This window comes from Embiotoca jacksoni, unplaced genomic scaffold, assembly GCF_022577435.1.
Source record: "Embiotoca jacksoni isolate LCO1_2020_lvr unplaced genomic scaffold, fEmbJac1.0.p SCAF_26, whole genome shotgun sequence".
NCBI classification, from domain to species: domain Eukaryota; kingdom Metazoa; phylum Chordata; class Actinopteri; family Embiotocidae; genus Embiotoca; species Embiotoca jacksoni.
In genome coordinates this window covers 1,649,929-1,784,489 of record NW_027185377.1, presented here as the reverse complement: position 1 = coordinate 1,784,489, position 134,561 = coordinate 1,649,929, and the positions used below count along the sequence as shown (strand labels likewise).

The 134,561-nt window shown below is 44.3% G+C and overlaps 5 protein-coding genes across 10 annotated transcripts in view; 3 read left to right on the top strand and 2 right to left on the bottom strand.

The window, feature by feature from the left end:
• The window catches only part of grb7 (growth factor receptor bound protein 7), a 10,828-nt gene extending 4,232 nt beyond the window's left edge, over positions 1–6,596 (top strand). Inside the window, exons 4-16 of one of the 2 annotated variants that reach the window (XR_011178809.1) lie at positions 1,334–1,490; positions 1,581–1,702; positions 2,481–2,555; positions 2,810–2,947; positions 3,042–3,152; positions 3,276–3,374; positions 3,525–3,608; positions 3,748–3,864; positions 4,062–4,119; positions 4,211–4,298; positions 5,038–5,131; positions 5,286–5,561; positions 5,764–6,596. Coding sequence is in view for 1 of the 2 variants with exons in the window: in XM_069160002.1 (XP_069016103.1) it covers positions 1,334–1,490; positions 1,581–1,702; positions 2,481–2,555; positions 2,810–2,947; positions 3,042–3,152; positions 3,276–3,374; positions 3,525–3,608; positions 3,748–3,864; positions 4,062–4,119; positions 4,211–4,298; positions 5,038–5,131; positions 5,286–5,432 (1,290 nt within the window). In the remaining variant the exon portion in view is untranslated. Of the gene's footprint in view, positions 1–1,333; positions 1,491–1,580; positions 1,703–2,480; positions 2,556–2,809; positions 2,948–3,041; positions 3,153–3,275; positions 3,375–3,524; positions 3,609–3,747; positions 3,865–4,061; positions 4,120–4,210; positions 4,299–5,037; positions 5,132–5,285 lie in introns of both variants that reach the window. The other variant, XM_069160002.1, reaches the window with a different exon arrangement.
• Positions 6,597–13,100: 6,504 nt separating this feature from the next.
• Positions 13,101–91,825, top strand: srcin1b (SRC kinase signaling inhibitor 1b). Its single transcript, XM_069160001.1, is given in 20 exon segments — positions 13,101–13,607; positions 44,889–45,196; positions 55,761–55,787; positions 66,289–66,490; positions 67,972–68,101; positions 68,788–68,959; positions 72,181–72,572; positions 72,574–73,141; positions 73,143–73,192; positions 73,775–73,864; positions 75,376–75,416; positions 77,646–77,806; positions 78,850–79,025; positions 79,145–79,275; positions 80,676–80,823; positions 83,380–83,659; positions 83,844–84,195; positions 84,533–84,675; positions 85,179–85,328; positions 87,309–91,825. Coding segments are annotated over 20 exon segments (3,696 nt in total). The 5' UTR covers positions 13,101–13,585; the 3' UTR covers positions 87,462–91,825.
• A 6,809-nt stretch (positions 91,826–98,634) lies between these two features.
• Positions 98,635–121,341, bottom strand: fmnl1b (formin-like 1b). Of its 5 annotated transcripts, none has more exons than XM_069159997.1 (27): positions 121,167–121,341; positions 120,577–121,044; positions 113,251–113,334; positions 112,310–112,393; positions 111,772–111,845; positions 111,336–111,419; positions 111,005–111,148; positions 109,530–109,617; positions 109,013–109,089; positions 108,579–108,672; positions 106,254–106,328; positions 105,333–105,443; positions 105,053–105,202; positions 104,511–104,612; positions 104,114–104,348; positions 103,794–104,015; positions 103,541–103,665; positions 103,045–103,247; positions 102,720–102,954; positions 102,162–102,230; positions 101,955–102,035; positions 101,718–101,847; positions 100,745–100,908; positions 100,546–100,647; positions 100,366–100,446; positions 100,029–100,143; positions 98,635–99,290 (listed from the first exon to the last, which is right to left on the bottom strand). In XM_069159997.1, the coding sequence occupies exons 2-27, from the start codon at positions 120,691–120,693 to the stop codon at positions 99,190–99,192; spliced, it is 3,147 nt and encodes a 1,048-aa protein (XP_069016098.1). In that variant the 5' UTR covers positions 120,694–121,044; positions 121,167–121,341; the 3' UTR covers positions 98,635–99,189. The 5 variants fall into 5 exon arrangements, with proteins under 5 accessions (XP_069016098.1, XP_069016097.1, XP_069016101.1 ...); XM_069159996.1 differs by having other exon boundaries at positions 121,174–121,341; XM_069159999.1 differs by adding an exon at positions 99,697–99,776 and having other exon boundaries at positions 99,202–99,290; positions 120,577–121,341.
• A 3,765-nt stretch (positions 121,342–125,106) lies between these two features.
• Positions 125,107–129,767, bottom strand: ccr10 (chemokine (C-C motif) receptor 10). Its single transcript, XM_069159832.1, has 2 exons — positions 129,718–129,767; positions 125,107–126,805 (listed from the first exon to the last, which is right to left on the bottom strand). The coding sequence occupies exon 2, from the start codon at positions 126,801–126,803 to the stop codon at positions 125,655–125,657; it is 1,149 nt and encodes a 382-aa protein (XP_069015933.1). The 5' UTR covers positions 126,804–126,805; positions 129,718–129,767; the 3' UTR covers positions 125,107–125,654.
• A 4,776-nt stretch (positions 129,768–134,543) lies between these two features.
• The window catches only part of LOC138204636 (receptor activity-modifying protein 1), an 8,198-nt gene continuing 8,180 nt past the window's right edge, over positions 134,544–134,561 (top strand). Inside the window, exon 1 of the mRNA XM_069159995.1 lies at positions 134,544–134,561. This exon is cut by the window's right edge and continues 231 nt beyond it. The gene's annotated coding sequence lies outside the window, so the exon portion shown is untranslated.

Sequence of the window (134,561 nt, the reverse complement as noted above, 5' to 3'; positions counted from 1 at the left end):
GTGACAAACTCTCGTTATAGCTGTCAATCAAACAGACGCACCCCCAAAACCAGGTCTTCTTGAATCTTCTTTTCTAATGAATGAGGGATTATTTTCAGATGGACCTCCAGAAAACTAATAAGGAGTGACTTTAGCTAACAACACCGAGATAACTGATGGACACATTTTATTCACTTTGGATTTGATGAGAGAAGTTGAATGGGAGTCTATGGAGCCGGAGGCTTTTTGGAGCCGACCTCTAGTGGCACTCGCTGGTATTGCAGCTGAAGACACTTCAGCTTCAACCTCATTTTTCAGACCTGGAAGCTACGAACACTTTTTTTCCAGTCTGTGATTGAATATCTGATCTCATGTCTGCTGTCTCACCTTGTTGCCTTTGAGTTGTCGTCACAGAAACTAAAATGTGGACTGACAGGATATTAAACCGCTGTCTCCGTCCCTACCCCTGTAATCCTCCCCGGGTCAATACGCAGCCTCTATTTATCCCCGACTGACGCAGACACTCGCCCGACCAGTCGGCGCATCTTGATTGACAGCTGCAGCTTTCTGGTCGGGCAGGTTTTGTCATCTTCGGATCCAGACGTCACTCTTGAGTTAACGTCCTGACCGAGGAATCACCTGCAGCCTGTTCACCTCAGCAGGAGGAGGAGGAGGAGGAAGGAGGAAGGAGGATTAGATACGAAGCCAAAAAAAAGTTGAGCGGCAGACAAGATGAAGAGTAAACATAAGTCACCTTGCGTCAGTCTAAAATTAGGAGGAATCTGAAGGCCTTTCTGTTGGCGTGTCAGGGCACGTTAAAACACGGCATCACAGCTGACAGCTTCTTGGCTTCAGGTTTTGGCTTCTTGTCTTGAAGTTTATTGACGCTGATGCAACGTGTGGTGTTTTTACTCTGCTGGTCAGGGCTCTGATTGATTCTGTTTTCAAGCTGACTGTTTTTGTTCGTAGTCAAACATCTCCTCTGAAATTAATCCAAATAAATATGACGTGTCCTTTCCTGATACCATGTTGTTAGAAGTTTCTGTGGTATCTGTGTGAATGATTGAATATGAGGAGGAAACTGTAGATATTAAGGTCTGGAATTAAAGTTAATATGGATTTGGGCCAACTTGTTTTAAGTCACTTCTTTAATTATTAGTATTTTGGCCAGAGTTTTTTTTTTTACAGTGTAAAAAAATTGCTTCAAATGGAAATGATGTATTTAATTGCGGTAAAAACACTGGAATACTAATATGTGATGTATTATATTGTAGTAACACTGCTGTGAGGCCTTTTTCAGTATTTTAAGTACAATTTTGAGTTAAAAAAAAAAAAAAATTGTACGTTTCCTCAGCTGATACAGGTGTTTGGAGAGGACAACCACAGCCGGTCGGTGTGGGTCTCTCCGGGGGCCACGGCCAGAGAAGTGTGCCACCTGTTGGTCCAGACGACTCACTGCAGCGACCAGGAGAACTGGGCCCTCCTGGAGCTCCACCCCTCGCTGGGCCTCGGTAAAATAAAACCTTTCAACGGAGTGCCGAGGTGAAAACACGCACATGAAAACGCTTAAACCCTCACAGCCTCGTCCTGTCTCCCTCCAGAGAGATGTCTGGAGGACCACGAGGCCGTGCTGGAGGTTCAGGCCACCTGGTCTCTGAAGGGCGACACGAGACTCATGTTCTGCAAAAACTACGCCAAGTACGAGTTCTTCAGGAAGCCGACGGTACGACGCTGCGCTCGCACACAAAAACAAAATGTTTACAACAGGTTGTCATGGCAGGCGTCGATCACGCCGCTCGTCACTGTGGTTTCTGATCCGGAATGATTGGCAGGTTGCGTGCCGGTGCAGACACGCTGACTCAACGCTTCAGATAGCGCTCTTAAAAGCGGAGGTGACAGCTCAACACTGGAAACTGTTTTTTTTGTTGGTGTTCCTGAACAACGCGACCACACCGCCTCCTGAAGGAGCAGACCGGAATCTGATCGTCTTGAAACGTCTATAAAAACACTTAATTTAGCTTCTATAAGGCCTGAAATGTAAAAAAAACCCCACAAAAAACAGCCTGATTTTCGATTTCTAAAAGTCTGAAAAATAGTCTTTTGCCTGCTGTTTGTTTTCTTTGTTTTTGTAAATGACTCTCAAACTAAAAAAAATTATATTTACTGCAAAATATGCCAAAAATCTGCATATTTGTGTGGCTAAAACCAGCTAATTTAAAAAAAAAAGATTTGGCTGGAAAAAAACAAAACAATTAATCAGTTATTTAAATAATTGCTGATTAAATGCTTTAGTTATTATTTTACCTTTTTAAAACATGAAGCAGAGCGACTCCTGCGAGATGAGCTTTATCTGAATGTTGGAGATAATCGCGGTCCAGAATCAGCTGAAGTGATGATGATGATGAAGATGATGATGATGAAGAAGCAGCTTCTTTGTCTTGTAAATGAGGTCTCCGCTCCTCGGAGGAGTTTTAACGACCATCTTCTCCTTCCTCCCGCAGCTCTTCTTCCCTGCGGGCATGATCTCCGACAGCGCTGATGTCAGTAAAGGGATGACATCATCAGAGCTCATTCAGGTAAAATCAGGAGCTCATTCATGAACATCAGCGGACGCTAAGAACTCTGGGTAATCCTCGTTAGGGCTGCGGCTCGGGGCTTCATCAGCTTTATTCAGACTGACGAACAAAAAGACCGAAAACACCAAAGAATTATGTAACTTTTATCTTTTCACTTGATTTTACAAGTTTTAAGAAACTTTGGGAACAATTTATTTATTTAAAATGAATTTAATCCAGATAAATGTTAACAGTGAGCCGTGTTTCCTCGTCAGAACCTGCTGAGGTCGGGGACGTGTCCGGAGATCCAGGGCTTCCTGCAGGTTAAAGAAGCGAGCCGGAAGACCTGGAGGAAGGTCTACTTCTTCCTCCGCCGCTCCGGCCTCTACAGCTCCACCAAGGGCTCGTCCAAGGTCAGCGCAGCTTTATATTCCAGACAGAAGTAACGAGGGCTGTTCGCACCGGGCCGCTGTAACGTGGGTTTGCTTCCTGTTTTTCGGGCACCAGGAGCCTCGTCACCTGCAGTTTGTGGCCGATCTGGAGGACTTGAACGTGTACACGGTGGTGAACAGCCGCAAACTCTACGGAGCACCTGCAGACTTCACCTTCTGCATCAAGGTGAGCACTTCCTCCTCCGGGCAGGAAGCACTTCCTCCTCCGGGCAGAACGGGATCAGTCGGGCCGAGCTGAAGTGACCTTTTTGCTGTGTGTGTGTGTGTGTGTGTGTGTGTGTTTGTACAGCCTTCCAGAAATCCCATCCGTGTCCAGGCCCTGAAGATCTTGTGTGCCGAGAACGAACAGACGCGAACATGTTGGACTTCAGCGTTCAGATTGTTTAAGGTGGTTCATTCTCAGGATTTCTTCAAAAAAAGAAAAAGAAAAGTGGATTATATCCGTTCTGTAGGCAGTAAAATCACTGAATAATGAATTAATGAGACTGTGTGTGTGTGTGTGTGTGTGTGTGTGTGTGTGTGTGTGTGTGTGTCTCAGTATGGGAAGAAGCTCCACTGTAACTACCAGTTGTCCAACTCGGCTCCACGAAGCCTGGAAGGAATAAACCTCACAGATGGCAAAGTGAGTTCATCACGAAGTGTCACATGACTCAACATCACGACTAGTCTTCCTGTTGTGTCACATCACGTTCAGGCAGATAAACACACTGGTTGTTTAAAAAAAAAAAAAAAAATTAAAATGTGTTTGTTTGTGTGTGCAGTCAAAGTCGGAGGCCAGCCTGGTGGCCATGGACTTCTCAGGGAAAGCTGGAGGACGGGTCATCCAGAACCCAACGGAGGCCCAGAGCGCAGAGAGGGAGGAGGGGCAAGCCTGGAGGGTGAGGAGCCTGGAGGGGGAGGGAGGAGGGGGAGGATGGAGGGGGGGACAAATAAACCAACAAACAACTTTATGAAGCTGAAACCGTTTTTATTTTGCGTTTGTGTCCTTTTAGTCGAAGTAGTAAATAAGAATAAAACACTATAACTGTAATTATTGTTTCTTTGTGACCTTCTGTTTCCTGGTTCTCGTCTTTAGAGAAGAGAGGCTCTGAGGTGCAGCCTGCCCAACCTCAACTCTGCTGCCAGGCCGTCCTGTAAGTCCACACGAGAGGAGACGCAGTCCTGATCCAAGTGTTCCTTAAAAAAAACAAATCCTCCTCATGTCTTTTATGTTTGTTTTTATAGCGATTCATAAGACCCAGTCGTGGTTTCATGGCGGCGTGTCCAGAAAAGAAGCTCAGAGACTGATAGAGAAGCAGGGGCTGGTGGACGGGTGAGTGCAGGACGACAGATGACAGGAAATAGTGAACCATTCTGTATATCGCCGTTAAAATGAAACGCCTACGTTCAGTTTGAGTGCATTAGCTCTCGTACGTCGACTTCTGCAGCTCTACCAACAACAGGCTGTTTTTAATATATAAATGACTCTCTATTCTGATTGGCTGACTATTTTGAGTGACACACGTCCTGGCCAATCACAAAGTTTTCTTCGTTCTTGTAACCTACCAGCTACTCGAAGGAAACATAACATTTTGGACAATAGGTCCGTGCTGAGGGCGTGCCTGGATTCCAATATAGGTGGGCGGGGCATAGTGTCAGATCCACCCCTTTGCTCCTCCCCAGCTCGTCCAAATATGGTCACTTCTAGCTAAAAAATAAAAGAGGCCACAATGCAATAAGGTTGGGTTAGGTTGGGTTAGGTTGGGTTAGGTGAGGTTAGGTAGTTACTTTATTAATCCCCGAGGGGAAATTTTTTCGCTACAGCAGCATACAGGAAGCAATAAGATAATAATAGAACAATAGAAAGCAATAAAATATCAGTAAAGTATCAGTAAAAATATAAAATATAAAATGCACAGTATATACAGTACAGTATATATCTATATATATTATATACAATAAATCTAAATTTATGCATTATAGGACCAGATGTGCTGCCAATGCACAGCGTGTGTAAAGAAGTGAAATGATTTATCCTTCCTCGGTCGGTGTGTGTTTTTTTTTTCCTGCAGGATGTTTCTGATCCGTGAGAGCCAGCAGCACCTGCAGTGCTTCGTCCTGTCGCTGTGCTACAAGCTGAAGACCAAACACTACCTGGTGATCCCCGTGAGTTCCCCTCGGTGTGTGTGTGTGTGTGTGTGTGTGTGTGTGTGTGTGTGTGTGTGTGTGTGTGTGTGTGTGTGTGTGTGTGTGTGTGTGTGTGTGTGTGTGTGTGTGTGACGCGCCCTCACCGCCTGCTCTCTCTCCTCGTCCACTGCAGTGCGAGGACAGCGGCAGGAAGTACTTCACGATGGACGACGGCCAGACGCTGTTCATCGACCTGCTGCAGCTGGTGGACTTCCACCAGATCAACCGGGGCATCCTCCCCGTGTGCCTCAAACACCCGTGCGTCTGCGTGGCTCTGTAGACCCGCGTGACTTCTGACCTGCCGGTCCGGTACTGGTGTACCCGGTGTCGGTGTGATGAAGTCATCGGGGGAGGGGCTGTAAGACGAGGACGAGGCCGGACGTGAAGCGTATCGCCCGCCCCGCCTCCCGTTAGTGTTTTTAATTATTCGCCGCAACACAACCGGCTCCAGACAGTAGCTGCTGCTTCTTTTCTCTCTTTTTTTATTAATGAGCTGCAGGTTCCCCCGGAGATGTCTTAATTAGCCACGTCGAACAGCCTTTTAACGCTTTGGTGGCGTTTTGGAGAGAAAGAGGACAGTTAATGATTTAATGATGTGCACTTTGATTCAGATCCACGCGACCACGACGACCTTCGCTGTGATGAGCAGCGTCACGTCTCATGGTGGCTGCACCGCAGTTCGGGGAGGACGTGGACGAGGGTGGCCACCAGAGGGCGCTCTGAGGCAAAGCTCAGAGGAAGGTGGTTCCTCAGCTGGGAAAGGAACCTCCTGTATGTTTATTATTGTGATGATGAAAGCACCCCAGGTTGCAGTCATGTAGCATGTAAAGTCCACTGTTGTTGTTTTTTGTATATCATCTTCTTATTCGTGCCTCGTATTATATTTTAAATGGAACCAGGTTTAATGACGATTTCACTTTGCTGTATTTTGCACACCGGTGGTGACGGGAAGAACTGGATGGTCCTGTGCGTTTAAAGCTGCGACATTTTGATATTTAAACAACCAAAAAAATCAACCAAAAACCAGGTCCCTTTTTTTGGGGGGGGGGGAAGGTTTATGAGCAGGGAAACTCAAAAGATGCCAAATGTAACTCGCTCATAAATTCACGTTAAGACGCGATGCTTTATTTTAATAAATAATAAATCTGTAGTATATTTAAAACAATCCTTAATAACTTCCTGCAGAAATTATTGGAAAATTCTGCACCTGTAAAGTTAAAGCATGTTGATCTTTTGTGATTGGTTGTTTTTTTGGTGTTTTATCCTGAAGAATCGTCGCCAAATACAAATGTTGGCATTAATGAACTAAATCAGTCCAAAATGACATATTTACTGTTTTCCCCTCATTTTTTTTTTTTTTTTTTTTATATCAATCAGGGTTTGTTAGTTTTATTTACATTCAGTGTATTTGTGCCCTTTTCATACCCGTTTTTTATATGTTCAATAAATGCTTTAAATTTTAAACGGGTATTCCTAAATCCCTCAATCTTCAGTGAAATGGCTCATATTACTGTTATTTTTATATTTTGATATATAAGCAGCATTTTATTTTTGCATCTGGTCAGGAAGGAGGTAACAGTAAGATGATGTTTTTCAAAAATATGAGTTAAAAAAAACCCGTCTTCACCCTTCCATCGTATTACGTGATAGGAGGTCCATAATAAATAATACATCTGTAGTATATCCTCCAGGCATCAGGAAAAATATAGCGTTGCCTCCATCATAGAAACAGGAAGTCGTTAGCGTTCTCCGTTGCTCCTTTTGCAGCTGTAAAACGCAGGAAACATAGTTTTGAGTATATCACAACTTTTGAGAAGTGACTTCATTTCACCGTTGGAATTTGTTCCATTTGGTCCGACAACATTTGGAAAGTCTAGAAAAACCACACGATTGAATTATTTTATCCCAATTTGAGTTAGCGTTGGGCTAAACAGGAAGTTAGTCCCAGGTGTGTGTGTTCTGCCTACTGAGCATGCTCAGTACGTTTCCATCCGGCCAGCATGGGGATGTCTCACCAGACACCAGATTTAAAAACTCATGAACTACAGAAAGATTTTTTTAGTACTGTGCGAACTGGCTTGAATGTAATAAACATGAATTTACATGAAAGATAAACATACTATCACTTCAGGTGCTTTCAATGTAGATTTTGATTGCAGGACTTTTACTCTTAAGAGTATTTTACTTGAGTAAAAAAGGTGTCATTACTTGTAGTGAAGTAGAAGTACAACGAGGCCTAAAAATTTAAATACTAAAATTAAAACAGTACTTGAGTAAATCGCTCTGTTACGTCACCAGTTAAATACAACAGACTGAATGCTCTGCCCGGTTTAAATAAAGCCTTCATCAGCCCCTAAAACTAGACCAAGTTCAAAAAAAAAAAAAAAGAATAAAAAAAGAGAAGAGGATCTGGAAAGCGTTCGGTGGAGCAGCATGAAAGGCGGCCTCGGGGTGGCGGAGCACAGATCACTGATCCTCTGCAGCAGCTGAAGAGCTCGTGTCTCCGCTGACCTGCTCTGTGTGCGGTTAAATACCAGTGTGCTCGGGCAACCCTTCGCCGTCGCCGCCGCCGCAGCAGCCCTCTGCGGAGGGGTTGCTATGGCAACAAATTTTTTCCCCTCCACTGGCCTAGATGGGCAGGTAAATTAAAGGGTACAAAAAGAAAAAAGAAGACGGGTCAGGGAGGCTTCAAAGAGAGAACTCTGTGGATGTGCTGCACTATTAGAGATGTAGGATGACTGATTTAATTTTTCTTTAGGGTGCCTGAGTTGGGGAAAAAAAAAAAAAGAGCTCCGCTAATACGAAGCCTCCTCAAGCTGAAAGTGATATAAGCTCAACAATCCTTCAAGAATATTTCTTTTTAATCTTAGAGTCATTTTCAGGAGGTGAGCTGCAGTTTTTAACTCTCTGTGCAAGAGTCAGATATTTAAAAGTTAATGTAGCACAAGTCAAGTTGTAGCTCACCGAATGGGCCTCTGTAACAGCTCTCTGACATCAAGACACTTTCACTAAAAATGTATTTACCTGCATAAAGGAGGTCATTGAATACAAAATGTTTAAGTAATAACATTTAGTTTTATTGCATATATTCAGGGTGAAAATAGTTTTTATATTATTTAAATAATATAAATACTCACAAACTATATGCACAAAATATAAATAAATACAACTTGGGATGGAAAAAAAAGCTTAATTAGATATTTTTTTTAAAATTTGTTTTTATTTTAAGCTGCAGTATATTCTTAAATAATGTTTTGGCTTTATATAATAGGCCTTAATACCGTTTGCATGTTCTTTAAATTACACTTTGAAAAACACCGCCCGGCCGGCCTGCAGAGGAACACGAACCGAACCGTTCAACACAACAAACGGCGGGTGCGTAAAGTGTCGCGTTCAGAGGGAAACGCACGTGCTCGTCGAAAATGACGCAGGTATTTCTTTATTTCTTTTTTTTTTACCATGAAAGATGCGGTCAGAAGAAAACAAGAACAGCGGATATATGAGCATGAAGGTTTCCAGATGTTTCGTGTCTTTAGTTTTTCTTCTGCGGAAATGAGGAGCGGTGAAGACGCGCGTGCTAGCTATCCGGATCCGACCGCTCACGGTGAGTTTGTTTGCAATAATAATTTTGTTTGTAATAAGTTTATGTTTTCATGCATGTTTCACCCGCTGTGGTGAAGTTCCTGTTTTTTTTTTTTTAAATTTCACCGATTTTCCTCTTCTTTTGTCATATGACGTCATAATCTGGGTGCTTTAACTGTCGTGTTTAACATCATTGTTTTGAAATTTGTGATTCACTATTTCTCCATATCTAAGACACTATTTGATAAGTCAGGCAAAAAAAAAATTAAAAAAAAAATCAAGTTGTTATTGTCATTATTGATCCAATCTGGAAAGTATTTTTTATTTATTTATTGAGTATAAAATATCTGAATGAAGTGAAAATGAATCAGTAAATATTTGGCAATCAGTCTCCTGTTGTTGAATATATTTGTTTTATTTTGGTTGCCCAAAAGTCATCTGGGAAACTGTGAGGGACATTTTCACACTTACTTCCGAAATATTATGACTCGTGAAGATGTTCAGCAGATTTATTGCCGGTTATTAGTTGGTGTAAAACAGATAAAGTGAGTTTGGTCTGGCTGCCGTTTTTCAGATTAGACGAGGAAGTTGCTGTTTGTGATTGTTCGGCCTCTGCAGCCTTTTTGCTTCATTCCCAGCAGCACTCGGAGAGATGACTCAAACTCTCTTTAACCTGCTTTTCATCTGATGAATGCACTTCAGGAAGTTTGAATCGTGACCTCTTTTCTGGTTCTGCAGCTGGTTTATTCTCTCACCTTGTTGCCGTGGTTTCCTTCAGGCTCTCCACATTTATTTTCTTTTGACAGTCAACAGACGTGCAGCTGAGGTGAAGTGGAGATTCAGAAGACAGATGGTCACGTTGGCGATGCCCGGCCGAGTGGAGTGGTTTCTTTTGTTGTTGTTTTTTTTATTGCCTTTTACTCAGTGCATGATGGGAAAGCTTTGAGTGCTCCACTGACCTTGACTACGCAGGTATAGAGGATGCATGAACGGATCCGTGTGTAGACCGTGTAGTGTGGTGGATGTTCTCTGGCTCCCTCCCGGGTCTATTTTTGTTGCATGAGCTTCCATCTCTGCAGCCGGAAATAATCTTTCACTTGAAAAACGAGCGCCTGTATCTGTCAGCTGTCTTCATGCTGAGGATGTTAAGGGCGGTTTGTCCCAGTGTTTATTTTGGAGTGTGATGTTTGTCTTTTTGACAAAAATGTGTTTGAGTTTTTTTTGTCAAGTTTTAGTTTGCAAATTTCTGGTGTTGTAATCCAAAATCAAGTTTTTAAGTACAAAACTAAAATTTCGATTTAGTTGAAATCTAAATAACTTTAGTCTCAGTTCACATGTTTTTCACCTGATTTTGATCTTTTATGCTTCTGTAAAAATATACACAAAACAAAATTCATAGATTTCACTACATCCATGTCGGGGTATCAAAGTTGTCCTTCATCCCAAACCAGAATCACATAAATCAGAGATATTTACACTTATTGACTTGGAACAGTCAAAATATTGCTATTAAAGTGTCTTTTTTTATACATTAAAAACAGCATCCTATAACCATTAAAGTACCAACAACAGTTGGATAAATTAATATTAAAATAAAAGATCATTTGATAGTTTTCTGCCGTAAAATACTCTTCAAAACTTCGTTAACAGTGAAACTTCTTCCGTCCTGATTAATCAGTCAGCTGGAGCTCTGCGGCGTTACGGCGTCTCGCCGAGTTGTCGTTTAAAAAAAAAAAAAATGTATGGACGTCCAGCAGAGTCTTTCAAAACCCGTCCACTCCGTCTCGGAGCAAAACGGTGGAAACAGGCGTAGCAGCGGTGTTTACCTGACCCACTTCCAGCACCACCATTCCCATTCAGGCAAAGATCAAAGTGTCTGTCTGCCTCACATTGTTGCGGCGTCTAAAAATAGCAGCGCTCAATTAGAAACCAATGACAAACAAAAGGTGTTTTTAACGGCAGACCGATAAGCAGCTAATTTAAAGGCAGTCCGAGTCCCGTTGGCTTCTTTCATCCTGCATGAAAGGAAGAAAACAAAGTTGTTTAATGACAGATATGTTAATATGTTAACGGATTGATACGAGGGGAGCGTTAACGCTGTCACGGCAACGCCTCTTTCATTCGGTCGGGTTTTATATTGTTTTTTTCCGGCGGGAGATCGAGACGTTCTAATTCCCAAAAGTCGGGATAATTAAAGCCATCAAGCTGTGAATTCAATTACTATGAAATCGAGCTTTAATTTCCTGTCGTGTGCTTCTGCGGAGCGATCGTCGATCTCAAAGGAAATCCTCCGTCAGCCTCCTTCTCCCGAACTACTCCGAACTCTCCGAGGGGCGTCCTGCAGTTTCCGACCCGCCTTTTAAAGCTCGGTACCGGAAGTGTCCCGATCGTCCAACCGCGGCCGACGACCATTAATGCAAGAACCCCGACCCGACCTTTTAAAAGTGGTCATGTGGTCCCGGAGCTGCTGGCTCTCGATGACGTCGCAGATGTTCACGTACCGGCGCTCACGGTAACGAGCGTTGATCAAGAGCCGGACTCGAACTGGCGTCCCGTCTCTCCCGACATACGGCGATTCGCCGGGACGCCGGTTCTAGTCCGGCTCTTGATCAATGTCGTCAGTCCTTTTGAAGTCGTCTTCATCTGTCCTTTACATCTGTCTCCGCTCCGTGTGATGTTGCTGTACACGTCCACAACAACAATCGACCGCATCCCCGATTCGTTATTCAGCTCGCGCGACGTCGCCGGAGACCAGCTGCTCGTCCCGTCGCCGGTCAAACCGCGAATTACCCTGTCGTCTCCGTCCGTCTCTGCTTTTGTGTTTCTGTCTCCGTCCTTCTGTCTCCGTCCTTCTGTCTCCACCGCTTCATCTTTCGCTCGCTCGGCCCGTCGGCCCCGTCCCACCTGTCGCCTCCTGTCCTCTCACCTGCGGTGTTTTATTACCCAGAATCCTCCTGTTTCCTGCTCGGCTCTCTGTCCACGTTACTGACGGACGGTTGAACTACTGAGCTTAAAGATTTTCATTCAGGCCGGACAGACAGACAGACAGACAGACAGACCGCTGTACTTTTTCTATTACCCACCTGTGTGTGTGTGTGTGTGTGTGTGTGTGTGTGTGTGTGTGTGTGTGTGTGTGTGTGTGTTTTGTTATGCAAAGTGTATAACTCAAGGGCGAAGAAGAAGAAGAAGAAGAAGAACAGACGCTTGCGAGGAGCATGCGAGCGTCCGGTGAGTGCCATCTTTAATTGATGGCCATGTTTTATTCACCAGAGTCAGTTCAGGCCACCGAGCAGCGAACGGGCTTCAGAGCCGTCCGGCCGCTCTGCACAGCTTCGTTTGGTTTTCATTTGTTTTACGAAGATATTCTGTCGACATCAGACTTAAGTTTTCTATCTTCTCTGTGAAAAAGTCTTTTTTTTCATTTTTTTTTTTCATTTTAACAACTTCACATGTTTAAATTGTCGTCTCTCCGTCTGTTTGTTTTGATTATTTATCTGACCGGGACATTTTTTGGTTCGCTCGCTCTCTGAGATGCTGTTTTGTGGACGAACATTTCCTCCCTGGAGATCCTATTATCAGGTGTCATAGTGTGCATGACATACAGCCCCCTGTGACCCTGAGGGCCCGCACACACACACACACACACACACACACACACACACACACACACACACACACACACACACACACACACACACACACACACACACACACACACACACTCACTGTCTCATTAATTCATGGCCTTCAACTCTGGATTGAATTACAACCGGGTCGTGGCCAGAATCTACTTTGCCAATATCCTTTTGTTGCGGGTAGACACACACACACACACACACACACACACACACACACACACACACACACACACACACTTGGAGATGAGCTGTGTCTGCAGTGTTTCATCACACATGCACACACAGCGCTGTCCATGATCTGCTATCAGCGTGTGCGACGCCACACTCGGCTCCCTGATATTCATAATTCATCACCACCATTAAGTTTGTGTGTGAAAAACATCTGCATTCCCGGCTCTATATATATATATATAAATAAATATATATATTTCCATCCTTCGATCAGTCGCTTCCTGCCCTCAGACACGAGTGTTAAGCCCTCACGGTGTTATTGAATTACTGAAGCACACACGCTGCAGCATGTATGTTCCCACAGACATGTGAGCACATGATTCAAATCCGGTGCGTGTAATGACGAGATCAAAGGCGGTGTGGGAGCGGGACGCAGCCCCTTTAAGAGGAGCTGAGCGGGGGGTGGGGGTGGGGGGGGGGGGGGGGAGGGGGGAGGGGGGGGTTGGGGCTGTGCATCCATAAAAGATGAGTTTATTCAGTGGCCGCGCTAATACACGGTTAGAGCGCCTCTGCACTCCGGCGTGCTCTCATACCCGTCACACACACACACACACACACACACACCGGAGCATCCCCCATCACACACACACACACACACACACACACACACACACACACCGGAGCATCCCCCATCACACACACACACACACACACACACACACACACACACACACACACCGGAGCATCCCCCATCACACACACACACACACACACACACACACACACGCTGACACAGTTCGGCCGGAAAACCCCGAGACATGGACGCTCCGAGAAGCAACGGATAACAAAAAAAACAACTGGAAAAGCGAGAAGAAAACAACAACAACAACAACAACAACAACAGCAACAGCAGCAGAAGAAGAAGAAGAAGAAAAGAAGAAGAGTGAATGGGGAAGACAGACGAGGCGAGAGGAGTACGGACGTTAGGAGGGAAAGTGTCGGCGCGGTAGAGGAGCAGGAAACAGGTGCATCGAGGAGGAGAATGGGCAATTCCTCCTTCCCAGGCATGTCCTCTCTCTCTCCGTCCATTCTGTAGTTGCAGGTATTTTTCTAACTTGAGTGCCTTTTTTTGACGCGATGGGGGTGCTGAGAAACTACCGCTGTTTACCTCCCCCTTCCCCTCCCCCTACCCCCTTCCTCCCCCTCTCATCCCTCCTGCTCTTCTTCACTGTGTTGCTGTCTTTTGTGTTTTCTCACAAATCTTCTTCTTTGCCTGCTTGAAAATATCATTGTGACTTCCTGTCTGAGTTACAGTGCAGCACTTTTTTTTTTTTTTTTTTTTTTTTTTTTTTCCAGTGCTGGAGCATCTTTGTTTCTGTGTTGTTTTTTTTTTTTTTTTTAAATATTTCAGTGCAAAGCTTTGTAAATGAACTGTATAACGAGTTTTGAAGTGCTTGCGGTCCATTTGAAATGCGGCCCGAGCTCAGATCCCGACGGGGTCCGAGTTGTGTGTCTCTGCCGGTGTCGGTTGCGTCTGGCAGCGGCGCTTGTTTACTGCCCGGGGAGACGGTTGATGTTCTGGCTCTCGCCGGCTGGCATCTGGGGCAGCGTGAAAGAGGACTATTGATGGATTTCCAGAGTGCTGCTGCAGTTGGTCGGAGAGGACGAGAGACTGCAGACACAGTGCTGCTAGTTTGCGGGATGTTAATGCTGTGGTTTTCTAAATGTGCAGGCAGTGTTATCGACAGGCAGCTGGAAGGACCAAAAACAAAAGGTGCTTAGTAAACACATTCAAGTCAGCTTTATCCTGGGAGCGGTGGTGGTGGTGGTGGTGGTGGTGGTGGGGGAGGGGGGGGGGGGGGGACAAAAGTCTTGAGAGCTAAATGCCTGACGAGGTCTCAGCTATATGGCCAATAATTAAACTTTTACTGTCCTCGTAGATTTTATGGTTAGATTCCCTGGAAGCCAGCCGGCCATCTGGAGCCGTGACACATCTGTAAATTCTGCGAGGTGCATATAAAGCAGCGTTTTTCTGCCTTGTTTTACTGTGGAGGCGAAGAAATTTGCATTTAACACAGTGTTTGCATCACCTACTGCACAGTGATCCTGAGAGAAACCCTTCATCAGTTGACCTATTTACGAGGGATCGGTCCTGATTTTCCAATATTCAAAGTCGTTAAATTATTTATAAAAAATTGTCCTTCCTTTCTTACCCTGTTTTTACCGGCGCCTGGTTGTAATGCGGTACTCCCGTCAGAAGGTGGCGCTAATTCACCTAAAAGCTGTTAGCCAGCCGAAGAACACGTTGCTATCAGACTGGCAGGTAGGACAGTGTCACGAGTTTTTTGTTCGGACCAAATTCGGAAATAATTGGCTTTGCGTTTGGTGTGAACACACTAATACACCGAGATGTCACAACGCGAACAGAAGAAATGTGAAAACACGACTACAACCGTCAGAAAGTTCAGTTTTGAACTCCACGTTAAAAATCAAATAATAGTCGAAGGGTTCGGAGCTACTTTTAAATAATATTTTAGTTTGAAATGCCCATCCTACTACTAGTCAAGATTTTTTAATAATCATTATGATATAAATAAGTAAAAACGTATTTACCTTGTTTTTACTGGCGACTGGTAGTAGTACCAGAAGGTGGCAGTAACGCACCTAAAAGCTGATTTGTAGCCGCCGTGAAACAACACAAGGAAGTGAAGAAGAACACGTTGCTAGTGAGTGTTGAATAGTGGTTTTCTTTGAAATGCCAATTCTACCATTTACATCGTGACTAAAGACGGCTAACGTAGCCGCTATCATTTACGTTACTTTCTGACTGAAAATAGACTGTTTTTGTTGACGTAAAAAGAAAATGATGCAGATACGTTGCGCTTATGGTACAAAAACAAATTTCAGAGCATCTTAAGTGGTCAAAGGCAAACTTATTATTATTTTTCTTTGTAAACAAATCCCGCAAAAACCAGCAATGAATGTACCCGACTCGCCAAACAGAAACTGGAGATTGTTTACAACGGTGTCGTCTGTTTCTAAAGTTGTTGTTTTTTCCCATAATGAAGAAGCCTGTCGCCGTGTTGCGGTGCGGCTCAGCGACGTGTTTCTAATCCAACCAACAATACAGCCGAACAGAACAATCACAGACTATACACGTTTGTAGGACTCATCCTTTGTTGGTTTAGGTCAACAAAAAGAAAAATATACATAATCAACAAGCATGTAAATTAGTTTTTCGACTCGTCTGGAAAACCTTTTGTTTGTTATTGCCAAGACGAAAGAGAACAATTATCATGAAGAATATTCAAAACAACACTTCACACTGTTTATAAAGATATTTTCAGACTCCTCAAAGACCAAATGATGAAAGACTTTTAACCCGTTTTCCGAGTTGCACCCGCTGTAGCATACAGTGACGAACATACACAATATTTTCCTTCTGCCGTTTGTTCATTTCTGGCAACCGTCTTCATCACAGCTTGAGAAATGAGTCGTAAATTATTTTCGATGTGCGTCAGATGGAAGATTTTTCCGTCCAGGTGGTTCGGAGGTTGTTTGGCGACGGTGCCGAGTGCCGTTAAAATGACCTTCAGTGTTTTTCCGAGATGACCGGGATGATCTCTGGGAGAGAAGACACTTATCTCTGATTTGAATTTAATGATAATGCATGAGAGGCACAAGCTGCCGGCGCTGCTGCTGACTGCAGGCTGGCAGAGTGCAAAATGGAGGTCTTTGCTATCTTTAATCGGTATTGATTTACACGATACCCTCCTCTCTTCTTCTCTTCGCTTTCACTCTGCGCAAATCTGTGCCGGAGACAGAAACGACTCCAGTCTCTCGAGGCACGTTGGAAGTTTTTAGTTTTTTTTCAAACCCTATCTTAAAACTCAGAGCGGTTTCGATACGATGCCTGTCACATACGGCGTGCTCTTCACTCGGAAATCGCTGAGAGGATTAAATCAGAAGTGAGCAGGTTTTGAAACAGCGACTAGAGAGTCGCCCTTGAACATCTCAAACTTATCTCTTTGTGCTGCGTGACTTGTGTGAGTCATGTCACCTCGGCGACACGGCAGAGCCTCCCCTCTCCTCCCCTCTCCTCCCTTGGCTCCCCAGGAGGGTTGGAGAGGGGCGGGTGGAGGTGGTGGAGGTGGTGCTGCTGCTGCTGCAGATCAAGCGTGCTGGAATCAGAAGTGACTGGGGAGCAAAAGAGAAGGAAAGGAGACGGGATGGAGGAATGTGTCAGAGAGCTGAGGAGCAGCAGCCAAACAGCAGTTTTCCCACGTCAGCCTGATCAAACTTGTTGACATCTGGAAGGAGAAGGGAGACAGACAGAGAAAGGGAGGAGGAGGAGGAGATGAAGGGCAGAGAGAGGGGGGGTGGAGCTGCAGAGCCGAGGGGGCCGACATCACAGGGCTGATTGATGCGGTTGCCACGGAGCCACCAGGTGAAGGTGAGCCGACTGTAATATTGACTCGGTGGATGTCTGTTTCTCCCGAGAGCCGCCGTGCACGCCGACATTCAGAGACTCGGCTGCTGTTTCCTCCTTCATGTTTCCTCCTTCAACTTATTCTACAAGTCAAAAACAACATTTTCCAGAAATTTGGTCTGAAGCGAAGAGACTGCAGCTTTTTTTTTGGACGCCAAAGGCTTTATCGTTTAGAGAGGATGTCTGGAAATGATTTTCATAATTTAAAAAGTTAAATCTCTATGAAGGTACTTAAAGAGTTTCCACCTCATCTTTATTGTGGGATTGACTTTTTCTTTAACTGCAGCTATGTATTACCGTCATTATCGATTATTTATGTATTTATTTTTACTTCTTTACAATTAATGAATCATCAATAAACTGTCTGGAAATAATGACAGATATTTAAATTTTTTTGTAGATTAACGCAAAACTTGTGAGGTCTAGTTTTATTGAAACATTACAATTAATACACAGTTAATAGTTCTGTACAAATTCTCTCATTTGGCTTGCTTGATAATAAAAGCCCCAAAAAATGGACTCTTCTATGACATTTAGTTCTTCAAAACTTTATTATTTAGGTAAAAAAAAAAAGACAAACAATTACCTGATCATCAAAATAATTGGTGATTAATTTTCTGTCAAGGTACTTCTCAATGAATCGACTAATCCCTGCAGCTCTACATTTACACAATAGACACAATATCACATAAAAATGAAACATCCCACATATAATTTCTATGACTGTCGTGGGCTCCAGTCATCATTGTGTCTCTGGGATTTTATTTCCACAGTAATTTGTAATTACAGTTTCCTACTTCTTCAGTTGGAAAATCTTCTTTTAAACTGTTTCAAAATGAAACAAATCAATACTTTGCCATTTTACACAAACAGGAAATGACCCAGTAAGTGCGTTTTTTGGACCGTAATTACACCGAGACTTTTAGACTGACGCTGCATCTATATTCTCCTTCAACACTGCGTTGTCCAATAACAACAACAAACTCCACAATCAAGTGTCTTTTAGTTTGTTTCCTGACTTTCTCAAAGACCTACTCGATGCGTCGTCGGGACTCTGCTTGTGTCTCGCCCCGTTTTTATGAGCAATAGATTCTCCTGTTTGAAGGGAGTTCCTGTGACGGTTGTTTTTTGAGTGGTGTGCAGGCTGAGAGCAAAACCTGTGGAGCTGGCAGGGACTCGGTTTCCTCTTCAAGGACACAGTCGAGCTGCAGTAACTCTGCTCGTAGAACAAGAGAGGAAGCGACAACCTGCATGAGGAAGTATTCCAAGCATCGTGTCTTGATCAACATCAGCGCCTGAGGTCCACATGTTTTTGTGACATTTGTGATGTCACGGCGAACCTGAAACTGGAGCAGAGAAACGTCTGATTTTAGGGTCAAACTCTGTAAATGGTCAACAGAGACCCTTGAAGCGCTTCAGAAAGTCTCCGGCGATGAAGCGACAAGCCGGGCGACACCGTCCAAGACCGAAGAAGGCGCGTCAGGTCAGGAGACACCAGCTGGGTTTTCTTTGTGTCACCGTTAAATTCGTCCCCCAGAGTTAGATTGTCAATACCGAGTTCCACTGGGACCTTTTGAGGCGTCTGAGGGGAAAACATTCGCTGCGAACCACCTGAACTGTGGCGCCATGGCAACATGATTCTTTAAAAACAGCCACGATTCTGTTGCGGAAATCACTGCATGGGCTCAGGAACACTCAACTACCCCTACTCACCAGATTTGGGCTCTCTACGACTTCTTTCTGTTCCCTACAAATTTGATCCAAAATCGGATGTTTCTCTGCTTCAGTTTCAGGTCCGTGGAAGAAATCACAAATGTTCATGTACCAGCGGTCACAACAACGTGAGGAACTCAGTGATGATGTTGATTAAGCGACATAACGTGGAATACGTACTCATGAAAGCTACAGCGCTGCCCTGCTCTCTTTGCATGCATCAGGAACCGTCTCTGAACTTGTCAGTTATACAGACGTAGTTATATTTCGAGTCGGACACTTTGTAGTTTCCACCTGAAGTTGAGAGCTGTGGGATGAAGACGTGCACAAACGGAGGAAGACAGGATCTTTATCCAGCAGACGTCTACAACTTGACCATCTTGGTCTGCTCTTTCACATGCAGCAATGAAACATTTATGACACATCAAAGCAGAACGTTATTAACAATAAATCTCAGTTCATTTGGGCCTCCCGGCTCCGTACAGCTGACCCAGGATAATCTTGGCAGACTGCAATTTATTCATTGAAGCCTGTAGAACTGACTACAGCTTAGAAAAGCTTTTGCAAACCTCGTCTGCGAGGTTTACCCTGTTTGAGTGGGATGTCATGACCAGGAGAGGAATCACACTTGTACTACACTGTGTTCAGAATAAAGGATGCACTCGTGTTTTTGTGTTTTTTGTGCGAGCTGCGTCTGGTTTAAAAACGGATGTTGAATCCCACCTCACTATTTCTCGGCCACTCTCAGTGCATCTTTCCAGGCACTTTAAAATGTGTACCTGTGTGACCTGGTTTGGTCTCAGAGTGCATCTGACTTTTATCCCCTGCGAGCTCTTCTCTGCCCGCCGACGGGTACGACGACATACTTTACTAATGTCTTGTTTTTCCTATTAAGAGCCGTCATGTTGTACCTTAAACTTGACACAGAGATGTGAGAGGATAGGCCTACGTAGGAATGATCCTTACTACTATCTAATATTGAAAAAATCTCTTGGTGTTTGGTTCGATACCTAGGCACAGTTCAGGCGGTTCGGAGCGAATGTTTCCCCCTCAGACGTCCCAGAAGGTCCCAGCGGAACTCGGTGTTGACAGTCTGACTCTGGGGGACGAATTCAACGGTGCACAACCGCGCCAATGTCAAAGAAAACCCACCTGGTTGGTTCCAACTGCTCTTGAACATTTTACGATATCGTTGAATGTAAATCTTAAATTAAAAGGACTTATTTCACTCTTAACAGTCGGTGCAGTGACTGGAGGCTTGTTTGTGTGCAGCTGGCAAGCTCGTATCTACCGGTTAGCATGCGAGGTGTTAAGGGAACTGGGTAAATTGGAGTGTCGACCGATGGTCTGTGTGAGGCATTTAGGTGTTATCTGTAAATGATAGCTGCACAAAATGACCAGGGTCACGCTCTCCCCCTCTAAACCGCAAGAAAACCTGTATTGGAAAATGTGTATTGTAATTTTCAAAAATAGATTTTATAAAATTGGTATTGGAGAAAGTATCGTCGATCGTGATCACCAGCCCTTTGGGAGGATTTAATAAAGTAGAATAGAGGGTAATTTTTTATGGGACAATGTTTGTTATTGAATGCTAATGACCGTTTTTACAGCATCCCCAATGGAGCTCTGTTCCACAAGATTTCTTTTCCTTTTTAAAAAGCAGCTGTCAAATCCTTCTGTGTACAAAGACAAACGATACGGGATAGGCCTGCAGATGAAAAGGGCACATTTTGAAAAAACAAACAAAACAACAAACAATCTGACACTGAAAAATAGGAGAATCCGATTAAAAAGTCTGCCTTTTATGTTTCCTGTGGGAGTCGGTGTCATCAGCGCTGTTGTCTTCCGCCTCCAGAAAGCTGCGTGCTTGGAAGAAAAATGGTCAGAAATAAAACAGGAAGAAGAGACACCGCTTCGCTTTTTCTGTTATAAATCAGCTTAATTGCAAAACACGGCGTCACATTTTTCTGAGCTGCAGAAGTTCCCGTGTTTTTTCTTTTCTTCTCCGATTGACGGTTTCTGGACACAAAGTGCTGATAATGACCTCGAGGTCTGATAACGTGGGCGGAGACGTGTTCTCATCCTTTGCGTTTAGTGATTGGATTGGACAATAAACAATGCAATCTATCACCGTTTCCGCAATTGATTATTTATTATCTTTCAAGGTTTAACTTTATTTATTTTTTTTAAATAATCAGCTGACGCATCGACACACACGGGTTGGTTATAATTGTCCAGTGGCTTCATTGTGGATCCCTGCAGGGACATTACTGTTCACAGCAGAGGAGCTGCAGCGCTCGTGGTCCTCCATGTTTCAGTGTGTGGATGAGTGTGTGCTGCACCATGTTGGAGGAGGACTTCTACTCCTTTGGTGCTTTACATTTTTTCTGAGTTATTGTGCAGAAAGGCTCAGCAAACAAGAGAACGAGAAAAAGAGGTGAATTCTGACATCACGGGCCAAAGTAAATGCTCGCGATGTCATTCTGTAGACCGAGGATTAGATTTGAATCCAGGAGCTCACACTGGCAAACAGCTCGAGCCATGCAGCTGCATCTCATTGTGGTACTTAATGTTTAAGCCCCTCAGTATCTCAGACTATTCTTTTGTAGGATTTTGGGGGAACTAAAGCCTTATTTCTTTTATGGATTTAATAGTAGTACGATATGAGAGAGGAAAACCACAGTGGAAATAGGTCTTGGACCTTTGTTATGTTATTCACAGCATTTTCAAGACAAACCAAAAGAAAACCAGACAAATGAACAGCAACTGCAACGGCACATGTTAAAATGCAGCTGTGATTTATTCTTGAGGTATTTCTGCTTATTTGGGATCTCTTTCCGCCCTCAATGGGGGAGCTGTGTTTAAAAAAGAAATTCAGGGCACTGCGCTGGTCGCTGAGCGCTGGAAGTCCAGTTCTAAGTCACACTTCTGTGAGTCTGAAGGCTTATTAGATGGCAAAGCACTGCACAGCGGTGGATAATATTATGTGGAGGGATTTCTGCTGGCCGGGAGAGTCACAGTGCAATTATTTTAGGTTTTCGGTAGAAATACAGAATTCATATTACAAAATAAGCTGTAAGGAATAAAGGTGTGAAAATCTTTCAAATTCTAAGATGCACCAGAACGTGAACTCGGAGGATTCGGCATCGACGCAGTGACGGAACATAATCACACAAAGTTACAGCTCCACGTTTCCACAGACATGGACTGACACGGAGGATTAAGATGTGTCCTGGTAGATAAAATCACCGTTTCAACGGACAAATCTCACATTAGAACACTTTATTTCACTCAGTTCAAGCTTGATTTTTGGACACATACTGGCCTGCTGGAGGAACAGAGTGGAGACGAGAGCTTCTCGGTGTCCACCAATAGTCTGCATCTACGGCGTTTTACAGAACATCTGTAAATTATAGCGTCTACCAAAAGACTGCATGTTACGTGTTAATTCAACATCTTTAAGTTGTGTAGGATCTGAGTGACTACATACGAGACGTTTAGGGAGCGTCTGTAAATGATATTGTCTTCCACTAGTGTGCATTTGAAGCCTTTAGGAGGCCGTCGTAGAGTGGAGCATCTGCTAGTCTGCATGTGAGGCGTTTAGGGGCCATGGTGGGTTGTAATCGCATCGTGAGGCCTTATGAATACTCCCACCTCTACTGAGGAAGCATTGCTTCCATGCATTTGACTGAGCCGTACAGTCGCATTGGGCTGCATCTTCTGCAGGACAGCTGGGTGTTGCGTGGACGCAGTGTTTCCCTCCCAATCAGCCAGACGGGCTTCGTACCATCTCGTACTTTCCAGAGCTCCCGCCGGGTCACGGTAGAAACCGCCACTGCTTTCATTTGCCGATTAGCGCTGACTGTGACTCGCAAATTGACTTTGACATGAAAAATTGGTGAAATGCCTCTTTAACTCCCACCGGGGACCTTGTTTCGTTTCACCAACCGACAGACCATGTCTTTTTTTCTCACAGCAGAGATTTGGGCTTAAATAGTTCAGGTGTAACTAATAACATTAAAGGACGGCTGCTGTTCCTGCGCTGAGAGTAATGGAGCCGTCGTTAACGTTATTAACTCCACCTGTGCTCTTACTGCTTTACAAGGTCAAAATGTCCGCCGTGTGAAAAAGAGTCTATTAACATTTACCTTCTCGCAAGATATCGGTAATTATTTCATTAAAGCTCGCAGAAAACGTGCGCATCTCTCGTGTCGCTCGAGACAAGAATCCACCGTTGGACTTAAAAGGTTCCTTTGAAGCAGGTCCACAGTCCCATCGGTTGTGTATATTTGCTGAAGTTTGAAACACCCCCCACCCCCACCCCCTACACCCACGCTCATTGGACAGAGCAGCCGGGCGGCTTGTCGAGGTCTCGCATCTCCCTCGGAGGACGGGGGTGAATCTGAGAGCAGTCTTTTTTTTTTTTTTTTTTTCATCTTTCCATCACTTTCCTTTAACCTTGTTCAGTCTTTTTTCGGAGAAAATCTCTGGGTGACTGTTTCTGTCGAGCTACATAAAAGCGTGTAGAAGGCACGCCTTAAAAAAAAAAGCCCTTTGTTGCGGCTTTAAGATGCTTTTGAGAATTCATGGGGATTTTTGCAATGTGTGTGTGTGTGTGTGTGTGTGTGTGTGTGTGTGTGTGTGTGTGTGTGAGAAAATGTGTGATGAGGAGGTTACCTGAAGGTCTCTTCCCCCCCCGACGCTGTCGCACACTCTGGCACTTCGAGTACAGTATGAAATTCAGACGCTTAATATGACAACGGTCCCTGAAAGACTCAGATATTCATCTCCAGTTTTTTATATTTGTCTTTTCTCAACAGCTGTAACGTTTTGTCCGCGATAAGCTTGTTTCAGTGACATCTCTGGTAGAGAGCAGCCTATCAGATGGCATTACTGTCATACATCAGGGCACTGCTCCCAACACACACACACACACACACACACACACACACACACACACACACACACACACACACACAGTCTCAGGTAGAGAAAAGGTCTGAGTCAAAGAAGATCCCTGTCCGTGTGTTTGTTGTTGGCAGCAGGTTTATCTGTGTACGATTGGTTTGGGCTGCAGTCACAGCAGCACAAGTTGTTTCGTACGTTCACTATGAATTGTTGGTGCCGGATGTGTTTTGCAGAGCAGCTTCGACACCACGACGGACATCAGGTCTCATTTGCTTCAATTACAGGATTGTATAGCAGCGATACGGAGTCCAGTTCGTAACTTAAATCGCATACTAGTAGATTTAAGACGTGACATTGAGTCGAGATGTGTGACCCAGAAACAATACAGTTACTGGAGCTCTCGGTATATTTTTCTTTTTTCAGACTACATGTAAAGAGAACAGATGTCGGGGAGAATAAGATAACGTTAAAGATGAATTTAAACAGGCCTTTAGCGGTTATTACATAATCCCCTGATTGTGATAATTTGAGCTGACCTAGTTGTAATACGTTACTCCTGTCAGAAGGTGGCAGTAATGCACCCAAAAGCTTGTCTGCCAGCCGCCATTAAACAACACGAGTAGAAGAAGAAGCCTCCGAAGTGTACGAAATGTACAAAAAGTTCTGAGTGGAACTCCTTCAAAATAAAAGAAGACGAGGTGCAGGCAGAGCTAGCAGATCATCAGTCTAACACGGCTACGCACAATCAGTAGAGTGAAGCACCGAGCAGACGAAGCATCCACTGACCAATAATCAATGACCAGATGAAGTGAGTTTGATGTTGGACGTGCAGGGCAAAGTGAAACTAAAAACACAAAACTAAAAAAACGTCTCATTTCAGCAGTTTTAGAAGTTGCATGGTGTTTGTTGGGTCCAAGTTTACGGTGCAAGTGAGTCTCCGTTTCTCTCGATTTGTGTCGATTGATAGTCGAATCGTTCATGGCGCTTATCGAATAGTATTTTTGCTTGAAATGTCCACAATTGAAACGAAACTCCTCGTTGTTTTCTTTGCTTTGACTCTTTTTTAATGACATCATCTCATCTCACCCTTTTTCTTCTGCTTTGGTTTGAAGGAGTAAAGAGACCTGAGACTCAGATTGTTGATTATTTGAATAATCTCTCATGTTCACCTGCCGATTATGAGATTTTATCTGACTTCCGTTCCTTAAAACAAACCGTGAAACTCCCCGTTAGATCTTATTTCATGTCTTTTCCGTGCAATTAATTCGCTAGTAAATATATCTTTTTTTGAACTGTGGATTTAGTCATGAGTACTATCACACAAAACGCAAATATTATGAGGTGAAAAAGTGACGTTTTATTGTTTAGAAGGAGGTTGATTGATGAGTTTCCCCCTTGAGGAGAATATTCACTAAGATGCTGCACTTGAAGCTCACCTGCCGACGGAGCACACGGCTTCGTCCCTATTGGTCGGCTCACCTGCGTCATCATCAGGTGCTCCTCCTCTTTCAGACTACCTGTGTTGGTGCAGCTCCTATCAGGGCCGACGGATGGTCGCTACGATACGTCACGTTAAAAGCAGCCGTGAAATATATCTTCATGTCTTCACACTTTAATATCAACTTTGATGATTTTACAAAACATTGTTTTTTGGTCTTTATGACTTATTTTTTTATGCTTTTATCTTCTTTGTCTTCCTTTTGTCTTCGTCTTCTTCATCCTTCGTCATCTTCTTACTCCTTGTTGTTTTTCCCCATCTTCTTCTTCATCATCTTAGTTTTCATCGTCTCCTTCTTTGTGTTATTATTTGTCGTTTTCATTGTCGTCTTTTTCTTCTTAATCTTTGTCGTCTTCATCTTACTTTTCATGGTGGTTTTTCTTCCTCTTCCTCTTCTCGCTGTAGTTTCCCACCACGGCTGCCGGTTGCCTGATAGACTGAGATGATGGAGCATCATGGTTGTGTTGGTGTTTTCTGTTCTCTCTTTTTGAGTGAAAAGAGTCGGTTCCAGTCGGGTCTGTCGGTGTCGCATGTGGCTGCACCCGGAGGCCCCGTTTAATCGAGTGTTTGGACTCTGAGGAAGCCTGAAGAACAGCTTTGGCAGATGCACTTCAGCTGTGGAGCAAATTGGCCGCCATGTTGTAACGCTGTGTTCAAGTTCTATTAATACATCCGTGTCGTGGACGGAGACCTTTTGAATTCTAGTATTTTGGTGCGATCGTGTTTCTGCCGTAGAAAAACGATCAGAGCTCAATTTTTACTTTCTGTATGAAACCGGTCTCATCCAGACGCCCCCCCCTCCACCCTCCCCACCCCGGTACTGTAAGGCTGATTATTTCAGACCAGTGAGCTTGACTGTTTGTTGAATCTCGTGTTGTGTGTTTTTTTTTTTATGTTAACTTTGAGACGCCATATAATCAGCAAACACGTTGGTTTTGGGTTTTTTTGGTCGCACTTTTTCTCTTTCCTCTTGTTTTTCTGCACCGTGTCTCCCACAGAAACCAGTTACACACACGCACTCACACACTCTCACACACACACACACACACACACACACACACACACACACACACACATCCAGAGACTGCAGGATCTCATCCGTGCTCCTCTTGCTTTCCTCAGCAGCCTTGGAGAATGATTTCATTGGGATGACAAGTATTGCCTCTCCCTCCATATTTCTGCCACCCGGGCCTCCTCCTCCTGCATCCAGAGGCAGTCTGCAATCACACAGGCTCTATTTTATTTATTTATTTATTTGTTTTATTTGCCGCTCTCCTTCCTTTTATCCCCCGTCCACCCTATCTGATTTTAGCTGTGCTGAAAGTTGCATTTTCTCCCTGTCACAACATCACCAGCGCCTCCTTCCTTCCTCCTCCTTCTCTCCATCCTTCTTCTTTCCTCTCTCTGTGCACTAAGCAGAAAACAGGGTCCAGGCGTTGTTGTGGGCTATTATGTGTTTCAGCTATCTATCTTGATAATTGACCAGCGATGAGTAAACGTGACGGTGATCTGTGTTACACTTGAACATTCTGCCAATTTGACACGCTCATAATCCACTAGAAGTTCTTTTTTTTTTTTTTTTTTTTTTTTTTTTTTTTTTTTTCCCGCCCGCAGCCATCACGGGGTGGTTTCACATGTTGGGGAGCGTCACCAGCATCATGTGAACACTGTAGGCTGTGTGTGTGTGTGTGTGTGTGAGTGTGAGTGTGTGTGTGTGTGTGTGGGAGAGCAAACACTCGGGCTAAATTAGGAATCGGGAGCGTTTGAGTGGGCATTGGAGCAAGAGGAAATTGGTGTAAACATGCACACAGATCCCACGCTGCAGCAGCGTGGAGATCTGTAGCTGTCACAGTGTGGAAGTGTCGGTCCAGCTGCAGGAGATAAACACATCTTAACATCACAACCAATTTGTTCTGTAATGTCGCTGATTGCTCCGGTTAATCGCAGCGAGAGTGAATGACAGAAATTGCCGTCGTATTGTACGTTCGCAGCAGCAGAAGTGGAGATGATGTCTTAATGCGCGACCGGCTCATCTCGGTAACCAATCCGACCCGGGACGTCTTTCTGCGAATACCTGAGGAAGGTTTATTGGAAATGTTCGCTTCTGAAACTTCTATGAATTAAGTTTGATCGTTTGGTTGACATCTGAGTGAAAATCTGATGATTTACGTCATAAATAGAAGCAATTATCAAAATGATAATGATTTGTGTTTACGGCATGCCAAAGAATTTGAAACGTGAATATTCATTCCAATCTGGATTGGAAATTAACTTCAAAGCTTTGGTCAAACAAAATAAGCAATTTCAAGATGTCACGTTGGGTCCTGTGAAATTTAGTTGGATTGTCATGATCATGAAATCTTTATTGAAAAACAATAATAAACAAATTTATATCTCACTTTTCATGCCTTTTGGTGCAGTTCTCAAAAGTGCTTGTGAGATGATTGACGGGTCAATAATAAGACATACAGTTGTAGACCCGAAAAATAAAATAGATTTAAGAACAATTTAAAGACAAAATTAAAAGGAAAGAAAGCACAATTAAAAAAACATTTCAAGACCAATGCATTAAAGACGATAGATATGATGAAATAATAACAAACATGATGGATCATTTTCATCTATAAATAAATTAACATGTGTGATATCTTTGTGATCAGTTAAATATCAGAAATAACAAAGTTAGCGCCGCAAGTTAAACAGTCGGTGGTGCTAATTCTCCACTTATGTGTCATTGATTGACAGAAGAAGAATAAGGAGAAAAAGGAGGTGCAAAGAGTCAAACTGTGGAAAATGACTTGGAAATATGACATATGATGACATATGATTGGCTGACAGAATGAACGTTCTGCGTTTTCTTCCACAACAAAGGTCGGGAACCGGACAGATGACATCAGCCTAAGTTTATGACATCACAAACTTATCCAAATGGTGCAGTTGCTGAATACGGACCGTTCATTTCTCCGTGGATTGAGCTTTTTGACGCTTTCACAGTGTTTTGTAGAAGTTAAACCTGCTTTATAATAAGAAATCAAAGTGAGACTTTCTGGGACCTTTAAGGTTTTTTTTCCCCACGAACGGCCACAACAGTGCACCGAAAACCAAACCGTCAGTTACAGCAAATGTTGAGCAGGAATACGTCGTTCTGTGACGTGACTGAGGATCTAACGTTAAAAAATGTGGAGAATTAGTAGTTTGAATATGTTGTAAAGTAGCGAGCTGAACATGAAACGCTGCGAGATGTCAGATATGCGCGACTGATTACGTAACGAGTGAACCGTCGGCAGCTCTCCGGCTCCGTCTCCTCCAACGTGCAGCGATGCAGCCTGTTTTGATTTGTCGCCAGACTTTTCCCAGATGGGATAAAGGATAGTCTGAGTCACCAGCAACATTTGCATAGCGCCTCGTCTCAAACCTCGTCGCCAGAAACGAGAACACGAAACTTCAAATGCAACCGTAAAAAAAAAAAAAAGAAAGAAAAGAAACGAGCGCCGTCTCGAAACGCGGCGCTGAAAAAAAACCCACAACCGAGAGGTCCTCAGTCGCTCGTACGAACAATAAACACGCACAGCTGATCACTCGAAGGAGTCACTGCGACACAGAGCGAGCGGTGTGTCTTGAAGAGGATGGGGGGGGGGGGGTGGTAGAGTCGTAGCAGTCGCCGAGGGCAAGACGGCTTTCTCACAGTCGTTGGGCTTATCGGCGGCTCGGGGAGCTGATTCTGATCCGGGCTCATGAAGAGACCGGATACACAACAAGAGGGGCGAGAGAGACATGCAGCTGCTTCGTTTGCAGCTCGTCCCCGTAGACTGGAGAGGATTATACTCAGAGAGGAGGGAGAGAGGGGAGAGAGGGAGGAGGGAGACAACAGGAGGAGGGGGAGAGAGAGAGGAGAGAGAAGAGAGAGAGGGAGGAGGGAGAGGAGAGAGAGAACTGGAGGAGAGAGAGAGGAGAGAGAGAGAGATGCACCGTCTGTCTCCACTGAGTTTCTGCCTCCAATCTTCTCTACAGCACTGTGTACTCTCCCCCGTCTCCTCAGCACCACTCACTTCTCTCTCTCTCTTCATCTCCGTCCTCCATCACACACACACACACACACACACACACACACACACACACACACACACACACACACACGCACACACACACACACATGCAGACACAAAACACACCAGTGCCATGTAGCGCCTTGGCCAAGAGGGGGACACCAAACCTGCACAGGACACCAGCCCAGGTAAAGCTTCGTTCATTCATTCCTTCCTTTTTTACTGCCACACTCTGCACCAGTATAGAGGGGTTTTGGGGGGAAGGAGAGGGGGGGGTGGGGTTGGGGGGGGGAGGTGTCGCCGTAGTGATCCAGCCACTCACACTCTGCAGAACACATCTCGCAAAAAAAAAAAGAAAAAAAAAGAAAAGGCTGCATGCACCAAGATTATCCGGCTTCTTTTGCATAGCCCCAAGAGAACCAAAAAAACCCACAAAATATGGAGGAGGAGGAGGAGGAGGAGGGGAGGAGAGGGAGGAGGAGGGGGGAGAGGAGGAGGAGAGGGAGGAGGAGGAGGGGGGAGAGGAGGAGGAGGAGGAGGAGGGAGGACAGACAGGAGAAACTGAGCAGTGTTTGTCATTTAGAGAAGAAAAGTATGCAGCAGGCAGGCGGAGAGACGTCCGGCTCACCTGGGCCGACCTTCACCTGGAGGAGGTGGGACACAGACCCCCCCCCCCCCCCCCCCGTCCCCTCCTGTGATCTTAAGAGGCACATTAAACACCCTCCACCCCCCCACCCCCCTCTCCTCCTCCAACTCTTTATATCATCTCTCCAGAGAGCCACATTAATACTCATCCACTCTCCAGCCTGCTCAGGGCGCTGATGATTTCCTTCTGCTCAAATTCATTTCTGTTTGTCACCGAGTCGTTTCGAGGCGCGTCAAGTTTTGTCCGCCGAGACCCCAAACCTCCGAGGATGTTCCACTCTCGTGGTTTTTTTTTTTTTTATTCCTCTCTTTTCTTTTCTAGCGACTCAGAACACTTCAGCTTCAGAGTTCCCTTTGATGCCGGTCGGGTATCTCCGCGTTCATCTCCACACCGCCGGCGCCTCTCGCTCGGTTCGGGGAGTTTTGGGGAATTAAGTTGGGCGCCGGCCCGGAGAGGGGAAGAGCAGAGCGAATGAAGTTTTAATCTGAGTCACTGCTGACGCTCTCCTTCTGATTTCCCTTTGATCTCACCGAAGAGTCAAGAGGCCGTCTGACAAATAGCTGCGAGATCAGAAACAAATCCTGCTGTTTTCAAATGGAGCTCTAGAAACAGCCGCGGCGTCTCGGTGCTCGTTGTTTGGCGTCGTATACGCTCTTTATGTCATCATTAAATCACAGCATCCAAACTGGGAAACATTTACTGTGCAAATTTCCAAAACCTCTGACACTCTTCACACAGCAGATCAAAGCTGCTTATTATTGGGACTTTGTTTATGTTGACAAACAAAATGCTTCCTCCTGGCTTCATAAGGTATTTTTGTGAAGCAACAACAACAACAACAACAACAACAACAAAAAGGTAAATTTCTCGCACTGGAATCAAAAATCAAGTTCGAAAGTACAAATATTTAAACCGAGAATTAAATTATTTTAATTGCGAACAAATTTGCTTTGACAGTTTTGTTAGTTTTGGTCAAACAAGACTTTTTGGCTGCGAGTTGGACGTAGTGGGCGGGGCCTGAGCTGGAGACGAGCGTTTCTATTGGTGGATTGATTTACAGCCACACGCCATGTTTTTCATTTGCAAGCAAAGATTTTTTTATTTCTTTTTTTTCATACTTTTATTCCAGTGCAATAGTTGCAGAATTCATATTCCCCCCCGAAGCAGCCTGAAATATTACAGAGCAGAACGCACCGTGATGTCACCACGAACACTCATTGGTTGGTTGGTTTATTTAAAATAAGCGTGTCAAAAGATCTCTAAATAATCAGTCATAATTTATCTTCTCACTCGTTAATTTCATCTTTGCATTTCCCGCATTATGTTTCCGCCTGCTAGCCTGGTATATATATTTTAGCCTCGTTCCGATCAACTGTCCGCTGGCTATTTGCTTTTTGCGTTGGAAAATACGCAACGCCAGCATTAGCTACGCGCATGTCGTTACCGTAGCAACCCATGGAGATAAATCTGATCTGCTCGCCTTGCAAATAGCCTGCAGACAATCAGATCTGATTCACCTGCAGTCTGAAAATAAAGCTCCATTGTTGTCCGAGAACAATTAAAGACCATCGTTGAGGCACATGAACACACACACACACACACACACACACACACACACACACTGTAGTTTACTTTGACTCCATCCCACACAATCCCATGCACCTGATGTGGTTAATCCACAGATGAAAACAGGTCCTGAACAGATGCGTTTGTTTCCTCCTGTTTGAGTTGGTTTAAAACGACGGCAGCAGCTGTTTCAGGTCGGCGCCTCCCTTTTTAAAAGTGTAACCCCGTGTGTGAGATGTATATTCAGCGTAGAGGAGGAGGGAGACGGACGAACACCACGTTGGTTTCGGTAAGCCTTCATCTCGCAGCTGAAACCCGAGTGTGTCGACACCCCGACCTTCTCTTCATTTTTAGTATTCCTCAGCGGCCGTCTGCTCCTCTGCAGCCGTCGTTCCTCCTGTCCACGTACACCATTACCTGCCAGCGCCTCCTGACTTCCAGACCAGCTGTGTAATTGCTGCCTTTGCATAAGAGCCCTCCGCAAAATGTAGTGCGGCCTATAAAGTCCTCACATGCAACCGCATGCACTCAGTGGAGCTGCTGCAGCACCGCACGGCGACGGGGGGGCCGCCGCACGACGACGGGGGGGCTGCACGGCGGCGGGGGGGCTGCACGGCAACAGGACCGCTGTCAGCGGCCGGCGGTGCATCTGTCAAACTCATTGAGCTGCATGTCACGGCAGGAGGAATATGTAAGGGGAGGAGAGTGAGGAGAGGGAGGAGGCGTCCGGGTGCACGACCTCTCGCTAAACGTATTGTGTTTACTCCCCCCCCCCCCTCCACACACACACACACACGGCCCCCCAGAGGGAAGGCTGACCTACAACAACACCAGTATGGTGGTATCGGCGGGCTCCGAGCTGGCAGCCTGGCAGCGCCGCCGGCTGAGAGGAGCCGGGGGACACCAGATCAGGGATAACAAGCAGAGACGGAGGTAGACTGCAGTCTGTGCGAGTCGGCTTCCATTAGCGATGCCGGACGGAGCTGCAGAGGCGCTCGACTGAATCGTTGCGTGTGTTTCGAGAGACGGGAAAAGTTTCGACTTTTTACAAAAAAACAAACAAACAACAGATTTTTCCCCTCGTGAACCTCACGGAGAGATTTAAGGAGCTGCCGGCGGTTTCCAACCTTTTGAGAGCTGCTCGTGTTGAGTAACGTTGATTCACGTAGCTGAGCTCCACCCGAACCGGACGAAAACGCGTCTTTTTACGCCGCGTTGATGGCGTCGTTCTCTCGGACAAATTAAAACAAATAAAGAAATAAATGAAAATTGCTGAAACGGATCGGAAACTCTGGGAAACGCTGCTGGAAGCTGGCGAGCGTCTCGGCGAGCGCCGGTTTAAAGTGAATCCTGCGTGTTTGGTTTTGTGTCGACAGATGAAAGACTCTTCGTGACGGCAGGTAAATACATTCCTGGTAAAATGTCGGGATGAGTTTTGGGATATCAGGGCGCCTGGTTATTTCTGGATTTGTGCATTATTTGTATAAGCGGCTGGTGGTGGGATTTCACTATCAGCAGCTGTAAGCTTTGAAATTGTGAAATATGCATATTATGCCGAGGCAGACGTTACTGCAGGAACTCACACAGACAGACTTTCAAACAGCCTCCTCAGCTGAGTGGATTTTCCCCTCCTGCTTCACTTTCTCCTCGGAGCCCGTCGGGCCTCGTTAATTGCCCCGCCCACTCCGGTCCTCCCACACCAGTTGACTTACGAGCACCGATCCAACACGCTGCCGGTTTAGGAAGCAGCTAATGTCGGCCGTGCTCGCGCACCATCTGCAGTTTGTCGACGGGACGCCGTTTCGGTTTCAGTAAATTTGTTTTTTATCGAGAACGCCAGCTGCTTATGAACTACAAATTATAATAAATCTCATTTCTGCTCGAACACCTGGAATGAACTGAGGAAAAAACTATGGATATAAATCTGTATATTATTGTATTTTTTTGGCCCGACAGGAAGAGAGACTCTGACAGGGATCCAGCTTTGGGAGCGATGATGTGACGCCTCATATCTCAAAGTCTGACATATATATTTTGTTTTTGTGATTCAACACTGTTTAAAGGAACAGTCAACCGATTTATCTTTGCACTCTTTTCCCATACCAGAACTATACACAGCATATAAAAGTGGACATAGTCTCCAGGTCTCAAAAGTGAAGCCAATACAGAAGTGCCTAAAGTGCAGTACCACCGAGGGCCACTAGGGGCTGGCCCCCAAAAACGACTGTTCTGAAGCCTGGAGTTCAGAGGCCATCGCCATCTTGGTATTTTGGAGCCAGAAGTGATGTTTGGATGAGCTGAGGAGTTTTGGATTTGATTTGATCTCCGTGGACTCTTATGCCCCGCCCACTATAGTGGAAATATGACTGCACCACAGGCTAACCCTAACTTCATCCTAAAGCAGCGAAGGAACATATTACTGCACTGATTCAGCTTTAAATGATTGTTTAAATTAACCTGTTATTTTATTTAATTCCTTTCCTATAAAAATCCAACTGGATTTTCTCTTTAAAAATCATTTATTTTTTATTTTTGGTATTCTACATACTACATTAAATTCTCTATTATATCTAAGTCATGTTACCTGATGAGTATTTTCTGCATTCTTGTCGTGTTGTTTTAAAACACAAAAAGCCTGCAGGATGTTTTCTCCTCTGAAACAGGTCTCATATTTGATTTGTCTTTGTTGCTGCAGTGATTTGGCTCCGTCATTGATATTTACACACAAAAGCTGCTGGTGTTCTGTCCCAGTATTTATTTTATAAATGAATCATGCTCTCCAGATTTCAAAGACTTCGGGTGTTGCCCCAGTTGCAGCTCCGGTTTTTTTTTTTTTTTTGTGTGCATATTTTAATACTGAAGACTTTTTCCCTTTTTTAAAAATGAGTTGAGAGGAGCGACAGAGAAAATCACAAAAAAACTCAGATTTAACCGTTTGTGTCGTCAACGCGCTGCTGATACGCGCTGCAGATACACGCTGCTGATACGCGCTGCAGATACACGCTGCACATCACAGCTGCTGTTTTGGGCTGTTTTTTGTGACCGAGCCGAGCCGAGCCGTCCAGCTGGCTGCCTCCCAGAGCCCAGTGTGAGACGCTGATTAGTGGCCACTAATAGATCTCGATCCCTGACTCATCCTGTCCCACTGTTCGCTCAATGATACCAATTACTCACCTTCAGGATGTGTCCCCGGTTCACACGGCCCAAAAATATCACTTTCTAATTACCGGGACATCCTCTCTGAGTCGGGATTGATGTCTGGCGTCAGGCTGGGTTTGGACCCGTCACCGGTTGAGAGGTGAGATTTTGTCCGGCTTCATATTCCACCGGCGGCGTGTCGGACGTAGAAATGCTTTATCTCACTTCCTTATTTGGTCACGTTTCCTTGATTTCTGTGCTTCTGTCGTAGTTAAACATAGTTAAACGGCTTCTTTTTTTGCTGTTTATTGTTGTCATTTGCTGCTTTGTGCTGCAGCCTTCAGAGACGGTGTTCTGTGTTTCAGTCATTACAAACATCCATCCTCCTGTTTATTGCGAAACGACTTCCCATATCATGTCTGCAGCCGGAGGAGAACGCATTTCTCGTCTGAACTGAAAGATGCTGTTGAAGTGAAGTGTATTTTTTTGTTGTTTTTTTGCCAGGAGTTTGCACATGGGTGTTTTATTTTGAAAATAAGTTTGGACAAACTTCCTGCCCTGCCCGGATAGGAGGCATCGACTTTAATGACTCATGATTCAATAATGTCTGTGATGGAAGGTGGCTGCTTGATAACCTCGGTCACACTCATGCCCCCCCCCCCCCACCCCCCCGCCTCTCTTTTATCTGACATCCTCATCACGCAGACTCTCATCCCGGTTTAATGGCACCGGGGACAGACTACATCCGGCGTGTTGGTAAATTGATGCCCTGCGGGTCCCGGAGCTCGACGCCTGGACGAGGATGAGCCGATATGAGGGGCGAAGTTTTTTTAAAATTATTTTTAAAATACAAATTTAAGTTAGCCAGCCGGGCTCTGATTCACTGAGCATGCAGTATAGATCCAGCAGGAGAGGCAGTTAGAGGGATCAGAGAGGAGATGATTGAGCCTTAGCTGTCCTAAATTATAATTCTCTTTGAAGACGAATCATCAAATTTAAAGATCTGCTTTTCCAGTCGGCGACGTCTGCCGAACGGTTTTGATCTCCCGAGTGACCCGGTTGGCTCCGAGTTTTGGAGACGACACCCAAAAAAGAAAAAGCGTCGTCGTGTGTGTGCGCGAGGCGAATGTAGATACAGAGATAAATGTCAATGTTTACTGACCGTGTAACGGCAGCGGCGCTGGATAAATGTCACACGGGAGGCATCACGTGGGATTAGATGTTGCTATAAATGTACCTATTCATCAATCCTCAGCATTAAAGCAGACAGGAGAAATACACGGAGAGGAAGTTGTGGAAGAAGCTCTCCACCCGCAGAATATCCTCATTAATGCAGCACAGGAAGGTGGGAGGGGCTTGAAAGGTGGGAGGGGCTTGTATCATTTCTCCCACTGGAGCGACACCCAGCTGTTTTTCCCAACGTGATGTCCCCATCAGACTCTTTTGTCTAAAACTACGAGGCCTCACCCGTTCGTGCTTTTCTCTCCAGCGTCCATGTTAGCCGGTCCGAGCCGTCGGCGACGTGCAGCTCATTTGTTTTTAAGCTCGTACGCGCTGCTGTTTTCTTAAAGCTAGAAAATGTCGTCCCATTCATGTGCTTTCAGCGTTGGAACGTATTGTCTATTTTTTTTGTGAAGTCGAGTCTCTCGCTATTTATGGATCATAAATGTTTGTGTCAAAATTCGGCACTAAGCATTTTTTTTTCTTCGTTTTATAAACGAATAACTGACAAAACTCCCGTCGGTCTAACACGCTGAATCGGCTCCAGTAAAACTTCTAACGCCGATTAAATTTACATTTTAGATTCTTACTAGTTTGGTTTGGAGTCGAGCGGCTGTAATTACAACCCGTCATCCTCGTTTCTCCGTCGCCGCTCCGCTCGGTTTGTTGTTGTTTTTCAAAGTTGAGACCGAAGCTGAGACTGAAAACGCTCTCATCGGTTTGATCCAGTTATCGTGGAGGCGGTTGGCGGTTCTCAGACCTCCGCGCCGTGACCGAGGTTGATCTTCAGCGTCGTTTGGTGTCGCCGAGTCACGCGTCCCTTCAGGAACGGCAACTTCCTACTAAAACACGGGAGCGTGTTTTCACGGCTGTCTGTCGCCTCGTTCGCTCCCCGGTGATTAAACGCTTCACGCTGTTTGTGTGTCAGGCCGAATATTTACACCGTGATTGGCGCTCCGTCGGTGCGATACGCCGAGACGTGGCGGTCGTTCTGCACTTTGGGCTTTGTCGATAGAAGTGGGGGGGCGGGGGGAGGCGTGGGAGGAAGGCGTGGGAGGAAGGCGTGGGAGGAAGGCAGACGCCGGCGTGGACGTGAGATGAACTCCGCATGCTTTCACAGCAGAGGGGAGGACGTTGCGTTTCCACGGTGATCTGCAGGATGAACTGAGATCCTCACGCTCGGCTGCATTTCAACAACCTGTTTATCCACTCAGCTTATTCTTCTAATTCTTCATTGATCTTTCAGATTTGATCATTTTGCGAGTAGGAAACGACGGAGATGAAGTGTAGTGAAGCTAATGAAGTTTTTGGTCGAGTTCATTTCCACGGAAACACAATTTTACAACCTGCGTTACGACGTCATCCTGATTCCATCGAATGGCAGATAAAAACTACAATACAGTCATAAATGTCTAATTGATAAAAAAATTTTTTTTTAAAAACCACCATAAATAATATATCAATGTTTGATATCATGAAATACGTTTGGATTATGAACAAATATGGACGTCGAGGCTTCAAAACGACAGTTAACGAACCAACCGATGACGTCGCCGTGGGTTACAGTCACGAATATAGTTGTTATCAACTCGAGTAACGTTCACCAGACAAATTATTATTTGGTCCCAGAATTGGAGAAGTGAAACTCTGTATGTTGTCCGATATATGAACTTTTCTTTTACAGAACATAATGCAGAAAAAAAGATGCTTGTGGCCATTTAAAAACGGTTCAGTTTGATAGAAACATCCTGTCTTCATTACATATGTGTCACAAGTGTCTGAATATATGGATTCTTTTTGTACTTCCTAATGTTGACATCGGCGTCCTAAACCCAGTATTCGGCTGGCTGCAGACAAAACCAGATATTTGATGTCATCGCTGTGATGGACCATTTAAACAAATCATTTTCCAACGTTTTATCTACCAAACAGTTGATAAGTTTATTATTCCACAGATTGATCGACACTGAGAATAAGTCATCCGTGTTTAAAACCATTTATATGAACCCGACATTTTGGTGGACAAAAACAGAGGACAGGTATTTTTCAGACGGACTGAAACCAGCAGGATATATTTACAGACGTCCCCGTCGCTTTTTCATCAATCTTCCGTCTGTAAATGAGTCGTGAAGTGAACTGAGAGCTGAATTGAACTGCAGGTCAAAGCTGAACTTTTCCTTTGACCTGGAGCTGTTAGATGAATGATGTACAACACGGTACGTCGCTTCCTTCTCCCTCGGTAGGACTCCCGACTTCAGCGGTGGTGAACGTAGGCCGGAGCGTCAGCTGAAGGTTCTTGATGCGGGTGATCGTCGGGTCAGACCAACGGAGGCAAGCGCCTCGTCTTTCCGAGCGTAACGGCCGCTTCGCTGTGATCCGGCAGCCGGCAACAGTTTGGGAGAAATTTTGTATTCAGCAAAAGCAGACCTTGTTCCAAATATAACCCGCTCGGCGTTTGCGTTCTGATCTTGTTTGGGTTTTATTTTAATTTTCAAGTGCCCTGGAGAGCTGGATATTATAATTTGGGGATGGAGGAGCAGCGGTTTTTTTTTCCTTCTTGTTCTTTCTTGCTCTCGTTCCTGCCACAGCGCCTTCCTCCGTAATTAACGGTCTCTGATGAATAGAGGATTTGTGATGGAGAGGCGGAGAGGAAGAGGGAACGACAGCGTGAGGAGTGAACTCTGTTCCAGCCCGGTGGCGTCCTTCCACCAGCTGGAACATGAGGGAGATTATGTAAAAATGATGAATGAATAAGTGAATGAGTCGGTTTTAAAAGGAGCAGAGAAGGGGGGGGGGGAGAGGGGGGTACTGAAAAATAATATGTGCTATTTATATATTTTAATGATGATCAACATGTGACACTATGTGCAAACCAAGCAACGACCATCAGTGATGTCATCATCCATCAGTGATGTCATCGTTGGTTTGTGATCGTTATGAATCCTCCAGTTCAGATTCTGTCCGTCACCGTCTTTGCTAGTTCGGAGCGGTTTGGAGCAGGAAGTGACCATATTTGGACGAGCTGGGGGAGGAGCCAGCGGTGGATCTGACCGATCTGATTGGAAACCTGACGATACTACGTCCCGCCCACCGATAGCTGTAACCTGACTGCACCACAGGCCTGTCAATCAAACAGACACGCCCCCAAAAACAGGTCTTCTTGAATCTTCTTTTCTAATGAATGAGGGATTATTTTCAGATGGACCTCCAGAAAACTAAGAAGAAGGAGTGACTTTTGACTGACTTTGAAAAGTTGAATGGGAGTCCATGGAGGCTTTTTTGGAGCCAACCTCTAGTGGCACTCGGTGGTATTGCAGCTTGAGGCGCATCGGTCTCATTTTTCAGACCCGAAAGCTACGAACACTTTTAACTCGTGAACTTGGCGCTTCAGTTCCAACGACATAAAATAAAACAGCGCAACAGTTCTTCACATTTCAGACATTTTTTTTGTTGATTGACTAATAAATTAAAGAACTTTTTCAGCTTTGAGTCCATTAAATCCCTGGTCATGCATTTATATATATATATCTTTTGGCATTTGTCAACTTGCAGTGATTTACACTTATGCTCTGTACAGCTGCTGTCTCATGTTTAATGCAGGATCCCCTACGGACTGTATCATGCAGTATCATACGTGTGCCGTGCGGGTCGCGCCGTTGCCGGGACGAACTCGGCTCCTGAGGCGAAGCTTTCCAAAATGAAACTCTGGAAGAAAATCATTTGAGGTGAATTTGAGTGAAGCACAGACGAGTGCGAATGATTAGACCTCGGCCCAATGAAACCATAAAGCTAACAAACGGCCTCTGTCAGACCCGGCCAAGGTTGTGCTACAGCGCGCACACACACACACACACACACACACACACACACACACACACACACACACACACACACACACACACACACACACACACACACACACAGAGGCAGCCTTGTAATGAGAAATGTTCGGACGCGGCCTTGAGCAGCGTCTTGGATTGCGTCCCGGACAGCTGAAATATGGTATCGTGGCACAATGACGATCGCTCACTCGGTTTTTAGTCTCCCCTCAACTGTAATGAACACAGAATAATGAATCATGCGGAGAAGCCTGTGTGACGTCTTTCAATGAGTGTGTGCGCGCCTGCGAGAGGGACACGCACACATTTTAATTCACTTGTGTTTGAATTATTACCATCCCGAAGCGGTGATTGAGAACTGTGAGGGTTTTTTAATAACGTTAAAATTAGCGATCTGAGCCAGAGTTTGTGCCGAATAAATGTCGTAATATCATGTTTGCACGGCAGTATTTCCGTGTAGAAGCTGAAATATGACATCCTCCCGTCGGCGGCGCCGTCGGCTTTAAAGATTCAACAATGTAAAGCAAAGTAAGACAATTAAAGGGCAATTCATCAGCCGGACCGGTAGCGCTGTTAGCAGCAACGTAATAACAGAGGTGGTGCCAGGAGCGAGCTGGGAGGAGGTGGCAGCCCATTAACTACCACCAGGAGCAATAATGACATGGTGGAGTGCAAGAAAAGAAATAGAGCACGGGGCTGTTGCTGGTTTTCCACATGGATGAGCAGTGTTGTGATTTCAGTAATAAGGTTCTCTACGTGTCTAGTTAAATTTATAAAATAGATTAGTTTGGATATTACACCGCAGAACAGGATAAATTCACCGGAAGTAAATACACAACTAAGACTGACATGGAAAATGTTAACACGCTGCTTTTTCTTTTTTAAATTAGCTTGTGAGGAAAGGTCAGTCATTAAAGTCTGTAATTTGTAGAAGGTAGGAGAGTTTTGTTCAAACATTACTAGGAAATAAAAAGGTCTTTATCGTCGAGCCTCAGCTGTGAAACCGGTCAGAGGGTCCATCAGCTCACATTAAGGTCCTTAAAAGTGGGGAAAAAAAATCATGTAATCTGTCACTAACTATATGTACAACTTAGAAAAAGTTGATTTCCTGTTGAGTGTTACATATAATAAATTGCTCTACACACAGCAGGACACCTGAACCATGACGTTATAGAGCACGTAAACATACAAATTAAACATATATATAAAGTAGTACACAAAATTTCTATGTGAATTTCTATGGGAAGTCGATGCAGAAGTGTCTTAAAGTGTAATACCACTGAGGGCCACTAGGGGCTGGCTCCAAAAAACCTCTGTCTTCTATAGCCCCCTCGCTCCTCTCCAGCTCGCCCAAATATGGTCATGAGGGTGGAGCTAAAAAAAAACAAAAACAAGATGAGGACAATTCACAAATCAATTGGTGACGTCACAGTTGGTTGTCGTACGAAATTACACAGGAAATATAGCGTTACTCACAATATAAACATCATGAATAAAGACAGACAAGATCAGCTTGGATACCTGATAAATAACATGTATTATATAAAAATAGTGATATTTTATATGACAAAATACAAGTAAAAAAAAAAAAAAAAAATCTAAAAAATAGGTGTCCTAATCTGTGTTAAAGGCCACAGCTTCGCTCTGGTTTTACTGGGCAGCTCCCAGTCCTAACTGCGCGTATTTTGTATGAAAGTTAAAGCCCACACTTTCACCAAACGGCTGTCCCAGATGAATCCCATTTAAAATGTAGGACGGACGTTGTTGCATCATTGGTTGTTTTTAAGAAAGACCTGCACGGTAAATTCCAGCAGGAATTGCAGCAGATGACCAGCTCTCCTTCTCCTGGTAAAATATAGCATCTCTTTGTCCCACATACAGTCTCCCCACCCACTCCACCACCCACTCCACCACCACCCACCACCCAACACAAATCGTAGGGGCTTGCTAAAGGCTTCGCATAAATTACAGTGACAAGCTCTTGTCTGTGTTCCCTCTGTTTTATAACCCTCTGCCATGGAGACTCACCGGCATGCTGCTGCTGTCCTATCAGAAGACTTACATCTGTGACCACTATCACACTTGCTTTTTTTTTTGTTTTTTTTATTCAGACAGCTCCAAATATTGTCAGGCTGAGTCCACCGACAGGGAACATTTCAGGTTCACAGGAAGGAATGAAAAAGATCCTTTTAACATAAACACGCAACGGGAACTTTCTTAAACATGGAGGCAGCAAAGTATCATGGTATGTTACATGGAAATATATATATATACAATATATATATATATTTCCATGTAACATACCATGATATATATATAAAATCAGGTGCCTGCAGCTGTAATACCACCGAGTGCCACTAGAGGTCGGCTCCAAAAAGCCTGCGGCTCCATAGACTCCCATTCAACTTCTATCATGAAATATGGAGTCAATAAATGTTAATCTCGGTGTCTGACTCATATTCTCATTTAGTAGATGAATAATCTTTCTTAGTGGCGCTGATGTTTAATAGTTTGGTTACTAGGGTTCGCGGCTAGATTGATTTCCAATAAAAAGTGTAACCTCCTAATGTTTATGCAGCAGTCTGCGGCTTCGAGTTTGTTAACTGCTAACTAATGAAGTTAAAGGTCTCGCTTCGGTGCGTCTCCGCTGCTCAGCCGGCAAATAAGAGGATCAATAGAGACGCTACAGTTCATGTGATTTACCTCTACGATGCTTCACTTCCAATCTGGCTGCAGAAAAAAATAGGTGAGAGAAAGTTTCCCCGATGTGGCTGAAAGTTGAACCGCCGACTTCCGATCGGAGGTCGGCGTACACTCGTACGTCCCCGTTTTCCCGTAATAAGTCCCGGCGGTGGGTTTCTGTTTGAAGCTCTGTCGGGGTTAAAACCACCTCCTCTCCTGTCCGGTGTGAGCGATGATTTGTCTGACAGCGGCGTCAGCAGGCGAGCTGCTCTGCTGCCGGATTTTCTTTACCTGAAGGAAACCGTGTCTGCAGAATAATGATGTTGACAGATGTTGAACAAAGACATCAGAGACCTGCGTCTCACTCAGGCAGCCGGTTATCAGAGTTCAACGTGAGCCGGGTGAATAATGTATTTCTTGTAATCAGAGGTGACAGTGGGGAGAAGAAAAGCATCAGTAGCAGCACTAAGTGTTTAAGACGTTGAAAAGAAATGTAGGAAAAAGCACAAAACTCGATCAATCTATGATAAAAATTAGTTGAAAACTTTGGAGGTGAAAAATCGAATCTACACAAGTTAAATAATCAACACTCGTCATTTTATCGCAGTAACGGGAAGTACATGTTCTACAACGCTTCGTGAAATCGAATTTTATAAAACTGTCAACAAATCTTAACATTTTCTTATATTTGCAGCCAATTTCATCCCCTTTTATTTAATAATGATAATAATAATACATTTTATTTGTATGGCACCTTTCATACAAGAAATGCAGCTCAAAGTTCTTCACAGCAAAAGAATTACATGCAGTGCTTCACATATAAACAGATATAACTTCTGCAACTTCATCTTAAAATTTAACAGCTTTTTCCAGTTTTGTGCCTTTTTACATAAGATACAACTCAGAGCAGGAAGTCTTCCTAACACCTACTAAACTCGGTTATAATTTTGCTTTATTTTGTCACCACCTCCATGTGTAAAGTACAGAATCTTTTTCTGGTATGAAATAAGGCCTCCCTCCATCCTCTCCCTCCCTCTCTGTCCCCATCTCTTTTTAAACAGGACACTTCCTGCACCTGACCACCTTCACCCCAGGCAGCTCTGCTTTACGTGCCTGTGGCCACCAGAGGGCGCTAACCCCTCTCTCCCCATCCACCCACCCGTCGTCTCCGTGCATGTCACTTCTCCCCGACTCGATCTGACACGTGAGACTCTTCTGCCGTCACATGATAGCAGAAGATTTGTACTGTGCGGCACCTTTTTTTTTTTTTTTTTTCCTCTGGGTTTCCAGGACAGCGCCGGTTGTCGGAGCAGACAGATGTTCCCACTGGTTTTCACCAGAGGTTTATTGCCGTGGGGCGTGTTTGTGTTCTCGTGTTGCTCTCGCGTGTGCGTGTGCACACGTATGTAAGAGGAAGAGGAGCGTGTGTTCGGGCCGAGAGAACAGAGAAAGCTTGTCGCCGTGCAGACAGCGGGAGGACAGAATCAGCGCTCGGGTGTCACCGCCTCCTCGTTAGTTCCCACTTTAACGGCCGGCGCTGGTCAGCTGACGCGCCTCCAGGTCCAACCTATTAACACTACAGTGTGTTTCACACAGCAGCGTTTGTGCTGTGAGGTGTGCTGTGACATTAACACCGACTATCCCACTTTCTCACAGTGTAATGATCATTTCAAAGCACCTCAGCACATCTGCTCGTAAACCACACGCACTTCACATCACTGCTGTTTTTCTTATGTTTCTAATGGAGACTGATTTTCCACCTTTTAGGCTTCTGTTCATTTCATGAAATCTGCTTTAAAAAAAAAAAAAAAAAAAAAAAAAAAGTGAAACTCATCAGTCGGAGACCCCTCAATCAGTTTTATAAAATTGAGCCATGTTGTGTTTTCTTTTTGTTTTCATAGTTTTGTTTACATGTAATACACTTTCCGGTCCACTAGAGGGCATTGTGTCAGTTTCATGTTTTGCCTAGCTTCGGCGTGAAAAGTACACGCATGTATGACCAGAGTCGAAGAAGGAGGTCAAAGTACAAACGGGAAGTTGTTTGGGTTGGATGGATCAAACCAAGCGGCGACCAACTGTCACGCCACCCATCGGTTTGTGAGCCAGAGCCTTTCTGTAGCCAAACCCTAGTGGCACTCAGTGGTATTGCACTTTACGACAGCTCCTTGTTGGCTTCACTTGTCAGATCCGGAAACAACGTCCACTTTCATCCACAGTCTACAGATCAAACCGAATACTGATGTTCAAAATATGCAACTCCACATCCTATTTGAACATTATTTTCACCTTATCTGTGTAAACTGGAGCAGATAAATGAACGAAACCAAAAAGCTTCAAGAAAAAAAACTCACTGAAGAAGTCCAAATACAACAATACCATGTGGGAGAAGTCGTTTCAGGAAGTTCGGATGTCCTCCACAATGATTTTATTGCTGCACCGAAGCCTTATAATGGAAGAAAAAACCCTGTTTTTGTTTCAGCTCTTCTCAGATATTATTGTTATATTATTATCTCGCTGCTCACGCCTTCACTTTCTGTCCCCCTCTCCTCCTCTGTCTCTTTAATTCCCCCCCCTCCCTCCCCCCATCACCTGGCTGCAGGTCGAGAGAAGAGAAAGGGTCCCATGATCTCTGCTGGCGATGCCGAATTCCCGCGGGATTACCACACCCTGGCGGCCAGCGGCGGCCGCGGGGCCCGGCGGTTCCCCGACAACACCAACGGGGGCTTCACGTCGTCCTCGCTGGACCGCCGGCACAACTCGGTGGCCGCCAAGAGCCTGGAGGCCCTGAACAGCATCCACAAGGCGGACATCGAGCGGCAGCGGGACGCCCTCATGGACCTCCAGAAGATCAAGTACTCCAACAGCCCTGGCAGCCTGTCGCAGGGCTCGGCTCCCGTCGGCCGACAGGTAGCTCCACGCCCACATCCACAAACACAACAACACGGACCACTTTAATGTTGTTGTTTTGCCATGGCAACATGAGTATTTATATCCACATAAGTGGAGGTCGTGCTTCCAAAATCCTCGTTAATGAGCAACGTACAGAATCTTACGCTCAATTAAATTCCATAAAAACAGAAGGTTGGATCATTTTGTTGTTTCCTGGAACCCTCCTGAGGACCGTCGTTGCTGCAGGACGCTCCTGCACGCTGCACCACTTTAATCAGGTCTAATACTGTTGTGTGTCTTATTATCAGTCAGTTAGCTTGCAAGTATTTTTTCTTTCATATTAAGTCATGAAGTGCAGAGCGCACAGCAAACAGTCCTCTGAGGAGATGAAGAGAAAAAAAAACACTGAAAATCATCAGGGGACCGAAAAAAACCGGAGAGGTTTGAAAGTGTGCAGGAAACAGGCTGCACACGAGATAATACACAAGCTGTTTATACTGTTGTATGATTATTTTCATCAGAGATGCAGATACTAAAACAAGTGGAATACAAACCGCAGACGATCAAACCGCCGAGCTTATTGGGTCTTAAAATAGAAGGACAGACGAGTCTGTTTTATCCCGTTTGACTGAAAACGTTTCAACAACATCCACCTGGTTTCATTTCTAACGTTCGATATTTGTAGACAGACACTCATTAAAGTTTAGAAAGAATTACAACAATTTCCTTAGTTTCAAGCAGCTGTTTTTATACAGATGAGTGGAAACGATGCTAACTATTACGATCCCAGTCAGCTCGATTAACCCCGGGTGGCTTTTCTTTGACGTTGGTTGTGTCACCGTGAATTTGTCCCCCAGGGTCAGACTGTCAACACCGAGTTCCACCGGGACCTTCTGAGGGTTGTTAGCGTTGTTAGCAGGTTGTTAGCATTGTTAGCTGGTTGTTTACTTGTGTTTAGCTGTTTTTTAGTGCAACACGGTTCTGTAACACAACGACTCGACTACCACACGAGTTTGGCTCCCTAAAACTTCTCTCTGCTGTTACAAACTTTACTTTGCGCTCACGTGCGTAAAAGGAAAACTTGCATTCACAAAAACGAGTAACTGGAGCGTAGATTTAGATCAGACAACAGAATCTGAGACTTCCTCTTCGGGGTCGTAGCTTCCTCCTGCTCGGTGCTGTGCATCGTTCACGCACAACAGGAGCCGTCTCTGAACACGCCGATCCAACCTCGTACATCTACTGAGCCCACAGCTACCGACGCAGATCACAGGCGACAAATTCATTCAGTTAAATCAGTGTCTTCAGAAATCTTCTACAGACTTCTCAACACCGAGATGATGCGTAACTTTGTGACGTCGTTAAAAAAAAAAAAAATGTTTGATGCAGATCTGGTACAGTAACGGATGTCGAGCGGAGTGCCGCCTCGGGGGGAGAAACCAGCTCTCTGAGTGCTTTCTGTTTCCACATGTGAACATTTTCTTCCTGAGAGATAATAACTGCACGTCGGTGGGCTCAGAAACCCACACAGGCCGCATTATGTGGCGCGATGCCTCCGGGGGCGACACACACACACACACACACACCACACACACACACACACACACACACACACACACACACACACACACACACACACACACCACACACACACACACCACACACACACACCACACACACACACACACACACCACACACACACACACACACCACACACACACACACACTCACTCACACACACACACACACACACACACACACACACACACACACACACACACACACACACACCACACACACACACACACACACACACACACACACACCACACACACACACACACACCACACACACACAGCACACACACACACACACACACACACACACACACACACACACACACTCACACACACACACACACACACAGCACAGGCATTTTTATGGGCGCTCACCGGGTCAGTAATGGACACTTTTTTTAGTGCTTATTATCTGAAAGAGGCGGCGATAGAATACGAAGAAAAGGACTTAAGTGAGTCGGTGAGAAGATGTCAGAATGTGAAATATTAAACCGCATCGGATCTCCTCCCCCTCCCTCCCTCCCTCCCTCTCTCTCTCTCTCCCTCTCTCTCCTCCCTCCCTCTCCCTCTCTCTCCCCCCCTCCCTCCCTCTCTCTCCCCCCCCCCCTCCCTCCCTGCCATCAATCAGCAGACATCTCTTGACGTGATACCTGTGACAGATGGTCAGAGCAGCCGGCTGCAGCTTTGCCTCCGTTTGCCTCTGAGGAATAATTCAACATTGAGGGACGTGTGCTTATTTTCCTTCTTGAGAAGAATTCACGTGTGTTTGTACACTCGTAGCTGCAGGGCGTGGTTAGCGTAGCTTAGCATAAAGCTAGCGTGGCTATCTCCTAAAGAATAAAACTGCAACCAGCTACGCTTCTGCAGCCGTCTGATTTATACAACGTGAGTCTCATGGTGATTCAAGTTTAATGTCCACTTCAGACCAACACGGTGCGATTCTGGATAAAATGAGAATGACGGTTTCTTTTTCAATATAAATGTTTATTGCTTTTTTTTCCCCCCCATTAATTATTAGGATTAATTGTGCCGCCCTACAGTAGAGCTTGTCGGGGGATTTATCTGAACTCCTCTGAACCTGTCTGACAAGCTTTAATGAAGAGGGACAGAAAATAAGTCAATGATACAGATATTTAAATGTGTTAGTGAAGTGTGCGTAAACACTGTAGCCTCTGTAAGTGAGAAGCAGCTGACTCATCCGATCGGTCCACTGAGTGTCTGTTGTCTGACTCTCCCACAAGGACGCCAACCGAGAGACTCAACTAGGTTTTTTTTTTTTTTTTTCCAGGACCACAACAGTGGATTTGGCCTAGTTTGGGTTCTTCTGTGCACAGATAAACCAAAACTAGGCCAAATCCAGGTACTGGGTTACACGCCTGGCAAAGCTGAGATGAGTCGCTCTCACCGGCTGTCGTTCACCAGAAATAGTTCCAACAAGTAAAGATGGGCCAGTGTGGGACATCAGAAGTGTTCGTCTGATGTTCGGATCGCTTTGAAAAACCTCCTCTCACCACCTTTTAGACTAGACGGGTTTGAGGCGGACCATTTCTTTAAGTCTCTGAAAGTAATGACGCAACGTTCAGCCATGATTGACCAGCGGATCAGAGGAAGGAGCCAAAGACTCTTTTTTATTATTATTATTTTATTTTTTTTTTATCCTCAAACTATTTGTTTCACCTTTCAAGTGAACCACTGAGTGAGACTCTCTGAATGCGAGTTTAAAAACCTGCGTCTTCATCGTTTTCAAACGAGTCGCTCGTCTCCATCTTCCTTTTGACAGCCGGCTTCTTTTTTTTTATTTTTCTCTCTCTGCCTTCGAATACTTTTGATTACCTGTTTCTGTATTTAACACAGACGTGACACCGGTATTGATCTCCTCACTGTCACTGCTGGAGGGCAGAAAAAAAAAAGTATATCTTCAAGCCTGCTCTCTTGTATTTCTTTCCTTCAGCTTCTGTCTGTCACATCTTCCTCCCTCCTCCTCCTCCTCCTCTCTTCGTTCTCCATGTGCTGTGTTTATTTACTTCATCTATCGCCTGATGAAAAAAAAGTGGACTTGAGACCCAGAGAGAGACAAGAGAGAGAGTGTGATGGAGAAACAGGTGGAGTCTGCTGTCGTCATGGCAACCCACCGTTTTTCCTCCATATAAGGCAACTGAGTGATATCATATGGTTGGCAATGCCTGGGCTTTTTGGAAGGGAGGCACACGCTGTACCGAGAGAGAACGACAGAGAGAGCCAGAGAAGGACAGAGGGAGGTTGCTTTTCTTTTTTTTCTGAATCGCTCATGTCAGGGATGAGAGGTGAGATAGACTGACAGACAGGAGGTGAGAGAGCGAGAAAGAGAGAGGGGGAGGAGGAGGAGGAGGAGGAAGAGGGGCAGGACTAACTGCCTCTCAGGCGCTACTACGGGTACCAGCGAGGCGAGGGGGGACTCTGGCAGATCCTCGGGGCGCGGGAAAGACACAGAAACCGCAGTGACACACACAAAAAAAAGAAGCAAAACATGGAGAGGGGGGAGGAGGAGGAAGAGGGAGGAGGACGGAGCGGGAGGACGCGCCGTCAACGCTAAGTAGCTACGGTAACTCTGTCGTCCTTTGCATCCTCATCGTGAATGTGTGACGCTGCTGCTGCTGCTGCTGCATGAGAGATGATGGAGTGAAGTACAGGAGTGTGTGTGTGTGTGTGTGTGTGTGTGTGTGTGTGTGTGTGTGTGTGTGTGTGTGTGTGTGTGGTAAAGGTGATGTAAAGTCAGGTGATGACCACACAACTCGTCTCCTCTAACATTCCTGCTTGGCGTGTGTGTGTGTGTTTAGGGGAGGGTCTGTGTGTGTGTGTGTGTGTGTGTGTGTGTGTGTGTGTGTGTGTGTGTGTGTGTGTGTGTCTTTAGGGTAGGGTCTGTGTGTGTGTGTGTGTGTGTGTGTGTGTGTGTGTGTGTGTGTGTGTGTGTTTAGGGTAGGGTCTGTGTGTGTGTGTGTGTGTGTGTGTGTGTGTGTGTGTGTGTGTGTGTGTGTGTGTGTGTGTGTGTGCAGGCAGGTGAGGTTGAACGCCAGGTGTGTCTGAGCTGCCGCAGCGATGATGGTGTGCGTTCATGTGTGTTTGGTGGAAGGCGTGAGAGGAAGCAGAGAGGAAACACAGAGTGTGTGTGTGTGTGTGTGTGTGTGTGTGTGTGTGTGTGTGTGTGTGTGTGTGTGTGTGCGTGTGTTTTCGGGGGGCTGGAGAGGAAGCAAGGCAGACTGTGAGTGATGAAGAGGAGGAGGAGGAAGAGGAGGAGGGTGTAAAGATGGCTACTTGGCATGCAGGTCAGGCGTGCATGTCTCCCCCCCCTCCTTCCCCTCCCCTCCCTCCCCCTCCCTCCTCCCGTCCTGTCTCTCGGTGCGTACGGCCGCTTTGGGATTTCAGCTCAAGTGATTGAGAAATATTGCGGGCAGTAATCACCGAGTCACGGCGCATCGCGGCTGTTTGTGGGAGATGAGACGGGCTTTATGTTCCAAAAAAATGTCCGCTTGTTGGTGCATTAAAATTATCCGCTGAGCGACTCGGGGGCCGAAGATTTTATTTTATTTTTCTCCTCCCCCAATTTAAAGGTGAATGAACGGAGCAGGTGATTCCACGGCGGAGACGTATGAGGGATTATAACGCAGCGGGCGCACAGATTATCAGCTGTTTGCGACTGTCGCAGTAATTCTGAGGAGAGGTGATGATATTAACACCAATTTCCCAGCTGTCAGTTTGTAATAATCAGCAACGGCGCTGAGATGCTGCAAAGTTGAAGTCACGAATCCGGCTGGAGGTTACAGATGTTTTTTACTTCTAAATATTAAGAAATAAATCCTGCACAGGATTCATCTTTGGAAAGAAAAGAGTCAGAAAGTAAACTTATTGATGGAAAACCTCAAAATTGTTTCATTCACATCATCTTTGTCTTCTTGTTCGTGCGGCAAAGAAAAGCAGCTTCTTCTGGTCCCGACAAGAAATGGATGAAAACTGTTAAAGATCACCGTGGTAACGGTCCTCATTTGGCTCCACCAACACATTCATTAGCTTCAGCCTCTCAGAACTGCGAGATGAAGCGTTGCAGCTTGTTGGAGATGAAGATGAAGTAATCAGAGAGTCGACGAGGTGACGCTGGAGTGATTTTTGTGTTGAAGTGTTTGAACAGACGAACACCTGATGACCCGGTCGGTCTGCCCATGAGGTCAGCAGCTGATGTTTCCTTGGTTACCGGATGGTATTTTAAGGACCAGGTGATCTGAAAGTCCACTCGGCTGATGTTTGTCTTCTTCTCTCGCTGCTGCCCGACGAGAAGAGACGAGATGAGATTCGTCGCACCGAGACGAAGATGAGTCAGAATATTCTGCAAACTGTCTGTCAGAACCAGAATTTTATAAAACACCCAAAGCTCAGGGAATATTTACTACAATTACCTGGAAGTCCTGAATATTATCATCGATCCAGTGAGTGAGGAGGGTGCGCCAGCGCGTTGTCATGTCGGAGAACCCTGTTGCCATGGCGCCACAGTTCAGGTGGTTTTGCAGTGAATGTTTTCCCCTCAGACGCCTCAGAAGATCCCAGTGGAACTCGGTGTTGACGGTCTGACTCTGGGGGACGAATTCACGGTGACACAACCAACGTCAAAGAAAACCCAGCTGGTGTCTCCTGACCTCCTGACGCTGAAGCTCCGCCCCCTCTTGAAACGTGAACGTCACTCAGAAACACCTCGCCCGGCTCGTGGCTTCATCGCCGGAGACTTCCTGAAGCGTTTCGAGGGTCTCGGTTGAACATTCACAGAGTTTGACCCCAAAATCTGATGTTTCTCTGCTCCAGTTTCAGGTCCGTGAATGAAATCCCAAATGTTCACGTATCAGCGGTCACAACAACGTGAGGAACTCAGTGATGATGTTGATCAGGAGACGACTGTGAATACTTCCTCATGAAGGTTGCAGCTTCCTCCTCCTCCGTGCGCATCACAGGAACACGTCTCTGAACGTTTTGATTGCACCTCATACTGAATGCTTTGATGGAACAATAAAGGCCAACATGTACTAATAATGATAAAAAAAATAACTTTGTTGGAGCTGAATGCAAAACTGCAAATCTGCTTCTTTATCGGTTTCCTTTAATGCTTATTGAAGTTGAACCATGTCGGGATGTTTGAAGTTCAAAACAATGAAAGTTTCTCTTTTCCTTAAAAAAAAAAAAAAAAGGTGAACTCTGAAATTTTAACAGTTCAGTGGCTGATAATGAAATTGTAAATATTTTCGGAGTAAAATTCGAAAAAAAGCCGAGTTAAAGGACAGAAAGGCAAAAACATAGTTTCGGACGACTCGTGTGGTTTTGAATGTTTGATTGACAGATCAGTTTGTGTCTGGTTGCAGCAGAACGAGGCTGCCGGGCATCAGATCAGGTGTTTTGGTCACCAGACTTGGACGGAGGCCTCGGAGCCACATGGAGCTCTGAAATCTGGGTCACGGCCGCCCAACAGGCCGGCGGAGCTCTTTGTTTTCCCAAAATCAGTTTTTTCTTTTTGCTCCATATTCAGAAGAAAAGTCAGACGGCTTTTTTCAAAAGTCACAACTGAGATTTGAGGAGAGAAAATATCCCAGAGCAGCTGCTCAAACATTACGTTCCTCCTACACCTTCATTTAATTATGAAGGTTTGTGATTAAATTTAAATCTAACCAGCATTAAGTCACCTGTGCTGTGATGTGGAAAATAAAAAGCCCTGAAAACGTATTTTCTCAATCAGCCTCTCCAACAAATAATATTTTTCATTCAGAAATTTAAACTTTCGGTGCTCCTTATTTGCTCATGAATATTTGATGGTGCTCAGAAACGCTGTGGAAAACGGCTTTACGCAGATCAATTGGCGCTCTGCTCTCACTTTGTGAAATAGCTGCGAGTCGTTTGATGCGACAGCTTTTTGTGGATTTGCAGACGTTTTGTGTTGAAGACACGAAACCCTGAGAATCTGAGAGCGAGAGGATGTTTGGATGTCAGGAAGGTAAACCGACCCGGAGCTGCTCGGAGAGGAGGACGCTTTCATGGGAATCATTATTTGTTTTGATTTTTTGTAGTAATGACGACTGTAGTAGGTTGAACTTCTGTAATCAGAGTAGCTGCGGAGTTTAAACTCGTCTGTCCGACGGCTGAGGAGAAAACTTCTCTACTTTTACGGGGCTGACTGAATTGCTTCAAATCTCGATACCTACATTCACGTGTTTTCATTTTAAAACTCATCACTCCGTTCAGTACCTGACTGACTGGAGACCTAAGGCACGCGAGGCGTTTAAGGGACATCAGGTCATTGTAGTTTGTTCTCGTCGTCTCCGTGTGAGGCCTTTAGGGGAAATTGGTAAATTGTAGCAGCCGGTGTGCATGTGAGGTGTTTAAGGTACATCTGTAAATTGTAGCTTGCAGTGATAATTTGCATGTGAGGCATTTAGGTCCCGTACAGTACATAGAAAACAAACTGGGCTACACTCTCCCCCACTAAACTGCATGAGAGCAAACTAAAGAATGATGTCATTTTTCTTTTTCTTAAAATGGTCTTTATAAAATTAGTATAAAACAAAATGTTTTGTTCAGAAACCTGTATTGATGCCGCCCCGTTTACCTTTTCTCAAAATTCTGATTAAACAGTTTGATTTTTTATTTAATTTTCTGCTGAAAACCGAGCTCACTATCTAATAACAGCGTTATTGTACACAAGGTCACTTCTCCGGAGCGCCGCCGTCCTTCGCATCTCTTTTTATATGATTTTATTTATCGACGGAGACCTTGAGTTTAGATCTGTTTCCTGTATTATTCAATTCAATTCTCCTCGCCGACGTAACGAGAGGAAGACGTTCAGGGAAAGAATGTCGCTTCTTTTATTCCTATCTTTTACCTTTTTCATTCAGGAAAATCACGAGAGAGTTTAATGGCTCGCATACCAATCATACCCGAAGCGTTAGCTGAAAGAGCAGCGTGAACAACTGGAGGAAAGGTGTGTGTTTTATTGTGCTGCTGTAACCGGTGCGGTTTTCTCACATTCAGCCTGAAGAGCATCAGTCATGTTTAAGTGTGACGGGTGTTTCACTGGGTCGTGAGGTTCCTCCACATCAAACTGGGAACATTTAGAGACCTGGCTCTGCGGGGGAACAAAGAACGTTTTGCCAGACGAACGATGCTGCGGCGATGACGCAACGTCCCTTCGTTGACCGATCGCACTTCTCTCCGCCGTCGTTAATAATTGGTAGTTTGTGGCAATCGAGTGGCTTCACGATGAAAGTTAGAAATCAAAACACAAGAATTTATGAGCAGATTACAAAAAAAAAAAAAAAAACTCGGCAGAGAACTGCTTGCAGAAAAGTGATTATCTCAGTGGAGGATAATCAGTTTTCATTTTCTCAAGTAGCGCCGCTCCTTCTTCTCTTTGTATTTATCGGTAGAATAATAAATCTGCTGATGTTTTATATCTTTCTTGTACCAAATGAATATTAATTGACCCAATTAACAAGTTCTGTGTGTTTAAGCCCCATATATGTCATTCCTCTGAGTCGCAGAGATCTACGATGTCCACAAACTTTTAAAAACACATCGAGCTGTTGTGCCGGATCACGTGCACAAACACAGCGCACACTTCGTATTCATCCACAGCTGAAAATACAAATCAAACTTTATCCAGATGGACCTTTTCATACAGGCTCGTGCTTGATTTGTTGACGATATATAAAGAAAATATATAATATTGGCAGCTTTATCCTTCAAACTGAAGTTGTCCTTCATTCTTAGCTCTGATTGGTGTATTGAAAGGAAAAAGGGGGCGTGGCTTCAAATCAGTCTCTTGGAAAGTATTTGGACGGGGTTGTCCGTGTGCTTTTGGCCGTGAAGCGCACATTAGCAGATGAACATCCGTCAGCTGAACATCCGTCAGCTGTTCTTCGAGGAGTCGGACGGACGTCGACCTCGACCTCATCGTTGGCTCCGCTCCACGTCCAGTTCAACGCGTTTCTTAATCCGCCGTCTCGGCACGGCTTTAACGCCGCTGCTGGGTCCACGCCAGCACCGCTCGCCATCCCATCATTACTGTGTGTGTGTGTGTGTGTGTGTGTGTGTGTGTGTGTGTGTGTGAAGTCACTGTAAACATTTGATTAATTGCTGGGAAGCAATTACAAGCAATTAAAGTCCTATTACGACGGCAGTGAAGGACAGCGCAAGTTAATCTGGCTATCATCATAATAATTAGCTCATCATTTTCTCACCAGGCCGCGATAGTCAAAAAAACAAAATAAAATAAATAAAAACAACGGCAGTTTATTGGTTTGTTTGCTGCAGTTTGTGTTCCTTCAATGTGTCGCAGCTGGAAAACCTCATCAGTCACACTTTTGCCGTGTTACGTTCACATCTTCAACACGGGAGCCGAGTGACCAAGCAGGTTCTTTTCTCTCGGCTCTGCTTCCAACCGGACGCTCCTCCAGCTCCTCCAGCTCCTCTATCTCCTCCAGCTCCTCTATCTCCTCCAGCTCCTCCAGCTCCTCTATCTCCTCCAGCTCCTCTATCTCCTCCAGCTCCTCCAGCTCCTCTATCTCCTCCAGCTCCTCTATCTCCTCCAGTTCCTCCAGCTCCTCCAGCTCCTCTAGCTCCTCCAGCTCCTCCAGTTCCTCCAGTTCCTCTAGCTCCTCCAGCTCCTCCAGTTCCTCCAGTTCCTCTCGCTCCTCCAGCTCCTCCAGTTCCTCTCGCTCCTCCATCTCCTCCAGCTCCTCCAGTTCCTCTAGCTCCTCCAGTTCCTCTCACTCCTCCAGTTCCTCTCGCTCCTCCAGCTCCTCCGTGGGTTTTTGTTTTTGCTCTGTGTTGTTTTGCAGCTCGACTCCTGATATAAAAAAAGAAAAGAAAAAGTCTGACTCTGGATTCTTCTTCTCTCCTCTTTCACCCTCCTCCTCCCCGTCCCTCCTCTTGTCTCCTTGTCCTCCTCTTTGCCCCCCCTGCCCCCTCCCCCTCCCCCTCCCTCCTCCCCCTGCAGCAACAACCAAACTACTGGAGCTTCAAGGTCAGTGCCAATATTGTGTTTGTGTTTCCGTGTGCGTCTGTGGATTTGTGTCTTAATAGGATAACTCCATTGTGTCTTTGCACGGCCGCTCGTCTTTCCTCCGCTGCATTTGGTTGTTGGCACACACTATTGTGTGTGTGTGTTTGTGTGTTTAACTGTGTTGTACTGTTTGTTGTGACATTTCTGCCTCGACTAGAAATTGATTGGTGGCTTTGGATGACTTGGTTATTATTATTGCACTGAATCTCCCTTTTTTTTCCCTCCTGCTGGAGGAGATAAAATATGAATATGAATATGTTGCTGCTTTAGAGCTTCGACTTTTACCAAATCCTCCGTCCCAATCCTCGCCGCACACACAACTTCCTTTCTGTGGCTCTTAATTGGTCCGGTGTTGCTCTCGCTGTTTGAAGGAACCTCTCGGCCAATCACGGTTTTGTAGGCGGGACGTAGAAGAAAAAAAAAGGCAGCGTCTGCTTCCTGTAGCAACAGAAACATGACTCAGCGCCACAGGTCGTGGAGATGAGTCATGTTTGGATACCAACTCTTAGATCAATGTGTTTCTCTTCACTTTGTGAAAATCAACGACAGCTTCTACTACGGTTTTAAATCTGAACCCGGCAGTCGGTTATTACATCACTCTGATGTTTTGATCCAAGCTGAAATATCTTAACGGCTACTGGATGCACTGACAGGTAGTTTTTTCGGAGACATTCGGTCCTTGTCTTAAGAAGGAAAAGGACTCAATTGCAGAACTCGGAGGAGGATTGTTTGTTTGTTGACGTTGGGAAGGTTGATGGTGAGTCGATGGTCGAGGACTTGGAGCTGTGGTGGCGGTGCAGGTGTAGCTGGGAAAGCTTGAAGCGGTGGGCGATAAGTGAAAGCTGGTGGAGTTGTGGAGCTCATCATGACATCGAAGAACTTGTTGGTGATCCTAGACACGAGAAAGACGAGGTTAGAAACAAAGAAGCACGAAGAGTGGATGTTGAGCCCGAGCATCATTTCCAGAGTCTAAGGAGCCTTAAGGCTGTTCAGGCTGTCATCAAGCTGCAGCTCAGACTGGAGCCTCCCTACATGCTGAGCTGAGCACACTCGCTCTGCAGCATTCAAAAATATATATTTTTTTAATCAAACCTCCAGCTCCTTATAGGTGTGAAGTTTCTCTGAATGTGGCTGATTTGCAGGATTTGTCTGCCTCCAGCCCTCCGGGTGTTTGTTCCACTCCGGTTATTCTGTGATTTGCTGAAGACGAGCTCCTAACGGTCCAGAGTGTCACGATTCCTCTACTCTTATTTCCTCTTCTGGTAATATTAATATTAATGATAATAATAATAATATTTTATTTCTATTGCACCTTTCATACAAAAAAATGCAGCTCAAAGTGCAGCAAGAAAAATTACATGGAGCTTTTCCACATATAAAGAAACATTTAAAAATATATATATATGTATAATAAAAATAAAAAATGCAGAATAGCAGATAAAATACATAAAATGAAACACAAGAAGTGTCAAAGAAACCAATATGCATTTTAAAGGTGGGAGAGCTTCAGGAGTAGCTGGTTAAAGTAAAGAGATGTTTTAAGATTTCTTCCCTGTAATAGAGGCCAGATTAAACGTAATGTAATGCCTCTATTATGCACTTTACTCAGTGACAGAAATTATGGGAGATGGGATTAGTTGAGCCAAGTTTAAACCCACGCTGTTACAAACACGTGGACTTCCTCCAGGACGGAGAGCGTCGCCTCATCGAATCCCACCAGCAGACGAAAACTTGTTTCCAGTTGGACTCTGAGATTTTAACCAGTCTGAAATGTCCAAAATCAGCGCAGATTTATATCACAACATACAATTTAAAGAGTGAGTTCACACCCGACGTGTTTGTGTGTCTTCAGTGGTTTTGACATGTCAGCACTTTGTCATTTAACCGTGAACTCATCGTGAATCTGCTAGTCGCTCAGGAGCAGCTGCTCCGACCTTCATCCAACCAATTAAACCCTTGTTTGTTGACTCACTGTTTGTGTTTGTGTTGTGTAAATATAATAAACGTCAGATTTTTTTTAAGGGTCAGCAATTAAAAAAAAAAAAAAAAAAAGAAGACGAAAATGTCACACTTCAGCCATGCAGAAACATTTGGATTATTATGGTCTGGTACTGTTGAGATTTTGAGCTCTCGTAGGAACCAAAGAAAATAATGAAATAGTATTACTTTGTTGGACATTTTTCTCTTTTAAACTCCTTTCAAAGACCTGTCGTACATGTGGAAGTTTAATTTCTCAAAAAGGGAACAAAAAAACATCAAACTTATTAAATTAGGTAGATAAAGCAAAATGTTAGAGAAAAAAACACGTCGACCCTTTAAATTCACAAAATAAAAACATTCAAGATTTTACCCGGTTTGGTTTATAGAAATAAAACATGCGTGTTACTTTGGCCCTGAAATGTCACCGCTCCCTCTCAGCTTACGTAAGATTGTAAAGATCAACAGACGGCTATGATGCATCATTAGTTCCAGCGCAGACTGGAATACATGATGTTTATTGAACATGTCTTTGACCCCGGCTCCAGCGTCACCGTGGGAGATTGTGCTGTTGTGATTGTGCTAGCGAAGCACTTACTGCGGCTTACAGCTTCTTAACCATAAAATGACTTGATAACCTGAACGGCTGCTCGCGTACCTGCTGCTGATGCAGCGAATGTCAACTCTGCCTGAGGATTTTTTTTCTGGAGTGGAACAAAAGAAAAGAAAAGAAAAAAAAAAAGCTGCTGTTTTTAGAATTTAAATGTTTGCCATATTTTACATTAAAATGTTGAAGCTGTGAGGATAAAACATGAAACTTATCTTATTCCTTTATGCTGCAGAGCTCCAAAAACAACTATTAAAAGCCATCAATGAGCCGCTCTGCTCCTTCTGTAATATGAACACACGCCGTATAAAGAAGTGACACGCTGACTCACAAACATTAAAACCTGAAACATGCTGCAGTTTTAAAGCTGATACTGATATTATAGTTAGTCATAATGCTGAATCACAAACCTAAATGGTCCCAATACACTTTCTAATTATTAAGACTAGACAGACAACAACATACAGTAGACAAATAAAATGATAAAAGTCCAAGTATGGGGAATAAACACGTGACAAATAATGGCGGCAGAAAATTTAACAATAAACTTGATTCTTTTAAATGACATCAAGACATTAAAACAGTGAAATGTACAATTTCTTAATATCTAAAAGCATCTTTTTTTGCATTATTTCCACAAGTCATTATGGTGTTATTAGATAAAGTCACTCCTTATTAGTTTTCTGGTCCATCTGAAAATAATCCCGTCATTAGTTAGAAATTAGACACAAAATAAGTAGTATATTTGGGGGTGTGTCTGTTTGATTGACAGGCCTGTGGCCAGTCAGGTTTCCTGTATAGGTGGGCGGGGCTTAGTGTCCTCTAAGATCAACTGTGATCAGTTTATTGTGGCAAAAAGCTCAAACTCCCTCCAGCTTTCCAAAGAAGGTTGGAATAAAAAGGAGTTATCTTTTAAATGTATGCTACATAATGACACACAAAATAAAGACTATTTGTAAGATAAAAGTAAAGGAGTAAGTTGGATAAACTGTAAAACTAGAAAATACATGATGATTGATTCATCCACGGCTGGAAATGCACTTTTTCATCATATAATTTTGGCTAAAAGTGAGACTCATTTTTACAAAATTACCAAATCTTTTTTTTTAATTTTTTTTTTTTTAAATAAAACAGTCTATTTGTTAGCTTTAAAAAAAATGTAAATGAGTTAATGGACTGTGAAAGTGTTGAGAGAAAGGCGAACATATTGTTATTGTTTTTCATTATTTGTGTATTGTACAAACGCAGCCTGCTATTTCATCACATTTTGTCACGTTGTCATGTCAGCTAGTAGCTCACGCTGCGTTTCCCCCGTTTGTTTTTCTGGGGACACACATGCTCTCTTTCTGTTATATATAGATATAGATATATATACATATATATCTTTCCAATCTCCCCCCATTTGTTGCTGGTCGGCAGCTCACAGTGGATTGGTTATCGCTGGCCTTCCTCTCGGGGAATCGGGGAGTCTCGCCTCCTCTTCTGATGCAATAGAAACCCCTGCAGCAGTGCACCGCCGTGTGTGTGTGTGTGTGTGTGTGTGTGTGTGTGTGTGTGTGTGTGTGTGTTTAATAGTCCCCCTCCTCCCCCCTCCTGCTCCCGCTATCCCCTCTTTGATGTTCCCTTCGTTTTCCAGCTCGCTAAACGTACACACACAAACATTAGCGGGGCACCCACTGCAAAAAAGAAAAGGAAAACACATCACAGATTAGCAAACAGTTAAATTAGAAAACACACACACACACACACACACACACACACACACACACACACACACGGGCCTGCAGTGGTCGTAGAAATATAAACATGGATGGAGTACGTTCACCTACATTTCAGGAGGCGCTCTCAGGCGTCCTCCGACATCCTCCGACGAGCGGCGGCTGATTTCAGATCGCCGCTCGTCTCCGGAGTCGAACACGGATTCCAGCAGCGGCCTGACGAACCGCTGCCGACGCCGTCAGAGACACAATGGAGCCGAGCGCTGCATAATTCTCCTTTTCATCGCTCCCGGCCTCACTTGTACAAATATTACTGCTCCATTTTCTCCCTCTCTCGGGCTCCTGTCTCTCCTCTCTGTCTCGGAGTGGCCGAAGTGATCGCGGCTCTTCGTCCCGTGTCTTGGCCTCGCCGTTTGGTGTTGGAGGAACGTGGCGTCAGATAGGGAGAAGATGGATCCTATTGAAGCTCCGCTCCACTTATTCATCTGCCATCTTCATCTCCGGGGGATTTATAACCAAGCCGACCGCCGGTGGGATTTCGTTTCCTGCTTGTTAAAGTAACCATGGTAACCGAGGCAGCAGAAATAGTTGGATATATGCACACGTGACCACGTTGAACCCTCAATTCCTCACACAATTTAGAGTTGACAATGTTCTGGTGTCAAAAGGAGTTAAAGCAAATCTTTTTCTTGGTGTTTGTTGTTGTCCCCCCCCCCCCACTCAGATCAGACAGAGGTGGGCGTGGCTTATTCCCACAGTAACATGATGGCGCTGCAGCTGGTTACAGGTTTACTACAGAACAGCATTTTCTTTGATTTTAGAGGGATTTGATGACGACAGCTTCGTGGATGAAGATGCATCTGAGGCTGCTGCTGCTTAAACCACTTTTATGAATCAATTATACACTTAAAAGAAATAGAAATACAAGTCGCGTGTCTCCTGAAGGAAGTATCTTATAAAAGTTATTATTGAACCTGATCGCTGACAGGACAGCAGGACTGTCAAAGCTGATATTTTACAGTCACTGACGTGTTTCTTTATCTTTTATTTTCGTCTTAAATATGATAAAAAGAATCGTCTGCAAACATCCATAAAAAAACAACTTTTTTTGTCTTTGGAAGGACATTTTTTGGGGAGGACTTGTGACTTCTGGGATCCCCGGCAGCTTTGCAAGACGCTCGTCTGTGTTTCTCACACGGAGCACGTGACCGAGGCAGCTTTCTATCTGGAGCGCCGTCCCCGGACGACCCGGCCGCGTTTGTCCCGGCGAGCTAGCTCAGCTCGAACCCATTCAGCCGCCTGCCTCCGCGGCCCGTGTGCTGTTTGGCTGTTGATACGGAGCTCGGTGGAAAATCGCTATTCCCCGATCGGACCGGGAGAATGGCGGGAGCGTTTTTCCGCAGCTAAAAGGCTTAGTGAGGCCGACCGCCCCCCCCCCCCTCCTCTTCCCCCCCACCGGCTGCCGAGGCTGGCTGCTGAGGCTCGTGGCCAGAATCACTTATTGACACTTCACCCGCCATCTGCCGGGACGGCGAAGTTCATTTATAGCCTTGCAAATAAAAAAAAAATAAAAAAGGGGGGCTGAAGTCAGTTGGAAAGCAATAACAGGATGAAAAGTTCCCTCCAGACTTCATGTGAAAGAAAATGATCCCTCACTTTAGGCTGTGCAGAAGTAATATAGAGATGAAACAGAGTGAATGCTGGGTTTAGACTTTAGACTCGGCCGACCCTGCGGTTCACAGGGTTTTTATTTTAAAATAAATAAAGTAATAATCGGAGGGTCTCACACACACACACACACACACACACACACACACACACACACACACACACACACACACACACACACACACACACACACACACACAGGCTGGTGTTGTCAAGGTCAAACCCGAACACCACTCAGTGTTTAACACCTCTGATCAACACACCCCAGCTGTGACTGCGGGGGAATATCCGAGCAGGGAAGTGAACACGAAGGTCCCCCCCCACCGCCCCCCACCCCTGCTCTCATTTAGGTCACTTAACGACAAGTGCCCTCGAGCAAGGCAGTTAACCCCCAGCTGCTGCTGCTCTGCGGGAAACGAGGGCTGCGGTTCAGAAGCGAACGTGTCATGTTTGCTGCTGCTGCTCCTCACCTGCCTCCCCTCCCTCCCTCCCTCCCCCCCCGAGGCCGTTGATGTAGAGATGTGCGGTCTGTCGACTCGCATCACTCAGGGGGCCGCGTCGTAAAAAAAAAACAACCAAAAAAAAACGCCCTGTCACATGACGTGGCAACCGAATCTCGAACAGTCTCTGGATCGAGGAGCCTCGCTGGGAAGGAATGCCTCGGCACGTCGCGGTAATCACGCCCGTGAAATCTCCGAGTCCAGAGGTGGGGCAGCTGTGCGTGCAGCTGTCTCATCCGTCAGCGGCGTTTCAGCCGGTGGGAAAGTCTGAGGTCTGAGGCGCCGTCACAGAGAGGCTGAAGCACAGAGCTGCAGACAGCAGAGATTTTTTTGGTGTCAAGGTGAAGAGCTAGTGAAGTCAATGATGAGGCTCTTTTCATGCTTTTAAGAAAGATGCAGGATGTGGAGGTAAGTGAGGGTCAACCGGACGTAATGGAAAATGCTATTAGATGTAAATCTACGGCTTTCTTTTCCAAAAGCTTCCACTGCTGTTCGCTAATGGGCTCAATGAGAGAGGTCAGTTTTTATCACAAATACTTTTGAATAACTTGGAGAAAAATGTTAATATTACAACCCAGGTTGACTTTGTGTTGCTCTCTTTTTCTTTTTTTATTCCTGATATTGGCTTCACGTCCAACAGAAATTATTAATTTATTCAAACCAGATATGTAGTAAGTATGTTTGTGAACTCCCTTTGTGTCGCCTTTTAAAAATGATAAAGAAATGACTGCAAAGCACGTGTTTTACACTTTCATGTGTTCTCTAGTTAAACTGCTGCACGGTAGGCATTCACAAACAATGTCTTGTTTGATTGACAGGCCTGTGGTGCAGACAGGTTTCTGCCATAAATGGGCGGGACTTAGTGTCCTGTGCTCGTCCAAATATGGTCACTTCCTGCTCTCAAAAATAGCAAGATGGCGACGTCTTCACAAACCAGCGGATGACATCATAGTCGGTCGCAGCTGAGACTAATGTTCAATGAGATCAATGACAGATTTACAGTGATATAAAATCATGTAATTTTGCCTGATAAATGATCATAAACGGCTGATAAATGGTCTAAATCATTGCTAATATAAAATATTAACGGGCCACTTCATCCTCCCTTCATTTCAGATTTTAATTTACCCTCTCCTCATTTCAGACTCACCAGCCCTCCACATCACATCAGCACTAAGACAGATGTTAGCAGCTGCTCCATTTCTCTCAGTAATCTCTCATCTTTACCTCATGAACAAAAAAATGTGTGGAGCCAGAAATCAGTCTTATTTCTGTGCTTCTTTTGCTCTTTTTATTGCATGATGTAAAGTCATTTCTTGCCAACAGAACCTGTGATATATCTTCGTTGTTTCTTTGGATTCATGGTGTTACAGTTTGAGTTTTACAGACTTTTTTCTTTTCATTTTTGAGTTTTTTTCCCTTCATCTGGTAAAGTAGTAATATATTCACGTCCAAGGTTGTTTTTTTTTTCCCAGTTTTGAATTTAAGAAGGACTTGAAAAGCGTCTGAAGGTTGTTGTGATTATCAACAGTGCAGCAGCCGCTCCGTCAGACGGGATTACTCAGCGCTCGCTGTGTTTGTGGAAGAAGGGCAGCCAGCTGTTGTAAGAGTTAGCAGTTAGCATAACGTTAGCAGAAGTTGATTTTAATTATTAATACAAATTACATGCAAAAAAAACAACCAAATACCTTTTGGCTTTGTTGTAATTATAATCTGTGAAATGAAAATGAAAGAAACTTCTTTTCGACGTATTGTAGATGCTGAGTTTAAAGTTAAATGTTGTAATTACGTCACCGTCAGAGTGCTGAGCTCATTTGCTTTAGCTTTACTCGGGCATATTAAAAAAAACATTTTTTTTAAACTCGCTGCAGGTGCCCCTGAACGCATCGCGGCTCAGAGCACCGCCTGTCACAGACAAAGACTTCAGGCACAGAGGAAACAGTCGAAAGAACATTTTTCTTCATTGAAAGTCATTAATGGAAAACCTGACAGTTTTATTCTGTGACGGCTCAGAGAACCGATCCACCTCCACCTCAACTCATGAAATTCATATAAGAGAATTTAAATAGAAGTTTTTTTTGTAAACGCTGCACACCGAGACTTCGCAGCGCCGTCCGATTTCCAGCGTCGCCACGCCTCAAAAACAAACATCCCGAGCTGCACGACGCCGTTATTATCAGGAAAATGGCCGAGTTATCATTTCTAGTTTTCTATGCTGTGTGGCCTTCGTTTTTTTTCAGCTTTAACATCAAACAGTGAAAACGGCATCATGACGTCAACGTTGCCTCTTTTCTTTGTATCTTTTTTTTAATTCTAATATTCGATTTAACACGATGAGAACCTTTTTCTCTACGTTTCATCGCACCGATTGATTTCATTTACACTTCAGTCATAACAAACGCGTCACATATTCCACGAGATGAAAGAAATAAAGAAATTCCCCTCAGCTGTGAAGAGGGAGGCGGTTTATCGACTGGTTCTGTGGAGAGTACCACGCCGGGGTTAAACGTACGGCCGAGCTCCACTTCTCTCATTTAACCTGAATTAAATCTGAGGAGAACTCATCGGGAGAAAGTTGGAGAACTTCTGAGTTTCTCTGTGTTTGTTATCCTCCCTGTTTCAGACGCTCTCTGCCTCACACACCCGCTCTGCTCTTTTACTTCTTCACAGTTCACTAAATCACCTTCTTCGTCTTCGTCTTCGTCTTCTTCTTCTCCTCCTCAGCAGTTTGATTGGTGAAGGCAGAAGGTGTGCAAAATCACTCTGAGACTCATAAACCTCCCAACGTATGAAAGGGAGCACACGTAATCTGTCAGCCTGTTCTGTGTGTGTGTGTGTGTGTGTGTGTGTGTGTGTGTGTGTGTGTGTGTTTCCACTCTCAACACAATAACACAATTAAGAGAATATTCAGTGCAGCCGACTGTGTGTGTGTGTGTGTGTGTGTGTGTGTGTGTGTGTGTGTGTGTGTGTGTGTGTGTGTGTGAGTATGTGAGTGTGTGTGTGTGTGTGTGTGTGTGTGTGTGTGTGTGTGTGTGTGTGTGTGTGTGTGTGTGTGAGTATGTGAGTGTGAGAGCACGCTCGGCTTGTTCCGCATGCAGAAATCAAGCGTCACCCAATAAGAGGACTGAGCGGAGACCACAGATGCAGATGAGGACGGGCGCAGGCGTCCCGCAGCACTGTGGGAGCTCATTACTGCAGTCTTTGGGCTGGAAAATGTCTGTCAGGAAGGATTCATTAAAAGCCAACCTGCTGCAGCAGACTTCCTGCCGGCGCCGTAATGAGAGGTCCTTCACGATGCGGCGCTCCCCGGTGGTGCCGATTGGACAAGTGAGACCGTCGGTGGCTGTCCGGGTCCAGCCGGGCTCCGTCGTGGTCGACAGCATCGCAAACGGCACTGTTTTTTTTTTAGGAGCAGTTGAAGCCGAAACATTCCTCTTTTTAATTTCCCCCGTCTGCTCCTCCTTCGAAGGTTTAATTGAGTTTGTCGGTCATCATTAATGCAGGTGGACGTTTGTGTCCTGAGGGTGGAGTTGGACACTAATGTCGGGTGGAGTCGCTTCATTTGACCCGTCTGAGCTGCTCGGTCTTCAGACTGACGGCATAAATCTGATTTCTGTCCAAAAACGCATGAAATCCGGATCCAGACCACATCTGGAGGTGGTCGGGAAGCCGCGTCATCAGCGTAGCTGCGCGTACGTCGTTACCGTAGCAACCCATGGAGACGGGTTTGGTGACCAAATCCGATCCGTTTACTTGCAAAGAGCAGTCGGTCCCAAAAGATCTGATTTGAGAAAAACTATCTGATTTGAAGATGTAAAAGCTGCTTTATCTGATCTGAGTTCCTTCTTGGTGTCCGTGAGGCCGTTTAGTTTCATTTTAGTTTGTTCTGCGTCTTCTCGTGTCACTTCATCGATCGCTGCGTTGTGCTGCATCATCTCCATCTTTTTTTTTCTTTTCTTCCCCTCCTGACTTCTTTATCTCGTGTCTCGCAGACTCGCACGCCTCGTGTGACCCGACTCAGCCCGACTCAGCCGGCTCTCGCCGACCAGGCCAGCCGGGTTTCCTTCGCGTCGGCTGAGAACCTGGAGACCATGTCCGAGCCCGACATCCCCGTCGGCTTCAACCGGATGAACCGGCTCCGCCAGAGCCTGCCGCTGGCCCGCTCGTCCAGCCAGGCCAAGCTGCGGGCGCCAGGTCAGAGAAACCGATCATGTGCTGCTCTTTGATGTTTGTCCGTCAGTGAGGTCCTGTAGAGGTCCGTCTGTCCTCCAGGAGACGACCCCAACCTTCGTAGAGGGTCGGCTCACAGTTTTCAAATCACGCCTTTAATGACTTTTTTCTCCTTAAAAGAACAAATAATAGAAAGAAATATTAAGATAGTTACTTAGAAATCATCTGGTTTCAGTCGGTTGTTTTTTTTTTTTTTTTTTTTTTATCTCTGATGGTTCCTCTTCATCTGCATTCAGGCTGCAGCCGGCGTTAACGAACATCCTGCGTCGGCTCTGATTTACTCTGGATCTGTCCTGCTGACAATATCACTTTGATTGACATGTCAGCAGCCAATCACAGCCTGACACATCGGACGTGTGTGTGTGTGTGTGTGTGTATGTGTGTGTGTGTGTGTGTGTGTGTGTAATGCTGCTTGATGTGTTTGACAGACAGCAGTAAACTCATTAGTCCTGATGTTGATCCAGTAAACCCGCCGCGGCCCCTTTAAGTGTCGAGTCAGCGCCTAAAGGAGCGCCGAATGTAAACAGAGCGATGATCCCGCTACCTGTCGGCTGTGATTAATGACTTTGGCAGGAAGCAAAATGATCTCCTCCTTAAAGTACCGTTCGGGTGGTCGGGAGGAGAGTGTTGCGTTCAGAGGAGAGAGAAACGGTGGGACAAAATGCAACCGGTGGTTCATTGTCACAGCCTGCAGCCAAAGAAGGAGTTGATGTGATTTCATGGATTTTTACCAGATCATTGAAATTTCTTTTGAGAGGAAAAAAAAAAAGATCAAACAAAAAGTTGAGTATTTTATCAGCATCTTTAAAACAGTTCTGGAGGGGATTTCTGATGTGGTGAACACAGCAGAAACGCTGACTCATGGTTAGCAGAAGAAACATTTACAACCGTGACCTCTGACATTTAGATCAATGCATTTCTTCTTGGCTTCATTACGCCAGCGGGGCACACAGGCCACTCGTAATTATGAAATAAATAAATCCAACTTTTGGATTTATTGAATCATTAAACTGTCACAGTTTTGTGGAAGATTTCTTATGTCTTACCTTCAATTTAATTAACTGCAATCAAGTCCTGGAGAACAAACTCAATCATGTCGTACTCTCGCCCACAGACGGGAATGTATTTGCAAGATGGAGAGCTTTTGAGTCGCAGCAAAGTAGTTAAGTCGTCGTAGAAATACAAACTGTTCCTCATCCTGTCGACGGTGAAGTGAGAGAAACACCGCAGCGACGATCTGAGATATTTAAAGTGTCGTGTTGAAGCTAAAATGGATCTTTAACTGCGTCTCCTCAACTTTCTTGGTCCCAAAAATCAAAATATCTGAGGTGCAAATTGTCCCCCCCCCCCCCCCCTCCTCCTCCTCCATCGCCCACCCCCCCCCCTTCCTCCTCCTCCTCCCACCGTTGACCTCCTTCATTGCTCCTCCCCATCCATAAATGCAGGGATCTTGTTCCTCCAGCTTGGGGAGGAGACTCGCCGGGTGCACCTGACCCACGAGCTGACCAGCCTGGACACCCTGAGGGCGCTCATCGTGCACATGTTCCCCCAGCGCCTCACCATGGCCATGCTCAGGTACACACACGTTATCCTTCCTGTCGGACACGTCACGACTCGGATCTAAAACGAATCCCTGATGGAGAATGAAAGCAGGACAGAATATGACAAAAAAAAACCCCGTAAAGATCAATAAATCTGAGAAATAAACACGTTCAGGCCGAAACGTGTTTAAAATCTGGTCTGTAGAATGAATCACGTCACTAACTGACAGAAATCACACCGGTCGATTAGAAAGCATTTAACTTGCTGCTACTGTGTTGTGTTAACAGAACACGTGGGGGGAAAGGGAACTTTCCCACTTTCCCAGCTGCCTGAACGCAGCATCAGATGTGGTCCGACTGTGAAGAAGTCTCGTCAGCTCCGTGTTGTCCGTCACATATGAAGCACAACAGCTGTTTCTGTGCTTCGGTTTCATCCGACATGCAGCTCACGTTGTTCTCATCAGCGCGACCCTGAACTCCGTCCATGCTGAATAATAGATCAGTGATGAGTTCAATATCGGTCCGGTTGATTCTCTCGTTACCGGCGCCGCCGCCCTCAGTTACAGAACCTCCAGCTCTTCTCCCACTCTGTAACCCAACGCACACCGCTGCATATTAGCGGCTAATAGCTGCACCAAATTGGCTTTGCATGGACTATTTATCAGTGTTTTGCTCTTCTTTTCTTTTCTTTTTTTTTTTTTGATGACTATTGATGTCCAGGTCTCCGAGCACGGCTCTGCTGATTAAAGACGAGACCCGTAACATCTTCTACGAGCTGGAGGACCCGCGGGACGTTCAGGACCGCTGCGTAATTAAGATTTACTGCAAAGAGCCCGTCTACGGTACCTACCCCGGACACCACAACCCCCACCTGGCCAACGGGGACCTGCGAGTAAGTGTGTGTGTGTGTGTGTGTGTGTGTGTGTGAGTGTGTGTGTGTGTGTGTGTGTGTGTGTGTGTGTGTGTGTGTGTGTTTACATCCTCCCACTGAATTCTCCCCTCTGACTTTTCCCATTATTAACGTTGTTTAAAACCATCATGGTGCCAAAATGTAAAAACGATGCCAAGAAGATGATGTTGCTTCACCTTCTCCTTCATTAAAGCTTCGTCCTGCTTCATGACTCAGATTAGAGGGCGCTCGTCTCTTCCTGCCGGTGGCAGATAGCGGCCGACCAAATCATCCCTCCAATAATACACTCTGTAATTCCCTTTTGAAAACACTTGTTTATCACACGCACACGCCGGGATCCATCTCCCACATAACGCCGGTGTGTTTACAAACATTGATTTGTGTTGCGTAATGCGTGCGAGCGTTAAGTGAGTGAGTCATGGGACCTCGTTCCTCGTTTCACATCGCCGGTACGCCAGCGGACTGTGAAATGTTTGTTTGCTGCTGTGAGGTGACGGACCGCTGCTGGTTCCGGTTCGTCCGAGGACGAGGTCGTCGGGGGGGGCGACGCTGGTGCTTTGAAGTTTGAGAAGATAACATTTGCGACGTCTCCGCGGATACATGCCGACAGCGCCAAGCGTCAAACTTGGGAGATCGTCAACAGAGACCCTTGAAATGCTTCAGAAGGTCTACAGCAATGAAGCAATGAAGCTGTTGCAACCACAGACTGGATAGAAAAGAGTTCGTCACTTCCGGGTCTGAAAAATGAGGTCAATGCAGAAGTGTCTTCAGCTGCAATACCAGCGAGTGCCACTAGAGGTCGGCTCCAAAAAGCCTCCGGCTCCATAGACTCCCATTCAACTTCTCTCATCAAATCCAAAGTGAATAAAATGTGTCCATCAGTTATCTCGGTGTTGTTAGCTAAAGTCACTCCTTCTTATTAGTTTTCTGGAGGTCCATCTGAAAATAATCCCTCATTCATTAGAAAAGAAGATTCAAGAAGACCTGTTTTTGGGGGCGTGTCTGTTTGATTGACAGGTCTGTGGTGCAGTCAGGTTATAGCTATCGGTGGGCGGGACGTAGTATCGTCAGGTTTCCAATCAGATCGGTCAGATCCACCGCTGGCTCCTCCCCCAGCTCGTCCAAATATGGTCACTTCCTGCTTCCAAACCGCTCCGAACTAGCCAAAGTCACTCGAGTGCAACAGAGACCTTTGATTGCTGCTCTTATTCATCAATCCGTCATCCGTGCTGTTTTGTATTTTAACGACGGTCAGCTCTCCAACATCTGCTTCCATCTGAGTTTCGTGTCCTCATTACTTCTCTTCTGTTATTGACGAGCCACAGTAGGATTTATTTTAATTCCTCAGTCATTTTCTGTCGACATGAATGTGGCGTCGACTTGATTAGCACGATTACTAATACTTCATGCATTTGGAGCGAAATGAACCTTCTGCATGTCATTCAGTTTTTCGCAGCGTTGGTGTTTTTTTCGGTACAAAAACCTGCATTTGGTTGCCGTCTAATTACACTGTGATTATGGAAATGAGAAAGCAGTAATTTGTAAGTGTTAGCGAATGCTGCTTTTATGGGATAAAATAAATTACAATCGAGATAAATGACATTACTGGAGCGCAGACATACGCTCTCTGTGAAAAACAACTCGGCATGTTTCAGCAGCTGAAGCGAGCGCCGTCGACAGCGGGACGCTTTCCGCACGTTTGGCGCTTTCTGTTGCCGTCAATCAAACGGCTGCGGGGCCTTTTGTTTACGCGCCCGTACGTGCGATTTCTTTCTTTGCCCTTTTGCAGCTGCCCGCTCATATTTTCTGGAGGTCGGCTTGCACCCGTGGGATCGCTCGCCGTCTCCGGCTCGGAAATCTTCCTAGCGTTTTACAGCCTCATCAAACCATCAGGCTTACCTTCACTTTTATGTGTGAGGCGCGCTGGCTGCTTCTGCCACAGCCAAGGTGAGGACGAGGACGAGGACGAGGACGTCCGTGTGTGTGTGAGCTTATTGAACTCTTGCCAGCGCAGCCAAGATTATTCCCCGATTGCAGCTCACAACAGCACAACCAGGATTACTGAAGCCGGTCCAATCCGGGGATGGAGGGACAGGAAGTGGGCGAGGAGGAGAGTGATTGGCAGATTTTTCCGCAGCGGGAAAAACGGCCAGTTTTAAACGTGATGAACCTTATTTTCTTTTCGGGAAGACAGACCCACCCTCCTCCTGAATCTTCGGTGTCTCGGAGGCGGAAAAGAAACGTCTGTTTGTTTTAAGGAGGCTGTTGCTAAGATACGGGCCGTCTGCGGGGTGTTGTTGCAAGAGGCCTAAGGGTTATTATGTGGAAATATTGGCTTTTCAATTTGCATCGTCTTCCAGGAGATAGCGTCGTGTGTCATAAACAATTACTGTGTTGTCTTCTTTTGTGTTTCCTGTCTGTATCTAACTCTCGTCTGGTTCCCTCCAACGCTCTCCGGTCTGCTCCGCCTTTGTTTCCGTCTTCCTCTCTGACATTTGGGACTGATGCCAAAAGATAATCCCTCTGTGCTCAGTCCATCAATATGCTATCAAGTGCAACTTAACCTGCACTTAAGGGAGCAATTTAGACTCTTTCCTGTCAATCATGAAGCAGCATCTACGAAACCGCTGACTGTTACAGTAAACTGCACTTTTTTTAAAAACGGCTTTTGGTCCTTTTTAAAAAAAATTTTTTTTATAAAATGGACCAAATTGAATAAATTATTACCGCTGTGATTTAAAATGCTGCTTCTTAACTGAGCTTCGGTAACATAAACTTGTCTGTTTTCTCTTTTCTGTTAACTTATGTCCTTTGAGTTGTGAAAAATATTTCATTTTTCCGTGATGTTTAGAAATCTGTCGTCATCCATCTGTTTGAACAAACACTGTAAAAAAATGAAGCTGTACGAGTTTAATTTGCTGCTGAAATTCTTGACTTTGACCCAAATATTTCCTGTTGCAAAGCTGCATTTTACCTGTACTACCCACTGCCCCCCCCCCCCCCCCCCCCCTAAATATCATGACATCACAACAGGGTCTAATGGCCAAAGACTCTCTCATCCCTTCCAGGCTCCTCGTTGGTCTTCAGGATGTCGATAATATTTTGTACCTGTTCCTTTAAATCAAGTCTCCCCAGTTTAAAATGTTTTTGGTGAGTTCTGACCCTGTTGTTGTTGTTGTTGTTGTTGTTGTGTTTGTTGTCAGAGGGAGATGGTGTACGCGCCGCAGGACTCTCCCCCGAACCGCCGCCTCAGCAACCCTCCCATGTCTTCGCAGCACTCGTCCGCCTCCGCCTCGCCGCCTCAGGGCTCGCCGTCCCGCGCCCGCCTGCTCTACAGCGGCGGCCGGCCTTCCTCCTACGCCGGGCCGCCCCACCACACCCACTCCCTGCCCCACCCGCACTCCCAGTCCCACCACTCCTCCCCCCACCAGCAGCCGCACCTCCATCAGCCCCATCAGCCCCACCAGCCCCACCAGCCCCACCAGCCCCACCAGACCCACCAGCCCCACCAGCCCCACCACCACACCCAGCCGACCTTCTGCGCCTCCTCCAGCGCCATCCTGGAGCGCCGGGACGTGAAGCCCGACGACGAGGTGGGGGGGGTCCAGGAGCATGGTGCTGCTGCGGGGGGAGGAGCGCGGGGGAGGGGGGATCTACGCGGACCCCTACTCTCTGGGCCCCGACACCAGTCGGCTGAGTCTCGCGGGGGGGCCTCACTCTCCGCTGCCGGCCAGAGCCGACCCATACGGCTCCTTGTACCGCCGCGGGGGAGGCGGGGGAGGAGGAGGAGGAGCCGGAGGAGCCGGATCTGTGCGCTCACTCACCTCCTACTCAGCAGCTGCTCTACAAGGAGAGCTGATGGAGAGCGGCGCCCTCTACAGGCCGGGAGGACCGCTGTATAACGACGCCTACGCTGCGTCCGTGCTGGCGATGGGGCTGCGGGTGCCGCCGCCCTCCTCCCCCCAGAAGATCCCCGACGTTAGGGACTCCTACGGGGGCACCATGCCCAGCCGGGGCTCCCCAGGGAGGCAGAGTTTACGAAGGGACTCCGTGACCTCCTCGGTGTTCGGGGACAGTCCCAAAGCTCGGGGCCCGGGCCCGGGGTTAGGTCTGACCTCGGAGCAGCTCTGCTTGATGGCCGGTCCTGGAGGGGAGGGGGGGGGGCGGCGGCGGAGGCTTCGGCTCCCCTCTGCTGGGGAACGAGACGGAGACCAGGTAGGACGACCTCCACACACTCCTGCATGCAGGCTGTCGGACTCTTATATTCATGTGTTGAAATCGCAATGATTAACGTAAATGTCCTCAATATTTCTGCCGTTTTTCATCGTCAACAAAAGATCTGCTGAAAATTCAACGGCATTAAGTCGCCTTTCCAAAACAAAACTCCCTTAATTTAAACAAAATAACAGTTTATTTCCAGTTATCTAGGCTCCGCCCCCTCTCTCCTCTCACCATCAAAACAAACTGCCGTTAGCTCAACGCAACAACAGGAAGTGGCCGGGGTTTGTGGGAAATGTGGTTTCATCATGAGGAATATGTTACATGAGTTTTTCTCCACACTTTGTTTTTTGTGTTGAATTGATGTGATTTTAAAAAGCATCTAAAGCTCAGATGCTCGTCGGACTCATTCAGGAGCTCAAATGTCCAAAAGTAGATTTATCCTCTTTTACTACCGCAGTATAATTTTGATATAGGTCGTGGCGCTGGGAAGCCGTTAAGAGTGTCAAATCGTGTTGAATGTTAAATATGAATGAACCTGTTGGTCACTGTGTTGTGTGTTTGTCGCTGTGAACCCAGGGAGCGAATGGAGGCCATGGAGAAGCAGATCGCCAGCCTGACCGGGCTGCTGCAAAGAGTTCTGAGCCGAGCGCCGGAGGCAGACAGCCCGTAAGACACACACACACACACACACACACACACACACACACACACACACACACACACACACACACTGCATGTTAAAACCCTCCTCTTACAGACATGTTTGCTTCAACACAGATGAATCCAAACTGCTCGATCTTCACATGTTCTGCCCTAAAAACCAGGAGATACAATAAAAGTAGATGAAGTGCAGGAATAATCTGAAAAAAAGAGCCTTATGAATGTTTTAAAAAGTCTCATATTTCATTTACTAAGCCATTGAATATTTTTTCAGTCCTCCAAAGATGTGATTTTTATGTGTTTTATGTATGTGTTTGAAAAGTCTCACAACGGAGACTTTTCTTCACCTCCGCAGTAAAAACTGGGATGTTGTGAAGGCGTTTTCCTGCAGGAGGTGTTTTATGTAGACCTGCAGTGAACAACAGAAATCCAAAATAAACTAAATTATCGATTAGTTGGTCAGGTTTATCTCGGTGTCATTTTAATTGATTAATTATATCAATGGGAATTATTTTTACCCACAGCAGGACTGAGAAAAAGACTATAAATGTTTATGCAGGTTGTCTGTGGATTCATTTATGCAAAATTATGGCTTTAATTGTCTTAAAAAAAAAAAAATTAAGTCCTTAAATTTATCTTCATGAGGTCTTAAAATTGCTTCCGTTTCATTTTCATGCACATAAAAAAAAGAATAGGAAGGGTTTTATTTAATAAGCACCATGAGATATTAGTGAGTCCAGCTGGTGATGCTCATCAATGTTCAAGAATATAAATTAAACTGGATGAATTATTAAATAACAAGTCAGATTTATCTGATCCTCAACTTGTTTACAAATGCTTGAGTGAAAGCTGACATCAAACAGGAAACGCATGTCCTTCAAAATAAAAGTGTACCAGCAGTAATTCTGTAGACTTGAAAATAAAATGTTGATTTTTTTTTTTCACATCACACACATTCGCGACCCACTTTTGGGTCACGGCCCACCAGTTGAGAAACTCTGAGTGTTTCACTTTTTCAAAATGTAAGGTCTTAAATTTCAAGTGATCCTTAAACCTCTTAAATTTAACCTCCTTAAACCTGCAGATACCCTTTAAATAAAACATATATTTAATAAATATTTGCTGGCCTTGTCGCCTCTGTTCGTTTTCTGTCATTCTAAAAAAGGTATTCAATTTCTTTTTTCAATGTGGTATTAAAAAGTCAGTTCACACATGCTTCGGTTTAACTGGAAAAAAAATGTAATTTATTTTAAACAGCGTTTAAAAATGGTGACGACTCGTGTTCGAAATCTTAATTTACTTCCAACACTGTTGGGCACACACACGCACACACACACACACACACACACACACACACACACACACGCACACACACACACACACACACGCACACGCGCGCGCGCGCACGCACACACACACACACACTCACTCAACACTTCCACCACATATCAATAGCTGCTCGGCGGCTGAGTCGATAGTGTTCTGGCTCCAAGTACTTTAACACTTGCCTCTTCCAGGGAGAAGATTGAGTCAGCCAGCGACTGCTCAGGAACTGACAGTAAGTGCTCACTACCCAAAATTTATATTTTTTTTTAAAAAGCCAACTCTTTCCTGTCACTGCCTGTAACTGCTCCCCACTGCTGCCTGTTTGATAGCCAACATAAATTGGCTCTTCTTCCTGTCAGAGCGGCTGCTAGTTCATTTTCTCTGCATAATTCTCAGAGTGCCTCACGTGATCGTATGTAGTGGCTGACGCTCGGAGCTTCTTCGTACTTCTACGTGCTGGCTTGTGGCTCTTTTTGCTTTTTGCTGCTCTGTAACCGGTGCCCATGCTTCTTGTTTTAGCTGGACGAACTAAAAAAAAGAAAGGTAGCTACTGGATTGTGTTCCTGAACTGTGTGGTCCCTCTCCACTTCCCTCCCCCACTCCTGTCTAACCTCCTCCCCTCCTCCTCTTCCTCCCTTCATGTCCCTTATCCTTCATCTGGAGCCCCATCAACTTCCTAAATATGTCCGTGTCATGCTGAAGGACCGGCTTCTCTCGCTGCTGCCGTTCTTCTGTTTTCCAGTCAGAAATCATTGAGTTGCATTAAATCCTAAAGGACTATATCATATCATTTTGGAAAGTTAGTTGCCCAAATACTTTTCCTGTGCACCTTCCTCTGCTGCCATGACACAGAAGTGCTGAGACTGCATGTTTAAACGCTGACCACGGGCCAAATGAATTGATTTCTTTTGTGCTTTGGTAATTAAGTTTGAGCCTCGTTTTCTTAGGAGAAATATCGAAGAGGAATTTGCGATCTTGTCTTCTGATCGTACATAAATATTGGGAGTCTTTGGTCTCATGCATCATGTTTAATGCAACTTGAATTCGATTTTTTTGTCTTCTTGTGCAGTCAGCACGAGTCAAAACGACGACCTCTCAGCTTGAACTTCATATTTGGGGAGCAGAAGAAAGTCTCGGAGACGAATGCAGCGAGAAGGTTGAAGACTGTGTTGTTGCAGAAGATAAACTTTCTCCTTTTTCGCGCTGTAATCAGGCGCATTGTCACGTTGGAGAACCCTGTTGCCATGGCGCCACAGTCCAGGTGGTTAGCAGCGCATGTTGTCCCTCAGAAGGTCCCTGAACTCGGTGTTGACAGTCTGACCCTGTGGGGGCGAATTCACAGCGCCTCTGCTGTCATGATGCAGAAGAGCTGAAACTTCCTGTTTAAAACCACGAAAAGGGACAAATGTATTGATCTCTTTTGATAAAGTGTTCAGTCTTGAGCTCCGATCTCTCGTGTTAAGTCTCCAGCAGGTAAAAAAAAAATCCTCTGGTTGGACATAACGATCGACAATCTGTTCTTATGTAAAATTACAGATAAGTCTAAATATGCTGAGTCTGTTGCAACTTGAATTAGACTTTTCTTCAGAGTAGTTGTGTGTTTAAAAAAAAAATATATTCCTACTTAAAATTCAGTCAATCTCGCAGATTTCATCACTTTTACATTTCTGTCTCGGTCCCGTTAAGATCAGTCAGATATGAATCTGTCTGTCTGCAGGAACGAAGGACGTCAGTCAGGAAATAAATCGACTCCAGCTTTTTTCTGCAGGCCGTCTTTGTGAGGCTGCAGGACGACGTCTGATGACTGCAGAGGCGTAGATTACGGTTATAATGTGCTCACGTGGCTTCACAGAGGCTGCAGAGGTTCACCTTCCCTGTGGAGGTGTTTGAAATGCTCCTCTGTGGTTTGGTTGGTGTCAGCAGTCCAACACTTCACAGCTCCTCTTCGTTTTCCTTCAAATGCAACTCTCAACCTCCTCCTCTCTGTTCCCCGATCGATCGTCTCCCAGTTCCTTCCCCTTCGTCTTGTCGTGCATGATGCATCGCACCCATCGTCATCTCTAAAGGGAAACACTCCCGAATGCATCGCGGCTGTCAGGGGGACTCGGTTCTAACGAGATACTTGGATTTTTAGTGGAAATCCTGTTTGTCCCCCGAAGCCGTCCTCATGCTGTTCGTGGCCGTTCGGCCTGCGTCAGACTGTAATCTCCACCCCTGACCTGCAGCGCTGATAGAACTTGTCCCGAATCTCTGCTGCCAAAATCCAGTCTGTCAATCTGTTTATCCACCAGATGGATGTTTGAAGGACGTGAGAGGGTTTTTCATTTCAAACATTTTAATTCGTTAAAGTTCCTTCTTCTTCTCGGACAATTTCTATCAGCTGTAAATGTTTCCGTCCCTGAAGGAACCCAAAGCTAAAAGGGAAAGTCAGCTGAATAAAATATGCCTCTGTGCCGGGCAGTTCTGACGCCATCTGCTCCTTTGGCCCTGATGCCGCCTCCGCCCTCGGGGCCCAACCAGCCGGTGCCGGTGTCCCGTCTGCAGATGCAGCTCCACCTGCAGGGCCTGCAGCAGAACACCAACGCGCTGCGCAAGCAGCTGTCGCAGCTGCGCAACATGCAGGTGATTAAAATATAAAATGAATAAATAAAAAAATAAAAGGATCGAAAACAGCAGGTCAAATCTGTGCATCTGTAGTTTATAAGTACAAAATCTCAGTTGGCAATTTAATAATAATAATAATAAACTTTATTTGTATCGCACTTTTCAGGCAAGAAATGCAGCTCAAAATTACATGCAGTTTCACATAAAAACAGATAGAAAGGAACATTTGAAAATATGGAAAATGCATAAAATTAAACAGACTAAACATCAGGTACACCGAGCTTCATGCATTTGAATCAACCGTCCGACAATAAATCCGTCACTAATGTTTAGAGAGGTGCTGATTTATGGACATTTTCAAGGCAGTTAAATTCCTGTTTCCATTATTTTGACCACCCTTCGCACCAGCGAGGGGAGTCTGAATATTAGAAACCCCGTTTAGTTCGACACAATGAAATTAAAGAGAACCTGAAACTGCATCACGGCAGCACTAGCGTCTCTACACCGTCTCCCCGTCTCTTCAGGAATCGATCTGAAACTCTTATGACTAGTTTACAAGGCTTTTAAATTGTTTAGCAGCTTCACACTCAGTCAACCGTGTCTCAGTGTGAGCTGCTGTCTGAGGTTATCGCACACTGCAGCACCTTTTAAATGCACTCGCGTTAAATACAAAGAGGTGAAGAGAATAAAGCTGGACTTCCTGTGTTTCTTTGTCTGCTGTAGTGAAGGGAGTTTAAATAGTCAGTTTGTGTCCTTTTAAGCTACATAAATGTTTTAAATGAAGCACTTTGATCAGCATTTTATGTTTGTGAGAAGCTTACGCGACTAAAACTACTTCAAAGGAAAAGAAAAGAAAAACTGTAATATTACTTATAAATTTGACTCTAAAAAGGTTAGTTTCATTTGTATTTACATGTTGTTCATAGAAATTCAACTTTTAAGCCAATTATGGTCATTTCTGAAAGAATTTGACATCAAACTCGTAATTTTATCTTCAGTAAGTGTCCCTAATAAACCGGCTCGTCCGGTGGAGTAAATGTGAACTGCTCTCGGTTCCCCAGCTGGAGAACCAGGACTCGGTCCTGTCCCTGCTGAGGCAGACGGAGTCGGAGCTGAGCCTCATGATGCTGGACGCCATGCGCACCCAGGAGGACCCACTCCAGAGACAGCGCCTCCTGGTGGAGGAGGAGAGACTCAAGTACCTCAACCAGGAGGAGCTGCTCATCCAGCAGCTGCAGTGAGTTCACGGTGGATGTTTCCCAAAAGCACATTTATGACTATTTTATAATTATTTAAAAGCCAGTTGAAGTCCACTGTACGACCACATTCAGTGATCTGACTGCGTGTCCTCCACAGCGACCTGGAGAAGTCCGTTGAGGAGCTGCAGAGGAACTCGTCCGTCAACCACGGACTCGTGACGGAGCAGGACGTGGAGCAGAAGAGCACCGAGCTGAGGATGCTGGGAGAGACGCTCAGCGAGCTCAAAAGTAAGCGCTGCCACGGTCTGATGTCGCCACGGAGACCAGAGTGGCTCTCTGTTCACGTCCCTGAGACACTCTGCTGTAAATACTCAGTATACATATATATATATATATATATATATATATAGCGAGAGAGAAAAACAGTCATGAAGTGTGTGAAAAAGTGCTGTAGCTGCAGGTCAAAGTTCAAAACGGCAAAAAAACTTCCTGTATGTCCGTTTTTCACGTTGAATATTTATGAGTCTTCTTACACTTTAATTGTCATTCATGAAGTCGCAGGTTTTAGCCTCTTGTCCTGCTGCTCTGACCCGTGTACTTCACTCCACGTCCTGAATATTAACGAGTTAATCCAAAGCTCCGTGGGGCTCATTATGAAACTGTAGACTGAAGAAACCTGCAGATATTATGTCCGCCTGGATCCTACGAATGTAACACAGGCTTTCCATCCACAAAGACAATTTACATAACTGCTAATGGATATAGTAACAGGAAAAAAAAAAAAAAAAAGTTTTGCAAACCTGAAGGTTATTAAAGATGACATAAATCAAGTTCTGAGGTTTGTGGAACATGAGGAACATCTGAAGTGAAGCAGCTGCTGGATTTTGTTTGTTTGTAGTTTTACGATTTAAACGCTATATAAAAAAAATTGTTAGTTTGGAAGCTTTTAACAGTCCTTTCTATTATTATCACAGGAAGTGATTATAGTTATTTATTTTTCTAATTCCCACAATTTTACAGCAAAAAACTGATTTAAAACTCAGAAAATTACATTTTTGAGAAAACCTGCTGAAAAATGAAGCATTTTTTTAACGCAACAATCACAAAAAACTCAATGAATTTGTGGAGGGACTCATTCGTCGAGAATCATTCTTCTGTATTTCAATCAAGAAGTAAGAAGTCAAACTCAAAGTAATTTAAGGCAGTCTGAAGGAGAGTTTGATCTTTGAAGTATAAAACAGTGTCGTCGGCAAAAAACTTTACATTGAAGCGTAAGTAGAGGCAATGTTTCTGTAAAGAGTAAAAAGAAGTGGGCCGTTGGTTGACCCCTGAGGAACCCCGGCTCTGATCATATGAATGTTTTCGGGGAAGCTGAGTGTCCAACATTTCAAATAATGGCCGTGAATAGTCTCCACAGACAAACATGTTTATGTTCCTGCACGTCTCGCATGTCAATTTTCTTTTTTCTTGTCATCTGGCTGATCCCCACCGAGTCGTCCTCGCTGAAACCATCGAGATACGACAGGAAAATCCAGTGTGACAGAAGCAGCATCCTGTCTTCTCCTTGTTTTTTTTTTGTATCTCCTCCTTCCTGTAATCCCCCCCCCCTCCGCCTCCATTCTTCCCCACATCCCTCTGACACACCGCTGTCTCCGTACTCAACCACGTCTGCCTCCTCTCCTGTGCAGACCAGTTCCCCAGCCTGCAGAGTAAGATGCGGGTGGTGCTGAGGGTGGAGGTGGAGGCTGTGAAGTTCCTGAAAGAGGAGCCTCATCGCCTGGACGCCCTGCTGAAGCGCTGCAACACCATGACTGACGCGCTCAGCACGCTGCGCAGGTACGCACATCAAACGCTCCTCAGTTGGTTTTCTCACACAATATTTCACTTTGGTATTAAACCAGGTCAAATCGCAGAAAACACTTTTTTATTGTTTTTTGAGACGGCTTGTTTTAAACCACTTTAACCAATAACCTTTAACTAACGGGGATGGATGTTGTTTAATCACGGTTATAAAAATGATGATTTATTTTGAGAACTTTAAACTTTAACTTAAATTTTACCAGACTGAAAAAAACATTGGAACATCTTGAAACAGGTTCAATTAATTTAATACAAGATATTAAACTTTATAGTTTCTGCTTCATATTTAAAAAGTCAGCATGTGAACGGGAGGAACTGGGATTCAAACCGCTGACTTTACAATTACAGAGAAACTCTACAATCTGAACTACCACAGAAGTTAAAGAACATTTATTGATAAGTGAAAGTAGTCCGCTTAGAATAAGTCTTCTACAGCCGTGAAATGGATGTTTTACAGACATGTTTGTTGGATCTTGTTAACAGGAACTTAAACACGTAGCTGCTTATCAGGGATATTTCAAATAATCAGCCTGTAAAAGCACCAGACGATTCATTTATACTCAAAACAACCTAAATTTGAATATACCATGATTTTAACTGTGTTAGATCCACAGTTTTTACAGTGTATGATATACACTCTTTCATCTCTTTTCTGTGTTTCACCTAAAATAAAGATCCAAATGTTTAAAAACAACGTGAGGAAAAAAAGCAGATGGTGCGTTTTTAAGATTAATATTTAAGAATTTAAAAAAATAGAATTTTTTTCTCCTCGATGATGAAAAGTGACGTTTAACTGCAGCGTCAAACGCTTAATAATCCGCTGTAAGTCCTGGAGGAGAGCAGCGCCGTCTGAATTCAGAGAGACGAGGTTTACTGAGAGCATACCGGAGCAGCTCGTACTGCCAACGCAGTTCACACGGAAATATTCTGGTCAGAGAATCCGTCAGACGAGAGATGATTATTTCATCAAAGCAGGTTTAACGAGGCAGCCGAGAACAACACCTCCATTTTGGAGCTCGTATCACAACGTTTATCGTGTTTGTCTCCAGAAGACTTTTTTTTTTAAATTATTATTAAACAGTCAGAGTGACTGAACATGAAAAAAAACCGAAGAACACGATTCACACGAGTCAGTCGGAGAATCTGCAAACAGGAAGATAAATCTCAGCAAACATTTGGTGGCAGTTCTCTGCACAGACGGACGGCTGGAGCTTCGACACCAAAGCCGTTAAGATTAAAACATGTCGTACATTTCTTCTTCTGTACGCTTTATTTATCTTTCTCCTCATCAGATGGAAGTTTTAGCTTCTTTTACACAAAGTCCTTCAATCCTTTATATGCGTAAGACTTTGTTCAGACTGCAGCTGAATCTGGTTTGTTTCTCAGATCAGACCAAGAGGCAACCAGCAGTTTGTGAACCGTTATGAAAGCTTGAGTTTGGGTTTTGGCCGTCGCTCCGTTTTGCTAGTTTGGAGCAGGATGTGACCATATTTGGACGAGCTAGGAGAGGAGCGAGCGGTGGAACTGACACGATCTGATTGGACACTAAGCCCCGCCCACCTATTGTGGAAACCTGACTGCACCACAGGCCTGTCAATCAAACAGACACGCCCCCAAAAACAGGTCTTCTTGAATCTTCTTTTCTAATGAATGAGGGATTATTTTCAGATGGACCTCCAGAAAACTAATAAGAAGGAGTGACTTTAGCTAACAACACCGAGATAACTGATGGACACATTTTATTCACTTTGGATTTGATGAGAGAAGTTGAATGGGAGTCTATGGAGCCGGAGGCTTTTTGGAGCCGACCTCTAGTGGCACTCGCTGGTATTGCAGCTTAAGGCGTTCCCCATACGGCCTCATTGTTCAGACATTAAAGCTACGAACACTTTTATATCCAGTCTGTGGTTTTAACTCAACGAATTGCCTGTGTGTAAAACATCCACTTCAAGCAGCTGCAGAAGATTTATTTTAATCAGTTTTAAAATAACTTTAAGATCTGAAACAAATCAGGTTTTCCTGCAGTCTGAACGAAGATGCTCATCAGAAAAAGAAAAGTGATATTTACTTGATTGAAGTCAAATAATCAGCCTGACAAAGAATCATTTCTACCAAAACATTAAATTGGTTAAATCCAGTTATTTGCCGTGTACAGTGTTTTTTGTGTTAATCATGTGTCACAATGTTGTTGCCTCCAGTTAGAATATTGGTTTTTGCTCTGAAACGATCCGTCTAATTGACATGAATTTGGATAATCAATGATTTGTTATTGTTTGTGTTTCTCAAAATAAAATCGCCCTCCTGTTTCTGCTCTAATATCACAAACTGAATGTCTTTGAGTCTTTGTTGTTATAAAACCAGTCATTTAAACATCCCGGTGGGGTTTTGTCTCTAATATGTTTGACATTTTATGAACAAACCACAGTAATCAGAGCTTGATTGTGTCAGCTGTTAGTGTTTTCTAACTCGGTGCAGGACCTTCATGGTGTCCTGTGTGTATCGTAGTTTTCTGTATCCCCCCTGTACGTACAGACAAATCACCGAGGGGGTGTGGAAGAGCCCCGAGGACCTGTCGGGTCAGTCTCAGAAGAGAGCCGAGGACCTGGACATCCTGAACAGCCCCCCCCTCAGCCTCACCGACCTGAGCACCAGCGCCGGCCTCGCCAACTGGATGCCCGTCACCGCCGGCGATGCGGACGCCTCGGGTCCCGAGCAGGACGTCCAGCCCGCGATGTCCTTCAGGAACCGAGTCCTCGACGAGCTGCCGAGTCGGCGTCCTGCCGATAAGTCCGTGTCGGCCGAAGTCCGCCTGGTAAATCAGACGCTCCTTTCTCTTATAATGGAGCTGAAGTTAAGTGGCTCATTCGCACTCCAGCAGTCGGTTTATATTTCCATTTGTTCGGGACGCATCCGCCTCCGTCACGTTCCTGCATCTCCGCCTGTTCAGTGCTTCATATTACAGCCCGTCCTTTCGTCTGCATCTGTATCTGTGTCAGGCTGCTGAGCGGGACTGGGAGGAGAAGCGGGCCAGCTTGACCCAGTTCAGCGCTCAGGACATCAATCGGCTGCTGGAGGAGACCCAGGCCGAGCTGATGAAGGCCATCCCGGACCTCGACTTCGCCGCCAGGCATATAAACAAGCCGGCGGTGCCCCCGAAGCCCCAGATCACCATCCCGATGACCTCCGCTGCTTCTGCCGCCGCCGGGACCACCGGGACCGTCGGGACCACCGGGACCGCCGCCGCCGCCACGACCAACTCACCCGCCGCTGACCAGCAGCCCGGCAAAGTGCAGATGGCGGCCCAGAAGCTGAACAGCATGGAGGGGGGCGGGTCGCATCGGGGCTCGGGTGAGTTAACCCTTTAAACGCTGGGCTATTTTCATCATAATTACATCTCATTTCTTGGTCATTATAGCAGCTAACCATTCAGGCTGCATCTAGACTATCCAGATTGTTCATTACATTTGATAATAAAAAAAAACTGATTTTTTTTTTTTTTTTTTTTAACTTTTAATGTTTAATTTTATTTTATATTAGCCTTTATCTGAGCCTGTATCTCACTGAATTAAATATCGTCAGCAGAGATGTTTATTTATAGTTGTATAGACGAGAATCTTTTTAACACCTGAAGCATGTTTGTGGGACATTGTGTGACTCCACTGATGGACGTGTCTTGGTTTTCCAGTGGACCTCAGCGTGGCCCGGTACCGGACAGAAAAGCCCTCCAAGTCTCCCCCCCCTCCCCCACCTCGCCGAAGCTTCCCCTCGGCTCACGGCCTCACCACCAACCGCACCGGAGACGTCATCGTCACCACCAAGAACATGAAGGTGAGACCCCAAAAAATATTCCAAAATTAATTCTCGGTTTAAAAGTCCGACATCCATTATGTGCTCTTCATTGTGGAATAATTTAATTGGTTATTTAATTTTTTTTTTTTTTCCTGAATTTGATTAAAACCAGAGATAAGATTCATAACTGGGATCCTCTGCATGTATGAGTCATAATGTAGTTAATCAGCCGAACAAAAGATTTTAATCAGCGCTTAACAAATCAGTTGATTTACAGTATAATTATTCAGCAAATTGATTTACCATTAAAACAAAAACAAAACAACATCCTCCAGTTCCAGTTTATCAGATGTGAGATATTTCTTTTACCAAATGAAACTTTGGTCCGACGTGTCGGGATTCAGAAACAGGTTTAATGAGTTGGACTCTCAGCCTCGGGGCCTCTTTGCTACGACTGCATTTAGTTGTTGTTATATCTTATTTTTTTTATTGTTTGTCGTATTTCTTGTGTTTTACCATCTTTTATTTTTTGCCCTGTTCAGATGGAAGAAGACGGCGACCTGCCCAAAACTCTGGTGAAGCTGAGGCGGACGCCCTCCGACACCCCCCGACCCGCCTCCACCCCGCCCGTGATCGCAGCGTCGGCCATTCAGGACGACGACGACGAGGAGAAGATCATCGCCGAGCTCGAGGTACGACGGTCCGGACTGAATCGGCTGATTCGTGTCTCAGATTTGTGTTTTTTTATTTTTTATTTGCTGTATCGGTGTGATAACATGTTTTTATCGCACTCTTCCACACAACAACAAAGATATTTCAGAGGACGCCTGTAAACGATTCCTCTTGTAATAAACGGTACAGCGGCCCGCCACAGGCCACGCCCACTCCTCCCACCGTGTTCGGGTCGCTGGGCAGAAAGGTAACTTCAAATCCTCCAGCAGCCGCCTGTCTGCGTCTCACCTGGAGACTTCTGCTTCTAACTCTACTGACTTTCCCCCTTTTTTATTCACCACTTTTTCATTTCCTAGACGGGAAATCTTCACATAGAAAATACAGACGTAAAAAGGGAGTTTGATCTTTGACAGCAGTCTGATTTATCTTTTATTTGGTAGTTAATCGACTCAAACACGTGCTTTACCCAGCGATTTCTACAGAGCCCGTTCAAATCTTTCTCTCCACGTTCGTTTGTTGAAGCTTCAGACTGTGAAGAGACAGAAATTATCGGCTTTCGGTTTGTCGTTCTGAGGATTTGATCTGATCAGCACAAACGGGACCGTTTTTCCTTCATTATGGGTAATTAAATTCAACTTTTTAGCCAATGAAAGTCTGAGTTTGACATTTGGCTTAAAGTGGGAAACGTGTGTATTTGAATTGCTCTTAATTACTCCCAGATATTGTTGCCTTATTAAATCTACGTGCAATGAATACTAGATTATTTTTTTTATTTCTATTCCAGGTCAAACATTCAGCAAATCCCAAATCACTTGAATCTATACAAACATCCAAAGATGAAAGATGAAATATAAATATTTGCCTGCTGAACTTCTCTTCTCTTCTTAACCTCTGCTGCTCTGAATAACTCCGCCTCCTGTTTGTGAGGTGAAGCTCTGCTGCATGTGAACACACCTGTACCTGCTGCTGCGATGAGCAGCGACACGCCGAGCATTCAGTTCCCCGACAGCTCCGGTGACACGTTCAGCCGAGTAAAGAGGTCTTGTTTTTGTAGGAATTATCGCACGACGCCACTAAGCAGGAAGCTGTCAACATGAAGGACAGAGGAGGGGATTTCAGCTGCAGAGCCGCAGACAGAAACGCTCCTCTGAACGAGTCTATTTTCTCACATTGCAGGTGTTTTAAATTCAGATCCTGCTTTTTGTATTCGCTGAAGGCGTTTAGAGCGGCGAGCTGACTTTAAACTTCCTGCCAGCAGTGATTAACGTCAGCGGAAATAAACGGTCTCCTTCTGATAATGTTGGTCGTTAACGCTCAAGTTTCCCCGCAGTAGAGCATTTTCACTTTCAGTTAAGAACCAGAACTTGGACGCATTTCTTTATTTTATTTACACAATAATAACAACAACAACAACAACAACAACAACAACAAAAATGGTCAGAAAGTTCAAACAGGATAAACACACGAAAATATTTACAAAGTAAGTTTATTTTGATGAAGATCGCGTCAACGGCCGGACAGGAAGTCAGTCAGAGGAAAACATAAAGTATCCAGTCGGTTTTCAAAATAAAACATCCGGTGCAGATTTTCAGGCTGTATGTGAATAAGTACATTTACTCAAGTACTGTACTTTACGTGAAGTACATTTAAAAAAAATTCATGGTGTTGTTGCGTCTTTTAGTTCAGTAAAATACCCGAGTGTTGACAATAAACTGACTGATATAATACTGCAACCAGGAGAATCGAGTTTGTTTGTGTTCATTGAAAAGTGAAAATGTTCGACAATGTGTGAAATGATTGGAGATAAAAAAAAAAGCAGCGACTTATGACTCGTATATAACCATAAATAATTGGACATTTACTTCTACGTAACTTCAGTGTTCTTTTACTTTGTAGAGAAATCCCGACGTTATAGAGAATAGTTTTGCTCCAAACTTCACGGCAGCAGTGTGTTTTTGATCAGCTCCAGTTTCAAACTCTCCGTCTCTCGGCTCCCACAGAACAGCACCAACTCTCCGGGCCCGACGAAGGGTCCCACCGTCGCCGCCCGCCTCAAACACCTCCAGCAGGGCAGCCTGGAGAGGCCCAAGACCCGCAGGCCCAAAGAGGATTTCCCCAAAGTCCAGGGCCAGCAGCAGGTATTCCACTTCTAAAAAAAACTAAAAACCTCCACCTCTGACGCCTCGTCTGCCTCTGCCGCCACCGCGAAGTCTGAGAGACGACAGAAACGTGTCTCGGTCCCGCCGGCAGACAAAGACCAGAGGGGGAATCTGTCCACGGACGTTTTTACCAGTTCTTGATGTGTGTTTTGAGTCACTGGATCTTAAACCTAGCCTGCTTAGAGATCAAGTTTTTGTCGTACGAGTATGTCGATGTTTTGATTTCCAGAGGAAGGTCTCGGCGGTGACTGATTAAACTAGCTTTATGATAATAGTCAGATCTGCTCCCGACGCATCCCTTCGCCTCCATTGTGCGACATTAATCTCCGATAATGCCACGGAAAAAAACGATTTCACATCTCAAGGTCAAAGCGATGATCCAGGCCGTGTTGTTCTCTCTCTGAATCCTCGCTCTCATCTCTTCACTCCTATTCATCCCGATAATTACTTCACGCTGCTCTTTTTTCTGTCACCCATCTTTTTCTAAACCTCGAGGTTAGCATGTAGCGCCGCAGCACAATTAGCCGGCAGCCGGCGTATTTCGGCGCGAAGGTGTCGCAGATATTCAGCAGCTAATCCATTAAGCTCGCCTCACTTTTCCTTTTTAATAGCTGTAATGCTTCGGACTTATCGTGCAGGACGACAGGTGCGAGGTTACCTGAGGACGGTTTGGAGGATTTTTTTAGCTCAATGTGTGCAGAGGACAAATGTAAAGGAGAAACAGACCGGCTGAAAAACTAAATGTATATGGAAGCAAAAACGGGTTTGAAATCTTAAAACTGTAGATGACAGTAAAAAAGACAACAACATTTGTTTATTTAGAAAAATAAAGTATAAAAAAAACAACGTTATTTAATTTTTTGAAGTTGGACATACATGGTCTGACCCTGAAACCCGTCCAATCAGGTTTAGTTCTGTTGGTCATGTGACCCTGTAAAGGAATTATCATCTGGGATTTCAAACTCGTTTTAGTTGATAGGTTGGTCACAAAATGTCTTGTTTTGTCAAACAGTCCGAAAACCTGAAAATATTTTCTTCACGATCATTTAAAACAGAAAAGTTAGCTTCTCTAAAATGACTTCATTAATTGATTGTCGAGGGCAGCTGACGTGTTTGTCTCCGAACCAATCAGAGCTGAGTAATTAAATAACCAGCTGAGTGTTTTTGGTGTTCAATTGCTTACGTCTTAAAACCCCCGTTGCTAGGCAACGGCAGCGACAACGCGGACGCCGTCTAGAAGCAACAGAGGCTGACAATTTGGCGAGCTAATCAACATTTCAACATTTTCCTCAGACGTTCGGCTGTTATCTAAGTTAACGAAGGCAAACGCTACGTGACTAAAATTACAATGTTAGCTAAAGAAAGTGAGTTTTCAGGAAACAACACATCAAACGGGCAGCAACCATTTTTAATCATCCTCTCGAAGGCATTTCCGGATTGTATTTTGATTCATTAATGGTTTTACCCATCAAACACGCATCAGTGAGTAATAGCAGCTCGTCCACACGAGCCCAGACGTCTTCAGAGACTTTCGCTCTCGTGTAGCCGAGAGGAGTCTTTTGAAATGACCTCATGTATTAGCAGTAACGGCCGTTAGCATGCGGCTAACGTGGCCCACCTCCACGGGACGTGCGCGGCCATCCGGGCGGCAGCGAGGCCTCCAGGATGAGTGTTCAGGCCGGCCGTTGTCTTGCAACGGTCTGAATATTAACTCTGTGTTTTTTCTGCACCTCATTTCCCCTCGTTACTTTTCAAAAATTCATGATTTTAGACGCACACAGCCTGAAAAGCAAACGGTCAAATAATGTCTGTTTTTCTTTCTTTCTTTGAACATAGCGAGGAGTGAACCTGAGAGATCATTTCATCAAACACGGTGTTAATATTATGCACAACTATATTCTGTCACCGTAACCCGCAAAACGATCTGTAGAGTTGAAGTGATTCTTTGCGTCAGTAGATATAAAATCATTTCGGTCATCCTGAACTCTGCATTCAGGGCTTTTAATGTCGTGTTCCTGTAAACATTCATATACGTGGAGGCGCAACAGGTTTGGATGAGAAGATTGAATTAGCTGCCATCTCAGCCACTAATTTTATTATTATGATTTACTTATTTTTGTACCCATTTCCTCCTGTGGGTGAAAAATGCAGTAAACAGCTCTCCAAAGGCAAAATGCATTAACAAGTGCACTTTCTGTAAAAAACGGCATTTTAAATTTGAAGCGAAAGCTAAACTTGTAATTTTTGACTGGTTCTTATGTTTTGTGACTGAAAAACGAACAACATTCAGCTTCATATTTCACAGTAACTAAGCGATGCGGTAAATTAGCTAAAGAGAATGAAAAGCACAAATAAACACCCGCTACTGCGAACCGTACAAGCTTAAAGAAGTATTCCTGCAGTAACCCACGAAATGGAGCTAAAGAACTCAACCACCGTGTCTTTACTTGTGTCTTTACTGTTTTCAGAAAGACAGCCATTGCAGCTTTTGACAAGTGAATTGACATTTATAAACTACCTTTTAAATCAAATGAAATACCTAAATGTAATAAATACAGAGCTTGAATCTGAAAAAAATATCTAGAGAGAACTCAAATAAAGTTTATTTTATCTAACAATCCAGATTAAATGGACTGAAAAGGTGGAAGGAAGCGTTTTTCTATTCCAGTGGAAGTTCTTTGAAGGTGCTGGAGGCTGCATGTGGTTTCTTTAAGGTGTTGGAGAGTCTTTTGCAGTGATTTGTGGAGAGGAGGTCAAATAATCAGTGCAAAAGCCTTGAAGCCTTTTTTTTTTCTGCACTTTGCCTTTGTAGACCAATAAACCGCTGGCTGTGTCGGGATCAGCAGATATATTAGGGTGCAACCCCCCCCCCCCCCACCACCACCACCACCACCACCACCACCACCACCCCCCCCCCCACCACCACCCTGGAGGCTCTTTCATTGTTGAAAGCTGTCGTCAGGCTCTGATTCCCCCCCCCCCCTCGTGAAACCTCAGTTTTTCCAGACAACATGAGGAAGTTCAGAAGTGTGTATTTTATTCCGCCTTTATTTCTGCAGGCGTTACAGTCGGCTGCGTCTTCCTCCCCAGGCGGCGCTGCAGAGACGCTCCGTCAAACTTTTTGAGATGTTCCCAGATCTCTGATATCGGTTTAGAGCGTCGCCATCGCGTCATTATTATTCACCGATGGGGCGACCCGTCGAGGTCCGTTAGCGGGGGGAGGGGGGGGGGGGGGGCAGGTTTATGTATTTGGCTCAGAGGATCCTCGGAGACGCCTGCTGCCACAAAATTTAAAAGATCAGGTCAGAAACTCAAATGTTTTTATGAGCAACACCCGAGAGCCTCGTATGAGACGGAGCTGTGGTCAGAGGAAGATCTCCTCCTCCTCCTCCTCCTCCTCCTTCTCCTTCTCCTCCTCCTCTTTTCTTTATCTCCTCGAACTCCTTCCTTTCCTTCCTCCTTATCTCTTCTCTTTGTTTCCTCTCTCATCCTCTACTTTCTTTCCCTGTTTAATCTTTTTTTTCCTCTCCTTCCTTCATCTCCTTTTCTTTTGCCCTCCTTATTTTCTCTCTTTGTTTCTACTATCTTCTTCTTTTCTCCTTATTTTCTCACTCCTCTTCTCTTTCCTCCTCCTCCTTTCTCTTTTTCTCATTTCCTTATCTCCTCTCCTTGTTCAATATTTTTTCACTCCTCTTTTCCTGGTTTCCTTTTCTAACCTTTTCTCCTCTTTTCATACCTCCTTCCCTTATCTCCTCCTCTCGTTTCCTCCCTTTCATCTTCTTTTCATTCCTCGTCTCCTCTTCTTGTTTCATATCTTCCTCCTTCTCTGTCCTCTCTTCCGTATCTCTCCTTGTTTCCTCCGTATTCCCCCTTTCCTTATCTCCCCTTGCTGTTTCCTCCTCTCCTCTCCTTGTATCCTCTTCTTGTTTATTCACCTCTCTCTACTTCCTGTCTTCATCCTGTTTCATCTCCTTGTATCCTCTCCTCCTCCCTGCTTCCTTACGTCTCCTCCCTCACACTGCGCCACACAGACGAGGAAGAGGAGGAGGAAGAGGAGCTGAATAAGGGCAGATTTAGAGTCCCACCGCTCTGACAGCAGAGCAGCTCTGATCACAGCATCATTTCTGCCTGATTGCAGCTCGGCGACAGACACTCTCTCGTCTCTCGTCTCTCCTCTCTCGTCTCTCCTCTCTCGTCTCTCATCTCTCCTCTCTCCTCTCTCGTCTCTCGTCTCTCCTCTCTCGTCTCTCTCCTCTCTCGTCTCTCGTCTCTCCTCTCTCGTCTCCCCACGAGGAGTGTCACGCCGATGCACCAAAAACCCGGCGGCCCCGGCGGCCAATCAGATCGAAGCACGGGGTGGGAGGTGGGGGGGGGGGGGGGGGGGGGGTAGCGTTCGGCTCATGAAAGATTGAAGAAAAACTTGAAAACATTTGTCTGTTTGTTGGTTTTGATTTCTGTCTTTTTGTTCCTTTTCCCCTTCCCTTCTCACCGCTCCTCGTTTCCATTTGAATTTTTCCTCCTTTGCTCTGATTCCTTCTCTGCTTGGCTTTTTTTTATTTTGTGTTATTTTGTGTGTGGGGGTGGGGGGGGCAGCAGCGCTGAGCTTTTATCACCGCTTCGGCAGAACCGCCGCTCATTGATCCGGCCGACCATCACCGGTCTCCCCCCTCCGCTGCTTCCTCCTCACATCATCTCGGTCCAGTCTCTCCTCTCTCCGCCTCGCTTTGCCTCTTTTCCTGTTTTGTTTTTTTCATCCTCTGTCTGCCTCTCAGGTCTCTCAGGTCTCAGCTGGACTAATTCATGAGGAGTGAGTACTCGGATCGTTCTGGTTTTTTTGGGAGGGGTGGGGGCGGGGGGGGGGGGGGGGCTTTATTTGAATAATCTGTCCAACTCGATCAGCTAGAGGTCACCAAATTATCTCACACAACGGGAGCCGAACGGGAGCGTGTCACAAATGATAAGTTCTGTTTTTAATCCGTTCGGAGGTCGTTTCATCGTCTCCGGACCGACTTCACTCCCGACGTTTGTCCCTGCAAAAAAAAATCCATCTTTCCTCCGTTACTAACGACCGAACACCAAACCTGTGTCCCACTTCCACACGAGAGGAAGCAGAAATAGTCTGAATGCAAATTTTAAAAAATGCTCTTTTTTGTTTGGTTTTATTTTGAGCAAGAATATAGAAAGAAAAATAAAGGAGTGTATAATTATCATGCAGCTGAATCACAGATCATGAAAACTTACCTGCACACATTTTAGGAGGTCTTGAAAGACACAATTCGAGGCAGCAGAGTTGGAGATATTGACCTGATAAAACACATAAATAAGGTCATTTTTGGTCGTCTTTCGTGGTGGATATTATTGTCAGCTTATTAAGTTTTTACTTACCTAAAACAGAACTTTGTAGTGGCTACTTACTACTTTTGTTCCTCATAATGAATCGTATATAAACATATTTTTAGGAACTTGTGAGGAAAGTTTGAGGGACACACAGGACTTTGTAAAATAAGTAAAAGAATCAGATATTTGGAAATCCAACCTTAAAAAAAAAATGTCAGTTTGATTGACGCATGTAACCCAAACTTTTTTGTGTGTGTGTCTGCAAACATGAAAAATAGATCAACTTCTTGCTCAGAAATATCAAACTGTGACAGCGGGGTTTTTTTTTTGCACGTCGTGATGACAGTTGTCCCGTTAAAGAGTTTAAAGTGTGAAACTGGGACAGAGACGTTTTCCAGAGTTTAACCCTTCTGAAAAAAATTCAAGTTTCAGTGAAACCTTGAATGTGACAAGCGAGGTCGGATTAAAAACCCAGAAAATACAAAAGCACGGGGAGGTGACGAGAAATAATCCTGCACACTGTGTGACACCGCGTCGGAGGGAAATCCCACTCCGACTGAGTATTTATACCAGAAGTTAAATTACAAGCAGATGTTTCAGTATATCGGTTAATACATTTATGGGAATGTATTAGTAGTCTCTGAGATTGCATTAACAGCTAGCACGGAAATAGAAAAACAAGCTGTAACCCGAACCACGTCAGATATATTATTGTATGTATATTATATGACCATTTAGTTTTTGTTTCAAAGAGATCGCTTTATTAACATGTAAAAAAGAAAAAAGTGTCATCTATGTTTTATATAATCAAACTTTTTTTGTATTTTTATACTTGAAGAAGAGGATTCATAAGCACCGCAACACATTTATTCTGTAAATTTTTTATTTTTCTGCGTTGGGAGATCTTTTTATTTTTTTCCTGCGAAACCATGAAACAAAAACAAAAAAACATGATCACACTTTGTTGTCGAGACCAGGGGAAGGCGCGCCGGACGGTTGTGTGACGGACCGAACAGGAAGTAGTGCCACCACGTTTATTTACGAAAAATGTTTAAAAAAGCACATTATCACCTCGCTGATGAGACGCCCCCCATTTTGTAGCTGTTTTCCTCTATTATAACCAATAGTGTGCGTTCACTACACAGATTATACAGTTTAAACTGTTTATTGATGGTTTCTTGATGAGTGTGTGATTGTTCAAATCATTTGTGGATGTTCGGATTATGTATATAAACCCAAATAATATATTACAGAATTGATTTTATGTGAAATTTTTATAGGTTAAAAAAAAATAATAACAATACTCCAAAATGGCATGCATACTGTATACATTCCTGGAAAATCTGCACGCTGGGTCAACAGAGGTCTCATTTTCTTGTCAATAATTCTGTGTATACTTGTGAGTGTATGATAGAGTAAACAAAAATTGTACAGTAACATAGATTTTTGTATGTTCAGAACGGGTACGTAAAAAAAAAAACAAAAAAAAAAACTTTTACTGTCAGAATGAAGAAGAAGAAGAAAAAAAAAAACCGAGCATTATAAACTATGGAGAAAGATGTTTGAATGATGTTGTATTTCAACTCGATGCTGTTCCTCCAGTCTGAGAGTGATGCTTGCTGTGTGGGGTAAGTGTTGTTTGTGAATCGTGAAGAAGAATGATAACCTACTACAAAGTCAGTATAACTAAAGACCAACTAAAAACAGTGCAAGAAACACCGCGCAACTTTGTGTATGGAACGTAAAATAAAAGTTGCCGCTTGGTGAGAAAAATCAACCCAACGAGAAGGTTGCTGCTTTTGTACATTCCTGTTGTGTTTTTGTGACAATAAAGGTGACCCTCTTATACATGACGCTTGTTCGTGCCTCGTTTGTTGACTCACTTCCCCGGATGTCGAGTCAAAATATCCCGTTCGCCCCCCCCTGGTGGCCGGGCGCCGCAGTGTTGGTCATAAGCCCCGCCCCCTTCTATGTTAGCGGGCAGGACGGCGTAGCGTGTTTTCCCCACGCACTTGTGAAGTTTTTTTATTTTACAGAGAGAAATTGTCAGCTCCTCTAAAACTGTGAATCTGGAGCCACGTTACCGAGACGAAGCAACTCAACTGCGAACAGATCGATCGGAGGTTTCGGGCGTCTCGTAGCGGCTCACGTAGCCCGGAGCTACGAGCAGAGGTCAGAAGGTCAAACAACATCAGGCTCTTTGGAGGAAAACCTTTTTCTGTTGCTGAAGACGTGAAGACAAATGCAAAAGCGGCCGGCAAGAAAAGAAGAAGCTTTCAGTGAGCAGATTCCAGCCGGCGGGTTTGACACCGGAGCAGACGGCATTGTTTTGTCTTTAATAAGTAATGAGCGCGTTGTCCTCCAACACGGAGCGATGGACTTCTTTAATCCTGCTGACTGAAGCTTTTCACTCCGTTGACAAACAAATGTCAAAACGCAGAGCAAATATGTGCTCAGTGAGCTGAGATCAGATCAGATCAGACCAGATCAGACCAGATCAGACCAGATCAGATCAGACCAGATCAGATCAGATCAGATCAGACCAGATCAGATCAGACCAGATCAGATCAGATCAGACCAGATCAGATCAGATCAGTTCAGTTCAGATCAGTTCAGATCAGACCAGATCAGATCAGTTCAGATCAGATCAGACCAGATCAGATCAGATCAGACCAGATCAGATCAGACCAGATCAGATCAGATCAGACCAGACCAGATCAGATCAGATCAGTTCAGTTCAGATCAGTTCAGATCAGATCAGATCAGACCAGACCAGATCAGATCAGATCAGATCAGATCAGTTCAGTTCAGATCAGATCAGACCAGACCAGATCAGATCAGTTCAGATCAGATCAGATCAGACCAGATCAGTTCAGTTCAGATCAGATCAGATCAGATCAGACCAGACCAGATCAGATCAGATCAGATCAGATCAGTTCAGATCAGATCAGATCAGACCAGACCAGATCAGATCAGATCAGATCAGATCAGTTCAGTTCAGATCAGTTCAGATCAGATCAGATCAGACCAGACCAGATCAGATCAGACCAGATCAGTTCAGTTCAGATCAGATCAGATCAGACCAGATCAGACCAGATCAGATCAGATCAGACCAGATCAGATCAGATCAGTTCAGTTCAGATCAGATCAGTTCAGATCAGATCAGACGAAAGTTTAATGAATCCTGAGGAGATGAAGAGGACGAGGACCGGAGGACGAGGACGAGGACGACATGTGATAGTATAGTATGTACCTGTTTCTGAGAGGTAAGTAAGACCGGAGGCGTCACCACGGCAACAGCAGTTCATCCCACCCGGAGACAGACGACAGACTGAGTCCAAATTAATTTAAAGTCCTGCTTCAAACCTCAGAGATTTGATTCAATACCTCGTATTTAAAAAACAAAAAAGTGTTTTTAGTTCCCGTTAACACGACTCAGCAGTTTGTTGTTGGCTCGACTTCAAACGTTTTAACGTTTAAAAACGAAGTCGAACGAGTTCACACCTGAAACTGAAGAAATTTAGTTTTGAATTACAAAACACGAACAAACTTCTTCAGATCATTTTTAAAATCATTATGAAATAGAACCTTTTTAAATTAATGACCTCAATGAATTATTACGTTTATTTATACCATTAATTCTTCATTTTATTTTAATGAAGGGAAAATCATCGCACATGAAATAGAAACGTGTATATTCCTTGTCATCGGTTTATTTAAATAATTTATGAATATTTAAGTTGAAAATCTTTTGTTTTTGACTTTCAACGAAGAAGATTAACAAGCAGAACTTCCGGGTTCTGTTCGCGGGAACCCAGAACTGCGCTGTGATTGGTCTGCAGCGGGAACATGGCCTCCACGGGATCGTCGTCCTCCGACGACCTGAAGGATGAAGTCGGAGAGAGTCTGAGGACTTTGCTGGATCTCTACGAACAACACGACGCCGCCGTTCAGGAAGCCGCGGAGCGTTTCGTCAACGCGGCGGCGGGAGTCGTGAAAAATCCGCGTCGGGGCGTCGAGGGCGAAGGACTGCGAGTTCTGCTCGCCATGACCGGAGGAGCCGTGGGGGCGGCGTCCGGCGGGCTGACCGGAGGACTGTGGGCGGCCGTCGGTGCGACGACCTACTGCTGGTTCCACAGAGACGTCACCGCCGCCGGCGTCACCTTCGGCCTGTTCGGCGGCGCGCTGGGCGGAGCCGTCGGGGGAGCGGTGTCCGGGTTAGTCGGCGGCACCGTCGAGGCGTCGGCCGCCGCGGCGGGTTGGTCGGTCCGCAACGTCAGCGTCAACGCGTTGTGAAACCGGCGGCGCGATCGGCGGGGCCTTCGGCGGGTCGGTCGGCTCGGCGACCGGAGCGATCGGCGGAGGGTTCGGCGCCTTGCAGGCCACGTACGTCACCACGTCTCTGATCAGGAAGGTCGTCTTCTTCTGTCCTCCCGAAAAAGCTCCGGAAGAGACGAGCGTGCTGACGGAGAAGTTGACGTTGATGAGGAAGAGCGGAGAAGATCTGAGGGAAAGCTTGGTGCCGCTGGTGGAGCAGCTGGACTCCGTCCAGAAGATCTGCAGCAAAACGGGCGCGCTGAGCGTCGCCGGACGAACCGCCCGAACCCTGACGGCCGTGACCTCCATGGAGGAACGTCTGAGCGACAGCTGGACGGCCGCGGATCTGATGCAGTTCGTGTCCCGCTTGATAGAAGCGATGAGAGGATGCGAGGAAACGCTGGACGAGCTGAAGAAGACCAGAGCCGAGGTGGAGAGACGTTTGTCTTCATGGAGGCCGACGGCCAATCAGCAGCAGTGAAACCGCAGCTGGACGAACATCTGGGCGCCGAACATCTGGGCGCCGAACATCTGGGCGCCTCCAAGGTTTTCTAAAGCTTTAACTTGAATTTATGAGTTTCAGTCCTTTAATGCTGCAGATTCTCATAATTATATAACACGAGTTAAAACTAATAATATATTGCTTCATATTGTGCGTTGGATGTTTAATATCTACTTGTTCATTGTGATTGATTTTTTTCCAGCTGTTAAACGTTGCGTCCTCTTTAATTTTGCAGATCAAATTCCACAATCATTCATCTTTGATTCGACTTCACCGTTCGTAACGACCACCTCGGATGTTGACCTGAATATTTACGGTGGGAAACTGGTAACTATGGTAACTCAGATATAAGTGGCTTTAGCGGGGAAATGGTGTTCGTTGAGAGTCGCTAATAAACGTTGTTGTGGAAACATAAGTTTGTTCAAACCAGGCTTTGTCGTTATTAAGTGTGTTTTGTTGGAAATGTCAGTTTGAGGGTTTTTTTTACTTCTGGATTCACTTCGGCTTTTTAGTTCAGATTCTGTCCGTCACCGTCTTTGCTAGTTCGGAGCAGGAAGTGACCATATTTGGACGAGCTGGGGGAGGAGCCAGAGGTGGATCTGACCGATCTGATCGGAAACCTGACGATACTACGTCCCGCCCACCGATAGCTGTAACCTGACTGCACCACAGGCCTGTCAATCGAACAGACACGCCCCCAAAAACCTTTTTGTGGGCGTGTTTTTGTATTTTCAGATGGACCACCAGAAAAACTAAAATGTGGAAAAAAATGTATTGACTGAGAAGTTGAATGAGAGTCTATGGAGCCCCTAGTGGCCCTCGGTGGTATTGCAGTTTAACACTTCCGCATGAGCCTAATTTTTCAGACCCGGAAGCTACGAACATTTATAAATTAAGTCCGCGTTGAAAACTCTGAACTCCCTGAAAGAGAAACGAGACGACTGTCGGGATTTTTCTTGGTTTTCTTTGAGACATTTTGTTTTTCCACACAAACAACAAAAACTCCACAGAAACGGTATAAAACTCTTTTATTTGTTGAAATGCAGAAGCTCAGTTAGAAGTTCATCGTTCTTACGCTTTAGTATTAAAAATAATTAAAATATATTACAAATCTTCAGCAGGACTTGAGTCCTCCGACAGAAAGAGACAGACGGCCGCTGCTAATTAATATTCTATTTAAATTAAAACTAATAAAAAAAAAAAAAAAATCATTTTCAGAACTTTTTTTTTTTTTTTTTTTATTAAAACGATCAAAATGATTTATGAGCTCTGCGTCTGTCAGAGTTCCTCTTTAATGCCTCTGAAGAGCTCCGAGCGGCGTTAATGAAGCACCTCTCGGCTGAAGAGCTCCTTCTTCCGTGTAATTGTCCCGATTAGCTCGTGTGACATCCAGCGTCGTTACCGCCGAGCGCAGCTAATAATTCAAACATTAAACATTCGAATTATTCAAATCACAGAACAGTTTCTCTACAATCAGACAAAACCGTTTAACGTTATTCAGAAAAGTCTGGCGTCGCGTTCATTTTTCACGTCCGGCGTGCTTCGGTTGCGTCGTCGTGGCGTCGCTCAGAGGGAGATGTCCGAGGACACGTGCAGCTGCTGGCCCGGTTTCCACGTGGCGCTCCGTCGGGCGCCGTCCGTCCGTCTGTACGGCTGATTCCTTAAACCTGAAGGAAACACGTTGCGCGTGTTGAGATGTGAAGCGTCTTTAACCTCAATCACGCCGTGAGACGTGGACGGATCGGGAGATCAGATCTGAGCGCCACACTAAAATATATCAGTCTTTATTCTTCTTCTATTCTCGTTGCCTCTTTATTGTTTTCTTTTGTGTCTTCGTGGTTGTTTTGTGAAACAAACATCATAAAATAAAAGCAAATCAAAATCTATTTCAGCCTCTTTGAACGCAGCAGTTACAAACGTTTTCATTATTTCTGTCTGTAATATATTTTACTGAAGTGATTTAAAGGTTTTCATGCAGGACTGTGTGTTCAGCAGTGTCGTCAACAACAACAACAACAACAACAACAGAAGGAGCAGCGCAGAGCGGCACGGAGGGATTTCTTAAGACGTCACCTCGTCGCTGAAGACGGAGTCGCAGAAGAGGCGAGAGGAGCGTTTGGCAGAGCGAGCCGTGAAGGGCACGGACTTAAGAGCTGAAGAGAGACGGGAAGACAGGAGGGACAAACAGGGAGACGGACGTCAAGAAGAAGCAAGTGAAGGGAAAAGAAAACCAGCACTTTAAAGAGGAAATGTTCGGAAACAGATTTGAGATTAAATGCAGATCAAGTTAAAAGAGTTAAAGCGTTCATAAATTTAACTGCTTTAAAGTCGGAGAAAGAAACAAATCGTGTTTTTTTTCCTTTAGCTGGAGTTACTTGAAGGAAGGGGGCGGAGCCTCGGAGTACCTGTGATGATGTCCTCGATCGCCCCGTCCTTCCCCTCCCTCACCAGAGGAGACACCTGCCTCTTCTTCAGCTCTGCGATCAGGTCCATCTGCGGCAGTTTGGACGTCACGGCGACCTGAAACAAGAAATGAGACGCGTCCAGCGTCTGAATGGAGGATTGGAGGCTCCTCACCAACGTCAACACTTTTACACCTGCTCCTTTTCTTTTTAGGAAATGAAAAGTTCAGACTAAACGCGGTTTACTGTATTCAGAAGATAATCTTTGGTATTTATTTCATCTATTAGACTAATTTATAAGTAATATATACTTTATTTTGAAAGGACACTACGAAGATACCTTATCCCCCGCGACCTTCGGAGGAGTCGATGGAGCCGCACAGTTCAGTTTCTTCCTCTGCTTGTTGTCCTGCTCCGCTTGCTGCCAGAGAAAAATCCAGCAGAAGAAGAATCTACTTTTTACAGGTCCGGTAATAAATGAGACGGATTAATAAAACGTAAACAGTAATAGTCACCTGACCTTGTACGCTTTGATGAACCTGACGAAAACGGGGAAGAACATGGAGGGCGGAGTGGTTTTAGCGTTCTCTCCTAAGTACTCCACGGCTGAGTCGTACACATCCTGCCAGAAAAAGCATAAAACGTTCAGCCCGAGAAGAAAGCGAGACGGAGCGACCCGGTTTCTACGCGTCGTCTGCAGCCGGCTAATCGAAGCTGACCTGCGCCGTCTTCCCGTCGGCGGCGAGCGAGTCGAGCAGCTCGGCGCTGCCGCCGAGGAACCGCCGCAGCACCGCGTTGTCTTTGTCCACGCACGACTCCCTCCTCGTCACCTCCATGCCTCGCTCCAGAGCTCGCACGTCCTGCAGGACGCTGTCCACGGAAACTACCGCAGACAGGAAACACAGCCGCTCAGAAGGTCGTTCGGGTCGTTAGATTAAACGGCGTCGGAGGTCATTCGGGGGTTCACGGAGCGAAAAGGAGAATTTAGCATCAAATCTGTGATTCAGTCTGTTTACGATCCACAGATCTGCTCCAATTCAACTGTTCTGTTCAAAAAAATCATCTTCGGTGCAGAAATATATTTGTTGAAAAAGCATCAAAACGGATCTAAAGTGGAACGTAACATCAGCTGGATGAGAAAATGGTTTTGTTCTGTAAAAACACGTTTTTTTTTTACAAATATTCACGTCCAAAGTCTGAGACCTGAAGTGAAGATGATTTTGTTTATGCAAAATGTTTTATTACAAACAATAAAACCAGTTTAACAATCTGACAAAAAAAGGTGAAATGCTTGATTCTACGCTAACGAGTGGTCACATGACAGGTTTGACTGTGATGTCATCCTGTCTCCTCCTCATTCACCATGAAACTTCATTAGGATCCTTTTAGATTGATAATTAAATATATCTTCTATCTACCGAACACTGTTTTTTTAGACTGGTTACGACATGAGATTGAAACGTCGCCATGGCAACATGGAGGGCGTCTAGAAGCCACAGAGGTAAACGACTTAACGAGCTGTTGGGAAGATCAACATAACAATAAGTTATGAGGACAAACTCTACCTGACTAAAATGACATGAATTTCCATGACCTTTTGACCTTTCTGTCAGCAAAACACGCCACAACTGGTGAACCAGAGGATTATAGAAAATATCCGTATAAATATACGTGTCGGCAGCGTGTGCTCACCCAGCGCCGCGTTGTCCAGGAAGTGCAGCTCGGTGTGGAAGGACTGCAGCTCCGGGTATTTCTCCTGGATGATGTTGACGATGAAGTGCAGCAGCGTCTGTCTGCGGTCGGTGGATTTGGTGTCCGACAGCTTGGAGGGCCGAAAAACAAAACGTCAGAAGGTCGAACAGAAGAATCCCGGATCGTTGACAGAAAAGCTGCTTGTAGCTGCAGAAATTACAAATTAAAACCACTCACCAGATCTAAACTCTGCAGGCGGAAGCCGTACGCCGCCCCGCGCTTACCGCTGTTCATGTAGTTTCCGAATGCCAGGATGATCTTTGCATCAGAAACAATTCAAAATATTTTGATTTGAGACACAAAATGAATCAAAGGACGTTGAATGTGATGCAGTTATTATCAAAATTATCAAAAAATAAATACAGTTCATTTTTCTGCACTCACCTCGAGGATTTTCTTCAGTTTGACGGAAGATTTGATGGACATCGAGGCGGCGATGATGGCGTTCAGTTGCTGTAAGAAACATCGTTGAGTTCCATACGTTTTTGCCGTTCACGACCAACATGCTGCAAAACTTCATATACGGTGCAGAACAGAAGATTTGACACCGATTCACGACTGTACAGTAAATATGAAGCCGCAGCCGGCTTCTGGTTAGCTTAGCATCAGATCCAGTCTTTATGCTAAGCTAAGCTAACCCACCGGACATGCATGCGTGACTTCACGATATCTTTCTCGCCCTTCAACATCGAATATTTAACCCCTTTCATCATTTTTTAAGTCCTAAACTTCACTCCATAAATCTGCTCAGGAATCAGGACGAGGATGCTGTGCAGAACTTGCCTGAGAATCATCACGTTTTTAGGTTTTTCTTCAGTATTAAAGGAATCCAGTGACAGATGTCTTTACATAAACGGGTGCACTGCAAACATGGGCTGCTAATAGGTAATTCGGCTGCTTTTAACGTAAAAAAAAAGGCTGAGCCCCGCCGGGCGAACTCACCGGCTGTATTAGCTGCACGCTCTCGGGGAAATTGCCCATGAAGGTGAGAGTGCAGATCCGCTGGGAGAGCCGCGGGATCTTGCTGAAGCGCACCATGAAGCGGTCCTCCTCGCTGAGCTCGTCCAGGGGCCTGCCCTCGCACTCGTAGTTTTGGATGAGCTTCATTTCGTTCTCCGTGGGGATGAATCGCTCCAGGAGCTCGAGGAAGTCCAGGCTCAGAGCTTTCTGGTTGTACCTGAGGGGGACGGCAGCGATTTTAAAATGTATTCTGATGTTGTTGTTTTTTTTATGGTCACATAAATCAACTTTAAGTTTCACCGCGTACGTCTCGATGGCGCAGCAGATGTCGGATGCGGCCATGCCTTCCTTGCGTAGGGTGATGGCCAGGTTTTTGGCCCTGTTGGGCTCCATCAGAGACACTTTACTGGGATTCCTGTGGGCCTTTCTCATCTTGAGGGTTCCCAGGTCTACAGGGGCGGACTGGGCTTTGGTCTTAAACTGCTCCTCGAAGGTCGCCATGTTTAGCTCCTAATAAGAGTTCGAAGGAAGAAACAGAAGATGTGAGACTACGAGAGGCAGCGATGACAGAAAGAATCACATTCACATGTTTTTAGACACGTTCAATTTGCGCATAAAAGTCCTGAAATGTAAACGTCACTAATTCAAAGAAATGTTGAAAAATCTTAAAACAGTTTGCTTATTGTCTTATTTTCTAGACTTATTTTTACTTTAGTGGATGAAAACGGGAAATAATACAAATTTTCTTTTACTGTTTTTTCTTGATAATTGAAACGGCGGAGGAAACGTGAAGCTGATCAAACCTCTAAGACCTGCTCGTCGTCCAGCTCGTTGAAGATGGTTCCTGCTACCTGGTTGGATTTGAGCGCCTGCCAGTTGAACAGCGGCATCCGGTATTTGGTCTGAATCGATCTCTTTTTCTTACAACCTGCGAAAAAAATAAAATAAATGTTCGACATCGATTCTGAAAACTGCGACGCTCTCTTTTTTTTAAAAACTTTTTTCTTCCAGGGTTTCGTGTCCAATTTCAAAATAAAAGCGCTTTAAAAGACTCACATGGGCTCCCGCCGGTCCAGTCCGCTGACAGCTGGGTCGCACCGCCTCCAGGAGGCAGCAGGGGAGGCGGAGCCGCTGGTGGAGGAGGAGGAGCTGTGGAAGGAAGCGGCGGTGGAGGAGGAGGCGGGGGAGGGGGCGGAGCTTGGACCATTGCTGACTGTTTGGGCTCTGAGGAGGTGGGCGGAGCTTCACGTCCGTTAGCGGTGTCTACTTCGTCTTCAGCTGTCGGGGAGCAACAGTTCGGTTCGTTTCTACGGTTTTACTGATTGTTTACACTTATTGTCATAAAAACACGTCAACATTGTGACCTGACTCCTGACCTTTCTGCATCACCTGCCGGACCACCTGAACGTCCAGCCGTCCAGAGGCGGAGCGCTCCAGCCGCACGAGGCCCTGCTCCACCAGAGCCTGAACTTTGACCTCCAGCTCCTTCAGGACCTGGGTGGACCGGTCCTTGTCTCGCTCTCTCTCCCTCTCCCTCTCGCGTTCGAGCTCCGTCTCTCGTTCCCGCTGCTGCAGCAGAGTCACCTGGGAGCAGGACTCCCGCAGACTCTCCTGGAGTTACAACAGTAAAATATAATACACATATAGTATAAACACTCTACCACAAATGTTTCAAAATAAAAGCATGTAAAGTGTTGAACCAAAACAGAAATTCAAGTGATTTCACTTTATGTTTCTTCTGTGACTGGGTTAAAAGAAAATGGCGGACTGCACCTTTAGCAGCTCCACCTCTTTGGTGGTCTGAATGAGCTTCTTCTCCAACTCGGAGACTTTCTCCTCCGCCTCCCTCTCGCTCTCCTGAAGCCGGGAGCTCAGCTGTGAAGCAATAGGAGAGTTTTTAATGACGAGCAGCTTGTAAATATGAGAACATGAACCAGTTTTATCGCACCAGTGAGAACAGGTGTAATCTGCAGTTTCTATTAAACATGGTGTTTTTTTAATTTAGTTTTATATATTCATTTGTTTACACTGTTTACATACAGTGTCAAAAAGTCATTTTTCAGGTCTACAATGATAATTGAGGTTTATTTTAACCTGCTATATTTGATTTTTCCAGGAATCACGTTAAATGTTTGTTTTCAGTCCAACTGAAAGGAAACAGAAATTAGCCACATGGAACGGACACGATGGTGAATATGTTGAAGTAAACCTCAATTATCCTTCGACTCAGTTTGTTACAGCATTTAAAAAAAAATTTGTTTAACAGATGTGTGTGTGTGTGTGTGGTGTGTGTGTGTGTGTGTGTGTGTGTCCACCTGTGTGTTGTGCTCCTGCAGCTCCTCCATGTGCTCCAGCAGGGCGTTCTTGGTCTCTGCATCCTCCAGCAGAGCTCCCACATCGAACACGTTGTCCAGGTAGGCCTGAATCTGCACCAGCAGCCGGTCACTCTCCGTGAACTTCAGCTTCTACAGACAATCAGAGTTTAAAAAAAGAAAGAAGGGCACAGTTTAGATTTACACAAGAAACACAATATATATATATATGTATATATATATATATATTTTAACTAACTACGGGGTCAAAGGTCAAACTTGCCTCCAGGTAGTCGTCCAGCCCGTGTCGAGTGAACTCGTACTGCAGGTGGACTCTGAAGTTCATGTTTTCCACCGAGTGGACCACGATGTTGATGAACTGCATGCACGTCACCTGGTGGACACACGGGGGAAATCAGCTGATGGACGTGCAGCAGTAGTTTGTTTAAGTGTTTGACTGCAGCGGTTGGTAATGATTAATTAAGACACATCAGATATCATTATTGGAATTCAAACTGGATTCTGTAATAGTTTTCTCTTTCTAGAGGACAACAATAGTACTAAACAACAACATTTTTACTTTCTGTTGTCCCACAAATTTAAATAAATGGACCTTTTTTTGTTTTGAAAATGTTCCATCAGACTTGGTTTTTAAGTGTCAGAGTTTATATTACTTATTCATAAATAAAGTTGTTGTTACACTTAAAACATGCACAGACTTCTAAAATACAGAAGTGCATGATTTATGCCTTTGTTTGGCCTCAGGGACATTTTCCCTTTAGTGTCCAGAAATAGTCTACTGACACAGACGGGCTCCACTTTTCCTCAGAAAACACTTTTCAACTTTTATGTGACGATACCGAGAACCGCAAAACTCAGGCAGACAGATTCAAACCTTCGTTAACCAGTGAAATTCAATCATTTCATTTCAATCGTTGCAGTGGATGTTTCGGTTCCAGCTTCTCGAATGTGAGAATTTGTAGTTTTTTTTCTGTCTTAACATCACCGTGAAATGAATATTTTTGAGTTTTAGACCAAACAGAATATTTGGTGACGACAGTTTTGGGTCTGAGAAACTGTGACGAGCATCTCTAATTGTTTTCTGACTGATTCACTGATTAGTTGCGGTCCCACTTCCTCTGAAGTACGACGTAGTACGAAACGTGTCCACATATTTTCTCCGTGCGTCCGAACTGGTCTTCACCATGTAGTCCATGCTGCTGTCTTCGTGGCAGAAAAACTCCATGAGCCTCTCGAACCTGCTTTTCTCTCCACAAACCTGAAAAACAACAAAGACCATGAAAATGTCTTCTTTTTTTTTTTATATATATATAATGTGCAGTGATTCATTTTGTTAAATGTAGGTGAAGTCGTCTGAGACCTGCTGCTCCGCCACACGGGGGCAGTGTGCTCTCACACAAACACATTATTATAGTCCATCTTTACACTCGGATCCTGCAGTCTGTTATCAGCCAACATGCAGGCTAATGAAACAGATGAGAGGAGAAGTGGGGGGGGGGGGGGGGGGGGGAGTCTGAGTTTAGTTTCTAGTTCAGGGACAAACAGGAGTAATAGCAGTAATAAAAGCAGCGCTGCAGCCGTGAACAAAGCTTCTGTGGTTTTCTGCTGAGTGAAACAGAGAAACGGTGGCTCCATTATAAATGTGCTAACACCTCAGCAGATTCCCTCCTACTCCACTCCCCCCCACGCACCTCCCCCCCCCCCCTCCTTTTTGTCCACTCATGTCCACTAAATAATGCAGCGCGCCAACCTGACAGGCCACACGAGCCAAAACAAAACAAAAGCCCACGTTCTGCCACCGCGGGACACATAAGCCGACTCCTGGCCCCGAGCCCGCCCGCCCGCCTCTTCACCAGCGCTCTATCACGCCCTCCATCTCCCTTCCGACCCTCTTCTCGCCCACACACACACACACACACACACACACACACACACACACACACACACACACACACACACACACACACGCCAGCGCTGCTGCGGCAATACTCGAGAGTCGTCGCCGTGGTAACCGCCACCTCCAGGCCAAAGGGTGATGCTGCCAGAAGGGTTTGGTACCCTACATATTGGACCGGCTTTTAATTCATCACTACATGTTTTTGTCTTCTTTTTTTGTTCTTTTAAAGTTTTTTGACAAATTCAAACAAAGACCAAACAAACCATGAATGTGTTTCAAAGCCTGTTATATCTCATTCCTCTCTGCCAACGAGCTTCACTGCTGAAACCAAGCAGCGACCATCAATGACGTCATCGTTGGTTTGTGATCGTTATGAATCCTCCAGTTCAGATTCTGTCCGTCACCATCTTGCTAGTTCGGAGCGGTTTGGAGCAGGAAGTGACCATATTTGGACAAGCTGGGGGAGGAGCCAGCGGTGGATCTGACCGATCTGATTGGAAACCTGACGATACTACGTCCCGCCCACCGATAGCTGTAACCTGACTGCACCACAGGCCTGTCAATCAAACAGACACGCCCCCAAAAACAGGTCTTCTTGAATCTTCTTTTCTAATGAATGAGGGATTATTTTCAGATGGACCTCCAGAAAACTAAGAAGAAGGAGTGACTTTAGCTAACAACACCGAGATAACTGATGGACACATTTTATTCACTTTGGATTTGATGAGAGAAGTTGAATGGGAGTCTATGGAGCCGGAGGCTTTTTGGAGCCGACCTCTAGTGGCACTCGCTGGAATTGCAGCTGAAGACACTTCTGGATCAGAACCATTTTACAGACCTGAAGATACAAACTCTTTTATATCCAGTCTGTGAGTTAAAACACACAAATTCCTCCATTACCATTAACACACACACACACACACACACACACACACACACACACACACACACACACACACACACACACACACAGACACACACACAGCTGCCTATAAAAGCAACATAACATCCTCAGTGGTCAGTTTTACAGAGAAGAAGCAGAGTTTATATTCAGGTCGTTAAATTTAAATCCATTTTGTTTGGTTTCCTCGTGGAAATTTAAACACGACTGAAGCCACTAAAGCAGCCGTTGAGTCTCATTAAACTGTCGTTTTTAATTGTTCCTGAAACTAGAGACTGAAATTTAAAATGCCGGCGGCTCCGAGCGGCTGCAGAGGGAAACACATTTAAAGTATATTTGGGTTCTTGTTGCAGGGCAGCTGTCCAACATCCTGGACGTTGACTAAGAATAAACCCTCCAGGTTCAGGTTCAGTCTCTCTGCGTTGTTGCAGCCACAGGAGGCAACAGTTGCCTCTTCGCGGTTGGTTTCGGAGCAGCTGACGGGGGGAGGAGGTGGGGGCGAGAGGGGGTGGGGGGGGGTCAGCTCAGTCACCTGCTGCCATGTGCTGTAACACAAACCGATGTAAAGCTCCACATCACTTTAATGTATGTATGCGGGCCGAGTCGTCCCGGCTCGTGAAGGGTTTTTCCCTTCCAACGTGTTTTCACAGCTTCACTGAGACAGTGAAGTTTAAATGGCCGCCCGTCGCCATGGCAACAGCCCGTCTCACCTCCTTGAAGTTGTCAAAGGCGGAGAGGATGATGTCGTGGCCTCCTCGCACCAAACACACGGCCGCCAGCAGCTCCAGCACCAGAGCTTTGGTCCTGAGGAGCAGATTCACATTTTTAAATTTAAAGGTTTATTCAACTACTTGTACTTTACTTGAGTATTTTCTGTTCATACAAGTTTATACTTCTACTCAATAAGTTTACTGAGTACTGCATTTACTTTTTTTAATTGAGATTTTAACAGTCTGTTACATGTTAATCTGCCAACAGAACATAAATTAATCTGTAGGTTGACTGAAGGAAAATTAAATGGCAAGTATTCTGATAATAATTAAAGTCACTTTAAAAATGTCAAATATTTAATGATTTTAGCTAAGTAACAACTAAAACTGTTCACACACGCAGTGAAGTGTGTTGTTTGTTGTTTGTTGTTTACCTGGGGTTTCTGTTGTTCAGGCTGAGCGTGATCTCGTTCACGCAGCACGGGTGCTTCATCACCTGGTTGAACCCCGACTGAAGAAAAAAAAAACACAAACAAACAACCACTGAACTTCCTGTTTCATCTATTTTTTATTATCCAGCACCTGAAAATAATTATTTAAACTGGTAATTATGACCAAGTTTGGATTTTTTTTTTTTTATGTTTTAATCTGGATTAAGAAAATCAACATTTAGATTTTGTGTGGCAACATGAAAAAGTAACGTCTGGATATTGACTTATTATCATAACCACAACATAGAAAATCTCATTTTAACTCATAATTAAATAGAACCTAATATATCTTATTTATCTTAAGAAGTCTAAATATGTCATTAGTATCTTTACACTTTGATGACATTTTTCCTCTGAAACATGACAAACAAATAATAAACAGCTTCAAAACAACAACAACAACAACAACAACAACAACAACAACAACAGCAGCAGCTAGTGAGCAGGTGTGTTTCAGTACCTGGTAGTTCATGATGGCACGTAGGCACATGATGCAGAGATGAACGTCGTCTTTCTGGTTCACGGCACGCGAGTTCCTCAGAGCTTTCCTGTTTTTTGGAGAGTTCAAAAATAAAAGTGAGACGCGCTGCAGCGACATTCAGCAGTGAATATTAATAACTGCTGAGCAGAGAGTTTCTGCAGGTTTAACGAGGTGAACTGAAGACTTTTTGAGATGTTTTTAACCGCAGTTTAATCCCCGTTTCACATCGTACCACTCAAAGTACGATTCAGAAACAGCAAGGCAGGTGATTACTGATTATTTCATCACATTTCTACAATAATTCATAATGATATCATTAATAAAACAGACTAAAAAAATAGGAATTGTTAATCTATTAGACTATTTTAATACCTTGCAGATTTCCTGTTGTTTGTTCTTGGATAAATCAAAAATAAATAACACACACTGTAGATAAATCATCATTTCCCAAATATTAGAAGTCATAAATCAGACGAGTGCCTCAGTCAAAATGAACTCTGTTTTCTGATCGTAGTTTTCAGCAGCTGTTTATCAGACATTTGTCACATTCACACTTTGAAAACACGCCGTCTGAACGATTTCTCCCAGAAAAAAACCTCCAGAGTTTGAAAACTGCATCAACGTACTGACGCGGTTCGACTGATCTCCAGTTAAAACCGTTTTTCTTTCTGTGACGTCGATAAAAACCTAAAAAAAAAAACCTGGTTTCTTTTGCCTGTCAATCATGCCAGTGGATTGAGAGCTGCCCAGGGACTCTTTGACAATGTTTACAGAGCTGGGGGGGATCGTACCGGCAACCCTGTGATTGGTGGAGAACCAGCTCTACCACCGGAGCCACATTATTGTTTTGACCTCGTGAAGTCTTTTTTTAACTCTCGCATCACTCAGCAGCAGAAGCTGAAATCAGGCAAGAATGGGACAACATTTCACTTCCAAAACTCCAGCAACTGATCTCCTCAGTTTACGATTACAGAGTGTTGTTAAAACAACGTTTTCGATTCGGCATCAAATTCAAAATGAGCATGTATTTTTTGTATAAAACAAAATTTGATGTTGTCTTTGGTTTTAATGTTTAATTTTCAATTAAATATGGGTTTACATGATTTGTAAATCATTGCATTCTGTTTTTATTTACAATTACATACATACAAAAGAAAAGTTAGGACCTGCCTTTTTTAGTTTGGCTTTTAATTGACAGTTGTACTACTCGGTATATTCTTTCACCTTCATTTTTTTTATTTTTTTTATTGAACTTTAAATGTAATTTTTTTTTAATACATTTTCAACAGTGTTACTACTTGGCGTATTCCTCTTACTCTGTTTTAGTATTTTATTTAAGTTTGAATTGAACTGAATTGAATTAATGTTCCTGATTTGAGATGAAGTGTCGTTGGGAGAAACGCTTGTGGCTACGCGGTGTCCGTTCATCGCCGTCGGCCCGCCGTCGCTCCCACCTGACTGTGAAGGTCTTGCCAGCCCGCGAGCCGCTATGAGTGGGCGAGTTGCTGGCACTTCTGCTGACATCTTCCACGGACTTCTCCACGTTTTTGCTTTTATCCGTGGGTAGCGTGCCGTTGTCCAACGCATCCACGTCATACCTGTGAGTCACAGTCACGAGGAAGAGAGTCAGCTGTTTACTGCCACACAAATACTAACAAACTTTTCGTGAACCTTCCCGGAACGAGATATTTCGACACAGCGGCTGAGATAAGACGCGCGAGTTCAGCCTTGACCTTTTTCCAGGAAGGGAAAAAAAATAACGATATTTTGGAAGCGGATACTTACGTGGCAGCATTGTGGGCAACGGACAGATAATCCACGAGAACATCCAAACCCTGGTTCTCCTCGTTTAGGAACTCCTCAGCCCAGCTGCAGGACAAAAAAAAATTATTTCAACTCAGCTGCAAACAGGAGCAAATTCAAAAACAATGACATTTTATGATTTCAAAATTCCCCTTCTGTACAAATTAAACCAAATAAAACTCCAATTTCAGATTTCAGTCACTTTTAGGCAGAAAAAGGAAAGATGTATTAAAGAGTGTGCTTCTCTGCTCTCTTATTTATTGTATTTACATGCAGGCATCGGTCTAACCACCAACTACAATGTCTTAGAGAATATTATGCAATGCTGTCCAGTCATTATGTAAAATCATCAGCTTCTTTCCTGTAACAATATTTTGATTGTATTTTCCCCCCGAATGTGAACGTCAGTGAGCCTCACCCGATGTGATTGGTCCTCAGGGAAATCTCCAGCTCTCTCAGGATCTGCGTGGACTCCTGGACGCGTCTCTTGAACTGATGAAAACACACAGGAGGTCGATGAACGTTTAATTATTCAGAAAATGTAAACGACGCATCTCCGTGTAGTGATTTCTAACAACTCGTTGTTCAGAGGTTGTAGACATTAATTAGTGGAACACACCGCGTTCAGAAAGGCTGTCTGACTTTCTTCTGTGATTAACTGATTAAAGTTCATATTAAATTATAATTACATGTGTCTGTCTCTTCATCTATTATTTATAGTCGTATAATAACAAGTTATTAAACATTAATACATTTAAATGTTATTTTTTACGTAACTTGAACTCAGAAGCTAAAATTGCATCTGAAGGTGTCCGTACACGCTGCGTTCATCACCAACAGCCCGGTCCATGAAGAATTTTATCGAGAAATATAGTGATAAAAAATAATATTTTGATTTCTTTTGAAACTCAACTTGAAACCGTGGATGTTGGACGTGAGTTTTGTTGCTGTTGTACCTTCCGACTGACTCCTCCGTGGTCCAGATGACTTCTCAGCTTGTCCAAATAAGCCGATGGAGGATTCTTCACTTGGAAACGCTCCTTGAAAGATGCAGAGAAACACACACACAGACCTCTAATTATGTTTGATTGTGGTGCTGCAGCGAGGAGGGGGGTGTGAGGGGGGCGGGGGAGTGTGAGGGGGCGGTGGTGAGGGGGGCGGGGGGTGTCACGCACAGACAGTTTGATTACACAGCGTCTCTTATGCAAATGGATGCGATGATTCGACATTCACACACAGAGCTTCACTCATTTAAATCAATCAAACGATCCTCACGAGGATCCAACAGCCGAGCGGGGCCTGCTGCGGGACAGGTGTCCTCTGTCACTCTCGTGGTTGCCACGGCGATGCTCAATATTGATGAGCTTCCTCGTGCCCGTGTGTGTGTTGTGGTGGTTTCTTACTGTAAAGTTTGGTATTCAGCATTCAGCTTACATGATAATGAAGCACAGCTGCAGCGTTTGGTGAAGACACTCAAGACTTCTTATATTTACAGTGTAAATAAAGCAGATAAATCACCCCGAAGGAGATTTGGTTCTGGATCATTTCCACCAAAAACAAATGCTAAAAATCCCTAAACGGCGACATCGCCAAAAGGTGAGAAAAAAACCAACGGCGGGTTTTAGACGACACAATATTGAGATAAGAAGGTCACAGCGTCAGATGAGCTGATAACGGAGGCATAAAGTCTCGCCGTGACTGCGAAACACGTGACAAGACTACCCGTTGGTCACCGACCAATCAGAGCATATCATCTTCCACCTGTGTGACATCATCAGGAAGGAGGAGCTGAGGAGGTATCAGTGCTGAAGGTAAACAAACAGTAGTGTGAACGATCCTGCATGAAGGTGTCGCCACCAATAAAGTGTTTGGTTGGAAACAATAATCCATAAAGCACCTGGTCACAGATCAGGTCCCACTTCTTCTCGTTGTCGTACTGGCTGAGGATCTTCACTTTGTCCGGAGGAAGATTCATTTTGTTCTGGAAGAAGGAAACAAAAGAAGATTAAAAAAAAAATGTTAAAAAAAATGGCGCTTTTCCATTTTTAACATTCGGGTTAAAGTCGATTTGAAATCACTGAAAGTTATGTCATCAAGTTATGTGATTTTTGGATTAAATGTTTCTTCATTTTCATAAATAAAAAGTATAATTATGTTGCAGATTGTTTTATCTGCATGTCACAGTTGTCAGCCAGGAGTGTTGCTTGTTGTTGTTATAATTATAAACCAAAAGATATTATTTGCACGACATAGAAACAGCAGCTTTGTCGCATGATTGTGCAGACAGGGGGCGCTGTTGTGATTTCATTAAGTTTACATTTCTAGTTTTTTTTTTATCTCTGCTAGTGTAGCAGCTTGGTCTAATAATCAGCTCGTGTTAGCATGCTAACTCATTAAACTATGATAGTAAACAAGTTAATATTGTCACTTTGAGCATATTAGCATGCTGACTTCAGTATTTTCCCAAATGAGGCTGCAGGATACCGAGCAGAAAAAACAACAACGTGGTTTAATGTACTAATAAATATTTGTATTATTTACTGTCTCCAAACAGCACTTTAACATGCAGCCATATGTTACCTATATTTTCATGGATCTACTCCGCTCTGAATTATTGACGGACAGAATCCTGCTGAGTCTGGGAACTCTGAGTCATCGGGAGCATCACTGGTCATTATCAGAGGCATGTTGTCACAACACAGAAACAGGTGTGTTGCTAAGGTTACGCATCAAATGACCTAAAAAAACGACATAAAAATAAATAAATAAAGGATTTTTAGGGTCTGAATTTGGTTTGATGCTGCACTTCCATAAAAAGTTACCTGCTCGTAATAAAATCTCGATACGTCGACGACACGCTGGTTTGCGTGGATGATAATAAAACAACGTCTTTAGTCAAAGTTTCGGAGACACTGCCGGTGTCCCATATAACAAACACACAGACACATCAGCTGCACTAATTATAACCTGCGCTCTGAAACTGGGCTAGTCGACAGGAGGCTCCCGACTCAAGGACGACGCTCAGCTACAGTATCGCTTTGAATAAACGCCGCTCGTATCTCATCCTGAGCGTCCGTCGGGGAGTCGAGGGAGTCGAGGGAGTCGAGGGAGTCGCCGGCAGCGACTCAGCCGGCTGAGGAATGTCCGTCGGTGGCCGTAACTTAGAGCTGATTTGTTTTTTTCTGCTTTTCACCCTTCGGGGGCCTCAAAAGCTCAGATAAGCGCTCGGCTGAGCCACAGAACCAGTTATGAATCTCAGCTTTGTTCCTTTTTAAACGTTTCTTAAGCTGTCAAATACCTCAACTTGTTATATTCACCCCTGCAAGTAAAAAAGCTGAATTTGTCTAAACACTTCAAACGTGTGCAGAGAGGCGGTTCATCGCTCTGAAAATCAGGGGCAAGTAGATCAATGATGGATGTGAATGTGATAAATCGGGCCCTGACGAACGAAGCCGGCGAGTCAATAAATGCAGGTTATATTCAACCAGCTGGAAACTGAAAAGAGAAAAACAAACCTCGGTTACTTTTCTGCTTTTAAAGCACAAAATTGGGAGTAAAGAACTGTCACTGCGTAAACGGACGGTTTTAGACACAACTAAAGCTGTTTAGTTTTTAATATATCTTTGTTTCTCAGTCAGTGCTGATATATTCTGTCAAAAATGTAATTAAAAAAATTATAATTTGAAATGAAGTTGTTGTGAATTCCTAAAATCTTTTAGAGCTCTTTGGGATTTGTATCACTTTAAAAAAAAAATTAATTCAATTAGAAAAAATCTATTGGAAAAATTCTAATTTAAATTTCTTAAATTTTTCTGAAACATTTTTTATTCATGAATGTTTTTGTGAAATTGTTTAAATATTAGACTTGACTTTTTCTTAATTTTTTAAAAGCTTTTTAAACTTTTGTATGTTTTTAAAGAAAACTTAAATATATTTTGTATTACTCTTGTAATCATTATTTTTCAATTCTTGGCCTTTGGTCTCAACATACGAGGCTTTTGATGGAGACTCCTTGTTATTCGGGTTAATTCCTTGTTGGTTTTTGCTCTTTTCATGGGATTTGTTGACGATGTGAAAAGAACAACTTGAGCTGCTTGTTTCTGTTGAGAGAACCAGAACAGCCCAGCTGGCATTTTGCACAGCTTGGTTGCTAAAAGACAACAACAAAAAAATAAGTCTTAAGGCTGTCAGCTCATCCCATTTATGTCAAAAAATACTTCAGTGTTGCGCAATCAAGTGAGAACAACAACAAGGCTGCTGCAGTGAAAATGGTCACAAACAGAGCAGGACAGGAGGCGCGTCAGCATCTGATCACGTGATCACATCGATCCGCTGCGTCATCAGCGGGTCAGCGGCGACTTTTTCTCTCTGACAGGAAAGTCAAACACAACCACAGTTTCACACGTTAACGAGTTGAAACGTTCATCTCCGGCTCGCTGCCGGCTGCTCGTCCTTCCCGGACCGTTTTATACACACCGAGACGTGTGAAGGCACGCCGCCGCTCTCGTTACGCTCAAATTGGCCCTCTCCATGGCAACCTGCACCATCATTTTCCTCCTTGTTTTTTCAGGCTTACGAAACCCTTCAGACTTGAGGCTGAGGTTTAAGTGGCGATAGAAAAGTACAAACCAGTGACCTTTTACTCCTCCAGCAGACACACAACACTCAGTCATCGGTGAGTTGGAGAGTACGAGGCAGCAGAGAGAGTGAAGCTGCTGTTGAATCCTGCAGGCAGAGAGAAGCCATCCTGAATCCTTAAATTCCTAAAAGGACGGATCAATGAAATGATCATGTTCACAGAAACTGAATAATCCCCGGTGAATCTGTGCTCTCCGCCCTTTCCCCCGTTTCTCCTGGTTAATACAAGTCTTTCACTGCGGGCCTCCAACTAAAGATGATTCTCATTATCTGTTAATCTGCTGATAGTTTTCTTAATTTTCTCCTCAATGTGTCCGAAGCTGTCTCATCTCACGAGTCAGAGCATCATCATCATCATATCAGTCAGCACGTGTTCCACCATCTTTCCCCAGCTGGCTCATTTTAACCGACGGAACAATAAAGATGATCTGATCCAGATTAAAAACATTTCTCTTTGCGTGTGCCTTTAAATGAGCTCTCTCACGTTTCCAAACAACAAATGAAAAAAATACCGTGTAATTTTATTTCTTATTTTACGAAATGTTCTCCGTGTTGTTTCAAAATTAGTATTTACATTTTTAACTAAGTTCCTTCGCTGTTCACTTTCTTTTGTTCTGACGTTGACATCTTAATGAGGTTGTTTTTTTATTTGTTTGCATCTTTTGTTTTTAATGTTTCCAACAATTTATTGCGGCTTCTAGACGCCGTCCATGTTGTCGTTGCTTAGCAACGCTGTTTTTACGACTTAAACCCGATTGAACGCCGAGCCTACGGTGCACACGACTTCCCCGCGTCGTAACAATGAGCTCACCAGCCCCATTTGAATGTCATTACTCAGGATTCAGAAATTATTTGCATATTAATGAAAAGCGTTGCTCAAAACAATAAAAAGCTCAAATGTTTTTGAATATTGAATAACACCGAGAAAGAAACCAATAAAACATCTCACATTTGATAATACTAAAAGCGCAGACTCAACCCTCCCTGCCTGTTTCTGTAAGTACAGCAAACATTTACAATTCCACCCACTGCCGCATTGCCTGCTGGGAAATATGCAAAGTGATCAAAAAAAGTGCTCAGCATAAAATTTGGATGTGACTGAACCCTTTTCGTGCGCTCACCTTTTTTTTTTTTTTTTTTTTTTTTTTTTTTTTACAGACTCTCACTGAGCCGCTTTCATATCGATTCTGTCACTGCAGAACACGAATAAAAGCATAAACAAAAGCAACACACTGGCCTGCGTCACACACACACACACACACACACACACACACACACACACACACACACACACTATTATTCAGCACTGATAGACCAGAGACAGTTTGCAAGCATCCCTTCTCCTCTACGTCTCCATACACCAGCAGCCAGCCACTCGTTTGTATGCAGACGGAGTATCTTCTCCACTTTATCACAGCAGATTTGTTATGCACATTCAGCAGAAAATATGAGGTGGTGGGGGTTGAGGCTGAAGGGAGGGGTGGGGGGGTTATCATCTATATTTGGTGGTGATGTTGCAGAAAGACGGAGACTCTTCGGATCGACTGCTGCAGTGTCGTACCGAAAACCACACACACACACACACACACACACACACACACACACACACACACACACACACAAGTCCTTCCACTGCAATTGGATTCATGCTGATGTAAGCGTTTGAAAACACTGTCATGCAGGTGGTGGAGCTGAACACCCAATCAGACCCAATCAGACCCAATCAGACCCAGTTAGACCCAGTCAGACCCAATCAGATCCAGTTAGACCCAGTCAGACCCAATCAGACCCGGTTAGACCCAGTCAGACCCAGTTAGACCCAGTCAGACCCGGTTAGACCCAGTTAGACCCAGTCAGACCCAGTCAGACCCGGTTAGACCCAGTCAGACCCAGTTAGACCCAGTCAGACCCGGTTAGACCCAGTTAGACCCAGTCAGACCCAGTCAGACCCGGTTAGACCCAGTCAGACCCAATCAGACCCAGTTAGACCCAGTCAGACCCAATCAGACCCAGTCAGACCAGCACTCATCGTGACTCATCGTGACCCTGACGACTCACGGGACCACCTGATGGGTGTCACATGTGACCTCAAAGACTCAAAGGTGTTGACACGACGGGTTAAAAACTTTTGGCTAAAAAGCGAAGCGTCAAGTTGCTTTCGAATAATGTTTTGCTTTCTTTAAAATGATTTACGATGTATTCAACCTGGTTTATTGGACGATTTGAAGGATTATAAAAGTCACATGAAGGAACATAAATATCAATTTCAAACATTTCAGATACTAAAAAATTGCTGATTTTTTTAAACGTAGAAGTTTTCCTAAAATAAAATAGGCTGCGTTTCCCCCCCAAAACTGGACTCCTGGAAGTTAAAACATCTCTAACATTTCTGAAACGCACTGAAAAACAGATCATAAATGTAAAGCTAGAAGTCTATTCTCTGAAATTCGATTTTTGCTTCGAGCCTGACAGGCGCAGTTTTCTGCTCACAAACACGGATTTAACTGCCTCGCTGTGAAGGGAGTGCCGTTCATCGGGGCGTTAACTGATGGCCTTCCACCTCTGGGAGCTTGTTCCTCCGACTACGCTCTCTGACAACAAGCCTCGGGCCTCCGATGTTTACGTCTCATCTGGAATCACAGATCAGTTCGTGGTGAAACCTCAGACTCGTCCGATAGGACGAAGGAGAGGAATGCGGTTAATCACAGAGCAGGTCGTCGGGCCGCATGTCGAACATAACTGTGTTATCACGACTCTGAAATTTGTCTCTTCCTTGTTTTCGCCGTGTAGACGTGAGATCAGCCGGTCATGCTTTTGTAAACAGGACAACAAATAGCTCAGTGACGGATGAATTTACGGTCGACGAATGTTTGCTGCCGAAGAATTGATGGCTTTGTTATTGTGACTTCCACTGAGTCATTGAGTCAAGTCTGGCGATAAGAAGCTGCATTTCATTTTAGCAGGATATGTCAATAAAAGGTTTCCTGATCAACATCATCACTGAGTTCCTCACGTTGTTGTGACCGCTGCTACGTGAACATTTGTGATTTCATTCACAGACCTGAAACTGGAGCAGAGAAACATCAGATTTGGGGGTCAAACTCTAAATGTTCAACAGAGACCCTCGAAACGCCTCAGAAAGTCTCCGGCGATGAGCCGGGCGAGATGTTTCTGAGTGACGTTCACGTTTCAAGAGGGGGTGGAGCTTCAACGTCCAAGACCGAAGAAGGGAGCGTCAGGTCAGGAGACACCAGCTGGGTTTTCTTTGTGTCACCGTGAATTCGTCCCCCAGAGTCAGACTGTCAACACCGAGTTCCACCGGGACCTTCTGAGGCATCTGAGGGGTTTCTGTAGTGGAAATCACTGCATGGGCTCAGGAACAAAGGCTTATTGAAGATTTTCTGTTCCCCAAAAATAGGTCCCAAAATCTGATGTTTCTCTGCTCCAGTTTCAGGTCCGTGGATGAAATCACAAATGTTCACGTACCAGCGGTCACAACAACGTGACGACACTTTGAATTCTTACTCATGAAGGTTGTAGCTTCGTCTTGCTCTGTCCACAACAGAAACAGTTTCTGAACTTTGCGATTGAACATTTACAATAAAACTACAAAAAACAACAACTCCTGCAGACCACAAGGTCACACGTGAAGAAAATGGCCTTTATATTGTCTCCAGCTACACTACATGACCTAGAGTGTGTGGACACCAGCCTCCAGGGCTGCAGGGATTTTTACTCCCATTTGGCCTCATGAGCATTAGTGAGATCAGGCACGAGGCAGTCATCGCCAAGACCAAAGGTGGAAGTAAACTAATGCTGTTATTTGCAATGCAAAACTCTGGCAGGCAGGAGGCCGCGATGAACAGACGGGTCAACAGAGGATCTGAACACAGCTGGCAGTCATCTGTGACGTAACCACCAAGTTTCTAACCAACCCAATCTTAGTCAGAGTGATGGCAGATAAGATAATTGATCTTATTCAGAGAAACTCAAGTGTGACCGTGGAAGAAGTAAAAAGATAAAAAATAAAAGGAGTTAAAACGGAACAATAAAAGAGACTATTTATGTTTGTTGACATACTACTCATACTACTACGCCTGTCTAGTGTGTTGGCACAAAAAAAAAACGAGAACCCAACAAACGACGTGATCCTGCCAACAGTAACATCAGATCAGAAAACACTGGTTCTGACATCAGGAAATTGTTATTAATACCATTTTTTCTGACAGGGATGTGATATGATCTATGCTCACAGTCAAAGGAGTTGGATCAGGTTCAGGTCAAGTTCTTCTTCTTCAAAAAACAACCCCCTACTGAACTACTAAAATGTAGAAGTAGTTCATTCCAGACAAAGTGAAGTGTGCTGGCAGCTGTCAACAAACAGCAGCAGCGAGCCTCCAGCTGCAGTAAGCCCTCAGCATAAAGGCCCTCTTATGTATCTTTCCACAGCGGCATTGTGTACCTGGCACAACGATAAGCTGGTCCTGAGGACGTGCACATTTCCAACATGTTCCACATTCCTTTGTTTCTGTGTTGTTTTGTGCCTGCTGCTCCCTCCTCTCCTCTCATGCACATCACGACTCACCAGCACGGCGCCGAAGCGCTCCTCCAGCTCCTCCTCAGGTGGCATCGGCAGCTTCGGCGCGGCCCCTTTGCCCTCCTTCCCCTGGGAGACCTCGATGCTTCCCGCTGCGTTCCCCATGGTTGTAAATCCGACGATGCCAGAAAACACACATATACACAAAAACTTTTTTTTTTTTTTTTTTTTTTAAACCTGCCTTGCTCAGGGTCAGTTTAGGAAAATAAATAAAATAAAAATCAGGATCTGTGTCGTTTGCTCGGAGTTAAGTTCTGAGTGGCCCGTGACCCTCCATCATCTCCACAAGCCCACAGTGTTGATTCATGCTGAAGTAGCGTTCAATATTCTGGGATGAGATCCACCCCTCCTCTCCCGGCCTGTGAATGAGAGTCAGAGCTCGCACACATCCCGCTGCGTTATGAAACCCTAGAAAGAGGGAAGGGGATATCCTGACAGTGACAGACAGAGTGACAGCTGAAAGAGGAAAGAAAAAAAAAGGGGGTGGGGGGGAGGAAAAGTTCAGAGGCTTGAGCAAGCTGTCCGGGAGGAAAAATAAAAATGCAACAACAAGAAGAGAAACAACAAGAAGGGATCACTTCTGACGGGAGGAAAGTAGTCCCTCAGGTGAACAGGTGATCTGTGGAGGTCCTCCGCCTGCTGATGGATGGCTCGGAGTCTCGGGGGGGAAGGGGAGGGGTGGGGGTCCCACTGAGCTCCACCTCCAGAGGGGAAAGAGAGGAGAAGAAAGAAAAAGAGGTAGAGATCCGGCAGGCAGCCACTCTGTCTGTCCTACACAGGAGAGGCTGGAGGCAGCCGAGGCATTAGTGTTAACAGCAGAGCGCTCTCTGGGTCCTAAAGCCTCCAAGTTACAGGCTTACACCTGAAGCTTCAAAACCTGCATCTGAAATACTACTAGCTCCTTTTTTATGTTGTATTTGAATCTTCACACCATCATTAAGTTTAGCTCCGAATTGTTTTTTTGTCTGCTAGTTTATATGTTTTCTTTCCGTTTGAGCGTTTTAAGATTCATCCAGAAGGGAGGTGGGAAAGAAAGCCAAAAGGAAAGTTCAGTATTTTTTTTTTTAACCTGGACTCTTATTTTCTTTATAGTTTTGGGGTCTGGGGACAACAGTTTGTTGAATGGAAGTTGAGGCTTTTTTTTTTTTTTCTGAGCCAGCCCCTATTGGCCCTCGGTGGTATTGCAGTTTATTGCAGCCCAAAGACACACGTTTATTTCTAATGTCTGGTGGACTGACGAGTGAATTAAACTCTGTTGGGTTAGACAGATGGATATAATTGTCTGACAAGATTATAAGACAGGATCCCTAACCCCCCAAAACAGAAGCATAAATTAAAGATCATTTGAGAATGTTATGCTCCCGCATGTCATCAAACATTAAATTAAGTGTGTCAAACAAAATGAGCAAAAATGTGCCGTCTTTTCCCAAAACTCACACTATTAGAATAAAATCTGTGCAGAAATCAAATGATATGAATTGTATACAGACAGAGAAGAAAAATGTTTGTCAGGTCGAATGCTCACCTGAAAACGTCGAACTCGTCTTCACGATTCGGACCTTTCGCCGAAGACATTTTGACGAGCAGGTTTACTGGGACACTGGAAGAGAAAAGAAAATATCATTAATGTTACTAGAAAGTCCAGTAAAGTATTTATGAAATATATTCTAAAGTTAATGTTTTTTTTTATTTGATCATGTGAACGTGTTTTATATTTGTGCTTGTTTTACAATGAATTCATCCTCATTGTAATCAACGCAGGACTTTAAGCTTCACACACAGAGAGGTGTTGATCCCCTCCCCCCCCCCCCCTCAAAGCCTCATTCATACTCACACCGTTGCGTCACCGCAAAGTCTCACAAACAACCCCGCGTCCGTCACGCACCGCGGTTGCTAAACAGGATCACGCACTTTTAAGCAGTCATACGTTGTGCAGCAGTGATGACGTAACGTTTAAGGCGAACTTCCGGTAACGAAGCGCGTTACTGAAAGGTGGAGGCGGCCGTTTTTAATAAGTGATGAGCTTCAACACCGACACCCGCGTGTCTGACCACACCTGTTCAGGCCAGCACTGCATGCTGGGTAATGAAGTGTGACACGGTCAGTTGGAAGCCCCAGGAAATTACTTTTATTTGTAACTAAAATGCTTACCAGTAAATTTGATAACAATTTTTATAATAATAATAATAATCTTTAATTTGTATAGCACCTTTCATACAAGAAATGCAGCTCAAAGTGATTCACAGTGAGAGAATTACATGCAGTGTTTTCACATAAAAACTGATATAAAGGAACATTTAAGAATATAGAAATGAGATGCATAATAAACAGATAAAATGCATAAAATTAAACATAAATAGAGTTCAAATATATGCCAAATACAACCGGCTGTAGTAGAACATCCTGGTACTTTCAGCATACTGTATTTCATATAGTAAATCTTTTTCTGGCAAACTGAATGTTATAATAACAAAGCAGGATTTTGTATCTCAAGTCGAGTCACCTCTTCCTGCTTCCCTTTTTGGTTTCCTGCCTTTATAATACGTTCACATTCAAAGCAGAGAATTCAGGGAACAAACAAACAAACAAGCGAGAAAAATGTGCACATTAATTATCCAAACTGTCAGCTGCAAAGACCTTTTGTATTTTCTCACGTATTTATGCAATGAACTGCAAAATTTAAAAGACTAGAAGCTGAAGAAATTAATCAGCAGCTTTTTCGAAAAAGAAATCTGAATATTCATTGAAGTTTTTTTTTGTCTCATGTCATATCTTATTTGATTTTATGGATGGAAAAGGTAAAAAAAAAAAAAAAAAAAAGGGAGATTTCCATTCCTGTGAAGCCGCACTGCATCAGCTGCGACTGTTTTAAAGTCAGACCGGTGAACAGGGCCTCTGCAGTAGACTGACATCTAGTGGTGAAAAGGTGGCGTTACAGCAGCTTTTTTTTTTTTTTTTTTTTTTTTTCTTCTTTTTTTTTCTCAACAAAATTACATTGAAGTTAACATAAGGAAACGCTGCAAATTTCGATATATTTGGATTATTTAGTTTAAAAATGACTTTTAATGAGTGTTTCTTACTGAATAATTAATCAAATCATCAACTAGATTGCAGCTTTATGAGGCTGCATGCAAGCAAACACGCATCCATTGTATCTCCACATAACATTTACATTCATTTATTAAGTTTTCTTTATATATTAAAGTTCACTAAATAGAAAAAAAAACATTTGCAAGGTTCCACTGTTCCTCAACTCTTATAGTATAGTGTTTGTGATATAGAGCTGCAGCTCACACATGTCTGCAGAGAGATGGGCACTAAAACCACCAACCAGCCTCTCTGCAGAACAAGTGCATGTTGGGTAAATTTTTTTAAACGTTAACGCATCGAGAGACTGAGATGGTTTTAATGTACATGGATGCATTAAAATACTGCAGCATGATGGTTAACACAAACGTGTATGAGTGTAACATGTAGTGTGTGTGTGTGTTTGTATTACTCACCTTGTGGGGACATAAACCCATTTATTCAGGTCACGTTCCCATTACAACATTTTTTTGACATTTTACTATGAAGTTTGGTTTGAGGTGAGAGTAGAGCAGCAGGTTGTGGTTAGAGTGAAGACCGGTCTGCAGGAAATTAATGCAAGTCAATGTAAAGTTCTCTGAAGTGATGGAAACAAAACAGCCGTGTGATTGCAGAGGGTGTATAACATAAAGATTTTAACATGTACAGCATATATACTTCCTATTTTAAGGATCAAATCTTCAGAGACTGTACCAACATTAACAACAAATAATAAACTCCAATGCAACACGTCATGTTTTAGTCAAACTATAATTTGCAGCCAAGAAAAATAATCTATCATCTGATTGGAGTTTAATGTTACAGACTGCTGCAGATTAAAAAAAATAAAAGCAGCGTCAAGGCAACTGCCTGGAAACCAATAAATATGAAGAACCAAGTGTGAAAACTCAAAATGTGTTCATTTGACAACAACTCCTGACACGAAGCTTCATGATGAGCCACTGGATGAGAACCTTCAGCAGAATTTGAGTTGCTTGAAATAAAAACGCTCGTGCTTCCTTTCAGAGATATTGTGGTCCGAGTTGGGAAATCCCAACACGAGTCTGAGCGTCTGTTTTTCTGTCATCTGCTTCCTGATAAACAACTCTGGACCAAACAAAGTGACCAAAACGTTTGCTTCCGGTTTTTTTCGGCCACCGTGACCAACGATGACTCGGACTTGTCGTCAAACCACAAGACTTTCAGAGAGCCGTCGGAAACGTTTCTGCAGCAACGACTTCCGTTTGATTTAGATATTTCCTCATTTTAAGACACGATGACGATCATACCGAGTCGTCGACGACACGTCCCGTCAAAGTAAAAAAGAAAAAAGAAAAAGGGATCAAATATAAGTTTAAACCTAAGTTTCTCTTTCTGAAACTTTTAGACAAATATTTTGACCACAACTAATCCGACTCACTTTTTTTTATGTAAAATATTTTGGCCCGGACATTTTTCATTTAACTCAATGCAATTTTATTTGTACAATGGTTCTGATACACTTTACAAACACAAAAAAATGCAATAAAATACAGGAAATATTACAACAATAAAAAAAACCCAACTCTCATTAAAATATTAACAGCAAATCTTTAAAACATGTAGAAGTGAGGAATGGCTGCACGGCAGGAGAGAGAGCGCATCGACGGGGCGGTCCGTTCAGTCCGCCGTCGCTGTAGTCTTTTACAAGAGAAGGTAGAGAACGAGTCGGCCTCCCGAACCCGAGCTGGAAATTTCTGCTTTTTGGATTTGGAGCGGCGCCTCGATCGTGAAGAGGTTCGTACGCTCGGATGAATTTCTCAGCGTCACAGGACGTTCCTGAATTTGGCGACATGGCGGAGATCGAAAAGAAGCAGTCAAGAGAGATTTGCTTGACGTGGGTGTGGAAGGTTAAATCCCGGTCGAGGTTCCTGACAGTCGGTACTGGAAGAAGCTTCCGAGTTGTTTGGCTTCTTCTTCCCGTTCATCGCGTCTTTAAATAAAAGAAAGCGCCGAATCGTCTATTTGCTTCCCAGAAACTGAAACTTGACGAACGGCGCCGCGTCATCGCCGCCGCGTTCGGGAGATGTCGGGGAGCAGGCCGAGGCCACGGAGAAGCCCGGAGGGGAGGTGGAGCTGGAGGTGGAGCTCACCGCCTGCGCCCCCAGCAGGGCGCCGCACAGGCAGCCCGAATCGCGCACGAGCCTCAGCACGTCGCTACGGAAACGCACGCCGACCAGCGCGTACAGGACGGGGTTGAGGCAGCAGCGGGCGTACGCCAGCGTGCAGGTGGTGTACTCCAGCAGGAGGTCGCAGCGCTGAACCACCATCTTGCGAGACAGCACCACCGTGTACGGCAGCTGGAACAGCAGGAAGACCAGCACCAGCGCCACCATCAGCTTCAGGGTGCGCTGCCGGTGCCACTGCTTCCCCCGCCGGTGGGCGTGGCCTTCCCAGAGCACCCGGGCGATGGAAGCGTAGCACGTCACCATGACGAAGAGGGACAGGCAGAAGACGCCGATGATGGCGCCGTTGGTGGCCATCCTGACCCGACCGCTCTTCTGCATGCCGCAGTAGGCGTCCTTGCCGGACCCCGACACCCCGGAGAAGAGGATTTCCGGCAGGCTGAGGAGCACCGCGACGAGCCACACCGCGACGGCCGCCATCTTCCCGCCCGCCAGTATCTGACTGCGCAGCCGCAGCATCTCCTGCGCTCGCGCCACCACCATGTAGCGGTCGACGCTGATGCAGGCGAGCAGCAGCAGCCCGCTGTACGTGTTGACGGCGTAGCACGCCCGCGTGGCCTTGCACAGCCACACGGGGAACACCCAGCCCCGGTGGGTTTCGGCGGCCTGGAGCGGCAGCGTGAGGAGGAGGAGGAGGTCGGCCAGCGCCAGGTGGAACAGGAAGACGTCGGTCATGGAGCGCAGCCGCAGGCGGCGGTAGAGGGCGAAGGTGGCGATCACCAGGCAGTTCCCCGTCACGCCGAGCAGGAAGACGACGCAGAAGACGCACGTCTGGAAGGTCTTGATGGTGCGGTCCTGCTGCGCGTCGGGCTCGCACCAGTCCGACAACGAGTCGTAGTCGACGGGCTCCGTGGCATTGCTCGCGTTCCACGTCAAGTAGTCGCCGAAGTCGTCGGTGTGGTTGTCGTGGATACCGTCATCCATCGCTGGCGGGGAATGAAGGGAACACAGTGAGAACGAAGAATCACTGAAATACAGAAACGCAACCGTCTCTGTAATTTTACATTTTTGCGTCAACAATTGAGCTCGTTGTTATTTTAAACTCGTAAGAAAACAATGAATTCAACTTTGGAGATCTGAAACACGTCCGTCTGTCTTTTAGTAAAACTAACTACTGGATAGGTCGGATTAAATTGGGTAAAGACATGTCACCTCTTCGTCTAGCGCCACCATCAGGTCAGAATTTAATTTTGTTTCTATACTTTAGTTTCCGTGACATAAATGATATCTGTACTGCTAATTAGGAAATGTCAGTGTATCATTACAATAAATGAAATGAAACTGTGGTTGAGTATTGGTTATTGTTTTAAAGGAGAGCAGCGTGACTCACTTTAAAATCTAAACATTTTAATTCGACTCCACGGACCTTTGTGGATCGCAGACTTCCCCTCTTTCCTTCTAGTGGTAGAAGTTTTGAGTTTTAACATTTTATCAGGAAGTCCAAAAGCTAACAAGATGTACTTTTACTTTATAACTACTTCTGCTTTTCTTTTCTTTTCTTTTTTTTTTTTACAGCTAATGAATTGTTGAGAATATCTTCCAATTATTCTCTGGTTATGTCTTGAGAGCAGTAACTGTATTTTAACTTTCCCCACGTTTTGACTTGATTTTTAAAATTTTTTCATTTAATTTAAAATCTCGAGTTACTGAAAGCAGTCAGTTTGGGCACATTTCAAACTTCCTGTAAGTGGAGTTGACGTGCCTGTAATGAATATCACGAGTCATTCTGGGCTTCTGCAACAAGCGCTGCAGTGAGACTGGCGGCGAGGACTTTAATTATTTGTTCTAAAACATGTTCTGTTCACATAAAGAGTTGGGTTGATTTTTTTTTCGGGGAATTTCTGCCCTTCATGATATCAGGAAACATCAGATCTCTCACAACCAGGTATCTCGCCTCGGTTTGACTGAGCATTTGTGATATTTTAGTCACGAGGCGGCGGGTTGCGTGCAACTGGCAGCGGGTCGTTGGCAAAGGGGAAACCGTGGGCAGCTTGAAGGTCGACAGATCAGTCAGTGTCGCGTGCTACCAACCCTTGAAAGGCAGTTTCCACATTCACCTATTATCATTTCATCATCTCACTGTGTCACTGTCACAATACTGAGGCGCAGCACAATATTAAAGTCGGCTCTTTTCTTTCTGTATTAACTTGTGTATTTGATGGTCGGGGACGTACGTGAAGGAGTTTCCTGTAAAAGGTAAGAGGAAGAGCAGTTTGAGTGTTTATCGAATATTCGTTTATTTGTTAGAAGTAATTATTCTTGACGGTGAGACGAAAAGCGATTTATTGCGTTTGTAGTTTTCCTACTTTTTAAAAGATGGTAATGACTCGTATTGAATGGAGAAATAATTGACCGTATCTTATTGTTTTAATACAGACTCGGCTAACGCGGGAAGTCGCGTTTTTTGAGTTGCGTTAAATACGAGGTTATTTATTTACACATAAAATCTCCCTTAAAGTTAAAAAAAAAAAGTGTATAAATATAACAAAACAATAGGTGAAATATTTGTTGGTATTTACGGCTCAGGTAGCCGATAGAAAAAGGAAATATCTCTATAAATACTTCTTCGTGTGCAATTTTAAGTTTTAAATGAAAATTTTGATTATGCTAATAACAATACTTTGCGTGTCACCAATTCTTCTTCTTCTCTGGCTTTGACTCATCAGGCTCTTCACGCTGCCTTTGATGATTTCCTGATATCTGTCTTTGTCTCATTATAATGTAAATGCACACAAGATAATATTATATCATCGTCTCCACAACTACTTTATCTGGTTGATGTAAATTTCACACTTTGATTGAATCTACAAAACAAAGACAGAAGAATCTGGGTTTTGTGTATTTTATAAAAAATAATTTATATATTTTGCTGTACATATGGACCTCCAGGTTTCTACTCCAGTAAAAAGTCACGATAATAAGTTACGCTTTTTTTTTTTTTTAAAGTGGGAAGAGCGACGTTTTTGACGACTTTAACCTCCGAGCAGCGAAACGGCTTTTTCCTCATCTGAATTTGTATTTTTGATGATGGGTTTTTGTTCTTTAGAGAAACCCGATCAAACAATTGAACTTTAAATATGGTCCACAGTCCTGTTGCTGTCCTCTTTATTAACAGCAGAATGAATAATGTCACAATATCAGGAAACACCGTTACCCTCGAGCTGAAAGTGAGATCACCCTCGGCGCACTTTGACTACATTGTTCAGTCATTTTTCTTGGCTGTGTGTTATTCAGGTTGTTTCTACGGTGTCACATCTCAGTAGATCAAGTTTAATTTCTCATTTCACTACAGCTGCCTGCATAAATAATAATATCATTATATTTGTGGTTCTTTAGGCTGAAAGTTTCAGATTTATTCCTGAACTGAACATCACTTTGGATAATATTCAAAAGTGTGTAAATCCCAGCTATTTTTTTTGTTTTACAATTTAGTCGCTGTACTTGGCACTATAATGAGGAAAACATTCATGCCATCTGACTTTTCTTCAACAAATTCATAGGGTGTAGTGCTCAGGCAGCTGACAAGACTGTTGTAACACGAATCATATGAGTCATACGTGGGTTTGTGATTTGTGATGAACCACCCCGTCAAACTCTTCAGAGCTTTGTTCATTTATTAAAGGGAATACATTAAAACAACTCATTTTACAACTAAAACTATTTAGCGGAGGCCTATTTGTGATGTTAGAATCATCATTGGCACATTTGCGTTACATACTTTTCAGCTTAAATGTAAAAAAAAAAAAAGAAAAAGAAAAAAAAAAAGGTTATGGTATTTTTTTTGTAAAATATACATTTGTATGTTCCGCCCGGCCAGGTGTTGTTTGAGTGAGCTTACCTGAGCTGTTGGAGGTGTTGAGCTTGTCCTAAGTCCTGCTCCTGTGTCTGTGGAACAGATTTGTGAAGCTGGCACTCTTAAAAACAAGCCTGCAACCAAAAACAAACCCCGAAACTGCCTGCAGCCAATAAAACCACCTTTGTGTTTTGCTGACCTTGCCATACCCTCCCTGCGCTGGCTGTTTGTGTCACCAGATGTCACTGAGGGATGAGAGCATGAAACCTTGTTGATGCATCTCCAGCGCCGTCACATCTTCCGAGATGTGGTTTTTTTGTTTTATTTTTTTTAAATCTAGAAACGTTTCACTCGCAGCCTTATCTGCAAAATCCTGTTGTTCAACAATCAACAGATTATGTGACAACATCACTGCATGCACCCATTTCACTCCACCTATGTTTTTTTTTCCTCATTATTATTATTATTATTATTATTATTATTATCATTATTATCTCTAGTAACTCTTAACATTTACATTATTCCTTCCACAAAATCAGAAATCCAACCCAATGTACAGTTTGTCCTGAAATATGCGACAGAATGCATTAAAATGCAGAAAGCTGTGGGTTCAACTGGCGGGCAGAAAAACACCACACCTGGGTGTGTCTGCACCGGCACCAGTTCATCACCTTTCCTTGACTGCCTCTGAGGTTGGATGATTGTTTGTGGACTCACCAAACCGCACACGGGTCTCAACTCATGAACTCATGTTTCTAAAACCAGACTGGTGGGAATGAAGAAGCTTCACGCTCACTTTTTGTTTCCTTTCTGTCAGTTAACTTTGACTTTTAGTTGAGATATATTTAAGTATTTGCTTTTTTTTGGTTCCTTAGAAGTCATTCAAACGTGTCACGATGACATGATGCAAAAAGGCCGGTATGTTTAGCGTTGTGCTCTTGGTTGGTTGCTTGGTTGGTTGCTTGGTTGTTTGGTTGGTTTGAAGACGTTGGACGTAGCAGCTGTCAAAGGTCGCGTTAAAAGAAATCCAGTTTTACATAAAAATGTAGGATTAAAGGTTTTTCAGCTGTTGTAAAAGATCTGAAAAGTTGAATTCATTCTTGATCGCAAACAAAGGTACCAAGTCTAAACAGAGCATCTCCATTACAAAGTAAACCAAACACTCGTGTGCTTGCATGCATTTGATTGGCCGGCACCACTTTGCCACAAAACTGAGCCTGGTTCAACCTATGACCCAAATAGTTGTTGTTTTTTTAGGCTGCTCTGAACACAGCTACAGCTGACAAAATGAGAAATACTTGGTGACAGTTTTTGCAGTTACACACTAGATATTCTCTTTAATTCAACAAAATCAAACGGTGTCTCAGAGGACCGGCCCACAGCGTTGAGCTTCAAAAGGTTAAAGGGGTTCAATAATCTCCAATTTCCTCAATATCACTGACGGCGGATAAGAACAGGGTCAGGGGCCAAAATAAATCAGTCTGGGCTTGAATGCGCGTCAACGGCGGAAACCACGGCGTGGGGTCGCTGCAGCCACGTTACCGACGGTTACCGTCAGACGGCAGCGTTTGGTTTCATCACCGCGACAAACAAGGCGCCGCTCTGCATCGTTCTCGTTGATGGGAAACGTTTTGGCACGACAGTTGTTGACAACTCGTCATCCAGTGTGGTCGACTTCGATCTCTACCCTCCCGGCTTGTTTTGTATGCGTGGTCGATGCCAACTGATGTGAAAGCGGTGACCTGCTGTTCAACCTGTGAACAAACACTCGGGTTGGATGATCGTCAGCTGCTCGGCTCCCACACTGGACATTTTGATGACTTTTTTTTTTTTTTTTTTAATTTAATTTAAGATCTTTAGCTTATGAAAATTAAACCATTACTTAAAAAAACATCTTAACCACTTCTCCTATCAAAAAAGAATTAGTACTTAACAGACTGCAAAAATTCATTGGATGTAGTTTTGTAAAACTGGGCGCACAACTACCCATGTGGGTGTATGAATAAATTATAACGTGTATCTAAATTGTGGTTTTATTCTTTTTAAGAAAAGCTGCAGCTAAAACTCCATTAGTTCATTTGAAATCGTAACAACCCGCCATGACTGCAGGAAGAGTTTAAACTGCACGTCTGTAAATAATTTAGGAAGGATGAAAGCAGTTGTAAATGAATTATGCGTCAAGTTGTGTCATCAAGTTTAAAGCTGTCCTTGTTAAACGGCTCTGAAGCCATTTATGGAGCATTTAAAAATCTGTTATTATTAGTAAGGCAGTCAGTTACGTATATTAACTCAGCATACTGATGCTATAAATTAAATTGCCTTAAAAGTAGAACTGTACTTAAAGAGTATTTGTATTATCTAATAGTGTGATTGTCAACATTTTTATCAACTTTAGAAAAATTTATGTTTTCCTGCCAACATGCAGAAAACTAAAAACATCCAAAACGAGATCTTTTAAATATATAAAATACGTCTTTAAAAACCGAGCTTTGATTTGAATTTGTTGATCATGTTCAGCTTCATAAATGTTGTAAATGTTGTTTTCTTGTTGGACTTGGTGCGTTATTCAGATTCTTCACTTGTATTTTGTGAGAGTTGAATTGCATCAAACTGTTATTATAAACATTTCAGTGTCACCATTTCTCATTCCTTTCAGTTTTTCTTGCGTCTGTTTTCAATTTCTTATCATTTATTTCTTGTATACTTCATGCATTAATGCAGTTCGCCGGTTGTTGAGCGGTGATGTTCAGTTATTTTTATGGTGTTAATTAATTTCTATATTTTTCTGAACGTCACATCATATATGCAAAGTGAGACGCCTCTCAGTACAACACCGTGCAGGCTGAATGGATGAGATTTTAAAAAGAAAAACATTCTTGTTAATTGTTAAATATCCTCTTCTGTGTTTCACGTTTTAAAAGAAACGAGTCAAGTGAAAAGGAGGATTTTTTTATTTTATTTTTTACAATAAAGCCGAGAAAATCCTAAATTAATTCATATTTCAGGTTATTTTCTCGAATTAATCTCTTAAACTGCTTTTCTTTCCTCCAGTGAACTACGAGGATTCAATGTTACAACCCGCCGGCAATTTTTCAGCTTCCTACTGTCTTTCTTACTGAAAGCAGGTTTCTGAAACAAAGAGCAGCAGAAGGTGTGAAGAGAGAAAACCGTGAGAAAACAAAACAAGTTTCAGAATCAGGAGGAACAAGTAGATGAAACTAACGACCAGCTGCTCGTTTCAACCACCGGAGGGCGACATGAACTAGCTTTTACACAAGACGTCGACCACACTGCTTCCTCAGAGAAGTTTGCATGAAAGCAGCTGAACCTACAAGACGTATAAACAAAGAGCTTTTTCTCCTTCACGTCCGGTATTTATAAGCCAGCGAATTGATTGCTAACCAGACATTTGGGAATATAGAAATTCTCATAGACGTGTCTTAAATTGGCAAAAACAATGTTAATCAGCTCTGGTTCTGTCAGACCAAAGAATAAGATAACAAGAAGATGAATATATTTCTGGTGTACAGCTCTGAGATTTCAGCTCTACAGATATATTATGTTCCAAATACTGTGACCTTAATACAACGGTGCTGTTCCAGCTACAACTTGTTTGCTCTATAAACGCTCGGAGAATATTACGCTGTTTTTCACTAAGTTTAGATTTTTGCATACAAAATGTGTTTTTTCAAAGGTCGGCTAAAACACTTTTGTGTTAATTTACTATAAAAACATTGTACGAATGTTTTTAGAGAGCGTTATCCTACTTTTAAGAAGATCATCCTGGTTTGTTTTTTTCTTCATTTGATTAAAAACACTTTGTTTTCCTTTTAACTTTTATATTTATTTCAAATGTGTCAGGTTTCTTTCTCAGTATGAAATTATCACAGTGGAGTACAAACTTTCTCGACCAGGTCCGGTGAGTAAAATGTTCATTAAATGTTAAATTTACAAAGAAACCTGATTGTTCATGGAAACGTGATTATTAAAGAGGTATAATAAAGGAATATTATACTAAAAACCTTTAAACAAAGAACTGTGCCTGATTTGTCTTTACTGCACTGTCATCAATTACAAAATACATCTATAGCTCCTACAAAAGTAAATCTGGGCCTCTTCCCCTTTTTCTACTAACATCCACTATTCATCATTTTAGGCCGAATATAAATACGCACATGTAGTTGTGTTTTTTTAATTATTTATAGTCATCTTTTATTTATTCACAAGTAAAAGCTGCTGTATCAATAGATAATAAGTGACTACGCGGTGAAACCAGGGTGCAATAATATAAAACATCTTTTCATAAGAGGTGTTGTAATTGTTGATGAGTGCCGAGCATGAATACGCACTTCAAACGACCCTGTGAGGCGGTTTTAAAGCTAAAAGTGAAGCGAATGACATTTTTAAACAACACAAACTTTCCAGGTTTTATTTTGAGGGCCCTCTTCACTGAGTCTTTAGTTCACTTATTCCCCCTCAGCATCACACTTCCTGCAATTATAGGACATCGTTATCTTTATATAAAAAAAAACACGAAAACAAGATATTTCGGATCGTAACACGGGACACGAATGTCCACGTGGATGCGCTACCGTGTCCCTCGATGTCTTTCGGCATGCAGCGGACACCCTGAGCGCCAGAGCAGAGTTTCCTGTCTCCGCACCCTGAGGTGAAAACAAAAGCCACCACAGAAAAGGCTCTGACATCCTGTACATTAAAAACCCAGCGAACAGGAAGTTGTTGTTGTTTTTGTGCTCCTGATCGAGCGTCGAGGCATCTGAGGAAACTTCTCTAAAGTCTAACGGTTTTTGCACAAAATAAGAGGAAATGTGATATTTCTGCGTCCGCGTTATTATCACTGATAACGCAACAGAGGCTTTCTGGGAGGT

What these genes read in the sequence shown, in the direction of transcription:
- fmnl1b (XM_069159997.1), bottom strand. Translation starts at nt 120,693, where the DNA reads ATGGGGAACGCAGCGGGAAGCATCGAGGTCTCCCAGGGGAAGGAGGGC. An exon ending in CTGAACAACAGAAACCCCAG is followed by an intron (nt 108,673 to 109,012) that starts GTAAACAACAAA and finishes TCTGCTCCTCAG; the next exon opens with GACCAAAGCTCTGGTGCTGG. An exon ending in CCTTTGACAACTTCAAGGAG is followed by an intron (nt 106,329 to 108,578) that starts GTGAGACGGGCT and finishes GTTGTTTTTCAG; the next exon opens with GTTTGTGGAGAGAAAAGCAG.
- ccr10 (XM_069159832.1), bottom strand. Translation starts at nt 126,803, where the DNA reads ATGGATGACGGTATCCACGACAACCACACCGACGACTTCGGCGACTAC.